The sequence below is a fragment of the Nyctibius grandis genome, chromosome 5, assembly GCF_013368605.1.
Source record: "Nyctibius grandis isolate bNycGra1 chromosome 5, bNycGra1.pri, whole genome shotgun sequence".
NCBI lineage: Eukaryota > Metazoa > Chordata > Aves > Nyctibiiformes > Nyctibiidae > Nyctibius > Nyctibius grandis.
This window is the reverse complement of record NC_090662.1, coordinates 65,621,234-65,741,789: the sequence shown is the minus strand read 5'-3', so window position 1 is coordinate 65,741,789 and position 120,556 is coordinate 65,621,234. Positions and strand designations below refer to the sequence as shown.

The following is a 120,556-nucleotide window of genomic DNA, read 5'->3' as shown; positions in this document are numbered from 1 at the left end:
TGTGGCATGAATGCTCTTTAACCATTCCACTTTCACATGAACAACAACTATGAATCCTGGGTTCTCAATATCACTATATATTTACTGCTGCTGTCACTTGTAACAACTGCCAGAATCAGAGGAGCTTGGAAAGCTGTCTGGGGATTAGTTTGAAAGACTTCACCCTTGAGATGAAATTGTCTCTTTGTGGTACACAGTTACTTTATGGGTCCTATTATATTCAGAGAGAAAAATACGGGTGACTTTCACATTGAAAATACATGCCGAGCAGGACTGAAAGATCTACACAGACATTGTAATGAGAAAAAAAATGAAGTAAAAAGATACAGAGATAAAAAAGCTTACTTCAAAGCACCAACATGATACCATTTTGCATAAGTGTATATCTATCGAAAAATGTTCCAGCTGATATGCTTAGATTAATGTTATTACCCACCATAAATATAAGGGAAACAGCTGTAATTTCTATCTCCCTAAAGGATGATGCTTACATTAAAGCTCCACTGATTTTCAAACTATAAATACAAGAGTAGTATAATAGTAGGTATGAGACTTGCAGACTTTCAAATCGCTTGCCATCTTTTGGTCTTCTAACAGAAATGTGACTCCTGAATCATGTTAGTATCATGATGCAGAGTTGTTTCAAGGTGGAAATACTGTTCTGCTTTGCTTTGCTCCATTCTGTTCCAATGCACAAGTGCTGATCTCCTTCCTCCTTCAACTAGGGAGCTACAGGTAGGCATTATACAATGTGGACCAGTCCAGGAGGGCATTTAGCTGCTTTGAGTGAAAGTTATTGGGTAAAATACAGAAATAGCTTTCTGAACAACCAAGCTTTTCTCTCTCCATGGCTCAGCCATTGAGTTAAGCTGGATTCACCCTTGCTTCCCTTTGCTGCCTCCGTCGAGCTATACTCCAGGAAGAATAAAACAGGGAGATTAAAGTTCAAGTGGGAGAAGGAAGGAGACTCCAAAAAGTATCAAGACCTAGGAGCTGTCTTGAAAGAGATCATGTTTGGGTTTGAATGAGCTCAGATGATTGGGACACAGCTAACCCAGGTCTTCCATAGTTCTGGTAGGTATTCTAGCCACAGATATAGTGAGTTAGGAGTTGGAAGGCTCTGATCTTCAGCTGCATTGTAAGAACCACTTGTCCTCCATTTGCCAGGTGTTGGTATCCACCTCCTGGATTGTGAGTCCAGAAAGTTAGGAGACACCTTGTAGCAGTGTTGAATAAAGCACTCTCAGAGAAGGATGCACACAAAGCAAGGAAGCCTTCACATGTCAGCCTTCCACAATGAGTAGATGATTATGTCTATTAAGAGAGGTCTTCCCTTTCTGTAAGCTGGAATAAGCTCTGAATCCATGATGTTACACAACATTACAGCCAGAACAGCTCTGAGACTGGACTAAGATGACCTTGATGCACTATTAAAATATCTGCATGGTTTCTTGCTTGGACGAAGTATTGGCAAACTGACCTCATATCCAACTGCAAAGATGTGAGAGAAAGCAAGGTAGATTAGTCTGTTAGTCATTGCCATCGTGTCTCTGGGCCCAGGGTGGTAGTGCAACCTCACAGCTGCAGCAGACTGTAGCTCTGCATACTGGAGATCCCCTCCTTCTGCTAATCTTTGGCACAAGAGATATGAGGGCTTTCCTCAGATTCCCAGAACTAAGGTGATTTTTTTGCATTAGTGAGAAAAAGTGGATTAGTGTCTGAAGGCCAAAAGAGTCAAGGGTCACCTGTAGGTGTCTTTTTCTCTGCTAATCTATAGTAATTAAGATATATAACATAAGCATTCATGCAATACACAGGAAGATAATAGACAGAGACTAGCTGAAGACTAATGTTTGAACATGGCATCTTCTAGTCAGTAGCCAGCAAGTTACAGATTGTTATAGCAAGTTACAGCAAATCTTCATTTTATCTTCTGGAGGGCATTGCAAAGGATCCCCATCTCACCTGCAAAGGAAAGAATCAGAGTAGTTAATCCTACAGCTAGCCCATTTCTAACACTCCTGTATATGTTTACCCTTTATATCCATTCCCTGAAGGAGTAAGGTGAACAAAGAAGTGCTGGATTGGACACATTTATTAGGGTCTTACTGGAGTAAAGTTTGTGAGGTCAGCCCTTTGCCTTCATCAGCCATACAAGGGTGGCTCACAGGATCAGGGGTGCTGCCTTTTAGCAGGCTAGCCAATGTTAGGGGGAAAACATATCAGGAAAAAGGCTAGAATGGCAAAAGGAAATGTTATTAAAGCCAAGCTTTTCCTTTTCTTCCTTACTGAGAACAGCTAGAGCCACACATCAGAATCCATCACAAGGCCCTCTGGCCTTTGCTAGCACCTCCACTAAAACTGGATGTTTCAGATGTAACAAACTAGTCAAGTGGAAATGCCATTTTGAAGCTTGGCTAGAATTAGGAAGCAATTTTTGCACCAGAAAGGAGATGTGTGCTTGAACTTGGTCAGGCTCAGAGCATTAAATGCAACAAGACAAAATCTGCTTTGTGGTTGCTATTTCTGATCCAAGTTTTGAGGAATTCAAGGTAACAAATCTGTAGTTCCTTACTATTGATAGTGTCGGCTAAGTTCTTCAGCTGCTTTGCATTGTCCAAGACTTCAATCCGCTGGGTATAGGGATTGTACCGAACAGAGAAAGGACGAGGGATCGTTTGAGCAAATTTCCTGAGGCAAAAATACAAAAACACATATAAACTTGCAAAGCTGCTTTTTTTTCAGCGACTCACTCTTTTCTTGGTGTGTACATTTGATGAGGGGAATAAGAAAATCTGCAAGAGGAAATAACTGAAATTCCTGTTGAGTGATCTGAGACATACAGCATTATGTAATGCATTTGAATCTGCATTTGTCCTTACCACCTTTGTTTTTTTCCAAACAGGACTAATTATGCTATTAGCATGGCAACACTGCTCCTGGTATAGGCCAACTATGTAGCGAATGGGATTTGCTAAACTTGAAAACCTCATTTCCTTTCAGTAATGCAAAATGTAAGAATCCTAATTCAAGTCTGCAATTTCTGGGAAAGCAAGGTCAAGTATCTGTGACATTCTGGCATATCAAGGAGCAAGCAGAGCGCTAACTTCTGGCACGGTTGGTAGTGGCTTCCAGGTCATTGCAAAGCTAGGAGATGATGGTCAATGGAGTGAAGCAGCACTCTTGCCACCCCTTATTTGCAGCCTTCCTTTCTGCAAAATAGTTAATTCCATGGCAGAAACATTAAGATTTTGGTATCTTGGGAAAACATTGATTTGCATAACCACAGAGCTATGGAAAGGAGGACTCTGAATGGGATGAGATGGTCAGAGCTATTGTTCCAGGCTCCTTGTAGGCCCCAGCAGGATACTGGCTTATATTTCTGCTTTGGATTACTGAAGTTATTGTTGAAAGAGGAAGGAAAGCACGCAGGAGTTGATTATGGAGCCCCAGTATACAGACTGTGACTCAGCATGGTAAATCCCATATGCCCAGAACAGTGGAATATGATAGATGCCACCTCCACATTGCTCCTTCAGTTTAGTCCTAATTATTATCAGCTAAGGCCATTGCCTCAAATAGAGTTCAGTGTGAGCAGGCCACAAGGTGTGACAGTGGAAAAAAATTATGTTGGTTAGGATGAGTGTTTAGTGGCATCAGTCCAGTTTTTCTAAGGGGAGAGATCCATGTTATAAGACAGTCTTCCTAAATCTCAGCTGAAGGTAAGATCCTAGTTAGAAGATGAATGCCTTAAGCTGAAATATTTTAGGTCAGCCTCAGAATAATTTTTCAGGGAGGTTTTCCATTACACACAAATACATATGTCCAGGTGCAAGCCATGAACACAAGCACTGGACCAACCCCCAGCCCTCTATTTCACTTTAACCAGTTTTCCAAGTTGGTCATTGAAACAATTAAAAGAAGCTCCAAGATCATTTTTATAGAGTAAGGCAGCATCTTCTGTTTTTTCAAGGAACTTGCTATTCAGTTGAAGAAATATACAGAGAAGATAGAAACTGTGCACAGGATATTAATAGCACAAACAAGAAGTGAAGGCCATCTTTATCAGGTATTACCCCAGAGAAAGGGGTGGAAGGAGAGGCTGCAGGCTTATGACAACTAAGGAAGCAGAAGGGGAGGTAGCTAGGAAGACTTTGGAGCTGGGGAGCCTGAGGCAGCAGACTATCTTGGGTCTCAGTATATGTTTATCTGTGAAGGGGCGGGGGGAGAGAAAAAGTCCCTGTGTGGCATCTCCAAGTGAAAAATTTGTTGAGTGTGAACCAAGGCTAACTGACAGTGGCTTTGCTAACATCCAGAAATAAGGTGGTGGTTTTTTTAAATAGAAATAGAAATATTGCTGTGAGGTGAAACCTAAGCTGAACCCCAAACACAGTCTGAGTCATTCCTGTTTCAAGAACCAAAACTGAACCTGGACCATTATTTCAAAGTCTTGTTGAACTGGAACTGAATCTGTATTTCAGTCACAGATGTCTGAAAGATTTACTGTGTAGCCCTGTAGTCTTGTAAACACACTGCTGGTAACAAGCTGGAGGCTCTGTATTAAGCTAACCACACAGGCCTCAGGATTGGGTTTATTAGGCTTGCTTGCGGTTCTGTTTAGATGTAATAGCAATTGTCTAATGACCATGAAGAACTTACCTAATTTGTTTTAGTTTTGCTTAACTTTGAATAACTGTGTGCTATAATGCCTATCATTAATAATTTTTATATAGGCAGGAATAGCAAGTAATTAGGCTGTACAGAGTGAACTAAGTCTGACCCTAAAGTAATAAGGCCCATAAAGGAGCACCAACATGGGCTGATAATAGAGGCCTTAAAAGTGTGAGTATAGGATGATGCTGGTTGTCCCTGAGCTATCAACAACTCCCCTCTGGTCAATTATTCATAACAAAGCAAATTTAGGAGCTGAGGAAAAAAAAAAACAATTTTAGAGGAAACAAAAGGGACAAAGAAAAAAATATCTAACATAAATTGTAAAGTCGGAAGTAACATATATTTGCAGACCAATGTAGAAAGAGCAAGATGTAAAGCATGTTAGAAAACATAAAAATGGCCTTGAGGAAACCTTGGGCTGAGGAGGAAGAAAGGAAGCATCAACACCATCCACCTCCTCACAAAAGAGAGGAAGAAGCTCCATTCATTAACATCACAACCCTGCTCTGAAGACCTCAAGATGCTGATTACTTGACAACCCCACCCTCCCCTACTAGACTGAAACTGTTGACTTAAACCATAAAGGAAAGTGTAAGGGTGAGTATAACTTCAGTGGAAAAGGAGTTTTCCTCCTAGAAAACTAGGAGAATTTTTGTACGAGAACTTATAACTAGTATTGTTAAAGACACTTGTTTTGCATTAATTAGCTAGCTATAACCCTAAATGTTAGCATCATTGCAGTTGGACTAATATTAACTTTTTGTGGCATTTTGGTTATACAGACAAAACTCTTAGTTAGACTAACCACAAATTCCTGGCTTCATGTATAATGTATGTTCCCCTTATTGCCCACAACAAGATTTTGAGTATAACAGCTGCTTAGTCTCTTTAAGCATTACACAACTTTTTCTAATGTCTCTCAAAACACTTCTGTCAACTTAATACTTGTTATGGCAATGGGATCCATTGTATTGGCAGTGGACAAGAAATTGGATCTTATATGGAATGACTGGATTACCTTAGCTTTTCTTTTGCATCTTTAAAACTTTCAGCAACATAGTAGACAGGCTGGAACTCAGTAACAGGGTACTTCTGCACAGCAGTCTTCTCCAGGACAAGAGGCTGAATCTCAGGCTTACTTGACAAACAATACTAGGAGTAAAAGGATAAGAAATTTATTTCCTTTAAAAAGTGCTTGAATTCTCTGTGAAAGAAATGTGGAGCTACTGAATGCCACCCAGTTTCAAACAGGAAAGAGTTGCTCCTGTGGAATACAATGACAATGTCACTTACTAGGAAAGAAGCAGGTATGAGTCCCCTATGTATGTACACACTGACACATTTGTTAGAGCTCTTCAATGAAGTACGACATTTCATGCTACTTCTATGCACAAAGTATGAAGCAAAATAAGGATCTGAAGACATTCAGAAGAGAAGTTGGAGTGATAATAAACATCTTTGAAATGTTGTTTTATAGAACACACCTGCAGCTCCCCGAATGAAGACAGCAGCCCTGCGCCATATGCCTTGAGTGAATCGCCTTCCTTACAAAGACCAAACTCCACCGTAAACCAATAAACCTAGCAAGAAAATAAGACAGAAACGTATGATTCCTTGATCAAAAAGAGCAGGCGCATATCATTGATTTGAATATATTTGCAGTTTACTTTTCTATTTAAAATGTTGCCATGTGTCAAATATCAACTGTATAAAAACAATAAATGTCCCCACAGACTGAAATTCTTCACCTGTCCAGACTCAATGCGCCTGCAAAACAGTTCAGTTCCCTGACAGAGTTGTGCTTTACTGTGCTTACATTTGTCAGCAGAGCAGAGACAATGAAACTATAGCAATAAGATTTCATTTTGGCTGGCCAACTCTATTGAAGTTTGAACATTAGTTGACAGAAGTTTGTGTCATGTTTCACACAGAGGGCATCTAGCTGCAGCAGCAAGAGAGGGAATGGACAGTTAGTGAAATATTGAAAGAAGATGGTGTGTGGCTTAGCTTGACTTCTTGGTCTGTCATTTTGAAGGGATACCTGCTCTGGCTCAGAAGAACTACCTCAACTATCTGAAACAGCAAAGATGGTGCAATGCTTTGCCCAGGTGAGTTGGCACTGGGGACACTAATCTCATAGGCATATCCTTGTTTTTATTTGAAGTTTGCAATTCTGGCTCTCAGTAGTCTCAGAGTAGGATTCAGGTGAGCCACACGGACTGCAGAGGACATTATCTGCCTGGCAGGGTGGAAGAGAAGGGACACTCGCAGGTAGAACAACCACTGAAGCTGCCTCCTGAAATTTCCTGTAGGGATGTAGTAACATGTAATCTCTTCTTGCCCAATATGTTTGTGCTGGAGGAAAACTTCTCTGGGCTTCTGTGTTTAATCACAGCTGTCACTTTGAATAAGGGGTGCCAAAGTTATTTTCCTTTAATGCAACTGTTTCAGGGTGGGGTTTTCCAATCATGGACTTCACTCTGTTCCCATTCAACTCTATGGGAGTTCTATCACTGACTTCAGTGGCAGCAGAATTAAGACAACACAGGGTGCTTTGGAAAATAGAGCCCTCATTTATTAAATTACCGTAGCAAGTTTCTCGATGAAATCATCTGGAGCTCCCAGAGATGCCAGTCCAATTTCCTGTAACAATAAACCATTATTCTTCAAGCTGTTTATTGCAAACATTCTTCCTGTCTCGTCTTACGTAATTTCTCACATTTTAAATGTTACCATCACTTACTACCACACACAAATGTTTACAGGACATGTTCCTATCATGCAACATCAACTTTAAACCAGAAATCTCTCCAGAAATGAACAAAGGGTACTGTCCAAATGTCATTTACAAAGCTTGATCCTTTGTGCCTGATATAAAGCCCACTGAGGTCAAATAAAATCTTCCTCTTCCTTTGACAGGCTTTTGATCAAGTCTACAATGCACACCCGAGAGAATGATACAGTCAAAAGGAGGTAAATCTGTCATACCCACACACCTTAAATATATTTCTTTGGTTTGATGGGCCCTGATTGCAGGAGTTTTCCTGGAGCCTTGAATAAGTTATTTTTTGTGAATGGCAGGGCACGATTTGAAAAAGCTTATTCATACCTTAGGAGATACAGGAGACTTTCCTGCGAGGCATGCAATAGCTGCATTAAGAAGACAACTACACAAGACTGTATATAACCAGGTATCTTTCTTGGTTTGCTCCAGTGAGGACCGTGCAGTGCAAAATCCGAGCCCCCCACACAGCCACACGAAGAGCATGTGAGCAGCCATCACCATGTCAAATCCTAATAAGCCAAGGTGCAGTAGGGCTTATCTTGAAGGAAACCCCAGCACTGGGAAAGGGCAGAGCCTGAGGGCAATACTGAGTGCTTACTAACTACATCAAATCGACATTTGTCCTGTGAGCAGTCCATTTTCCCTTCCTTCCTTCCTTTTCTCCTTCCTTCCTTCCTTCCTTCCTTCCTTCCTTCCTTCCCCCTCCTTCCCTCCTTTTTTCCTTCCTTCTCTCCTTCCACCCTTCTGTCCTCCATCCTTCTTTCCATCCTTCTTTGTCTCTTTCTTTTTCTTTCTCTTCTTGTCTTTCTTTTTCCTTCTTTCTTTTTTCATTCTTTCCTTTTCCTTCTTTCCTTCCTTCCTTCTTTCCTTCCTTGCTTCTTTCTTTCTTTGTTTCTTTCTCTCTCTCTTTCTGTCTGACTTCCTGTCTCTCTGTCTTTCTGACTTTCTCTCTTTCTGTCTTTTCATGTTTTCTGATAAGATGCAGCCAAAAGTTTACTCCTTCACCAAGGTTTGGCTTCTTTTTGAGAGACATTAACACTACCAAAGAGAAAGCTTCTCTCCAGCCTTCACCCATGCTTGCAGCTAGGACAGTTCCCCACTTTACTCAGCCTTCTCTGTGGCTTCAATAGAAAACAAAAAAAATCTTCACTTTCCCTAACATTTGGACTGCAGGGTGTGGCAATAATTCATCTGACTCATGAGCCATTTAACTTTGCTCAGAAGGATCAACATCTACAAAGAGGTTTTAGATGATGGCTTTGCCTGTAAAAAAACAACTCAACAAGACAGATGTTTGGAGTTTGGGTATATGAGTTCACCTCAGTGATTTGTGTCAAGATTTCAAGCAATAAATAAATCAGCCTCAGCCACTCTTAAACAATATGCTAATAAACACCCCACCCCTCATAGCTCTTGGTTCATCCTCTGAGTTACCTAGTCTCTGCTATGTTCAATTATAAAAACAGTAAAACTACTGAGCAACTTACCTGGGAAAATTGAGCAAAACTGGGATCAGCAAAAAGAGGCACATGTCCTAGCAACTCATGGCAAATATCACTGCAGGAAAACATGACATCTGAATAACTTTAATTTTGGAAAAGTCCATCAATGCTGGATGAATGCCCTAGAGTCAGCACATAGTCAGGAGTGCCATGCATTTGCTCCTACCAGCAAATAATGCTCCAGACTCATGGGAAAATGTTTTGCTCTAAAATTATTCTTGTGATGGCAAGGCTTGCACATCCAGGGTTTTCAGTGCTTTTCTCATCATACATCCCTCAGAGGAAGGATGATACATTATTTGTTTTTCGTTGTGGAAGAAACCCATCCATGCAACTGCCCACCCAGCCCAGAAGGAAATCACCCTGCTAAAGGGAACATGGACTTTTCAGTCTCAAGGACAAGAAACCTCTTTAGATGAAGCTCAGGCTACTAACACAATTCACAGTGGTGTCAATATGCACCTCAAGAGCTCAACTCCAGTCCATATTCAGGCCCACAGCCTCCCACTGAGAGGTGGAAGCTCGCCCTTCCTCAGGTAGGACTATTTTCATCACAAGTTGAAGTTGGCAGCTGGGCAGACATGTTTGGGGAAGAACTCACTTAGCAACTGCTAGATTTTTCAAAGACAGAGAAGTTGTTGGGTGAAATGGAAAGGGGAGAGGGATAAGATGCTCCCAGGAGGGCAAGATCTGTGAAAGATATTTCAGCCTGGCTTTGTGCACAATGAGAATGGGGTGAGGAGAAGCAGGGAGGAAAATCAGAAGAGTGAGGAATAGAAAAATGGAGGGGAAAAGGAGGTTGTGTGAAGAAGTAGGAAGCAAAGAAACGGTAAGGGAGAGGAGAAAGAATTGCAACAATATGAAGCAAAGGAAGAAAACTGCTTTGAAAACAGCAAGTGGAAAAGCACAGTGGACAGGGACAGAGAGAAACATTACAATATAAAACTGAAAAAGAGAAGGGATCAATGATCTGGCCTTCCTCTATCTTGCTGCCAGAAGCTTGCTTGCAACATGTTGAGTTGTGCCTGCACTAGATTTCACACCACTATTTGGGTGCTAATAGCTAAGCTAAATGCCTTTGTACACTGTTCTCTCTCCTCCCAGCCACCATGCAAGTATGCCTTCAGCAGCAAAACTGTCTGATCAGTCCCATAAGAACTTGCAGAAGAGGATGTAGCTTGTTAAAAAGATCAGAAAGCTTCTGAAAATGTTTTCAAAAGAGAGCAGTCTCTTGGCCACTCTCCATTAGCTCTGTTCCCAGGAGTGCCCCAGAGTCCCACATGGTTATTATCAGTTGGGCTGACCCCACTGTTAGTCTGCTGCAACCTTACACACTTTCTGTGCCAAAGTACTTACGGCTCTGGTGTGTACATGGGTTTGGACGCATGGCGAATATACTGCGTAGAGTGAAATACTCGGAACGCCAGCCCAGCCAAGAAATCCCGAGAGGAGAGCAAGCCTGCAACAGGACGCAGGCGAAATCCGGTGCAGGCTGAAGGGACGAAAAAATGTCATCTTAAAAGCAGATAATGTGCTTGATTTACCTTTATCTGGACTCCTCACAGTGGAAAAAGTTTGATAATAGTTTTCTTTTCTCTCCTTATGTTAAACAGAGTTCAGTTGTGAAAGAAAAGGGAATTTTCTACCCATATGTACCACCATCACAGTATCTGAGCATCTTTACCATCGTACCCCTGGAAGTTTTAGAGAGGGACCTGGGACACAGGCTAAGTGATGTGCCCAAGCACCACAGGGAGCCTGTGATAAAGCAGGGACTGCTTTTCCAGCTCTGGAAGCACCACCTCCACTGACAGCTGAGGCCTTTCATTTGATTTGATTCTTTTATATGCTTCAAACTTACTCTGCAAGAATTTTGAAATATCTTCGAGCTGAGGAATGTTGTCCTCCTGGTAGCCACAGTACTTCTCTAGCAGTGGGAACACGTGGTTGTGTTCATAACAAGCATGAGTTGGATAGAGGCTCTTCAGCTCCCTGAAGACGGTGCCCCATGTTTTCTTTTCTTCTTCTGTGTAGGTGACTCGAGGAATAGGTTGGCCACTAGAAAGAAAATGGATACCCTCCATAGGAGCAACAGAGAAAATATCATATGCCACCAGCATCATACTCAGGAGCTTTACATGGGCTGGCCAGGAGCTGCGGGTGCAGGAGGGGAGATGCCTTTGGTCTGACATGCAGGTGCAAAAGGACCCTCACTTGCCCCTAGGCACAGGCCAGGAAGGACTCTACTGACCTCAGCTGAGATACTGGCCTTTAGACAACTCCTTGGACTACTGTGGTAAAAAGAAATGAGTGCTTATTTGTCTTATCAAGATGTTCTTCTAAAATTATTTGCTGGCTGTTGGTTTCAATTTATTTGCACTTCTAGATACGGAGCAGCTGTTGTATTTCTTACTCTAACACACACTACATTGTTTTGGTTACAACAGGAAAACCATCAGTTCCAGAAAACTCTGTTTCTTGGAGGGGCAGAGAAATTCTGATCTGTGCTTTACGCTGTAACAGATGCAGACTCCAGTCGATTTGACTTTTTATAATTGTAATGAGTAATTTTGAGTCAAATCCCACCCTCGGGCCTGCTTGTGCTTAGCTCATGTTGAAGCTAGCAGGAATTAGATGACCACAAGCAATGTAGTTTGGCCTCCTGTGAATAGTCAATTCCTTAGCAATAATGATAGGGCCATAGGTGAATCCAGCAGCTTTGAAAAATCAAAGGGTTTTAAGTAACTTAATAGGGTTAACATCACTGCTGGAATAATGCTGGAGCTTTCCAAGCCCCAGAGACCCATTGTTAAACTCTTGATGACACCCCACCATCTCCCACTCCCTTATTTTTTCCTTGAGCCTCGGGGCAGCTCCTCTGGAGCACCGTCATTTTCTGTCTCTCTGTATCAGCCCTCCTTGATCTGTGGAGCTTTAAAAATCATGTTGTATTATGAGGATTGCTGGAGAATTGTTGTTCCTAACTAACCCTCAGTCACTTTCCAGGGCTACAGGGTGAAGATATGGCTTAAAAATCTTCCAAATTTCAATTAAAAAATTTCAGGGATCAACAGGGGCAGAAGCCAAGGAAGGCAGAGGGAAGAGACGAGCTAAAAGCAAAGAAAAGAGAAGACAGGGAAATTAAGCATTCAACAAAAACAACCAGTAAATGTATCAGGAGAGAAGGCAAAAGAGCAAAGGCAGAGGAGAGAGGCAAACAACAGGAGAAGAGAGAACAAAACAGGTGCACAAGAAGGGACAAAGAAGAGGATGAAATTGATGGCAGGAAGAAGAATACGAGACAAACAACCACAGACCCACCTCACCTTTGTAGCTGACTTCACAAGCTAAGTACATTTGCCTTTTCAGATACTTCCCATGAAGTCTGATAACTTTGGTTGTCCCTTTCCTCCTGCCCAGTTCTCTGCATCTCTGTCCCCCTGTGCTGGAGACACCCCTTTGACCTCTCCTCCCCACTCTAGACCCTGAAAGGCATGTCTGCCAAGTGTAGCACTCAGGGCAAGGACATCACAGATCCATCTGGGCCTTCCTGAATCAACACCCAAAGTTACAAAAACCATGTGCCTTCTTTCCACAAGCCCCAGAAGCCCACATCCAGGCTTTCACACCCTGCTTATTGCTCTGTTACTGAAAGACCTTATCGGAAGGTCCAAGAACTTCACAGAGAAGGTGCTTTTGGGACATAGGTCCAGATCTGTATAGGCTCTGTTTGCAATGTGTCTGAGGATATGGTAAAAGACTAAATATTAATTAGTTATATCTTGGAATATAATGGTTTCATCTTCCTAAGACGGTTTCAGTTTGAATCTTGGGGGTAGGGGGTAGTCAACATGTTTTTTGTTTTATTTCTATGCAGGATTTGATGAAAGCCTGCAAACTAGAGACCAGAACTTGCTATCTGTTATGCAGGAAAGATAAATCTTCTGTGGGATACCTATAAATGGGCATTAGATCCAACCATATCCGGCCACAAAGTCTTATCCAAATTTTCTAGCTATAAACTGGACTCCTGACTACTTTCATTCTCCATGAATCAGTCCAATTTTGTCTCTCATTTTGTGATTAGATTATTAGCTCTTTGGCTCAGGGACTATCTTTTCATTGCAGTCCTGTGCAAAGTGAAGCCCTAAATGTACAACATATGTTACTTTATCCTTTGCAATCACAATTTTACCAGTCTCAGCAAGAATCAGGCCCAGTAGTAGTGATGTAAATGTGTGAGTGGCTCTGGGAACAGGATTTTATATCCTCCAGATTTGATCACTGAAAGCAATCAAGCAAGCCTGTTCTATCTGAATTTATCATCTCTATTCATTTATTTTTCTCAGGAAATGAAAGCCCAAATTGCTGATTGCAGCTGGGTCAGACATGATAAAAGTAGAGTATCAGGCACTGGATTAGCATCAGAACCATAAGTTATTCATTATTTTAATAGTGTATGCAGCTCCTGCTTTAATGTAAATGATAGGCACTCCTCCCCCAGCCCTAGTTTAATGGGGAGAATACCAGAAGCGGCTTTATTCAATGCTCAGGTCTTTGTAGTAACAACACAGTCTGCTGCTCAATTAGACAAAAAAGCCAGGGAAGAGGGGTGTTGTGGGGAAAGAAGGGAGGTGATGTTCTCTTCTGAACGTGTGCCTGGAACAATTTACTTTTGTTTTACTCCGATTTGGGGATAAATGAATGAACAGGAAGATTTAAAAACACACAACAGAGAAAAGCCAACAGCAGAAGGAAGCTTGTGGAAAAATAGGGATTGCGAGCAGGGTGAGAGCCCTAGGAGAGGGCAGGAGATGTGAGTTTGCAGGAGATGTGGGTTTGCTTTCTGCCCACACACTGAGCACTCACTGTCTGTAGTTGTAGGCGATATCTGCAAACTCCTTCCTCCGGGCCCGGTACACAGGATCTTTGAACCCCTAAAGAGAAACAGCAATGGTCAGTCCCTGTGTAAGTGCAGGTGGTGAACAGCCTTCCTCTCACCGAGCACCCTTGGGCACAGCTGGTGCAGTCCAAGAAGTGCAAGAGTGTGAGTGGAGAAGCTGCCTTCATCCTGCCCGGCTCTGCTGCGCCCTGTTTGAGTGGGACACTGCTCCTTACCTGTCTGCGGGGCCACCAGAGCAGCCTTTCAGCCACAGCCTCCCAGCACCTCTCACCCCCCAAATCCTTTCATTTTCTCATTTCATTGCTACAAAACAGGGAAACATGCTCCTTTACAGCACCAGCAAGGTGCTCCTGCAAGAGCAATACACCTTATTAACGGCACTTCGATAATCATATCCTTCTAATTCCTCAGGAAGCTTGTTGCAGTTCCTAGCTGAGCTGGGCTGGTCCAGAGGATCAGAGTTAAACCACATTAGAAACACTCTCATCAACTCAGTCAGACTTTTTAGGCAGATTTTCATCATGAACCACACTTAGAGGTGCTTATTTTCAAACTGTTAGAAGAACAGTAGGCACTTAGCAGGCCAAAAAGCCCTATTTGCTCTACAAATTCAACCATTTGAAGGGATTTAATTACTACAGAGAATGTCTAATAGATCTTCTGGTTTGGAGCTTGACCTTTGCAGCTAATTACCAATAAAAACAGGGATAAGAAATATAATCTCTAAATCTTCATCTAGGATAACTATTCTCCTATTCCAGTGTGCCTGCTATTTAGACTGAAATTTCCTCAGGGCTAGGAGTGTCTTCCCCGCCTAAAGTGGAGAAACGTCCTTCCAAGCTAGGACATACTTCTGCAGGGCAAAGCAACAACTCACTGGGCACTGCAGCAGTTCATGAATGCATGTGTTAGTGGTGCACAGCACAACTGGACTGAGGGGCCACAAAATACAGCCGAGTATAGGAGATAGCTGAAGTAGAGTGCAGATCTAAGAGTATGAGTCAAAAAGAGGCAGTCAATGACCTAAAAAAATGTGCTGTCCAAGATTAGCCTGTCATAGAGGTATTTGTGATTAAATCCCATATCATTTAACTATTAAAAACACAGACTCTTTTCATTTCTCTTTTTCTACACTCTATCTACTGTCACACCTATTTACTCCAGCAGCTGGGTTTCCGTTTTAAGGCATAAACTGCTTGCTAACTGATGCTAGGAACTGGAGCAAAGATGCTTCGTTCCTTTTAATATATATATTTTTTTTTAAAATTTCCTTTTTCAAATACAATCTTGGTCTATTCCTGCATGACACGCAAGGGGGCCATTGAGTCAGTGTATCTCCTTTCATTCTGCCTTTCATATGACCACACCGAACATCATGAATCATTGTACATGATACATAACACATCTTGAATTAAGCAATAGGTAGTGAATGACTAATCATCCCATCTCAATTAAACTAACAGCAGCAATTTTTGTTGCGCTGCGTGTAATTTATTTATAATCACCCTATCTCAATTAAACTAATAGCAGCAATTTCGGTTCCACTGCATGGAACTCAGTGTGTTTTGACAAATGAAAATAAGTTGTTGTTTGCTTGGAGAGGGAAGAGAGGCAGTATTCTTTTATCTGGAAGAGCTGAAAAACTGCTGAATAAATTTTTTTATCAGCTAAGTCAATGAACAAGACTTTCTGACTCTACCATTTAAACCACAAACTTCTTGAAACAGAGACCTTTTCTTTTGTTCTGTCTCACCATACAAGAATCATGTCAGATTTAACAGCCTCATAACAAGGCACTAATCTCAATCGTGTGTATGTGACCAAGGATGAAAAAAAAGAGTCTTCACAGAATCACTGAATCACAGAATGGTTAGGGTTGGAAGGGACCTCTGGAGATCATCTAGTCCAACCCCCTACCAAAGCAGGTTCACCTAGAGCACATTGCACAGGGTTCCTTTCTCTGGGCTATGATATGCTGCTTCTGAAGTTTTTGTTACTAGTGATGCACAAAACAAGTCTGAAGTCACCATATCAGAGCCACTTGGGAAAACCAGAGGTGCCTCTGTGGTGGCTCTGTGCTCTGATGACCGTTATGACTTTTAAGGTGTCCTGGTATTTGCTCACGTTAAAGCAACCTTTGGTCTGATTTACTTCACGCTAGGGACTGGGTTGATTCTAACCCTAGAAATGTGATATCCTTCTTGTCCTAAACCACATGAGACTTAGTTTACTAGATTTGTCTTAAGGCAGAGCAAATGTAAATGAGAGAAACATCTGTCCCAATAACTAGAAACATGTTAAAAAAACAAAGCTCTGTTTCTTACAGGATGGTCAGCATCCAATTCTGCTCCATAGCTTAGGATCTGATTGGCAAACCTGTCCAGCTCCTGGATACTTCTTGGGAACCATGGCACTGCAAAACAGAAAAAAAATAAGAGACTGGTATGCTTCTTCATTACTTAGTTTGGGGCTGCCTTCTGGTCTTTCCATTTTTTCATCATAAAGAAACATACACAAAGGGCTAAATTCTTTGGGCAGCAACGGCCTTTCCCTCTAGTAGGAGGCAAGAGCAAACCCTGCAAGTTGTCTTGAATTTGTGGCTGTTTTGTACTGTTGGAAGACTACAAAGCATCAGGAATGTCTAGCCCTTGGCACAGAGCTGGCTTGTAATGTTTATGATTTTCTGTTTATTATTCTGGTTTCTTGGCTTACCAAACTGTAGGAATTTTTCCAGAGTATCCTTCCTTTCACAGTAGCTAGAATCAGCCATTTCAAAGGAACAGCAAGAAAGCCCACAACAAGAAGAAGGGTACAGGATTATTTGACCCTCTGAAAAATCTCTTTCTAAGACTTGCTTGGTGGTCTCACTTAAGCTAGGACGCTGAAATTAAATGATAAATGGCACCCTAGTACCTCAGACTAGCATTGTATTACTGCAGTCATTACACAATAATGCATTCATTTAATTAACATTCTGTGTCTTGTTCTCCATTGCTTTGTAACTTACATACTATACACACTTCCTATGCACAGCCAGGGTATGGAATGGGACTACATCGATGACACAGCATGTAATGCCCATGTGGCCCTCCTTTTATCAAAGTACATAAGGTGGAGGGCAAAGAAGAATCTCAAGGCTTTCCAGCTGCCATGTGTTCAGATAGGGGAAAGCGGAAGGCAAGTGTCTTCATGGCAATTACACTATGAGAAGAGGCTCTTTGTAGCTCATGAGGTACATGGAGCAGTCATCCCAGATTAGACCTCCTTCCTGGAGCAGTGGGCACAAATGTGTTCACCCAGTGGTCCAGGCAGTCCCCTGGCATGTGTCTCCTCACCAGCAAGACTCCTGGTACACACATGCAGTGGCTATACCAGGCTGCAGCCGCCTCTTCCATCTCCTCCAGGAGGATCCAACTGCATACCAAACCAGGGACCCCCTTGGCAGCCACCACTGGGCCTGGCCATCCCAGCTCTCTGCAACACTGAGACAGGGAAGCTTGATGGAGGGAGCACAGGGATCATGAACATTTCCCCTCCCTTGTCCTGTCATTGCTTTGGGAAGCATATGTGTAGGTACCACCACCAGGTACCACTGGCAGTTGGGCACATCCTGGGAGCTGCCAGTGCTGCTGAGTTTGGCTTACTTGGCTTTCTCTTCTGCTGTCCCTTCCTTATATTTTTTGGCCCTTTGACCCTAGTTGCCTGCCTCTTCTCTTTTTCCCTTCTCCTCCCTTCTGCCTGAGTCAGAGGTTACAGCCATACCTCAAGTTAATAGTCTCTGATGAACTTCTCCTCACAAATACCCTAATTTCTCTTTGAGCCCACGTACACTTCTGTCTCCAGAACATTCTGCAGCACTGAGCTCTATTATTTCTTTACACGTGACATGAAAAATAACTCCCCTTTTTTTTTAAACTTGGTTATTCCATATGATGTTAAATAGTTCCTGCATATAAACATCATTTGTCATTATTCACCTTCTCCAGGCCACCTAGGGTTTTATAGCTCCCTGTCAGATCCTTCATCTACCATCCATCATCCTGGCTGAGACTTTGCTTGTGTATTTCAGGCACAGCAACTGTGGGCTATCTTTGGGCACTCTCATCACTTCTCTCTGCACCACTTTCAGTTCTACTATACTTTTTCTGAGAAAAGGGCACAAGACCACCATGTAAGGATGCTCAGGCCCTGCAGCTGTGTCCTATATGCTCCCCACAATGAGCACAAGTAAGCTTCATGGACTCCGAGGCCAGTACCACCCAAAAGTCTGCTGGTCCAACCCCGGGGGTTCTGAGCAGTCTCTCTACAAATAAATTGTTGCAGTTCATTCAGTGACTTTCTTGCATGAATGGGTGTCGCTTGCTCAGTCAGTGCTTGGAAAACAGCTCGTTCCCCTGTGAGGCTCTCTGCTCAGCTGGGAGCACTGTCACTCAGCCATACCTCACCATTTGATTTTGGGTTTTGTGCCAAGCGAACCTGATCCCCAGCCAGCAGCTGCTGCATGAGGTCCCTGCAGCGTCTCTCTCTGATGGGGCTCATCCCAGTCCTGGATAGACCACCGAAGGGATAAGAGGATCACTCTTTTTCCAGGACTGTTCAGCCTGGCTTTCTGCTGAGCCTAACAACATGGAGGGCACTTGTGGCGCTGTGTTTCTGTGAGGCACCTGCACAGAGGGGCCTGTGCAACAACAGCAGATTTACAGGGCACACTTTGGTGGCTCAGCCCCACACGGAGTGCTTGCTCCCCCTGACCTGCTGTCCCACCACCAGCCTGGCTCCATCCAACTCTCCTGTTGGGAGCCCTCAGATTTTTTTCAAGCAGGCCAGGGAAAGCAGGCAGCTGGTGGCTGCCAGCCAGGGGAGGTCCCCAGGCTGCAGAGATCCGTCCCAGAAGTGGCTTTTTGCACCCCACTTTCCAAGCTGCACACCCTTCTGCTTTGCCTTAAAAAACAGACCTGAACAAGTCACTAGATGGCAGCAGCAGTCCCAGGAAGATCTTCCCAAGATGGCTTTATCTGCTGGGTGTACCGCTCGCTCTCTAGTTTCTCCAGAAATACCCTCTCACCTTGCTGTTAGCAACCTTCCTGCACCTCCAGCCTCTTGAGTTAAACCGGTCAGAGGGGGTGAGTAGAAAAAGGTGTGTTTGAGTCCCAGAGAGGAGTCACTACTCACTCACACCATGTGAAGGGTGAGCACAGCCAGCCATCCTGCCCCTATATTCTATATGAGCAGCTGGGCATCAGGATGTCTCCCAGCTCTGCCACTGAGCTTTGTGTGATGGTGGGGGAATCGCTTCACTGTTTTGTGCTTCAGACTCCCCACTATCAGTTTGGGGTGAGGCACACTGGTAAGTGTTTTGGGATGAGGCACTGGGGTAAAAGCTGTCTGGCAGCTCCACAGCAAGGGGTTTGTCAGCGTTAAAGTGAACAACCGCTGTTCTCAGGGACGCACCATGACCTGAAGGGTCCAGGCTGTGCAGACAGACCGGTGGGGGCTGAAGACTGCAGTGGATTTCAGCAGTGATGTCTGTAGGGTTTTGCTGCCCTGAATCAGAAAGGCCTAGGTGGGCAGGGTTTGAATAATTGCAACTTCAAGAAGGGATAAAATGGATATATAATAGTGACTTACTTTCACTAAATACATTTTATTCTCAAGATCCCTGAAGTACTTGATGCAGAGCTCATGATAAACTCTGGGACAGACTGACTCCCGAGCTGTTTCCGTGTCAGTCCCGGGCAATGAGATGGGTGGCTTGTTTTTCCCCTACACAGGTGCAGCACCTTATCTTCTAGGCATGAAGCCCCCTATAGGTACCTGACCTATTTTCAGCAGATCTCTGCCCTCCTCCTAGGTCCACCCAGACACCAGCAGTAGCTAAGAGATAGCAGCTCTGATGTTGTAGAGCTGGATGAAAGGGGAAGGCTGTGAAAGGGAAACCCTGAGGATGCTTAGTGCTATTTGCACCACTATAGCTGATGTTAGGTTGGGTCCTGGAAAGTCCTGAATCTTCTCAGCTCTTGTGGAAAGAAGAATCAAAGGTCCTGAGCACAGTCCTGGGGCAGGCACTGCACCAAGTCCATACAGCCTGTTACATCAGAAACCAGGGTGCAAAAGGGTTACCGGGTCTTCTGCCTAGCTGTGGTGTGCCAGGAGGCTGCCCCCAGCCCTCCCAGCAACTATTTAAATGATCAAATCAAATTAACCCCTGGCTGAATCTATCCCATATTTTGTTTGCAACATCCTCTTCCAGCCCGTTCACCAGACTCGCTGTCTGTCTGCACTGCCATTAATGAATTGCCAGGGCAAGCTGTTGCAACACTGGGCCTCTGTGAAGGTCTGAGGAGCAAACGTGGGCTGATCAGTAATAAATATTGATTTGTCTGTAAGTGAAACAGCAGCATTTGTGGGATCGTGCTGGACACCCAAGTGGTGACCAAATTACCATGGGGTCAAATGCTTAGCAGAATGCTAATAAGCCATTTATATGAGAGGCAGCAAAGCAGGGGCAGCAAGGACTTCTGCAGAACTCTTCCATTCGAACTATTGTGAGAAGGGTCAAAGACAGGTCTATGCAATTTATTAGCAGTTCGAGGCCCAGGTTTAGCCCTTTTTTAAACAGTCCGAAATACTTTGGCCAGCCTCAGGGTTTAGCAAACAAGGCCACTCAGAACCTCAGCTCCCAGTCTGTCTCAGAAATGCAATAAATTGTCTGCATTTCCCTAATGCTACAAGAGAATAATATTTAATTCTTTTTATTCATGGGCTCCAAGTGGACTGCAGATACCCAGCTTGTTTCCAAAAAGAGCCATGAAGAGATGCACTGTGTTTTCACATCAAATCTTTCCATCTCTACAAAGGGCTTTTGGCCCGGTGACTGCTAGCCCATCTCATCTGAAGCTCTAAAACTACCTTCAGATTTAGAGCATTTTGAGGGCCTGCTCTCAGCTAAAATTGCACTGTTGATCCAAATCTGGTATTTGTAACTATTTGGGTGTGTCAAAGGGAAACCAAAATTATATTTTGCTTTTAATTGAGAGAAGACCCTAAAAGCAGTTAAAGTGACCAAAAAAAAAACCAAAAAACAAACAAACAAAAAAACATTCGTTTATCACTTGCCCAATAAAGCACATACACACGTGTTTCACACTGAACTCTACAGAAGAGGCAGAATACAGAAATTTCCTCTGACTGTCTGGAAAGCAGTGCCCAAACAATGGCACTGTGTGCTTCCTATAGGAAACTGAGCAAAATAGGGTTTTTTCTCAAATCATGAGCATGAGCAAAATGAATCCTTAGCAAGAAAGGGCTGAGAGCATCCTTAGGTAGCAGTGAAAGAATCAGAGTATCATGGGAACCCAGGCTGCCTCCAGGAGAAAGCCTTCCCAACCTTTACCTGTCAACTGAGTGTGACAATATTCCCATAAACCATATTTCTGAGATTTTGCTCCCTGGAGGCATATTGCTCTTGTTCTGTATTTTAGGAATAAAATTTCACACGAGCGCATCTGTGGATTATGACCAGATTTGCCAGGAGGATTCATTTGAAAGGCAAGCTGACCTAAAAGGCACCACGAGGCCTGTTATTTGTTAATGCCATCACTGATAAAGGACAGCATCTTACCACACTTCCTACAGCTCGGGCTGCTCCCGTCTCACTCTGCCCATGTAGCTGCCTCAGCCCAGAATTTGCCACCCACCGTTCATCCCCTAAACAGGGCTTTTTTGACCTTTCAAAATATGGCTCTTTGGGGATTTCAGTTTGACTGGACCCTTACTACACATGAGAGAACTTGAAACTGGAAAGAAAAAAAGAAAAAGGGAAAGAGCAAAAAGAAATATCAATCTTCCTCTCTTTCCTTGGCAATAAATTTCTCCCACTTCATACAATTTCTGAATTACTGAAACTAACAAACAAACACAAGTTATCCTCTCAGACAGAAGGGGATCAAGTCCCTTTCTGCAGCACTGACAGGATAATCTAGGTCAAAAAACCTTTGATCAACACAGTAACATGCAGTGAAATCCTAATCCTACAGCTGACCACGGGAGTTTTGACTTCTGTGAGGTCAGAATTTCACTCATAAACCTTTCTTGGCTGATATTTAGAGCTGTATCTCTATCTGACACTGGCCTATGCTTATACACAACTTTATTATTTAATAAAGTTTATTATTATCTTCTTAATAATAATTAGAAAAACAAAAGTAATGGCAAGCCTGCTAGGCCCTATAGCTTCCTTCTGGAAATAAAAAAGCTCTCAAAAAAGAACCTCTTTGATTTGACGTGATCATAAATCAGCTAATCAACCTTTTGTCCCTTCCTCTGATGAATGGAAAGAACTGACTCCAAAGAGTATCTGCCTTCTTCTTTTTTATCTTCAAATGTAATGTCATGGGTAGGACACAAAGGAAACGGTAAAAGGATTACCAGCACTGATCTCAAGAAGGTATTAATGTCCTTTCATGTTGATCCTAGGAAGGAAGAGGAAGATCCAGACCTAAAGTATTTAACGTCTGAAATCCTATTAAAATCACATCTGTTATCTGAAGAGGCTTTTAAGTATGTCTCAGACTGGATGCTGGGCAGCCACCACTGTACCGAGCAGCCTCAACTCTAGCAAATCTCTGAGAATTAGGAGCATGGACAACTCATAAAATCTTTCCTTATTTCCCTCCAAAGGCAGAATTACAACTGACCTCCCTGGGATTTCTTACAGGAATGGAGAGTTATTCCTGCTCCCACTCCAAGAGCAGGACTGAGGGGCATCCACAAGCCCAAAAAGTGGAGAGGCGGATGGATGGTGTTGGACTCACACATACCCATGTGAGGAAGAGCGGGGAGACAGGGAGATGGTCACCCCATGGGGCATTTCCTCCCCTCCTCTCATCTCAGCCCAGAGGTGCAAGGGTTCCACATGGATGGGGCTGCAGCAGCCAGCAGCCAGGGTCCACGAGACCAAAATCAGAAAGTAAATCCAGGTGTTCAAAGGGGCATGCCAGCCCCAGGGAGCACAGGAGGGCAATCCCTCCCTCTGCCCCATGAGGATGCCACCACTCCATACCAGACCTTGCACAGGACTGGGCTCTTGTCACTGCTACACCACAAGGTTTGTGCCAGAGTGATTTGTGAGGTCCCAGAGATATTTGGCAAGGGGGAAGGCACTGCGACAGGACTTCACTGTCACTTTTTGTTTTGGTGTGCTGCCCTTTACCATCAATTCCTACATGAAGAAAGAGAATCTGGAAGGCAGATGGACTTTGTGTGAAGGATCCATTGAATAAACAGCAAATGAGCAACAACTGGTTTAATAAATAGTTAATGAATTGCTCAGCAGAGCAATAGTGTGTTTTTTGAATCAGGGCAGACAGTAAGTAGACAGATGTAGTGCATCCCACATGGAGATCCTTATTGTCTCTCTTCTTATTTCTCTTGTGGGAAGAGAACATAGGAAAAGGCTAAAAGTGTACAAGCCCTGCAGTGGCTTTCAGTGCCCAGTGGTGCAAAGGCTATGGGATCCTAGTTAGAGATTCAGGGGACATGTCATTGGGCTTGATAAGCTAACCTATCTGCATTAAACATGGTCATGTGGGTCCCACCTGCACCCCTGTTATTCCTTCACATTACAGGTGTGTATCAAGAACAAAAGCTGCCATGTTGCATGACTTGCCAAAAGCTGTATATATAAATGCTACCTATTTTAAAATAGGGCAGAGACTGGCAGCAGAAAATAGATACACCTACAACTTCCTGCACCATTCCGTAGGGATTTACAAGTTGAGCCCTTAGCCTGTAACTCCAATCATCCTTTGATCCCTGTTAACTTCTGCAGGTAGTGTAACAAGCTACTGCAACAAGGCTGTCTTTAAGGGACTGTGAGTGCTGCCAACCAACCAGACAGATGACAACATAGAGCCATAACACCAGTTCCCAGGATACCTAGTCAGAAGCATGGTAAAAGATGGAGCAAGGAAGTTTACACTGAGAGAAAAATCTCCAAATGAAAAAGCTTACAACATAGGCAAGATAGGCAGAGGGAGTGAAATGCAGCCATACAGATCCAAGAGGAACTCCTTTGCTACAGGAAAAAGAAGTCATTTGAGTATGTGATGTAAATATTCCTTGTCAATGTTATCCTTGTCAGTGTATGCTTACCAGTGTCCTTCTTCTTTGTTCGTGAAAGCTCGTGGACTGTTGCTCCATTATCATTTCTCAAGGACTTGATGATATTGTCCAGTGCTGGCACATTCTTGCCTTCCAAGTTAATGAAGAATTCATACTCATCTTTGTTGAGACGGGAAGGTCGGGACTCAATGTGTGTCAGGTTTAGACCTTTTTCCTATAAGAAAGAGAGATTTTGGTCCCACAGGGTTTGCAGGAAGAAATATGACATAAAGAATAGCTAAAATCATGTGTCAGTCAGCAACCCATGCTATACAATACAAATAATTCAAAAGTAGAGACTTGCCTCTGTTGACCATTGGACTGAGAACTTTCACAACAGTGAGAGAGACAAAAAGGAAGAATGAGAACAATGCAGGATTCACCCTTGTGCAGAACACCAACATAAAACTATACACTATATAAACCTTTGAAAAATGTGGAAGCAGGATACAAGTTGTAAATAGGCTTTGTATTGTAAATAGTGACTCCTGTACTGCAAGTACATAATGGGAGCTGGACAAGAACAAGCTGGACAAGTGGACAAGAACATTTCCCCAGGATCAACATGGGAAGCAGGCGTTCCACCTCCAGAGAACCCTCTCATGTGAAAGTAAATGCTGTATTTAGGAGCATCTTGAAGGGAGGATGGAAAAGCAAGCAGCTGGGCACCCTGTGAGATAAGCTTCTGCCAAGCCACTGCACAGTCACCTGTAAAGCCACCTGCACAGTTTCCAGGCCTGTGAGCAGGTGTTGGGCAGAGATCCCATGGGAAATGTGGATCTGCACCAGAAAGGCAGCCCAGGTTTGTGCAAATAAACACATGGGTGTTTTAAATCACAGAATCACAAAATCACAGAATTGCAGAGTTGCTGAGGTTGGACAGGAGCCTCTGGAGATTATCTAGTCCAACAGTCTGCTCAGGCAGGGTCCACTACAGCAAATTGTTCAGGACTGTGTCCAGTTGAGTTTTGAGTATCTCCACAGATGGAGACTCCACAACCTCTCTGGGCAACTGCTCCAGAGTCTGATCTCTCTCACAGCAATTTAGCATGGAAATTCAAATTCCACCTCACCAAGTATCTTCACTGACCAGCAGCAGTGCCTCGTAGCTGTGAAGAAAGGGATCATTGGCAACTATAGTCTTGATGACTATCGACAGTGGGTACGTGACTCAGACATACCATCATGTCTATGTGTAAAGCACAAGTAGCTGAAAATCCTATTTTTCCAGTCACTTAAACACAAGTCCAGGAAAATTTACCTCAGTTTAGCTGAACTCAAATCTTTTCCTGAGCACTGTAATTTGAATATGAAAATATTACTTTATTTTTTTGAGAAAAAACTTTTAAACATATTTCAGTTGGTGCTGACTTTACCACCTGACCTTCCTGTCAGGCTCACACTGGAGCCACGGCCACAGCACACCGAGGCCAGGTCTGGGCTTCTGTCCCCTGGGAGGAATAGGTAAACCCCTGGAGGAAACCTGAGCCTGAAGATTAGCCACAGAAGAGTCAGAGGAGCTGACACACGGCACTCAGCAGCCCTGGAGAAGCTTTTGTTTTGCTGCTTTCAGGCTTAAGAAGACCCCAAACTACGTGGGGTGAAATGATGGCCCCGCTGGTGTCAGTGTCAAACCCCCTTCTCAGCAGGGTCAGGATTTCATCCATGAAGAATCATTGCGAGGATCTACTTGTGACCTACACAGAAGAAAGAGGGAAGCTTTTTTTTCTATACCTCCCTCTAGTTTGAGCTTCTCAAGCCCTTTAAGGTTTTCTTTGCTTCTCTCAGTGCTTGCACAGCGCAGAGGGGCATCTGGCCATCAGCGGCAAAGGCCTCATTCACTCCACCACAAAAGGCATTTATTACTTGGTAGGAAACAGCATGCATGTCATTCCTCTGTTTCCTGAGAGTCGCACACTACAGATGAACTTAAATTGTTTGGCTAGATACCAATACAATAAGTTGAAAAGGTCAAAAGCACATTCGCCAACTGCTGCTCTTGAGCGATGCTGTCCTCGTGGGGCCGTCTGGGGGAGAGAATGGCCGTCACTGTCCTGGGCCCTGAAGACAATTTGTTTTAGGCTTCCAAAGCCCTGTTTCACAAACAAACAGACCGCGCATTGTACCCTCTGCTTGGTGAGGTGCTGAGAGGTGGGGAGGCCCAGAGCTGGAAGTCCAGATGGCTCGGGGCTGGAAAACTTTTGACAGAGAGCAGGCGCGGAGGGCTGCCGGTCCCTTTGCTGTGCCTGCGCTGTGGAGAGCAGTGCGGTGACGTGGGGCTGGCACCCGGAGCTCAGGGCTGTTCAGCTACCCTGAAAGAAGATGGGGAGGAAGGAGGTCATGGAGACAGTCACCTCCTTTCTTACACCTGAGATAAGCAGGACAGCTTCCCACAGAGTGTGAAGCTGGTTCGCTGTTGGTTTGAGGAGTGCCTGCAGTTCAGCAATTTGCAGAGCCAACCCATTACCTCTTTGTGCTGAGGCTTCAGAACCTCACAGCAGAGAAGCTAAAGGGAGAACTCTTCTGGTGACTGTTTTCAAAGCAAGAATCCAGCAGCATACATCCAACTCCCTGAACTGGCACTCCTGGAGAAACATGCTCTCATATGCTGTGCCTTGCTACTAAGCCCCTTATTTCACAATACTTACAGTGACTCTGTTACTAGAGTTGCTTTAGAGATCTCAATTTCATTCTAGTCCAACTACTCCATCTAGTGTTTAATCTTCATAGTTTCACATTGTTCAAAACTTTTTTGCATCCTCAATATTGCCAAATCTTGCAATTGCATCAGGTTTCTCACAGTAGTTGATGCTTTACTTAAAGATCCAACTTCTGGAGACAAATGTGTACCTGGGAGAGAACGGGGGCATTTTTTTGGTTTGGTTGTTTATTTTGAGCAGTTTTCAGTCTCTCTGGTTTTTAGTAGAGCTTGAAATCTTGAAAATGTATGCCCTCAAAAGACAGCTAATAAAAATTCTGTATTTATTTTATGGGACTTCATGATTTCTGAGCTATTTTTTGTTGATGGAATCTAACTTCTAACCTAACTGATTTCAGAAGATCTGGGCTGTCACATGTTTGAGGTTGGATTCATACCTGAACTATTAACATTGGCCTCTTCTGCCTTTCCTATTTTAGAGCTAGTAGGAATCAGATGAGCCCATGGCTTGAGATTAGATGTGCCTTTGCTGAATTCACCCCATCATTCATTGCAGCTGCAAAGAACTTGCAGCAAGTCAGTGCTTCTCTAGTTCTCCTCAGGTTTATGACCAGCATAGAGGTTGAGTCTCTCCTACATGGACACATCATATCACACAACCATGTACCTGCTGGAGTGCTTCTGTCTTGGTGGAGAATGGGTAACTGTTCACTTTGCATTTATTTCAAAGCAGTGTACTAGGCCATTTCTAATATACTTTTTAGCAAGTATTAACAATTCAGAACAGATTTTGCCTTGAGGACTGAAGGTAGCATTAGGTGAAACACCTAATGGAGGTCATGAGGGTACAGTATTGCCAGATCCCTTGAAGTTAGCAGAAGTTACTTCAAATTTCTTGCTTTTTTTCTCAAAACCTCCACTCCTGGGGGTGAAAGATCTCAGCTTTCATTATTTGAATATCCAAGTTAACTGTATCTCTATCACTCCCCACTAGAGAAAGAAGTCTCAAGACATTCTCAGAGCTCAAAAATTAAGTTAGAACTAAGTCCGTTTTGTGTAAGTAATGATTTTTGAATGACAGGGTTTAGCGATACAGATATCAATTTACCACACAGGCAATGGTGGATGCGGGAGGAGACTGCCCATCTCCCTGCTTTCCTTACCCCACAGTGATGGATCTCAGCCTTGGCTCCTTTTCAGAGGCTATGAAGAAGCTCCAGCCCCTTCCCCAGGTTATTCCAGTTATGCCATCCCTACCAAGCATCTCCTGCGCTGCAGCTGCCCCACACCTGCAGGACCAAACCAGCCTGGTGCTACACTACGTTGGCAGTCTTGCAAAGGTCATTACCAAGAAAATTTAGTCCCACCCTCAGCAAGTTTAATTGGTGTGATCATTGAAAAAGAGAATTTGTGTTTTCATAGCTACATGGGGAAGCTTTCAGTGGGGATGGATACTTTCTGAGAATGTTATGGGCTACTGCTTCCCATGGCGTTCATATGTCCTTCTGTTTATGCATTACTAAATGCTCCTGTACATGGTTGCTAAAACTAAGTACAGCTGTGAAATCCATCTGCAGCCTGTTTTCATGACTGTTGTCATTAAGTAAGTTTGGCTTCATCAGGAGACCTCACATTGTTACCAGATGAAGAACTGTCGACAGCGCTACAGTGCTGCTAATCAACGTTCAGTGAGAACTTGGGTGAAATCTCCCAAAACAAGGATTTACTTGAACATTCCTGATATAAAAAAAAAGTGGCATGTTCTTTTAACCCTTGTCATGGGCTAGTTCAGGGTTTCCTGAAGGAGGACACTTTCAGAAGCACAAGTAGAATCTCAGTGTCGAATTTTCACAGGAGATCAGGGGAGTTAGGAAGTTACAGCAATGCCTTCAGCCATGATTTCCCAAAGTGAAGGCAAAGGCAGCCATCTGTTTCAGCTTTACTGTCCAAGGGTCTGCTTCTCAGCTGAAGACAGTGCTTCCCCATCTTCTCCTTCACATCCACTAGGGTATTCCTTGCATGACAAGCTCACAAGGGCAAAGTGACCCAGAGCTGGCCCATGCCAGCAAACAGCTTCAAAGGGCAGCTGGCCCTGGAGCAGCCCCTGATGTCCATCACTCGGCACTTCGGCTCCAACCCTAAAGTTTGGTATGAGGCATTCAGCATGATCTAGCCACAAAACAAGTGGAGTGGGACAAACCAAAAAGCATATGTGACAGCATGTGGCACTTCACAAGCACCTAGCAAGAGGGCACTCCTCTCTTTAAACTCCTGTTGGTTTACTAGATCAAGGAGTCCTGCTCTCCTGGCTCTGGAAAGAGGAGAGCTTAGACTGACACTGACTTAGACTGGATTTGGAGCAGCGAGTTCAGGTGTAATAAAATGATTGTAGCTGTGCATACAAGTACCATGATTTAAAAACAAGTCTCTTGGTAAAGGCATGCCTGGCCTGTTCACCTATCACTGCAGACACCTCCAACACACCCCCTGGCCGAAGTGACTGCTCGCTTCTCCTGATTTGGAAACAACTCAAAACACTGCAGAATCAATACCTTCTCAAGGGACAAAGAGCTAACGGTCACTTTGGACTTTTTGTTGAATAAAGTAAGCTCCTAACCAGAAAAAGAACACAGTCATCTTTGCTGGCTCTGAAAGTGCAGGGTCTCATTTAGTGCAGCCTGTTACTTTCATCCAGTCCCACCATGGAACAGTAACTTAATCCGAGAGCAGGAGTACTACTTGGTGCAAATCAATGGGGCTGCTTTTGAGCTAGAGCCCTACCCACCGTAAGTAACACCACTGACGGCTGGACTTTATACTGAAGTCCTGCTCTATATTTGGGAAGGTCATGTCAGCGAACAAAAGATGGAAGACTCCTCTATGAGAATGGGTTGAGGAAACTTGAAGTATATTCCAACCCAATGTTTGCCACATGCTACTGGTGGCATGTCTTCTACTACTTGTAAATCCATCAGGAAAAGAACTTTGGAGGAGATTAATATATTCACAAATTCACATGTAAAAATTTCAATGAAAACAGAGGGCAATCCTTCCTGTATATTAAAATGTTTAGTTCTGATATTTTTAATGGCGAATTTAACTTTGGAAATGCCAGTCTTTGAGGAGGAACAACTTTTTTTCCCCCCCACTTTTTTTCTTTCAGAATAGACTTTGTTGTTGTTTAAAAAAGTGATCTCAACTTCAATAAGCTTTTATCACTCCAGAGAAAAATAAACATTCCTGTCAAGTGTAACACTTGGGTTAACCCAGAATGCTCTGATTTGCTTTTTCAGTTTTGTTAAGAAACTTGGAAGATTTCTGTCTTATTCTGACTAGGACTTATACTCTGTAACTTTTTGACGTGTCCAGTGGATCAAAAAAGAAACATAATTCCACAATGACTGTTCTGTCTTCCCAATTTTAAGCACAATATTTTACTTATGTGTAACGTTCAGTATTTACTAGAGTTTTGGCTTTCTAGCTACCATCTTCTATAATATCATGAACCAGATAAACAGCATATGGCTGCACCAAGCAGTGCCTTAGTGTACAGCACGTCCTATTAAAATGAAGTTGGTGTAAAGACTCTTCTGGCAGGTTTATACTGTCTCTATGGCCACCTTCAAGCCTGCAATAAGGACAGAGGTGTTGCCAAAGCAGAACACGTAAGGAAGCTGCATGCACACTTGAATAGATAAAGACTACGGACAAATAGGCCTTTCAGGTCCAAAATAATGTGGTTTGATTGTTTAAGCAGAACGTGAATCTTTACCACATCCCAATGTACACAGAGAACAGGTAGTGTGGAAGCAAAGTGGATTCAGTTTTAACTATCTGCTTATTGCTGGGCATGACTGAGCTGCTATTACATTACAGCACGTGTCAGAGTACGAGTCTGGCCCTGTGGACACTGCCTCTCCATGGGGAAGGTGGAGAAGGGACTGCAGGGACTCTACTGTCAACAGTGCGTAGGGCACCCTGGGTACAGAGCAGTCCAGGAGGAGCAGATTCACACAAAACAGCAGGGACAAAAGCCATGGATCAGAAGAGCTTAGGAGTCTGCTGAGGTCTGGTGTTTGGGGGATCTTCCTGAGTGCTGCTTATTTTTGTGTGTGAGACTGGGAATGGACTCTCCTCCCACCAAAAGTGGATGTTGAAGCCTTCCATAGACATCATCTGGCTTTGCTTTTAGAGACAGAAATGCTTTCAGCTTAAAAAGCCATATAGTCTTTCTTTAAATATGTGCCTGCCCTTCTGAGGGTCCAGCCATTCCTCCATACAGGCTGCTTGCTCTTTTTGGACATTGTGCATTGGCCCAACACTGAAACACATTAGAGAGAATATGAATCAAGAGTAATCATAAGAAGAAAGTGGATATAATCAAGTACATTTTGGACATAAATCCAGCAGATATAAGGAGCTGAGTACATAGAGGTGATTCCTCAGAAAAATGCTTTCAAGCTACACTGGAAAAACAACAGTTGTCACTGTAGCCACATACTTGTGTGCAACTGGGACCTGAACAGAAAAGAAAAGTTTGGGTCTTTGAGCAAAAAAACAAACATGAGAGCATGCAGCACTCTGTCAACTACATGAGCAACCCCGAGGGATGTTTCCCCAGAACACATTGAAATGCTCTTAAACATGGTGTCTCAGTTACAGGCTGTAATTCTGTACCATGAGCACTCTCTCTGTAGCCACTGGCCTTGTGCCTTCACTTACCTGGATATAAGGCTCCCCTACCTTCAGACCATCCTGGCCCACAATGGGGGCTCACGCAGTTCATCTGGGCTGTGTTTGGACACTACTTCCTTCCCTGGGAGGTTTCACTCCTGGGTAAGTACAGATTACATCTGGACTGGGGAGCATACATGGTGCTCAATGAGCCAGCAGTCCTGGACCTCATGTTATCCAGGTGCAGGGTCAGGCTGGAGAATAGTACAGCTCCCTTTGGGCTCTTGCTCCCTGTGGAGATCAAGCTGTGGTGGGGGCTAATGCCTGGCCAAGTTTCAGCCCAGCACAGAAGAAGGACATGGGCAGGCTGTGAACCTGGGAGTGAGGAGCTGCTCCTGCATCCCAGGCAGGGACACAAAAGTGACTGAACAGACCTCTCAGAATAACAGAAATTTTTTCTCCACCTCTTAAACCAAGGAAAGGATGAGCCTGCCCAGGTCCACACAGACATCTCCTTTACAGACAGGCCACCTGGCTGTTGATGGCAGCACAAGATCTCTCCTTTCTTTAGGTATTCCCTCAATTCCCTGTGTCTCAGCCTGGATCTTGCTTCTATGCTTTCTTCCCAGTCTTGAGAAAGGATTTATTTTCAAAACTTTCATATTTACAGCTCTCTTAACCCTCCTCCTCCCCTCTTTGTGTCCCAGAGTAGTTTGATAGATTGGCTAGAGAAGAGGCAAAATCCTCAAAGCCAGTGCTGGAGGCACTGTCCTTTAATCACTCCCAAGTGCGAGCTGGGAGGAGGAGAGGGCTGAGCTGTGCTCTCTGCTTGCATTCCCACACGCAAGTGCCTAGGGAGACCCCGGCAGCCTGGGCAGACCCCAGCCTCAGCAACGATCAGAGGGGCTCCAAACACGCCACACACAGCCATTAGCACCAGCAGTCACACAAGGTCTGGCCCTCTACGGGGGCTGACGGCTGCAGTGCTGCACCCGCTCTGGGGAACAGTCTGATCATATTTTGCGGCTTTTGTGTTTTCCTTTTTCCTACTTGATGTGGTTGCATGAAGCAATGACAGCCAGAGCAGCTCTCGCCACATCTCCCTGTGCCACCCTTCTGAGACCAACCCACTCCATTTTCCCAGGCCAACACCAAGCCAGCGACAGAAACCCTGGGGACAAGGCGAGGGGTCTCGCTGCCGAAAGAAGCCCACCCACAGAGAGTCTGAACTAACTCCTGTAGCTAACCTGCAGCTCGCAGTTGATTTTATTAAGCAGTAAAGGGGTACAAGAGGAAAAAATGCTCTTGAGGCCTTCCTCCTTGTCCCTAACGTTCACCTGTGTATCACCATCTTCCTTGTCTCTGCTGCAGATGTCACTGAGCAAAGTCTGTGTCTCTGAGGCACCATGGTTACGGCCCAGGTGGGAAAGGGTGGAGGTTATCTCAGCCGTGATGTGCATGAGTCTTACACCGCTGTACACAGGTCAAGGACCTTTGCACTGTTAGAACAGCCCAAGGGCTGCTCTGGTTTACACACCCCAATGCCCATGAACTCACTAATGACAGCCCTGAGGAGCTGAAGCTGCAGGTCAGGCTTGTACCAGTAAATCCCTTTCCTCCAACCACCCATCCATTTCCATACTGCATTGCCAACAGCATGCAAAACTGATACAAGAGCACCTATGCGAGGTCTCTTGTCAAGCCTTGGTGCTGGGGGAGACTGCAAGTTTGCACAGAAAGAAATGGCTTTGCTGGGGTGGGAAACCATCCAGCCATCAGTGCAGACGTCTTTAGCTGAGCCACATCCCCTCAGTTGCCATCAGGGTCACTGGGAAAAATCATAACTCAGACAGTTCAGTTTAGGTACCTGCTTTGGGGCAAGAAGAGTCACATCCAAGAAGCGGCTACTTCTCTCTTTCCTATACTAGAACCCCTGCAGATTTTCCTTTAGAGCCGAGAGCAGTTTGGTTAGTAGACAGCAATGTGCTTAACCAGAGAATATCAACAGCCTCCTTAATTCACTTACAGACATGCACGCCACCAACATGGACATTTTGCAGGACTGTATTACAGTGGTCAGTTCACAGATTTAGACTAGCTCTGCTGTCGTTGGTATGAATTTCCCTTCATCTTAATGAATCAAATATGTCCTATAACTCGTAATTATTTTTCATTTGTACTAATACCATGCAAACCTTTCATTTCCTAGTCAATTCAGTTTACGAATGGAAAATATGCAGGCCACAACTTTTTACAGTGTTCTACAGAAAGAACTACTTTCAGGCACAACTATTACATGATGATGTACCAAAAAAAAAGTCGTGACAAAACCAATGTAACAGTGTATTTGCTTGGGAGCACAGAGTACACAGCTGTGTGTGTTGCAATACAACCATCCTGAATTGCAAGGATTTCATGCTTTTTAAACACCATCCATGATATCTGGGAAATATTTCTGCAAGAATAAATAGGCACACAATGTCCTGGAAGGTAAATGGCTCCTTGTTTCCCCAAAAGCTTTCCAAATCAGTCAGTACAACTTGCTGAGTCCCTTTGGTGTAAATAAAGTGCTGTCATTTTGATGCTGTCTTGTAGGTGCACTCTACCCCCTCTGTAAAAGTACCACTGGTGGGAGATGGTGGGCTTATTTGTATCAGATTTGCTGAGGTGGACAAGGGCTAAAAGGACAGTAGCTGCCCCCAGTAGAAATACTTCATGCCACATCTGCACTATGAGTCACATGGCTCACATGCAAGTTAAGTTGCCTTTCTATACGTGTACATATATATACATATACATATACATATACATTCTCAGATGTCAATCTCAGGTTATGTCCCAATTCACTTCTACCTCTTATTCAAGCAGTTACAGTGGAATATTTCCTTCTTAAATGGAGAAAATGCATTTTTTCCACCCTCATATCAGTTAGAAGTAGAGGTTTTAATTTAAAAGTTTGAAATAAAATTTTAATTTAAAAAAGCTACTTCTGCTCCAAGACCTCAAGGGTTTTTAAACCCAGAAAAGAAATGCATGCTGGTTTCCCCATTATGGCAATGAAATGGAATTACAAACATGACCACAAATACCCTGAGGAAATGTTGCTGCAATGCAAAAATGTAAAGATGTGGTCAGGTCTCCTGAAGGAAAATATTTACCTCAAATGTGCGCAGAACTTTAGCCAATGCCCCAACTTCTTCTTTCAGAGAGAAAATCAAAGAAATCACACCATTTTTATTTGAGGACTCTTCAAGGTACATAGATTCCTGAAAGGAAAGAAAAGAAAACAAACAAACAAACAAAAAAAGATTTACATTCCCCTTAGGAGTCAGTTTTGCTTTGCTCTATTTCCCTTTTGCACATCATCAGCAACGTAAAGAGGGTATAAAATTGCTTTAAATGGGAATCAAGGCAACTGTTGATGCCATAAGTAGAGCAGCTCAGGGGCTGCTCTGAATTTATGATGGTAGAGACACAAATCCCTTCTCTCAAACTAGGGCCCATGTGGGAGTGAGGTAGTCAAAAAGGACATGAAAATAGCCTAATATCATCTCTGCCTTGCTTCACCTCTCATGTGTACCAAGCTCAGGGTTGACTGGAAACATTACTGCACTTCAGTTTCAGCTACAGTGCAAAAACCTTCCCTCAGGCTTTCTTTTCATTAGCATTCAGGATTAAGCAGAGCAATGTAGATGAGCTCTGTGCAGAGATGCAGGCCATGTTCTATGTTTCCTTTCGGTTCTGCTTGTACCTTGCAGGTAGCCCCAGGAGAGGTGGTATGCACAAGAGGGATGTGGCAGGTGGTTTAAAAACAAAATAAGAACAAAAAAAAAAAAGGGGGGGGAGGAAATGTTGGAGTAAACATTTAGATCTTCCCTAAATCCCACAGTGAGTAAAGACTCAGTTAGGGCAAGATGTGTTTTCATTTATGTTTGTTCCCTTTCTCTTACTGATTTTCTGCTCTGTAAATTCCAAAAGGTAATTTCCAGTATTCCCAAAAAAGAAGAATATTTATTTTAATTATTTTCATGGTTCTCATTACCAGAATGTCTTAGTACATCTCAGTACATGTGTTTCTTTCCAAAAAAACCCTGTTAGTAGGGAAGAGCTATTTCACCACTTCAGAAACAGGAAACTGAGTCCTGAAGTGGGGTCAGATTTTCAAAATCATCTGGGTACATAACATGGCAGCTAAGTGACTGCTGCGATTTCCAGAATCGCTTAATTTTTCTGATGTCAGAGTAAATTTGACGCACAACCATCACAAGCTTTTGGAAGTCACATTAATGCCTCATTTGTTGGGTTTTTTTTTAACATCTACTGGCCCTGGGTAAATTGCCCCAGGTTGGTGTATCAAAGATCACACCAGACATCTGAAACCCAGATGGGTACTGATGTAACAAGTCCTGGGCCAAAACTTGACTCAAAGTATCCATTCCATTTTTCTTCATGGAGATCTGCATTTTCAGTCAGAGCCTGTCCTCATTATAGCTATTGCTTAATTTAACATATAAATCAGAGTATAAAGAGTCTCAGTTCCCAAATGTTGTCCTTAGAAAAGACAGTCTTTGTAGCAGACAAATTAATAATCAAATCCAACTGCCCTGAAGACATAAATTTCTTGGTGGAACCACATTTTCTGAGGCAGTGTTACAAGGAACTGCCTTCTTTTGTAAAATAAATAATTGCTGATTTTTCAGGCTGTCTCTGAGGCTGCTGCGAACCTGAGAATTCATTGCCAGAGACTGTCAACAGATTTTTCTATCTGGCTTTATTTCCAGAGGTTGCAAAGGTTGTCCAAATGTTTTCCACCTTTATGGGGAACCTCTAGTGGGAACTGTGGTGGAAATACTGGTTTTATGCACCAGAGGGAAGATTTTCACCTGTTTAACTGTGATACTTCCCACAGTATCTCAGTGTCCCCTGGGTCCTCATCCAGTGAGGGAGCCAGCCCAGCTCTTACATGGTGGGGACCAAGAGGAAAAATCAGTCAGGAGTGATTTGGCAACTGGCTAATGAAACCAATTTACACCTCAAGCAACCACAAGGGAAAATGATGACAGGAGTCAGTCAAAAGGCAAACCAAATGTAAATAGTCCGGAAACGTTATGATAGCGTAACCAAAACTGTCATCTGAAATACTGTCCACGCATTGCTTTGCCCTTTTGCTTTCCCCCACCACAATCAAAACTGATCTTAAGAACAGAACTGTGCTACACCAGTGTCTGCCAATGGACCGAGAATTTGGTTTCATGGTGTGCACTTCAACTGTTTTAAAAGCCATGCAGTTATGTATTTAAAATACTCTTGCCAAGGCATGTCATGAGGACCAACTTCTACGGCAGGTTGACTTGAATCTGCATGACAAAGGAAGAATTTGTGGTTTGGACATCTGCAGGGGATATACTGCAAGGTTCAAGCCCTGCAAGGCAATTTTGATGTTAATTGATCTCTTTATACGATGAGATTACCCCAAAATGCCTTAAAAGCCTTCTTTCCAACCCAGATAGATTCTCATTGGTCACTAGCCTTGATGTGTTGAGATCAGCCACTTTCAATCTGTCCTCACTCATTTTCTCACTCTTGTAAATAGATTTACGTTGGTGCTTAAAAGTAAGACACATTGCAGTAGGGAGTAGGCAGTAATCCTGCAAACAGAGTGACAGTTGCTTAACTTCTTCCACATGTGCATATGCACTCAGTTCACTGGAAGACCTTTATACAAATGTTAGTTCATGACTGAGTCTGTCCACATAGCTTTCATCACAAGGGGAAAGAAGGGAAAAAAGATTGTTTTCCCGGTACTCAGTTCTTATCAATATATATGGAGGCAATATACATCAATACACACTGGAGACAGTATATATCAACATACACACTAGAGGTAATATACATCAACACACACACAGGTACTCACATTCATTGCTGAGCTTTTTGTAGTACCGATGCATGGCTTTAACTGTTGATCACAGTTTATCCATTCTCAATTCTAATTCTATTTTGTTTTTCAACATAGAGAGGAATTGCAACTTTGAGGTAATTTTACTGTTCTGTTACTGTGATTATGATTAAGAGTTAAACAAATTTTTTCATTGTCGTTGAAATATTGCCTATATGACATGTATATGTGATATATAAATGTAGTGCAGAATAAATTACGCTCTAATTTTCTTCCAGGTCCTTTTTTTTTCAGGAAGTAAAATAAGAACCAGCTGATGAACATGAACATACATTCCTGGACCTAGTACAATCTCAAAGATAGGTGATGTGTAGATGCAAGTCTGGGTTTACCTGGGCACAATGCTAATCTGCCTTTTTAGTTAACAACTTCGCACATAAATTGATACTGCCTTTCTGACACATTGGCTTATTGGAGGTCAATAACACAGACCTGTCAGCCTTCTAATCCATTTCTGAGCTGGTTAGATAAAGCCCTTCAGAGTCAGTTCCAACACTGTTAAAACCAGATGAAGTTTTGCTTGCAGTTTCCGTGACAGAAAAATTTCACCTCTGTGTCATAAATTCCAGACTTACTAGATATACAAAATAGTAGGGCTTGTAGAAACTGAAGCCCTTTTTTTGCACATCTTCTGCAGCTTGTCTCTGGCTTCAGCAGCATTGCATAGGACACATACATGCAGAATTTGGTCCTAATAATTAACCACGCTGATTACATCATTTGCCCTGGAGTTACTATAGTGCCTGTAATCGAAAGGCACAGGCTTCAGCACTTTCTTGTATTTCCCAAAGCAAAGGGTTCAAAGTAAGTCAGCAAACATTAAAAAGGGGGACATCAGAGTCCCAAAATTTAACAAATAGCTCCACCAGAAGAGCACATAACTTCAGCTTTCCTTTAACAGAAGACGACCGCTTGCTTTCATCACACAGGTGTTAAGACCTGTAATTAGCTGCTGGTCTTTTCTGCTTCTTCTCTGTGCCGTATATGCAAGGATACAGTTGCAATGTTCATTTTCGTTCTCCCTGAACTTTTATGAGCACAATTTACATTGTGCTTGCAGCAGGCAAGTACGCCGGCTGCCAAAAGGGAGAACGGTGGCAACCAGGCACCACAAAGCATCGAGACAGGCGCCTTGTTTCCTCACACCTTGGGTCACGCTGCCTCTCAGAGAGCAGGGGACAAGATTTGCAAGCATGGGGGGGGCAGGAGGGAGGCAGCCACAGTCTCCCCTGCGAAGAGTGGCCACACAGACCCCACCGCTTACCTGTAAAGGGTCGCCATTCATTTTGCAGTGCTGTGCGTCCATGTTGCAGAGGCAGCAATGCCTACACGGGAAGGCCCCTTCGCCACTGCGGGTGAAGCCTTCTGACCTTACTACCGTGGCCAGAGCTCTGTGCAAAGGTATTTAAAGTGGAGCAAGCGAGGAAAGGCCATCCCCTTCCTCCCACTTCCCCAGCTCCCTCCCCTGGACACCATGCCAAGGGGGCGTTCTCCCTACACGCCCCCCCCACCCACCCCTGGCACATGGGCAAGCTGCTCCACACCAGCTGGCCCCTGCGAGTCCCACCCCAGCGCGTAGCCGCTCTCCAGCATATTGTTTCTATTGGCGCCCAACGTGGACGAGCAGCATGCTTTGAATTAACAGCTTTCCTCCTCCTGATCAACATCAGCTGCTATTTTCATTTTTCATGTCAACATGTCATCTTCAGTTCAGCCTCTCCCCTGTCCATTCCCACCACTGCGTGCATGTTCAGCCTCTCCCCTGTCCATTCCCACCACTGCGTGCATGTTCAGCCTCAGGTGGGTTTCCCATTGGGGCTTGCTCCACATGACCAGAGATCAGATGTTCTCCAGGATCAACTCTTTGGATGCCAGACATGGAGCCAGGGAGGGCTGTGGCACAGCGCAGCAGCTGTGGGATTTGTCCTTTAGTAGGGCTTTTTGGGCTGCATCCAAGAGGTCAGAGAGCAGGAGGCATCGCTCCACACACCAGACATTCGAGAGAGATAGCCGGTGCAAAGGAAGCGTGAGATACAAGTTAGCTGCATGAACCTCACACTGGGATATGAGTATGGACATGGAGAAAGGGAGAAGGCAAAGGAAAAGAAGGAGCAGGGAAGAGCAGGTCAGAGATAGAGAGCAGGGCAGGAGGATGCAGAAGAACTGCAGAAAATGTATGTGTGCTTGTATACAGTGTCAGCTGTGAAGAGCTACAAGGGGAATAGGGTAGGGTGCGTGAATGATTTTGGAGAAGATTGGTAAAGGACTGGTATAAAAGAGGCCAGACTTGGTTTAGGAAGAGTCACCAAAGGGGTTGAAGGAATACTTGTAGCCCAATAGCAGAGGGCAGGTGAGCAACTGGTCAAGTATCTGTCTTGCTGCATGGAAGGATGAAGTCTGTACTGAGACAAGCTGTGTCAAGGCAGGTAATCTTACTATATTTTAGTGATAAAGATAAATTCTGTGGCATAGAGGAATCTTCTTTTTATTTTTTTTTAGCCTTGAGGGAAGCTCTACTACATGCACCAGAGCCAATTCAGATCAGTGAATGCTAACAAAGACTTACCGTGAATTAGTTGTACTTACAAAATCCAATAGCTGCTAAATCCAATCAGCCTCACAGTAGGGAAACTGAGTGGAGCCACTGTCAGGGATCTCAGTCCAAACCCACGCTGAACTCCATGACTGTGGAGTCAGAATCCAGCCCACTGAAATTATCAACTGTATAATGTGCATCTGAAGTAACTCAGTGCTTTGGGCTTGAACACATACCTTTGTCAGAAGAGCTGCTTGTTTGTGCATCCTGTGGCTACACACAGGAGTAGCAAGTTACTTTCTGCGGTGACCGGCAAGCCTGTGGTATGGGCTGGCAGGTCAAGGTAGGCACCCAAGTGCGATACACACATAACACACTGGGCCCTGCTGACACCATGGCAGCAGGTTGGGGCAAGGAGAGATGGGGCAGTAGGGGAAAGGGAGGTTAACCATGGTAAGTGGCAGCAGTATAAAAACTACTATTTTTGAACTGCTCAGCCAGTAAATTCACTACAGGAGGCAGTATTCTGTGTCCTGTGTTTGTGCAGCACCAGGCACAGTACTATCCATGACAGGGACATTGAAGGCCACCTTGCAAAAAAGAAACAGTGAGATGAGGATGGTGACAACACTGATTATAGTAGTCCCTGTGCAAGACAAGACAGCCTCCAGCAACTGGTCTTGTTTACTTTCCCCACACACCATGCCTTGCTACCTGGTATATTTTTCAACTAGATTTTAAAAAACTTAAATGCATGTCCTATGGCTGGCCAAAATAACTGTGGCATCCAAAGTCATAAACTATTTTTTCTGTCATTTGTGCTTTCCTCTTTCTTTCTTTTTTCTTTCTCTTTTCACTAATCTTTGCTCTCTTTTCCTTCTCTGTGGCTTTTACATGCATTTAGTCTTTTTTCCTTTCTTCGTCCTTGTAATTATCTATTTTGACTCCTCCTGCTCCCTGCTTTTTCTATCTATGTTGCAAGTTTATCTCTTCCTGTTATTGCTACATAATCATAATAATATCACCAGTGTATTGCCACCAGTTCACTGTTTCATCAGCCTGGACTGTCAGAGGTTGCCTGGTAGAAAAAGGCTCTGGCTAGGGAAAGCAAAGCTCCTTCTTGCCAGGAGGAATTCCCAAATTCTCTTGTTCTGGAGCAAAGTTGTGTGTGTGTGTGTGTGTGTGTGTGTGCGTGTGCACACGCATGTGTGTGTGCAGTGCCATTACAGTATGAACACACGATTGCATCAGTACTGGTTACCTTGGACCATTTCAGAGTCCAAATTGCCTGAGCTTCCCTGTTCTCTTTGAAGTACTAGTTCAGCATACCAAGCACAGGTTCGTCCCCCTGCAGTGACATTGCTAACTGGGATTTCCCACTTAGGTTTCAAGTTGCCCCATGGTGTTTGGTTCCCCAGCCCCTGGGTGAGCACTGGAGCTTTGGGTCCTGCTACGAGTTCTGCTCTGGGCTCTTGCTGCAGCATGGTGCAGCCCCACTCCTTTCAACCATAAGCAGATATGCACTGATGTCCCACATTGCCTCCATCTAAAAACACTTTTTTGCCCTCGGAAGCACACACTTTCTCGGGACACACACACACACACACACACACACACACAAGCACCACACACATCTATTCCTGGCTGTGCTGCTCAGTCACGACTAAAAGGGCTCTTTGCAGTGAAAGTTGGCTGGGTCCCCTGGCTGGCATGATGCAAGTTCAAAGGGCCATGGACTTTGGCTGCTTTTCAGACTGCTCTTTCCTGCCTCTGCCTTTAGCCAGTATTTGCAGAGCAACGGCTTCCCTGGAGCTGCATGTTTTCTGCTTTGGGCTGGGATGTCCCTTGCCGTGCACAGATACTGGGACTATCCTTGGCCTGCAGCTCCCTGCCTGCTTGCTGCTTCAGGGTGTCCCAGTCGATTCAAGAGAGCTCTGAGCAATGGCGAGAAGCTTTTATAGTAAAGCCAGAAGCTCCTGAAAAATTCCAAAAGGAGGATTCAGTGAGTATCTCGGGGGTGTGTGTGATGGCAGAGAGCAGGGAGGGTCCCCCCTTTTCAATATTGTGCATGCATTTACCAGAGGTCTCTGGGTGCTGCAGCTCTCCACTACGTGCCAGCCAGGCTGCCGTTCCTCACACCCCGATCCACATCGTGGTTGCAAAACCGCCTGGCCACCTCCCCCACCCCTGCAGAGCCGGGCTCCCCGACATCTCCTGCAGGCCGCTGTTAAATGCTTTTTGGCCGCACCCCATCCCCTCCCCAGACGAGTTCCCCCCGTCCCCTTCCCTCCGGAGCCGGGAGGTGGCACTGTGTCCTCACGGCAGCGGCCTCCCAAAACAGGAGCGGGGAAGGCGGGGGGACACCCGGCTGTCCCCGCCGCCTGCCCCCGGCGGGGGGAGATGTCCGCCTCCCAGGCTGCGGCAGGCATCACCCAAACCCCCCTCCCACCCCTCCTGCCAGGGGACTGCCACCGCGGAGGCGCCGGGAAAAACACCCCCCAGCCTCCAAAATTTAGCTCTCTAAAAAGTGGCGATGGGGGCAGGCGGAGGGGGGGGCAGCCCGGTGTGATTTATCCCCCGGGGCTGTGATGGACGCGGGACGCGTGGCCGCACAATGGGGCCACCCGGCGGGGCCGTCGGGCGAACGGCCGCGCTCCGCGGGCGCGGAGGGCCGGGGGCGCCGCGCACCCCGGCGCCGGCGGGCGGCCGCGCCCGGCGGGACCCGCGGGAGCGGCGGAGGGACGAGCGGGCCGGGGCTGGGGCTGGGGACGGTGCCGGGGTCGGGGCTGGGACCGGGGCGGGGTGGCTACTGCTGCGGCTGCTGCTGCTTTTTCTTTCTTTTTTTTTTTTTCCCAGCCCTATATGCAAACTGTCACTTCAGGTTAGCACAAGACCTGATGTAGCTCATTAGCATGAGCTGTATCTAATATGCTTAAAACCTCTAATTATTTATTATGCCCTAATTGGCAGCCCAAGAAATGTCTGCAAAGTGATGAGTGTTTATCCCAAGACGCCTTTCGAGAAGAATTCAGCAGTGTCCCTGGTCAAACGTCATTTTTAATTCTCCATTTGGGGCACAGGCTTTATTCCTGTTGTAGGCGATACAACGCCAAGAAAACGCGTACAACTTGCTATCCCGAGAACTAGCCTCCCTCCACCCCAGGCAGGATGGGCAACAATTACTTACGAACACGGTTTAATGCTCAAAGTCCCTCTTTCTGTAAAGGGACGCTTAGAAGAGACGTTAAAGTTCATCAAGTATGCAAAAGTGTAGGCAGATGCTCTTTGAAAATTACTTACTCGAAGGAACAGCCGTCAGGGAAAAATCGCTTTCCTGCCTTGTGAAAGGAGCAAAGTTTTGAAAATTATATTCACATAGAAACTGTTTCAAAAGAAGTTTACCTCTCGGGGGTCGCCCCCCTTCCCTCCTAATTGCCTTTTTTTTTTTTTCCTTCCAAGTCCGTATTATGTTCCTTCGGGTTGCGTCAACTATTTATTTATCTTCATTCTTCCTTTCTTTCTTTTCGTTCATTATTCTCTCTCCCTCTCTCTTTTTTTTTCCCCTTGCTTGTGTGTGTGGCTTCTCGGTCTGATCTGTAGCTTGTTACCACCCACTGCACGCTCTCTCCTGCAGCCGAGGTGTTTCTATACAAACTTCAGCGTCCAGTTGTCATATTAATTATTACACTGAGTAATGACTGAAATAGTCAAAATAAGGGGAGACTCAAGAGAGCTTTTTCTTGCTGCTCAAAGATTCAGCAAAGAAGCCTTGCAACAAAGCACTAATTGGTCCCCAGAAATACTCTGACAAGGCATGGAAGATAGGTTTCATAAAGCCCAGCAATTGTGAAGGGGGAAAAGATCCTTGAATAGACCCCACGCTTCTTTTCTAAACTCTCTTGCTGAGCAAAAAATGGACTGCTTCTTGAATACTGGACTGATCTTGAATGCTATACCCAGCAGAGAAAAAAATGCACCATTTATTGTAAGTTTTTTTTTCCAGCTATTCATGTGTTCTATGTGGAGAATAAGCTGGTTTTGTTTACCATGAAAGACCTTTTACTTTATTTTCACTCTTGGGGGGGAAGCTGGAAAGAGGAGGGGGAGGGCGAAGGGAGGGAGAGAAACACATGTGCCCAAATCCAGACGAGATGCCTACTGTAAGAAAATGGAGTGTAACAAATCCTACAGAAGTCCCGAATGTATCGATTCTTTGAAGATCTATATAGATTAACGACTTTCGTTCTGCTTTTCCAAGACAGCATTTAATCATAACGTAAATGGCCTTTAAAAAAGAAAAGGGGTGGAAAAAAAAAAGGCATACCAAAGTTTAAAAAAAAAAAAAGGACTTCAAAAGACCTCGTGAGTGTGGCTACAATTTAGGCACACAAAAAAGCCACTATAAAATAATGACAGTTCAAGATTTAAAAAAAAAAAAAGGAAAAAAAGGGAAAAAAAAAAGAAAAGAAAAATAAAAGCCCAATGAAAAGGGCAAGGGCTATTTATCATTATGTTAGAATTAAGAGTTTCGAAGTGCAGGTGCAGGACTGTGCATACAAGTGGGTGGAGGTGGGGGACCTTGAAACAATATTTATTATCTATAAATCTGACAGCCCCAGACCCCTTCCTCCGCTCAGGGAGCGGACAGGGGAGCTGGCAAGCTTGGCATCACCTTCGACAACATGAGGGGTGAGTTTGTTCCCCACCGGCAGTGGATGGCAAGGGAGGTGCTGGGTGAAGGGAGGAAAGGGCTCTGCCCCCCTCCTCACCGCCCGGGCCCAAGAGCCAGGGAAACTGAGCGGGAACAGAGCTACAGAGGCCAAATTACATGCGAGTTACACTCGGTGACCTCTAGGACTCGTGTCTTTTTGCCTTTTTTAAGAGCCCTCTGAGACTGAGAAGGAGGGACCCAGAAACTCCGGTCTCGTTCTGCCATTTCGGGGAAAAAGGACACGAATTTCCCTGCGTGGGGTTTCTGCGCCAGTTCTGGTAGTGGGCTGCTCCAGAAGAATTACTCTGTGTAAATATGTATATAGTTCACAGGGCCGTAATTATTTCAGTATTTCTGTTGCCACATCCCAAAGCACTGGGATGCGAATCACAGCGCTGGTTCATTACTGTTCGTTACTCCTGTGATGTCACAACGCAGAGCTGATGATGCAACAACTACTTCCAGTGCAAAGAATTCTGATGTCGGATAAGGGACGTTGAACAAACCATCCAGAAGACTTGGAACTGAAGAGGGAGAGCTTCCTACACAGAACATAAAAACCAATGTTGTGTCCTGCTTAGGTCTGGCTGTCCTGCTCAAGAGAGATTAAAATCATTTAATATGTTTCACATGCGATGAGAGAGTAGCCTAAAAATCAGAAAAAACCCTCGGTGACCAGTAAAGAGGGCCCTGAAATAAGTACGACAGAGGTTAGACTGGACAGAACTACTTCACCTTTTTCATCATACGCGTGCATTAAAAGCTGCCACGTTAAAAATGACTGAAAGACTAGTTAGCAGAGCAGGGCTTATTTTTGCACTCATTTCCACTGAAACCTGAACAGGGACTCTGCAGGTCCCTTCCTTCCATGCCTTAGTGCTGGTGTGAGCAACAGGGATGAAAGTCACTTGTCAGGCACTTCCTTAGAGCCATAATCTTACCCATGGCAAGACTGTCATACCATGGCTCTGCTTTTTCTTAGTGGGTTAGCACACACATCTGAGTTTTCGGAGTGGAGAGGTGCAGAGAGAAGCGGAGATGACACAGAGGCAGAAAATGTGTTAAATCTTGCACAGATCCATGGATATGTGAAAGGCAGGAGGGCAGGGAAAGAAGGCCATGCCGGGGTCCTCACTGCTGCTCATGCCAAGAGCAGGGCAACCAGCATGCCCCAGTGCTCAGCCTGGCCGTGTCCCCCAGGCTGCCCACACCCCCGCAGCCCCCAGGGTCGGTGCGACCACCCAGACGTGCCAGCCTCAAGCTCTCAGCACCTCAGCGCTGCTTTTTCACACATGGCCCCAAGCCACAAGTGAGACTTCACCTGGCAGCAGGATTAATTTCCCATGCATAGGCCAGGTCCATCCTGACTCCCCAGTTACAAGCAAATGCCATGGCCCAGCTGGAAAGGTGGTGACCTGCTCCCGCTTTGCAGGGTGCCACGGAAGGCAGCAGGTGCTCAGAGGGTTCCCTGGGACCAGCAAGCGGACTGCATGACCTGGGAAATATGGGCTCTGGCAGCAAAGGGAGAGCTGACTCCACACCTTCTTGCTCTGCTTAGCACACCCAGACTTTATGTCGCCCTCCGAGACAAACTCCCTCCCTCCGTGCAGGTGACAGCACTGTGGCACGGGTACCGTCCACTTTGGATACACCCCAGGTGAGTTTTATTCTTTCTCTCGGGACAGGGTCGCCCCTTGGCACTCAGCATTTCAAAGGGGTGACTCGGGGTGACTTCCCTCGAGGCTGTGCACGCCGCTGCCCTAAGCACCGCTCCTCGTAACACCCGCACCGGCTGACCGCCGTTGTCGCACGCTAATAGAGCCATCAGGCAGCCCGCCCGGCGTGCGCAGCGCCGAGCACACACGGCTCCGGCCGCCGCGAGGGGAGCAGCCCGCGGGCGGCGGGTCGCCGACACTCACGAAACTCAGGCTCGCAGCACCGGGTGAGCGAAGGAAGTGGCACCGGCCATCCCGGTGGTTCCCGGGGACGAGGACAAAACCGCCCTTTCGCGGAGCCGCACACGGAGAAGTTTCCCTTCCCGGCTGCCTGCGCAGATGCACGCGCCGCGTCCCGGCACTGGCAAGGGCGCTCCTCCGGTGGGCACACACCGGGGGCACGCACCGGCCTGCTGGCCGCGCCACGGGACGCCTCCGCGCCGGCACTCTCGGCACGGCGGTCCTCCCCTCCAAACCACAAGCAGGTGCCGCTAAGGTTGCCCCCAGCCCTCCAGCGCCCCGGCGGCAGCCGGAGCAGAGGATGTCCCGCACCTCCCGGGGCTGCCCGCACTTGCCCTTACCCCGGCTCCCCCGGGAGCCACCCCCTCCCTCGCCCTCTTCCCGCCGCAGCAGCGCCCCGGCGCGCACCCCGCACCTCCGCGGGGGAACACGGCAGCAAACGGCGCTCGGGCACCCCCTCCGCGGTCAGGGCTCCCCCATTTCCCCTTCGTCTGCACCCCCCCTCCCCCCCTCCCCGGAGCCCCCTCCCCGCGGCGGCCCACGCGCGCCGCCTCCCGCCCCGCCGGGCCGCGCCCGCCGCCGCCGCCGCCCCGCGCGGCGCCCCGGCGCGGGTGTTTGCTCAGGGCCGGGAGCGCGGCACGCGCCGGGCGCACGCACTTGCAACAACAAACCCGCGAGGGGTGGGGGGCGGCGGGGCGGAGGCGGGGGAGCGGGCACCGGAGGGGGGCGGCGGGGGGAGGCGGGGCCGCGCGGCGGCCAGCGCGTGTGCGCTGGGGGCTGCGGGGGGCGGGGGAGATGCGTGCGTGTATGTGTGTGTGTGTGTGTGTGCGCGCGCGCCCCCTCCCCCCGCCGAAGGCGGCGGCGCTGCGCGGCCCGCGGCCGCTACCGGCAAAGCCGGGGAGCGTGGAAGGCGCAAGGTGCAGAGTGCACGTGCGTGTGTGTGTGAGCGCGGGGAGGGGGGGGGGCGCGCGCGCGCGTGTGTGTGTGTGTGTATGTGTGTAGGCGGGGGGGGGGGGGGGAGTGCGAGCCCCGTCCGCCCCTTATAAGAGACACGATCCCCAGCCGCTTTTTTGCAAAAGGGGCTTTGCGGAGCAGGCTGCGCACACGCGAGCGCCACGAGCCTCCCCGCGGCCGCCGCACGGAGGGCGAGAGGGAGGGGGGCGGGCAGAGCGGCCCGCCATCCCCGGCCGCCGCACCGGCTCCGCCGCCCGCTCCCGTTGGTCGCCGCTGCCCCTTTCCCCCAGCTCTCCGTCGCCTGTCTCATTTTTTTTTTAAGCGAACACCGCAAATCATTTTTTTTTCCTCTTTTTACATTTTTTTTGGTGGTGGGGGGACAGGGACCGGCCGCCGCTCGGGCGCCGCCGCCTCGCAAGACGTCCCCGCGCCCATGGCCAGCGGCAGCCCCGCCAGGATGGCCAGCGGCGACGGGCAGCCGCCCTTCCTGCAGCCGGCGTGCTTCTTCGCCGCCGCGGTGGCCGCCGCCGCCGCCGCCCCGCCGGGGCCGCCACCGGGGGCGCCGCCGCCGCAGCTGAGCCCGGCGGGCGGGCAGCCCTCGCCGGGCGGCAAGCCCTCGGCGCCGCGGGCCGCCAAGCGGCAGCGCTCGGCCTCGCCGGAGCTGATGCGCTGCAAGCGGCGGCTGAACTTCAGCGGCTTCGGTTACAGCCTGCCCCAGCAGCAGCCGGCGGCCGTGGCGCGGCGCAACGAGCGGGAGCGCAACCGGGTGAAGCTGGTGAACCTGGGCTTCGCCACCCTGCGGGAGCACGTCCCCAACGGCGCCGCCAACAAGAAGATGAGCAAAGTGGAGACGCTACGCTCCGCCGTCGAGTACATCCGCGCCCTGCAGCAGCTCCTCGACGAGCACGACGCCGTCAGCGCCGCCTTCCAGGCCGGCGTCCTCTCGCCCACCATCTCGCCCAGCTACTCCCACGACATGAACTCCATGGCGGGCTCCCCCGTCTCCTCCTACTCCTCCGACGAGGGCTCCTACGACCCGCTCAGCCCCGAGGAGCAGGAGCTGCTCGACTTCACCAGCTGGTTCTGAACGCCGGCCGCCCCCGCGGCAGGTGGGTACGCGCCCGCGGAGGGCCGGGGCGGCGCGGGGCGGGGGAGGTCGGGGCAGGGGACGGACGGACGAACGCGGGGCTGTGGGGGGGTGCAGCCGGGGTGTCCCCGCAGGCGGGCGCTCCGCGTCCCGCGGTACTTACGAGCGGCTCCCGCAGCCCGGCGCTGCGCAGGTCCCGGCGCGTCTCTGATCTCCTCTCTCTTTTATTGTTACAGGACGGTTCCAAAAGGGAAAAAAAAAAATACGTATCACACACAGAAAGACAGACAAAAATCCACCCAGAAAAATAACCTCTTGCATTTCCCGCTCCCCCGCCGTCGGAGGGCGGTGCGGGCACGTCTCTCGGCGGGCGGGCACAGCGCTGCGCGCCGCGGGGGCGGTCGGGGCGGCCGCCCCCAGCCCCGGAGCCCGGCCGGCCTTTGCACTGCGCCGCGCCGCCACGGACTGCGCCCCGGCGGAGCGGGTGTCCCGCGGGGGAGCCGCAGAGGCCCCGGCCGGGCCGCCCCGGACCGCGGGGAAGGGCGCTGCGCCCCTCGTCCTGCGGAGGAGCTCTTCCCCCTGCCCAGCAGAAAGGCACCCCCCCCTCCGCGGCTCTTCGGAGACGGGCATTCATCACTCTGTGGACAAAGTTAGTTCCCCGATGGTTGTGGAGACGTTGAAATTAACCTATGCTGTACTCCAAGAAGCCCCCGGAGCCCCATCTCCCTCCCCCCTCCCCGTGCCTCTCCCTCCCCTCACTCCGAGCTTTTCCTCTCCATCGTAGAACGCTTCCAATCTCTTTTTGTGAATTTTTTTATTATGAGAAAATCTATTTGTATCTATCCTAACCAGTTTGGGGATATATTAAGCTATTTTTGTACATAAGAGAGAGAGATTTATAGGGGTTTTGTACAAAAGGTTTAAAATGTGTATATCTTGATACTTTTTTAATATGTAATGCTTATTACCTCCTCATGTTTAAACTTGTAGTCGACGTTACCTTACAACTGCCATTTTTGTATGTGGTTTTGTAAAGGACTTGGATTTCCTCCAGATCTACTTAGCACCAACGTGTCTTACTTTATAGAAACTTTGTTAATGTATTAATAATGTTATTAAACAATGTTCAAAGTGAACAAAGTTTATGCAGCTATTGTCCAAACGCAAAATGGTAGCCATTTGTTTTTATATGCTGCCTTTTGGAAAAAAAAATAAGCAAGCAAACAAAAAATCCCAATGCCACTGCCTTTTCTTACTGTTTTATTACAAGCTTATAAAGGTCCTGTATAACCTCTGTTTTATATAAACTAGTTTCGTAATAAAACTTTTTTTAATGAAAATGATCGGCTGCCTACTACATGCAATTTTTTTTCTTGCTGCCATGGACAACGATGAATGTAAGGACAAAATGTTGAATGATCTTATGCCGGAACTACGTTGCATATCAAGTGTTTGTAACTGATGGATGTAACATATATATCTTTATCTATCTCTATATAAATATGCAAAGATCTAGCGGTATCATCATTGTTTTCTTGCCCTTCTGTGTTGCAAATGTGTATTCAAATCAAAAGGCAAGGGGATGATTAATGATTGCATTGGCCTTTCTGAAATCACTGCACATTAAAGAATTCCCCCCAAAGCCCAAGTCCTAAAAAAGAGGGCGCTCCATCCCGCATTTCGGCGCTGTGACCCGGTCCTCCGCTGCTCTGACCCGACGGGGCAGAGAAACACGGGGAAAGGCACCGCCGCCGCCACCGAAAACACCGGCTGCTGTGTTGCCTCTTCAAAGATAGTGGCTGGATAAATAAAACCGTCGGGGGAAAACGGGAAGCGAGAGACGAAGGGAGATACACTTAAATAAATAAATAAAATAGTAGAAATGGGTGGCAGCTTAGAGACACTGGTCTTTCTAAGCTTGTTATTCTACTCAAATAGCGTGATCTGCCTGTAAAAGTACCCATTACCAACACTCAAAAAGAAATTGGACTCTTCCCCCCACTCCCCGCTTTTTTTTTTTTTTTTGGCTAGCCTGCTTGTTGTCAGTTAGCAAGGACGTGACCAGAATTCGCCTTCTCTTTTTCGCCTGGCTCCTGCATCACTTGCCAATTCAGTTTGCGTGCACCAAGCCAAGCGGAAAGCAAAGCGCAAAATGCATCTTACAAAAAAAAAAAAAAACAAAACAAAAAAAACAAAGACCGGGAAGAGCCAGTGTGTCCTACGGAGTTAAAAAAAATCTAGCTCTCTCGGCTACAAATGTGCCGTCGAGTTGCGGGGGATGCGCTATTTTTAAAAAAAGAGGAGCGAAAAACTTTGGTGAAGCACCCCGGAATTTTCTCTCTGTGTAACTATATATATATGCACACACGCATATGCATAGATGGACATATATATATGTGTGCGTATCAATGTATAGTCCTTTCTGCGTTGCTTTAAAAGTATACACACATTTGCCCCTTCACCTCCTCGCCCTGAAACGGTAAATATGTGATTTAATCGGGGGGGGGGGGGGGGGGGGGGGGGGGGGGGGGGGGCGGAGGTGGGGGGAGAGACGATGGGGACGGGACACGCTGGGGTCACGAAATCCCTCATTACTTCAGCACAAACACTCATTGTTTTAACCGCTCGTGGAACTAATGTTTAGTTATGAAAATTATAACCGTTATACGCCTCCGTGCGCTCTCCCTTTACAGCATCTCCTTTTTTATTTACCCACTTTTGCAAGTGTACAGATAAGGTATGCAAAGAAAGTGTAGAGCATAATTTATAGCTATGAATATAACATTAGGATAATGTTTCATTCTGTTACAAAGGCGAAATTTCTCTTCCTTGTGTAGACAGGTGTTCTTTTTTGCTCACTTCTGAATAGTAAATATCCAGACTCATTAAACTAAAGGCAAAGTTACGCTGTTGTTCGCTACAATGTATAAGGCAGGCTCAGAAATTCACCACCTCCTGCCTCCCTTTTCCCCTCAGCCCCCTCCCCAAAGAAAGAAAGAAAGAAAAACACACACACACACACACAATTTTACTGAAGATAGGGAAAGGGCAAAGCAGGATTGGGGTAAATCTCATTACATCTGCTCTAATCGCTTAGCAACACAAAGCCTTTTCTTGTATGAGCGCGGAGAGCCTTTCAGCGCTGCCTGACAGACAGTATTCAGTTAGCATTCGTAAACTCCATAAATCAGGGACTTCTTTGGGTGCAGGATAAGTTTTAGAGCTACTCAGGGCTGGCGGGGGGAGCTGGGATGCAGATGGGCGTTGCTGGGCCACAGGTTTATTACTTCGTTTACCTGCGTGTTTATTTATCGTAATGCTGGAAAAGTGTCCCGTTAACAAATGCCTCTACCCGACTCTCCCCCCCCCCTCCAAATCAAGACCCTCGGGCAGCGACCGGGAAGCACGGCGGGCTGGGCCGCGGAGGTGGGCAGAGCTGCGCTCGCCCCCCCGCGCCGGCGTGCGCGGCGGCCCATCGAGGTCCGCGCCCGCGGAACCGGGAGGGAGCCGGGGGGAGCGGGGGGAGCCGGGGGGGAACCTCCCCGCGGCACGGGCTTTCCCCTCGCTCCCCACCCCTGCTCCCGCAGCTGCCCCCTCCCCACAGGCCCCTCCGCTGCCCAAACTTTTTTCCGCGCGTGGGACCAGCACCGGCCCCGCGGAGCCTCCGCGCCCCCCCTCCCCTCTCCGCGCTCAGGGCTCTCAGGTAAGAGAGTGGCGGGGAGGCACCCCCGGCCTTGCTCACGGAAAGGGGGGCGGACACCCCCGAGAGCCTCTTCTTGCCCCCATCCCGCCTCTCCCACCTTCCCCTCGGAGGGAGGCGCCGATCCGCACCCAGCCCCGCAAGCACCGGGCTTCGGGGAGCCTGGGGCGCTTTCCCGCTTTTTAAAAACTTTTTTCCACTCTTTTTCCTTTTTTGGGATTTTTTAAATTTATTTGTTTGTTTGTTCCCCCTCCTTTTCCTCCCCCCCCCCCTTTTTCCTTTTTGTTTCCTCCCCCCTCCCCGCGGCGCAGGTCCTGCCTTTTGTGTGGTGGCTCCCAGGGGCACAGAGGGGGCCGGGGGGGCCGGGCAGGCAGCGGGCAGCGCTGCCCCCGCGCGTGTCACGCCTCAGCCTTTATCCCGGCGATGCGGCGGGGGCCCGGCGGGCTCGGGGGCTCGGTGCGCCCGCCGCAGCTGCCGCCCGCCAGCCCGACCCGTTCCGCCCCGCCCCGCGCCCGCGCTTCGCGTCTCCCTGGCCGTGGTGCAGCCGGGGGCGGGCGGGAGGCCTGGGGGGTGCAGGCAGCACGCGAGGAGAGCGGGCACCTGCCCAAGGCCGGGCGGGCGCAGCCACAGCCGGGGGACGCCCCTGGCTCGCCGCTGGGCGCAGCTCCATAATGCAGCGCGTATTACTCAGTGCATTCAGGGATTAGCTCGCCTTGAAGTGCAGGGGGGATTCTGTGCCTCCCCCCCTCCAAGCCTCTTGGAAAGGGGAGCGGGGAGAAGCGCTTCCCACCCCCGACACCCGCCGCCACCCCGGTCCGTCCCAGCGCACAGCAACTTCTTGCTCCCAAGCGAGCTCGCTTTTAGCGTGTCAGGCCGCACAATGCAGGGCTAATTCCTGCTGCAAATGGCAAGTGGTGAGGAATCAATCGCAGGCTTTATGCAATCAAAAGGGATGATGGGTTTGGGGCTGGGAGTTTTGTTTGTTTTTTTTTAATGTTCCCTGCCCCAGACTGAATTTCTCCTGCTCCTTACCCCCGTGCTATTAATAATCCCATGCAGGCGATTGCAGACCGAGGTAAAGCTATCATTTGTATGCGCCTGAAGATTAATTTGCCCCATGTACCAACTCAACGGCATAGTTATCTCTTTAACAGGGAAAACAGTTTGGCTCCATTGTCGGGTTGCCAAGACTGCCTTTTGAGAAAGGGAGCCGGGCTAGCCTCTGATCAAACTCAAAGGTTAGTTAAAAGACAAAACCAGCTGAAAATCTTCATGAATAATGCTGTTTCCCCGAGCCCAGTGTAGTGCAAGCGCACATTTCAATGCCAGAGCATTTTGTTATGCTGCTCGCCTAAGTCAGAATTTCACAGAAAAGGCAGAGAAGAAAAGCTCCAACAATTAGAGGGGGCCTGTCAGAAAACATTAACGCCTTCCTCGCCCAGCCTGTCAAGCGTGCTGGAAATAAAAAACTGGCATAGCGAATCGGACCTCCACCCTCCAGAGCTGCGGGAGGGGAGAGGGAGGTGGGTTTAGGGACAGAGGAGGAGAGAGAGAGACAAATGGACAGGCCAAGGCTGTCAACAGTCCCCCTTGGCTTTGCAGTTCACCCAAAAGCTGGAAAAAGAAGGGGAAAGGACCTGCAGCTGCATGTTCTCTCTTGATATTCATCCCTCTGTTTCATGCTCCAGAACTGTATTTTCTCTCAGGACCATCACACGCACTCACGCTGTCTCTCTATATCTTCAACCCTTTCCTGCATTGGTCCCGCAAAGCACATGTGAGGTGTCCGGTGAAACAGCAGCATGGCAGAACTGTTACCACCTTTTGCTTTCTGCTCCCTCCAAAGTCCCACTTCTAAGTTTCCCTGTCTGTGGCCATGCAGATATCCAGTGCGGCCAAAGCACCTCATGTCAGAGGAGCTATGTTCATGTATTGAACCAGAGCTATCTCTTTACATTTTTTTAGGAAAACATATTTCAAATGTACAGCTTTAACTATCCAGACCCACTATCCACATGCTCGAGTCCTTTCCCCTAGTGAAATACCTACTGATGAGGACACCGAACTGTTTAAAGCCTCCCTTGCGCTGCCTGTAAGTGAACATCTTGGCTTTGACTTTCCTGGCCAAAGCATGGATTTTTCCCAAGCATCTCAATTACAGGAGAGCTCTGCTCCTTTTCTTACTGTAAGCAAAACCTCAGACCGTCACTTGAATTCCTTTTTTTTTTTTTTTCTCCTTTTTTTTGCCTTTGTTGTCCCATTGCAAATACATGTTACGTTAATATCTGATAAGGACCAGATCAGTATTGTACAGCTTCTACAGCCAGCCTTTTTCTGGGGGTTTGGGAGGAGAGTAGAGGATAGTAGTGCTATGTATTGTAGTATTCACATGTGGGTTGAAAAAATACAATTAGAGCAAAATAGGAAGTGACTGAAGAAAAAGGAGTATCTCCAAACATCATCTGAGGTGTTCTAGGGGCTTATACCTGTAAACGGACACAGCAACACAGCTCAGACAACATGTGAAAGAAAGGTAAGTCAGACTTTGCCCAGGGTTAGAGAGCTGTGTGATTCCTACACATCCCACAGCGAAGGAGCTCTGGCCTCGGGGACGGGAGCCCCAGCCCTCCATCCCACGCACACCTTGGAGCAGCACAGTGAATCCAGGCAATATGGTGCTTGCTGTCCCCCTTCAGAGAGGGCAGGTGTGTCCTGAGGTTTTGGAGCCAGACGTGTCCCCAGAAGGATGTGAGCAAAGGAAGAGCCCAACTGAGCGCTGGTGCTTTCATTGGCTCTGACACTTTTGTCCTGGGCAAACACAAGCAACCAGTGGGAGAGGGGAGAAGTTTCATGAGGTCCTTTTTCTCCCTCTGCCTGCCTACCTGGTACTTACTGTACTAATTTCAAGGGGAGAGATTGGTTGAAAATGCAGGGAAGGGTAACGAAGGGAAAACTGCTTTTTTTTTTTGTGACAAGGCATTGATCTTGGACTGAAGCTGTCTAGCTTCATTGCTGGCTATGATTTGGTCCCTCACAGGTGCCTGGGGATCTGCAGCTTTGGGAGAAGGTGAGAAAGCTGGCAAGACCGAGGGGGTCACTGCTGCAGACCCTGCTCTTGTGCAAAGTGCTGTGGGAAGAGTCAGTGCATATTAATAGTCTGGCTTATTTTTCTGGGGTACAGACAATCCATGTTTCCTTTCACCCCACTGTGAGCGTGATTCACTCCTGTTTGTGCTCTTTACCTACTACCCCAGAAAGGGACAGTCACATATTTTTCCCAGAAGAACTTCACTTCCCCAAAAACATCAGAGCAAACATCTCTGTGTTGTCCTGGATGTTACCTGAAAGCTGCTTTGGAGCAAAATGCCTTTGAAAATGTGACCCTCCAGGCTGTGTGCTCTCTTAGACTCTGTAAACAACTGCAGCAAGTCAAGTTGCCCAGGTTTTCTGCTGGTCACTTCTACTTTGCAGCAACACATTGCTTTCTAGCTTTCTGCTTTTATAAACTCCCAATAGCACTGGGGAAGGAAAGACAAAAATCACAAAGACCCCTATAACCAGCCCAGTGGCCTAGTCCAGGCCTTTGCAACAGGGCTGGTAATTGTCTTGTGAAATTGAGCCCGAACTCATTTGGTCCAATTTCACAGAAGCAGATCACAGAAAAAGCCTGTGTCCCCCTTTTGGGATGGGGTCCTTCTCCCTCCCCCCCGGCCACACCACTTTCTCTCTCACTCTCCCCTCCTGCTGCTGGTCAGAGCTGTGAGCTATTTTATTTTGCACTTGCTGCACTGGCAGGGCTATATTACTCTGGAACAGGAAACGAAAAGCCCCATACTAGTAAAGTGTGAAATGCAGTTTTGACTGAAAAGGGAAGCCATTTCGACAGGATTATACCGTGACAGTGCAGATTAAAACCCTGCCATATGGCCTAAGATAGGCTTGCTTTTACTTTCAGGTAACAACACATTGCTAATTAAGTGACGATGGCGTTTCTAAATGAAAAATAAAAAGAAGAAAAAAAAGGCCACCTGTGTGTGAAATGAAGACAGTCAAGTGAAGGGAAGACATTAATCGGTGCTAATAATACTGGAAATCATCCCTCTTTTATCATTGCAGTTTGCTTTGAATAGCAGAGGGAATTTGTTTGATTTGTTGTTGAGTAAACAACAATTCACGCGTGCACTCGGAGAAGTGAACGCGGTGCTCTTGAAAGGCACCTGACTGACAGTGTGGAAGAGCAAAGTCCTGCATTATATCCAGGACAAACACAGCCCGGGCAATAGCGTGGAGAGGTTCCCCACCCTGCTTTGCCAAGGGCCTGCAAGAGGGTGATGGAGGGTTTCTCTGCGCAAGGCAGGAGGACAGCCTGCCTGCTTAACTGTCAGTAACATTTAAGCACGTGCTTAAATTCTTCACTGTACTGGAGATCTTCGCTGTTGCATCTCCGAGAGTACACCAGCGAACGATGGTATAACCAGTCGACGCAAAACCTACAGTTTCTCCACCATCCACTACTGTGTCACTGTGGGACAGCAATAGCTTTCAGACAATATATAGGATGTCAGACTGTTGGTCTACAAGCAAAGGGTCACTAGCTATTAATAATCCCCAGAGTCTTTCAGATGAAGGGTGTTCTTCAAAGACCTGAGACTTTTACTTGAACTTTCTAATCAGTGTCTGCGCATATTCCTCCAGGCCATGCAAACTGCATTTGGAGCAGATGACCCAAGAGGCAGAAGAACAGGCAGCAGGACACACTTTGCTTCATCCTGTTTTAACTTTCATGGCAAACTACATTTTAGGTTACTATAATGCACATCAGGTTGGTCTGCTCAGCTATGGGCCCTGACCTAGCAAGGAGACTTACAGTGTTTCATATCCTGTCAAACTTGAGGTACTGCCAAAAAAAAAGAAAGCAGCTCAGCTTCTCTCTCACATCTCTCACTGACTGTGTTGCTGCTCAGATGAATCCCAGTGTTTCACGTGGTCCTCACAGATTTTGCATGCTTGATGATTTGAAGTTGGAATTGAGCACCCAGGTAAGGTTCCAGACAGATATACGTCCATGAATGAGCCTGGCAGCACTTTACACTTTCTGCTGTCAAATTTTTTCTTCCTTCTCCTCCACAACTTCAGTCTCCTCTTTAGCCTCCATTGCTTCTCATATCTGGGGTTGCAGCAGCTTGAGAGTTACACCTTGAAGCAGCTTCCAGGGTAAGTACCTATTTGCATACATCTTCATTCAGGCACTCTCACATCCCTCACCAGCATGGCATATCGAGAACAAGCGTGGGGCAGAAAGAGACCAGCAAACCAAGAAGAATGCACAGCCATGACTTTCAAAAGCATCTCATTGCAAACACTACTTACATGAATTCTGAATTCCGAATTCCCCTGGGCTTCACCAAAGATTTGAATTCTGCCTCTTAGGGACATGCTGGTGGGGACGGTGGCCAACTTTTACAGTATCTGGGGCCAGCAAGCCCGTAGGAGATGGGTAAAAAAGCTGTCAATTGCCCCCACCTGTGCAGAAGTGTGGATGGCATGGACCTGCAGCATCACAGGATGCAGTACAAGATACTATGGCAGAAATTCACAATAATCATGCAAGGGAGAGAGGCTCCCTACCAAACTGCCGTGCCATGTACTGCTGGGCAGGACGCCAGCACAGAGCAGGGGTGCTGATGAGCAAAACAGGAGTATACAGAAAGATCAGTGCTGGACAGACACCCACGAGACCAGTACCAGCTCTAGGACATGATCCTGTAGCAGCAAGCAGCACCCCAGGGCTCCTGCGGCTCCTCCTCCTCATGTCCACAGATAAGTCAGAAGAGAGATGTGTTTGTGTGAGTGGCTAGTAGAGGAAGCTGGCGGGAGTGTGAGACAAGCACAGGAGGGTGATGGCTTTGTCCTCCATTCACCTACCTGGTCTCTTTCTGAACCCAGATATATTTCCTCCTTCTACAACACCCTGTGGCAATCACCGTGGAGGGATTATGATGTACAGACAAACAGAAATAAAATAGCTGCTGGTAGAAGCAGAGAGTAAACCTCCTCCCTTCCTCCTCTGCTGCAAAGTTTCTTGTCAGAAGACCACCGCGGCTGCAGGGGCAGGTGATGAGGATAATGACAGGTCCACGAGGGGCACTTTGCTCAGCCTGGGTTGTCCCTTGGCTTCTCTGCATGGCCAAATCCTGTCTTCTTGGCACATCACTTTTAGTTACCACTACTCGTTCTTGCTTTCTGTGTGGGGAACTGCTACTGACCAATGGAGCATTTATAAATAGAACAATGTTTAATTAACACAACAGTAGGACAGACTTGTTGAAATACTTCCCAGACAGCAGGCAAGAGTCCTGACAAGGACACTATTATGGGAATTTTAATGAATCCTTCCAGAGTGGGACGGCTTCCATACACCTACATTGCAATGACTAATTTTGTTTGTGAAAATTGTATTGGTAAATGATGCAGAGTGACAATAATGTTGGGGACCAGTGAACTGAATAAAGTCACTGGGTGACTATGTGAAATACTGCCTACAGGACAGAGCAGAGTGCTTACTAAATGCAGTGCAGTCATGGGTCCGAGTGCCCAAAAGCCCACGTCAGACCCAGCTACGACTGTAGTTTGCATAAGGCAGGCAAAGAAGCAATTAAATAACCCAAACAAGGATCTAGCTGTGCCAGATGCCACCACAGCATGAAAAGAAGCAAGGGGTGCACGACTGGGTAACTACTTCTGTGAGACATGACCAGGAGCATGAGCCGTATTTACACCACTGTTAAATGCATGCCTGCTAGCTGCTGCTGCTGTAATTGAGACAATGCACACATATCCTTGCCATCTCCCTGTCTAAGAAAACAGGAAGTTAAAAATGGCTACCTCAGTGACGGACCTGTGTAAGGTTCCCACCTACCATACAACAGCCTACTTCTAACATGGATGTATAAAATGTGACTCAAGGGCCACAGAAAGGACGAGGTTTGCAATGTCAGGGCATTCCCTTAAGCCCACCTTCTCCTAGCTCTGCAAACTAATCCTTATCCTCTAGCAGAGACATTGCACACCACTGATAACCCAGTGGCCATAACCAATAACTACTAATGAGCTGAGAAGTTCAGAAACAGCCTCTCATCCTTCAGGATCTTAAGCAACAAAGCTCCTAGGAAGACAGGCTGCAGTGATGAATGGGTTATTCTTGAATTTGCCAGTTCAGCTGCCCACCACTGTACTCTATGGACAGGAGCCAGCAAGGGACTCTCTGCAGACCCTGTTCTTCTGACTTCATCATAATTATACATCTGAGGTTCTTTTTCCCCAAAGATCTAGATATTAATGAACAGATTCAAGATATGCATTATCTAGCCAGGGAGCCTGGGCATAGGCAGTTTTCTTCTCTAGTTTTGCCATTTTGTCTCCCTTACAGGCATGTGACATTTTTTCTGGAGTATTGTGAATTAAGTGAATGTACGTTGATTATTGAAGTATGTTGCACTGCATGCCAAACAAAATAGTGTTGCAAGGTTAGCTTTGCATGGAAGTGTGTGCTAGAATACTAGTAAACATAGTCAAATACAGGTTTTGGTGCATTATTTCAGACATTCAGGAGCAAAACTGCCTCTGATTTACTGGGCTAGTCAATGGCATACACAGAGCTGACTAAGAAAGCCAAGAAAATTACTGCTGAAAACTTTGGTAACATATAAGGATTTCACTGAACTGGAGTGAAACTTCACAAATTGCTTGCCATAAGCCTTGGTTTGCTGAGGAAAAGAGATGAGGAAGGAGAGGATATGTCCTTTCAACTGCTACAGATGCTGCTGCACTCAGAGGTGCAGGTTGTGAAAACATTGATTATTTTCAGCCGCATGCATCTGTTTCCTGTTGAATTCTGCCTTTTGCATAATGGGGAGTCTTGCCTGTCAGATTAAGGCAGCGCTTCATCCCCAAACAAAAGTGCTGGCCTCCAATAAATCCATCTACAGCACACCTAGCTCCATCGGTGGGCATATTGTAAAAGGTAATGAGCTTGACACTCCCCTTAGCTCCAGCTGCTGTAGCAGCGTGTAATGAGCCCTGCTCTATGGACTCCAGCTCTCACACTAAAACGCCATTGAGAAGTGAGACAGCATGCCACTGAATTTAATTTACTGCTTAGCATCAGCTGGCCCCAGATGATGGAAGGTCATCTGGATGGAGCGTCAAGTGGTATAAACAGCTCCAAATCTCCATTCTGCCCAAGGGCTTGGAGCCGGTAAGCCCCACAGCAAGCAGGCACAGACCCGAAGGGGGCACGTCGGCTGAGCAGGCTCCACAGGCAGATTCCTTCGGAGCATCTGCTCTCCCAGATGAGGAACCCTTTGCATTGACTGTGTCCCATCAGAATTTTCACAGCAAGTTAGAGAAAATCCAACGCAATAGGCCAGGTTCCTAGGAGTTAGTCTGCCATTGTAGTTACTTCTCTTCTAGAGGAGTAACTTTCCTACCTCCATAACAACACATCCCACTGTATTTTATTTGTAAGGTATGAAGGATTTTTATATCACAAAGTACCATCATTCTGTTTCAAGAAAGAGAAGCTGGAGGGAGGGTTTGAGTAGTCCAGAAAGGGCCAATGCCAGAGGTTGAAGGAAAAAAACAAGAAAAGGGGAGCATGTGGTGATACCTCCTTCAGTGATGTACAGCTCAAGGATGTGCAGAGCCAACTGCAAGGCCATTGTATTTAATTGCTCCCAGAGATTTTTTTCTGCCACGTATTTGTCTAAGTATGTTGTAAGTGGCACTAAGCCTTGGGTGCATTGAAAACTAAGCCTGATAGATGAGAAATCTTAAAAGATTCATTTGTTATGTGCAGCCTAAGGGTCAGACCTGCCTCTGCTGACAGAGACTAACTAGTCACCCTGTGCTCCAGAGGGTTATGATCCCAGGAGAGCAGGATCGAGACACACCAGCCTGGCAGGGGAGGGGTGCTCTCTCCCGTTGGGAATATGGGTAATGCTGTTTAAGGATGTCCCAGCCTTAAACCCTGAGATGTGACTGTCCAGTAAGACACAGCATGGCCAGATCCAGGCCTCTGAAAAATGGAAAGCTGCTAGTGGGGATGGGGGCTTGGGCATGGTGTGCTCCAGGCAATTTCTGCAGCTGCTCTTCAAAGACACAATCATTGAATCCAATGAGACCACCTGCGGAGTAGGAAACCTTCCCAAGTGAGTAACACAGACAGAATGAGACACGTAGGGCATGAAATATGGGTCTTTAAAAATTCACTTCACTGTGTGGTGGCAAGTTGCTATTTGATTTGTGTGCCTAGTTGCTTGCTCACATGTCCCAACATCAGAATGCATGTGCTTGGCTTGGTGCAGCCCATACGTGCGCATGTTTCTTCCCCACTTATAGCACACCAGGGGCTCAGTACAGGCCACAGACACGTGTATGGGGTTGCAAGGCCCCAAAGACAGAGCTGCACAGCTACATCCACATGGGTAGACTGTGCAGCACAAAGCCAGGTACCATCGCTCTTCCAGCATACTGGTGCTGCATGGTCCGAGCATGCATTTGTGCCCCAAATGTTTCTCTTTCTTTAGATATTGCCACCTCTTCCAGCACGGACAAAGACCTGTTTGTGAGGCTACGCTCCTCGTCTGCAGGGATGACAGGTGGGAACGGAGATATATATCCCCTGATTTGAAGTGGGTTGTGAGCAGGATCTAGTCTAATTTTCCACCCTGAACAAACAATTTTACTTTGCACGAAACTTTCTCTAAAGAGAATGAGCTCAATTAAGAAAACCACAACAACACAACTTTAAAAAAATACCGTCGTTATTGTCTGTGTGGGTTTTGGGTGGGCTGTGGAAATTGATTTACGAGTCAACCACTTTTCTCTTTTCTTGCCATCTCTCGCTTGAGTGGTTTGTAGGCCTTGGCCCTTTCTTTCACTCAAGGAGAATAAGGTTGTCTATGGAAGAGGTCAGCATTTCAAATTGGTGGAGTTCAACTGCACAAATGACATAGAACTGACAAGAAAAGACAGGGGGTTTGGAGGTCATAGACTGCATAGGTCCTGGTTAGGGTTTTCGCTTTGTGATGGGACCTGGCACCAAAATGAATTAAATAACAGGCTTAAGGACTATTGAGGGAGGGCTGAATGCAAATCAAAGATAAGTAGAAGTTTTCTTTCCTAAAAGGGGAATGATTTTTTTCCTTACCTCCCCCTTTCCATATCTGCACAGGCAAGGTCTGCATGTTAAACATGATTTAGCAGGCATTATTCTGGAGCCTTTTCATCAGGTTTCTGCAGTGATTGCCTATCTTGGCCTATGATTAATGATCTGCTGTGCAATTTGGAGGCTATAATGACTCAACAATCCACACACAAACTATATAGTCGCATTCCTTTTGCAGATTTGCCAAGCTGTTACCAAGGGCCCCACAACCAAGCAGGATTGTTAGAGAGATAGCTAAGCATTTCTGCAAATGCCATTCTGCCCTTATCTTGCTGAGAAGTGCGTTGGGCAGCAGGCTCATTTACAAAATTCAAAGCCTAGATTTCAGTGGTTCCTTTAAAAAAAAAATTCTGTATTGAAATAATCATTAAAAAGGCTGGTAAGAAAAGATCCTGGTATATGGCCTCTCAGTGATTATACAGACAAAATACTTTCTTTGTTTCCAAATTTTGAATCTGATTAATTGAGGCCTAATGCTATTAATGCAGTTTGAAAGAGAAAAGTTAATCTTTGGAAACCTATGCCATAAACAAAATCTGAAAATCTAAGCAGATTTCGAAGCGAAAGTTTTGCCTTCGTTTCAGTTTCCATATAGGAGTAAGTTATGAGGATTTGTTTATGGATTTCAATGGGATCTGTATCCAGTTAAAAAATGTCTGTAGAATAACAGCTTTATAAACTTTTTTCATTCAAAACATGGGTCCTGATGAGAGTCATCTTGGAAAATCCATAGTTTTTGTTTGTGAGGTTGTTTTCAACAAAAATAAATGTAAACAGGAAAAGCGAGGACAGAGCTACGGACGGAGTCTGTCTTCCAGAAGAACGTCAGCTATCTTATGAAAAATAACTACAGAATAATCTATATATAATCCTGTTTCCATTATTAATTATTAGATGCAGCCCAAATAATTCAGTCATAACTGAAATTGTTCTCGTATTCGTTCATTGCAGTCACATTCACTTTAAGGATTCATTCAGTTTTAGTTTCCTTTTTGTCTGGCTTGAAGGGAGGGGAACTGGAAGAGCATATAGCAGATCCATCCTGTACATCATATTATTATTATTATTATGGAAGTGCCTGGAAGCTTTAAACAAAGATGGAGCTCCACTGTGCTGACATTGAACCCTCATAATAACATTGTATACTCATGATGAAAGGTATCTATCTCTTAGTCCTGTAGGTAACTGTCTGAGACCCTGATTTTTGGAAAGCCTTCACGGTTGCAGATTTAAGTACAAGTGGAAGTGCTTCTCTGCATCCAGGCTTAAGCAAATGCATCACACTTTAGTCTATGACCAGAGTGAAGACCAAGATGTCTCCCAGACACTTGGGAAGAAGGGCTTTCTCTGATCCCACTGTAGGCAACAGCAGCCTCCCCCTGCTCTGGCTTCAGAGCCCAACATGTTAGTGCTTGTTTAAAGAAACATTTTTAATACTAAATACAAGCAGGAAATACACAATATGTAACTCAAAGGCTCAGAACTGTCACAGTTTCCTGCTGATGGGGAGAAAGGAGTAAGAAACCTCTAGCTGTGAACAAACTCAAAGTAGCATTTACCATCCCATCTCTATATAGGGACTTTCACTGTTATGCCGAGAGCCAACCCACAGCGACGCACCGTGGAGGTCCTGCTATTTTGTAGGTTTTAAACTAATCTTTGCCTCAAATAAACATAAATAAATAAAAGCAGCTGTGTGCATGCTGCTGTACAGCCATGATAGTGCTGCTGTGCATTTAAGTCTATTAATCTATGAATGGTTTTGTAGCTGACACTGCCTTCAGGGCAAAGGGATGGACTAGATCAGGGTCAACAACCTTTCAAAGGTGCTCTGCTAGCCTGTGGTTATCAGCCCTGAAGCAGAGGTTACACAGGACAGCAAGAGCTCATCAGTGGCTAGAAGATATTGCCTCTCAGAGAGGCAAAAACCCTGCTGCAGTGGGATCATTGGCCTGTGCTAATCAACCACTCCTCCTGACTCAAGGAGTAAAGCAAAGGCAGCAGCGGGGAGCCCTTAAACCTCTCAGATCTCACTCTCAGGATGCCATGGCCTCTAGCTCACAGCCTTGCCTGTGCCTCTGAAAATCAGTATCTGTTCTTTCAGGTGGATGGTGTCTCGAAATCTGCTTAGGACTCCTCTTTGACTTAGTGAAAGTCAGGAAGCAGCAAAAGTATGCACTTTCCACACAACAAAAAAAGGACCAGAGCAAGTCTATTCAGAGGAAATGTTTTGTCTGGGAACCCCCAGGTGATTCTGAAAAGGGTGAGAATGTCAACAAACAATGAAAGCTTATTTAAAAGCATCTTTAGTTGCTTTCCGTGGGAGTGGAGCTTGCTCTGCATCTCCGCATCCACATGGACAGTAACTTAGATGAGAGCAAGACAAGGATCCCCACTGGTGCCAGCTCTCCACCACCCTCTGTGGAAAGCTTAGCACTGAGAGGGACACATAGTCTCCACAACAGTTATGTCCTTGGCTTTCCTACTGGAACCAGTTGTTTCAAATGTGGGATTTTTTTTTCTGTGAGACAGCCAACTGCCTGCTAGTCAGTGTGATGAGGTCAGCCTTATTTCACACTGGTCATCACCTCTCAGTTCCTTGTGTTTAGTGACCTCAGTTTGAACTGTTGCTTAAAGGTGAACTGGACTGAGATTTTCAGAGGTCATGAATGAGTCTGAAGACCACAGTGTCTGGGTATGCAAGAGGGAACTTTTCAGGAGTCTCATTTTCTTGCAGGATGTTTTCAATGCTTTCCACAAACAAAGTTCCTTCAAGGTATCTCTCCCTGAACACTCAGAATTACTAGCCAGTTTTTGAAAAGCTCTTTTGCAAATATTGTCATATTCCCAGTTATCTGAGCGAGTCAGCTTCACACTTGGTATAAACCATGTAGGACTACAAATTGAACTGGAATGAGCTGGATGAGAAGACAAGTTGTCCATCAGGTTTCTTATTATACCACCTCGGATCCAGTCAGACTGGAAGCCTGCTAGAACCAGATCTTTTGAAGTATTGTGGCATTTTCCTTTCCAACTCAGAAAAAGGAGCATGAGCAGGATCACGTGGCAGAGAAGGAGAAGTCATTTAAACTGTTCAACCTTCAGAAAAGGTTCAGCCGAGGTGTGGCTCAAATATTACCATTGATTATTGACAGGGACAGGGCAGGCTTTCTTTCCTCTTATTTCTCATCCCAAGGCATTTCATACACTGTAAGTTCCCAGGTGATGCTTGTGTACATATGTTTGTGTGTACTGCTCAGTGTGCAACAGCCTTAAGGATGGACAATAAAGAAAATACAGAGAAAATTAGTCATTCTTTTTGAAACTGAGTGACTTGGTAGTATGAAAGAGAGAAACTGTGTTTATATGGACATGCCATTCTGAGGTCACCATCAGTTTGCATACATATTAAATTTAACTGGTAGACACAGTTTACTTTTGAAGACTGACTTGCATATGAACAGAGGAGGAATAAGAATCACACCAGCTTTGCTCTTGGCAACATTTGTAGTCCAGGTATTCCAGGAGGAAAGACTCTGGTCTTGAGTGATGGCTCAGCACTCCTGGAGGGACAGAGTTCAAGTGCTGGGATTCAATTTTTAAGGAAGTGAGAGACTTTTACATGTGGCTACAAGGCACATACTAACATGTTTTGGAATCTGAGAGTGACTTAAGCCAGATCTTTCCTTTGAGAAAAAGTGAGTTTAGGTAGAAGTATTGTAGCTTCAAGAATGTGGACAAGTGTGTAATTTTTCACAAGGCACTGAGACGAGAAGACTATATATTTCATCAGAAGCTGAAAAATCTGCCCCAGAATTACTTCAAGCACTGGCATATATATCAATGACTATTTGCCAACCTACCATACATTGAATATCTGAGCTAGTAGATCATTTCTTTGAAATAAGCGTAACAAAGAATTATGCTAGCTATTGGCAAACAGTGGTTGGCAGTTGCAAACATAATTTTCATGGGTTATATTGGAAGTCATAAGAATACATTTTGAGACAGGCAAGCAGGGATGATCACAGCTATTTCTAAGGAAGCCTGTTCGCAGAAGAACAGCTTGCCCGGAGTTGTATCTCTCTCTTCACTTGGAAACCATCATTTTTGCCCAGCTTACAGAATCACCTTTAAGATGCATGTCAGCCAGTTGAAAAGACAGAAGCTAGACATTAACCCTTGTAAACAAACAGAAAGTTCTTTGAGCACCTTTAAGCACCAAAGATAGCTAAAATGTGGTCATGGGGCTAAAGTAGCTAAGAACCTGGGAGACACTTTGCAAGGAACAGGATTTCCCTTTTTTCACACTGCCTGTGGTCATGCAGAAGCAGAATGGTGTATGTTCCAGAAACTAAAATCTTGCCCTTCTAATATATTTTATTCTACTTGCTAACTAAATGCAAGGCAAGACAAGCATCACTATCAGGTCTTGGATAATCTATTGGTTTTAATTGCAACTGTTGGGCTGACTTTCCACAGACCAAGCTGCTAGTTTTTGCTGTATATGCTTTAAGCTGAGCACAGTAATCCAGAGATCAATAGAATAAATAGCAAGGGCTAAGACAACATATTTTTCAAAGTTAAGAACAGTTGTGTTATGAGGGCTGGACCAAAAATATGAGCTTCAGATTACCTAGTTAAGGGATCAGAATCACATAAATGGTTAATAACTGCTCCTCCAGATGTGAACTTCATTAATTTACTGTAAAACAGCTTGAGAGGTAATAATACACGTATTTTCAATTACAACAATTATTTAAATGGCCCTAATCTTGCATTTCATGAAACCATTTACGTTCACTCTAATGTCAAACTCTGCAGGGAAATATGTTAACACAGGAAATGTAGCATCTTCTAATTGCAGTACTTCTATAAAACAGAAACAAAACTGAGTTTGTGAAGGATGAGCTGAGAGCAGGGACTATTCTATGGCAGACAGGAATGCTGAAGCACCAGGGCCAGTTGCAGACAGAGGACTATACTATATTTTACTTCTCTGTGGAGACACCAGCACACATGACTGGGAAAAGATGTATAATCACAAAATGTGCATGTTATTTTCAAGTAAGAACACACTCTCATTGATTGAGTAGCTTTCATAGTTATAGGTCATAAAAGAGAATTACTATTGGGTTTGCATGGCTAGGTTTTGGTAGGCGGGGGTGGCTACAGAGGTGGCTTCTGTGAGAAACTACTAGAAGCTTCCCCCGTGTCCAATATAGCCAGTGCCAGCTGGCTCCAAGATGGACCCACCGCTGGCCAAGGCCAAGCCCATCAGCGACAGTGGTAGCACTTCTGTGATGACGTATTTAAGAAGGGGAAAAACTGCTGCGTAACAGCAGCCAGGAGAGAGAAATGAGAATATGTAAGAGAAACAACCCTCAGGCACCAAGGTCAGTGAAGAAGGAAAGGAAGGAGGTGCTCCAGGTGCTGGAGCAGAGATTCCCTTGCAGCCTGTGAAGACCCTGGTGAGGCAGGCTGTGTCCCTGCAGCCCATGGAGGTCCATGGTGGAACAGATATCCACCTGCAGCCCATGGAGAACACCATGCCAGAGCAGGTGGATACCTGAAGGAGGCTGTGACCCCGTGGGAAGCCTGTGCTGGAGCAGGCTCCTGGAAGGACCTGTGGAGAGAGGCGCCCATGCTGGAGCAGGTTTGCTGGCAGGACCTGTGACCCTGTGGGGGACCCATACTGGAGCAGCCTGTTCCTGAAGGACTGCACCCCGTGGAAGGGACCGACACTGGAGCAGTTCGTGAAGAACTGCAGCCTGTGGGAAGGACTCACATTGGAGAAGTTTGTGGAGGACTATCTCCCATGGGAGGGACCCCATGCTGGAGCAGGGCAAGAGTGTGAGGAGGAAGGAGTGGCAGAGATGATGTGTGATGAACTGACCACAATCCCCATTCCCCTGCACCAGTGTGGGGGAAGAGGCAAAGAAAATTAGGAGTAAAGTTGAGCCCAGGAAGAAGGGAGGGGTGGGGAGCAGGTGGTTTTGTTTCTCACTATCCTACTCTGATTTTATTGGTAATAAATTAAATTATTTTCCCCAAATTGAGTCTGTTTTGCCCATGATGGTAATTGGTAAATGATCTTCCTGCCCTTATCTCGACCCACGAGCCGATCATCATATTTTTTTCTAACTCTGTCCAGCTGAGGAGGGGAGTGACACAGTGGCTTGGTGGGCACCTGGCACTCAGCCAGGGTCAACCCACCACAGTTGTTGTATGCTCTGATCTTCCTACAAGCCTGACACAGCTCACTATAGAAGGTCATAACCCAGAATCACACGCAGAAGGAATAGCATCTACACAGTGTTTTCAGTTTCTCAGAAGAAGAGAGGCAGCTCTGACCTCTGCCATCCACTCTGGAAAGAGAGCAGTAAAAGGCAGCACAGTATTTCCCTGTCAGTCAGACCCAAGGCTATCTGAAAGCACCAGTCCCATTTCACTCCTATGGCTTTGCTTCAGCTCCAAAGACTTCCATGATGCTCTGCACTGTGCGCAGCTGCCTCAGGTTGGCCTCCTGCATGGCTCTGTGCAGCTCAGCTTTTGGGGCCACCGCAGCAGCTTAGAGGTTACAGCTAAGAAATGAGTCCCCAGGCCAGGATGTCATGTTGATGTACTGAAGCTTTAAAGGACATGTCAGGAAAACTGGTATGAATTTGCAGATGGGAAAACTTCAGATTACCACTCCAGACATGGTGTGGATGCTGCATCAGTGTGTTGTCCTCCATGGCAGTGGAAATGTACCCACTGCTAGCATGGATATATGGGTGGACAACTCAGAGATGTTCACGACCCATTGAAATTCACTACGAGTTCAGTACCATGCTGCTTCAGCTGTCTTTGCAAATCCTGACCTTACCTTACATTTTCCCATTATCTGATAAGATTTTCCCAGCAGTGACAATGACTTTACTGCTTTGTAGCTGTAACAATCTGCAAGTAATATGATGCTAGTAGGCAAAGTCACCAGTTTATGCTAGAACCCTTTGTATGACATGCCACACAAAGAGCAGAGACTATTTCTATCAAGGGAGACTTGCCATAAAAAGCGTTCTGTCACATCATTACACTCGGTCATCAAAATGTGTATGCATCTTTTTGGAGATGCAGCAGCTTAATTCCCCCTTTGAACTTGACTAGACCACTGGTTGTCTTAGCTGAGAAACTGACCGCAGAAATGCAAGTGTGGAAATATGTCCTTCCTGGAATAAATACACACGTGTGTGCATGTGTATTCAAATCCAGTATCCACTACAAGTGATTACCTCAACCGTTTGGTGATGTAACTTAGTGATGCTAAGTCTATGCTGTACAGGCATATAACTGTCCCCCTCTCTAACACTACACCCCTCTTGGTAACAGGCCGTATGTCGGCAGACAACACAAGAAGTAGGGTGGTTCTTGTAAAGGCTCTAGCACACACAATGTGTCTTAAAATCTGTCTTAAAATAATGAAGCAATCTTTTGTGCAAAAAGTTTCCAAGTGTAGCAAAGGCTCATCCCTCTAATATGCGCTCCTGAACCCACCCGCCAGTAGAAAGGCTCTGTACTGAAGGGGACTGGGGCTGGGAGAGAGTCATGGGGAGAGATTTTTTTTTTCAAATTGCAATTGTTTGCGCTGCTGATCCAAGGTAAATGACAAGAAATCGAAAAACACTCCCAACACACATATTTCAACTAAAGCAAGCGCTTGGGATTATTTTTTTTTCCCCCCTCTGTGTCTGTTTGAAGGTATTCTCCCAAGTTGACAAGCACGTGTTTTGGAGACCATTGAAAAGTTTCTGCCATAAATAGAGGAGGCAGCTTGGCTTAAGTGTTGCTAGGGAATACCTGGCAACAGGCAACAATAGTCCTTTTAGAGAGCCCAGGGCAAACAGTGACCGTGGTAATGGGGTGGGCTTAAGGGAGGCTCCTTGCCCAAAGCCCCTCCACTCACACTGAGCCTCCAGCCCTGGGCTGTGTTCCGGAAATTCCCCGAACAAAGCCCCCCATTCAACGGGAGGCGGGCCCGTGCGTGTGCTTTTCTGGCAGGGAGGGGGGCTGCAGAGGGAGGGGGCCTTTTTGCCAAAAAAAAAAAAAATCCAAACTTTTTTTTTTTTTCTCAAAGGCTAAGAAAAGCACAGAAAGTGCTAAGTTTGTAAAAGAAGCTGAAAAGGTTCAGAAGGGAGCATAATGGGGCCAGGGAATGCCCTGTGAATTTTGAACAGAGAGCAGAAAAGAGACCCTAAAAAGCAATTAGTGATGCTGCTTGTCGCTGAAGAGAGAGCTTGAAGGAGGTGGAAAGGCGCAAAAGGAAAAGGGCAACTGCAATCACTTAGTAAAGTACGAGGGAAAGCGAGGGGGGCAGGCATAGGGAGAAAGAGACTGGAGCCTTGGGGAATTTTTATAGTAAAAGTGGATGGAGGCACATGGCAAGGGCAGCATCCAAGGAGTGCCTGGAGCCGAAGGCACATGCCAAGCTGGGTCTTGGCTTTGTCTCCCCTGCTCACTTCTGCAAAACCAGGGAAGCAGCAGGGCCAGGCTGCTGTCTCTCAGCTAGTCCAACGTGCCGCAGACTCAGCCTCAAATCCTCACCCATCCCCTTGAGAAGGGGTCCTCAGCCAAGGGTCTCTGCCTGACAGATGAAGGCGAGGGGGACATTTCTGAAAGACCTCTGGTCTCTCTTCCTCTCCCTCCAGAGCCATGCACAGACGCCTATTTAGCCATACATTCTCTGTGCAAAATAAAAATAACGCTGTCTGCTCATTAGCTGGGAGTTGTTAGGGAAAAAAAAAAAGAAGAAAAAAAGGGCTGTCTGAACAGAGCTGAATAGCTATAACCTTAATGGGTTGTCAGAAGTCTGCTGGCAGCAGGGTGAGGGCAGCCAATCCCCCTCCAATCTTTTGTCCTAGACATTGTTTAGGATCAGTGGTAGCTCATTAGGTCGGGACAGTAATATTCCTAAGGATCCTGTGGGGCTGAGGCTTCAGACTGTGTCTTCAGCTGTTTTCCTGATGTCAATCTGATTCACAGAGAGGTATTTATCTCAACAGAGACACTTTGGTGGAAAGTGTTATTTACCTGTCTTGTGCAGGGTTTGAAAACTGCAGGCCTGTAAGGAGCTTCTGAGAGTTGCACTGAGAGTCTGACTCTGTGTCTATAATGATAAGATATAAAAATGATAAAACTTTTAAATATTAGTAGTGGAGCTGAATGTTTTGGCTTCCACAGAGAGCTGCTGTTATGATAAACAATGATTATGACTTTTTCGGTGCTGTTTGCAATTTTAACAACAGATTATTTTGCCCTTTCAGTGTATACATTTGAGTGTGACAAAGATGTTAATCCACTGCTACACATTTTAAGTGCTATTAAAATGCCTACTCACTGGAAAAATCTTCTAGTACTTAACCAGCCTTCTGTGTTGGCAAGCACATGCTTGTGAGTCGATGGGAGTCCACATACTCACAAGCATGCACACCTGCACATATCTCTGCCCACAGGCACATACAGCCAAGCCCACACAAATGCATATGAATGCACATACTTTCACTCATAAAGACACATATACACATCACACATGCAGACAACCACTCACCCACAAGCCCACAGGCACACTTGTACACAAGCCTGCGCATATGCACATACATGCATGCACACTCACACCTAGACACATCCACACACTCACATGCCTGTGCTTACATCCCTGCAGGCACCAATGACTGTATATGGACACATATAAACAAGTACACCTCAGAACATGTACCCACCTATATACACCTCTATGGGCACTCATGCATTGGCATGCACACATACACACTTGAATGCACATGCATATAGATGCATCTCTATGTGTGTGCATGCACCCGCACATGCATCTGCTCGTACTCACCCGCAATCAAGCACACCCCCCCACACACCTATGCACATAGACATGAACAAAAAAATGCACGCTTGCATACATGTATGCACACCCACACACATACGATAATACCTCCACACACAAACCCTTATACCCAGAGGAGGGCCACGAAGATGATCAGAGGGCTGGATCACCTCTCCTATGAAGACAGGCTGAGAGAGTTGGGGCTGTTCAGCCTGGAGAAGAGGAGGCTCCAGGAAGACCATATTGCAGCCTTTCAGTACTTAGGGGCCTACAGGAAAGCAGGAGAGGGACTTTTTACAAGAGCATGTAGGATAGGATGAGGGGGAATGGTTTTAAACTGAAAGAGGGTAGATTTAGATTAGATATTAGGAAGAAATTCTTTACTGTGAGGGTGGTGAGGTACTGGAACAGGTTGCCCAGAGAAGTTGTGGATGCCCCCTCCCTGGAAGTGTTCAAGGCCAGATTGGATGAGTCTTTGAGCAACCTGGTCTAGTGGAAGGTGTCCCTGCCCATGGCAGGGGGGTTGGAACTAGCTGATCTTTAAGGTCCCTTCCAACCCAAACCATTCTATGATTCTGTGGTACAGGCTTGCATGCACACCCACACGGATGCACCCTTCCACACAACTATACACACGGCCACATGCCCTCACGCCCACACACACACCCCGACACGCACAGACACACGCACACTCAACCTCCGCACACGGGCACCCCCGCGCCGCCGCCGGGGCAGCACCACGGACAGCGCCCGCCCCCCCCCGCCCCCACCGCCCGGCCCCGCGCCCCCGCCCAGCCCGGCGCCGGAGCGCCCCCTCATCGGGGTGCTTGTAGCCGTGCTTGAAAAGCATGGAATTACTTCTGGGAGTGAGAGGCAAAGTCACGCTGGAAATATTTCAATTTCCCAGTAAAACGCACAAACCAAAATCCCTGCCGAGTCCCTTTTGTTTCAAAAAGAATATTTTTGGAACCACCTGGCTTAAACGCTTAGGAAATGCACCTGTCTGGAAACCATTCTTACAACTAAGCACATCAAGAAGAGCTTTATTTCCACGCTGCACCACAGGACAGCAAAGGCATGGGCATTTTCCCTGTAATGGCAGTGCTTTCTCATGTACATTTTTAATAACTCATGTCCAGCATGGTGATACAGGCTGTGTACGATAGCGCATCCTCTTATGCCCCAGCATGAAGCCACAAAATAGTTACTTCCTTAGACAGTGAGGACTTGGTGATAGCTTGGTTGAGATCATACCTTAATCCTAGTTTTTGGGTGAATGTGGTTGTGGTTCTTGCTGAACATGTAATGATGGAAGAATGCTTAGTGTAATGCAGCCACAGCAACTGAAGTTCACCTAGTCTCAATGCTCACTACTTGGCCAAGAAAGAAGCAGTTTCAGGAGCAAGATTAAGTGAGCTGAGCCTTCTGGTGATGGTTAGAAAAGCAGATTCATATGTGTTAGAAGGATGACATGGAGTCTATGGGTAGAAATTAGCTCCATGACTGGCAGGCAGGTCTGAAAGACATCAGTGGATTGAGGGTGACTTGCTGTATGCTATGCTAATAGTGCATTGGCCTAGATGTAGTGCAAGGTTCACAGATTTCAGGTGCAAAGTTTAGTCTAACATCTTCAACATCAAGGACTTCATCAATATGTTTATTGATCAGCTATACAGACACTCTTTTCTAAGTCAACAACACCTTTCCTGGTTCCAAAAGCAACAGATTTTGGATGCTATGCAGCAGTATTCACCTAGCCAACCCTTGAGCCTTGTAGGACAATGGCTGTGGGACTAAACACACAGTTAAACTGTGATTCTTAGATATTGTGGCTGGTCAGACCTCTGGGTTTTGAAATTATGTCTAAGAGAAAGGGTGTTCTGGATCTCTGTGAGTGTACTGTGCAGAGCATGGATTTTGTTCAATGGCCATGAGGCCTTTCATAGTGCTCTGTGGTGTTCTGCCATCCATAAACACCTCCAGGGACTCTTGAATTAGCAATGCTCATGGGAAGTAAGGGTGTATATGTGCCAGATACAACCCCTTCACAGCTGTAACAGATTGACAACCTGAACAGGCACAAGATGGGAGAAAGGAAGCTTTGCAGCCACCCTTTTATAACAAGCAAACTGCCTGTTTCCCAGGGCAGTCTGAAACAGGGGCAGAGCCCACGGGACACAGTGCCCACAGGGGCTGCACGTCTGCGTGGCAGAGCACACTGCCATGCAGACACACTTGCAGCAGGATCAGCAGCTTTACCAGCCTGAGACACACACACACACACGGGCTTTCCCTCTTGGCCAGGTGTATTTACTTGGGCTCAGCACCCTCTCAGCACATACACAGCCTCGGACTAGCAAGTTCAGAGGCAACAGGGTATCTTTTCATCGAACTACCTTACAATACAGCCATGATCTCTTTCATCCTGTCTGAGGCTCAGCCAAGCATGCAGAGTATAAGACCCTCCACTATCCCTCCTCCTCTTTTGCTATCTGTTTGAGGCATAGTTTGAAACAGGAAAAGACACTTTATTTGCTCCTATTGTTTATTGTCAGTCCTAACTTTTTAGAATTCTTTGCAATAGACCTACATGACAAACACAGTACCAGATAGGCACTGAATTTATTACTGCATTTTTATTTTCAGACTTGTGACTATCACCTAGCATTTGGGTCTAATTCATGGCATCCCCACAGGGGCTGAATGCAGGCAGTACAGGGCTCAGCAGCACAGGATGCAGTGTATGCTGGGAAAGCCCAAGCTGGCCTTTGCCCAGAGAGGAAGCAAGTTTGCAGTAGCCCGATCCCTTAAGCAGCTTGTCTCCTCCTATCTGTTGCAGCATGTGGGGGTATGGTGGAGTCAGGACTCTAGCCCCTGCCTGCTGATGCAAAGCCACCTTGGACTAGTACAGAGTTAGGATGTTCTGCGGAAATGTAAGAAACTGGAGAGGCAGATCTCTGCTCTGCGTTATTGGAAAGGAGAATTGAACACACACCTCCCACTGGCAAAGGAGGAGATGTACAAACAAGGCTGGAGGTCAGCATCTCTCTGCTCTGGTGACAGCTGCTTAGTGATACAGAGTCTGACATATCCAACAAATGAGTATAGATCCTACACAGCCTGGTAAGCAGTGCACTTGGTTGCAGTTTGAACCTCCTGGCTGGGACTGAACATCCTGAACATCCTGTCAGTCTTTCCAGCCTGAAGAGTGGAAAGAGCCGTAAGTGATTCCAGGCAACCTATTCCTGCTTAGATAAATCACTGGCAATTAAAACGTTATAATCACAAAAAATAAAGCCGTATTCCTGACTGGTGCTAATGGTGGCCTACAGTACTGGCCTACAGTATCATATGCAAAGTAAAACTCAACACCACATTAGGATGGGCTAAAGCCCGCAGTTGGTCATCGCTTAGTAAATGTATTTCTGTTTTGAAGAACAGTTACGTAATTCCTGCAGTGAACTTCAGAATAGGTCTTAACTCTTTCCTCTTAATGGTGGATGGGCAGTTATGATTTGTAGAGCTCACTGAAAGGAAAATATTGAGACCAAGAGGTATGAAGGCTTTCAAAGACAAATGATCATCTCCCAGCTCAAATCATTAGCCAAGAAACTGGCCACAAAAAAAAATAATCATAGAAAAGCATTTTCAAAATGATCATGAAAGAAGGTGAATCCTTTTAGGATCAATGTCCAGTAAAGAAGTACGAATATTGTCCCCCAATTTTAGGTAGAGCCATCTGAAATGAAGCTGAAAAAGGACCATATCAAAATGCTATGTTTATAGTATGTGGAAAAGTGTTTGCCACAGTAGCTCTGATGGTGGTGTGTGCTGCCCACTCGCCTCGTCCCCACATGAATGCATGGCAGCAGCATGGAGCCAGGCATAGGTGGGAGTGCTGGTGTCAGCTCTTCAGAGCTCACATCTGGCCCAGACCTATCCCACATCTGTCCATATATGTGGTCTGTCAAGCCTCGAGAATGTCCATGTGGAGGTTCTCAACAGGCAGCGTGGACCTAACCTTGTGTTCACCACAACACGTTCAATACCTTCCCTCTACACCCTGACCATCACAAGGCCATGCCCTGAAACAAGTCAGCAACTAAAACACAGCGTGTCCTGAGCGGCCACTCTGTATCATGGGACACTGTATGAACATATGGTGAAGTAAAGGACAATCTTGTGCTTGATTTTAAGTAGCCACAAGGATATAGATCACAGCAGCAGCAGCTGCCAACTGTCTCAGTTAGGAAAAAAGCTGTCTTTGCCCATGTAGCAATCTCTACGTAGCTTTTTTCTTTCAATTGCTAGATGAATAAATGTTTTCAGATTAGGACAGTTAGACTCTGAAATAACTAATTCTTGCCAAGAGAAGCAGAGGGACAGATTTAATCTCTCTCTAAGTGCTACAAAAGGTGGGCCTTTTATTGCAGGCTCACCGCTTATTGAGAAACTATGTCCTTTCTCTTTGATGCTGGGGACTGAAGCCAAGTTGATTTTTTTTTCCTTAATTCTTCAATGCCAGTTTAGAAAGCCTTATTTGTCCAAGCAAAGTTTCTCTGGCACTGCAACTCACCTGCAGTGATATCTGTTCAATGGTGACCCGTCAGTATGGGACAAAAATTCCGTATCTAATTCTTGCAAAAGATTGCTTTTAGTAGCACCAAAGGGGAAAATGAGGAACTCTGTATTATGGGGAGTAGCAAACCATTAAAGAAATAAGCCAGAAATAACTAGGCTTAGATATGAAGGATGTAGCACAGTCTTTACTGAAAGAAATTACTAGTCCTTGTTGAAAATTGATTTTAAAATTTTCATGAGCTATTTTCAACACTGTTGCCACGTTTTGGGAATTTTGCCGTGTGAGAAATGTCATCTCCTTTTCCATAATTTTTTTTTTTTTTAAATTTTCATAACTTTTTTACTAAAGACTATTACTGAATTTGGGATTTAAAACCATGCATGACAGCCAAGGATGCTGTCCATTTCCTCTGGGCAGAAACTGTGTCTTCACTCTGATCTGCCCTGCAGGTTGACTTTACCACATGGAACCTACTATTTGTCGGAGTTTCTCTTGGCTTACACCAGTCTCTATGAAGGAGAAGACCCTGACTCCCCATCCCTTGTGGTGCTGGCTATTTTCTCTGAGAAAAAGCCAGAGTCATTAATTACTTTGAGTAATTAATTTCTAAAAAGCCTGTCCCTGTATTTGCACTGTAAATACACACACCATGTCAGAAATCTCCTTTCAGTACATTCTGCTAAGCTTAAACAAAACTCTTGATTTTGGAAACACTAGACAGGACATTGTAAATCACCACCTTTCAAGGCATAAGGCAATGCCTTCCTTTTACTAAGTACACTTGTAAAGCTGCACACATACATTTTCCAGAACTTTGAACAAATCAGTCTCCCGGTAAGAAGAAAAATGGTTTGCTTAAACACCTGTATGGAAAGCAGTATTTAATCTTTTATGGTCGCTATTGGAGAGTGCTCAGGTCAATCAACAGTCAATAGAAGGTAGTGGTAACTCTTATTTTCTATTTTATTTTACAGTCAAGGTCGAGTATTTGTTTTTGAAAGATTGGAGGAGTCGGTTGGCAGTGCTAGGGAGCCGGACCCTTTTTATCTGCGTGCTTGTTATGAAGAGGAGGCAGGTGCAAAGCAAGATTTCTAACACCGTCTGCAGCAATAATCCCCACCTGAGCATTGACTGGCCACCTGCTCTTCAGGCACAGAGATAATTCAGGCTCTAAGTTAGCATACTTCTAAGTCTCTGCTAAGTAAAGACTCATAAATGACTCAAATTACAGTAACATCAGTGGCTATGTCAATATATCAATATTTGATCACTGACAGTGATTCCTTCTGGATTCACCCCAAGGCATGCCAGCCTGAAACGGCCTAACCCAATTTAGTGCACTTGTGGTTTATGGAGGACCTATTCCAAGCGCTGCTGAAGACAGCATGTAACTTCATGATAACCTTCATGCCACCAGCTATCGAGCTTTTTATTGGAGACCATGCATCCTGAAAGCTGATGAATGTTGTGCTTATATTTCAGTCACTAGTCAAAATCCAAAAGCTCTTCACCCATAGCTTGGGCCTCAATTTACAGTAGGATTTATCATTTTTATGGGAAATTACTTTCCCCTGCTTAGTGACACATCCGTCCTAAAATATGCAGTGTGAAGTGACTGCTGAGAGGCACAACAGACAGGAAAACACAGAGATCTGCAGAAGCAAGTTTATTAGGAGGCAGCGCAACTACTTTTATCTGTGTGTGGGGGTGGAAACAGAGACAGATGAGGCTTAGCCTCGTTCTTCTGTTATCTAAATTGATTCATTTATACCCTGTAAATTACAACTGTTTACCTGGCAAACATTCCCATGAGCCAGGACCACAGCATTCCTTGCCCCTCAGTCCTGATACAATGCCATTCCTCCCCACTGATTGAAATACCAGGCTCTACTCTTCTGGGACACTTTAAACCTGTACATTATGGAGGTGCCACAAAACACACCAAGACCATCTGTGGCAGGGAAGCCCAGCAGAAATAGGGCTCCATGCTTAACCTACAGTTTGTTATCTTTCAGAGGAATATGCTATGTTTCATTGAAAGACCTGCCAGATAAACCCCTGTTTACATCATTCTCACTTACCTGCAGGGCAGCCATCCCTAGGCTAAAGGCAGGTGGGAAAGGGCGAGTGTAGCTGCTGTAAGAAGTACTGGGGCTTGAGCTCAGCTGAAAGGGTTGGAGGAAGGTGTGTGAAGTAAACACCTCATTAGCACACAATTAAGAATCAGGGAAAGTTATTTGAGGCCAATTTTGCAAATATGCCAGGTGAAAATGAAATAAAGACATTGGCTCCCCTAAGTTTGCAAGGGGTAAACTTGTCCATCATGTGATGGACATGCTAAAAATGAGAGTGTAACTGAACTGGTCATTGCTGACTCCTTAGTCAGACCCACTCAACAAACCCTGCCAAAATCTCAGTAAAAAATCTAGCCCAAACCATCAGATGGCAAAAAACAGCTTTTTTTTTTTTTTTTTTAATAGGAAACTTTGCTAAGATTCACAACCTACTCCAGGAATTGCAGGTGGAGCAGAGAGTTACCAATACCACCTTTCACCAGTGTTGTTGAGGTTTTTTTGGGCCCAGATGGATCCTGATATGATCTGGGATGAGCTGCAGATCTCTGTCACCATAGTGCATGTAGGTAGGAAACAGAGAGCTTAGATAAAATAGAGAAAAAAATGCAGGGGAAAAAATGAAGCTATGTGGTAGAAATTAATGAGGAGAATGTACTGCTGGTGAAAGATGGAGTCACGTGAAATTGTGAAGTTTTTTCATACTCTTTCACTCCAGATTATTCAAAATGATTCTTATCTTTTAAGTGTATTTTTAATTTTTAAAAAAATTATCAAAGTATTATTTATTCTGCACCACCCTTTCAAGCAAGGGAAAAAAAATTAAAAATCAGTGACTGTTCTGGTGACAGGGCTATAAGACCTTTTGATGCTACTATCCTTATCACCTGTAATCCCTCCAAACCTCGCAAAAATATTAAAATATCATAACAAGTCCATCTGAAGTGTTCCATCAAGAAAACGAAGCCAGGGTCTCACATTTTCTAGAAGCTCTAGAAACGAGTATTTTTTAAGTCTGTAAATGTTGTTGGTCAGCACACTACGTGTCTCTGTGCACATCTCTGTCTTATTGATATTGTGTGTTCTTTTTGCCAGGGCTTGTCTTTCATTTTGTACATACATGATACCTCTTCAAAACAAGAGCTGCCAGTGGATGACTGAGGATATGCAGGCAATAAAAGTATGGGAAACTGCAGCCACGCTGTAACTTACATCATTCCTTAATCAGGAATGAGGCCAAGAATATTTTAGCATATTCAGGAAGGAGAAGAAAAAAGGAAAACAGCATGCAGAGAACAACTCTACGCTCTGAATGAAACAGGTACAGTTGCTTCATGCTGGATTTATTTCAGCACAACAAAACAGCTTTGCACAAAGTGGTTTAGATGGAATTCCCAGGTGACTAGTTGTTGTATTTAAATGCTGCCTGCCTAGGATTTAAATAAACAGCTTTTATATTAATTAGAAACAAATCCTCTCAATTGGAACGTATTAACTGTTTCTAAATTGCACACATAACAGTTACTCAGACTTTGATTCAGTTACATGCTTTTAAACTTGTCAGCCATTCATAGTCTAATATGCTATAACTACAGTTTACAACAGTGCAATAATTGATTCTGTGATTCTATAATAAAATATTGATTCAACTGGTTTGACCTTTCATTGATCAGCATAACATGTAATTAAGTCAGTGTACACCTTTCCTCAGAGCAAGCAAGTAGCTCATTGCTAGCACACCAGCCTACGTACATATTTATAGCCTAAGCCTAGGAGAACTGTTTTATGCATGTTTTGCAGTAATACATATGCCAATTATCTCTTTGCTGGTTTCTGATTATAGTTTAATCAAAGACACTCAATACTATGCAAGCAGGACATGAATATAGATTGCTAGTCTCTTCATTGGTCGAGTACATTGATTTCACCAGCTGAGAACCTGACTCAGACACTTTGTATTACACAGACAGCAAAATCCTTGTAAAAGGACCAGTGGCTGCTGCAAGGCACAGGAGGTGTTGTTGGATGCACCTGATACTGGAAATGCAAAACTCCCATTGAAGGCAGAGGAAAGTTTCCTTCTTAAATCCACAGGGATATTTAGTAGCTCTGAAGTTGTTAGGGCCCCAGTATCAGTCTTCTCCGTAAGATAACAGCCTTGTCTGGCTCCTGAGAGCAACACTCCGCTTTTCTTAGCTTTAACCTCACTAGGTAAATCCACGTTTCTTTTGCGGCTGACTAGCCAAAACAAGATATTGTTTCTCTCGGTTTACCTCACACCATTCAAAAAAAGTCTAAACAGATTCTCAGAAAGGTTTGTGATCAGATTGACGAGGCCAAATTAATCCTTTGTGTTTTCAGCCTGTTTTTCATTAATTAGTGGAAACCCAAACTGACAATACTCAGTATCGCAGTCACCAGACTAAGAGTGCATGGCTGAGATAAATGCAGAAGAAGGAAGATGTCAGTTCCTGGCATTATCATCCTCCTGTACAATAGCTTTTTGTTTGTTTGTATGAATATATATGATAGTGGCAGATAATACTTTTTTTTTCAGACACTAGGATATTTCCTTGAAGTCAAGTAAATAAAATATACAGACCAAGAAAAAATGTGGTTGTCCAGCATTTTTGGAAATCTCCATAGCCTTGTGTAAAGCTCCTCTCTTTTTTTGGTGCCTTCACAGACATGTTTAATTCCTGGGTGTATTTTGAGAGGTATGAATGCACAGTACCCTTTTCCTAGTGGCACCTTTTTTCTCTCAAAATGGACATTCACATGGAGTAACTATTATCCCAGATCTCGGCATCTCTCACATGAGCTCCCACAGGCCACCACAACAAGACCTACCGATTAGCTTTGGTTCCTCACAACCTCTGTGCCACTACCATAACAGCTCTTGCAAGAAAACATCACCTCAGAAGACTTCAAGAGATTCTGGTTTCCCTCCTACTCATGCCAGGTTAGTTTGTCACATTGTCCTAAAATCGCACAGTGTGTTGGCAGTGGATCCGAAGGACGAGGGACAGACAGGTTAGGAAATTCGGGATACCCAGCTGCCAGATGTGTTGTAGTGCCCTTCTCACATCTCCCTTGTGTCTTTCACTCCTCCCTCCTGCACGCAGCTTCCCTCAAAACTGCTCTAGCGTTGTGTGAACGGGAGTCAATGATGCACAGAAATGATTGCTGGAAAACAAGGAGGTTATTATTCTTATTTAGCTGTTTCTGCTCAGCTTTATCTGGTTCTAAACTCACAATTTCCATTAATCACATCAGGTTTTTGTGAGGCCGTCTTGGTGTGAGTCACAGCCCAGTGTGGCGGAGGGTGGCAGGGCCGTTTTCATCTCTTTAATGCTGAGGGCAGCCAAGGGTGAGGTGATCCCTCTGCACCAGACGGAGCAGCCACAGGACTGCTGTAATTTATTCTTTGGTGATGCAAACTGCCCACACCAGGATGTGATGGGATAAAAGCTCTGTGTCCAGCTGCAGCAAAAACTCAGCGTCCTGCTCCAAATGAAGGGGTATGGAAACACATGACTTTCACCATCCACATTTCAAGTAACATCAAAAAAGAACCTCTGGGCATATAGAGGAGTGTGTGTGGAAGGGGGAGGAAGACAGCATTTTTTCATACTTTGCAAAAGTGCTAATATCAAATTGTGCATTAGAGAAGACATAAAGAGAAGTTATAGGGAGGTGCTTCTGAGGACTGATGACAGGAGAGAAAGGAGTGATATGAGCAGGAGTCATGGACTGTCCTTGCACTTACTGGAGAGAAAGGAGACAAGGCAGGTGGCTACAGTGCTTCCAGCAAGATACTTTGACCACCAGCATCTCATGTGGGAGAATGACAAGGGCATACTAGCAAGATTTTAGGAAGGATAAGCAAGCCCGTCACCTAAAAACCACAGTCCGTCTGGAAAAGAGTGGAGGGTTCCCCATCCTCTGTCTTTGTGTGACACACAAGCTCCTACATCTTCTCTTGTCTCTAATGTGCAGTGCAGCAAAACGTGACGGCTTACAACAGTCACATGCTCTGAGTAATTAAAAGCCCTCTAGATAAAGTCCACTTTGCTATTACCCACCATGTAGAGAGAGCTTTAAAGATACCTGTTGAGGATACAGCGGCATTTGAGGTCTGGTAGCCTGGAGGCAGTAGAAGAAGGTAGCTAAGGAGGAAGGTCTTCTTTCCCACATACTTCTGTGGCTGGAGCTAGTTTGAGAATGTCTTAGCTATACTGCAGCACACAGATCTATGCTAGGAAGCATTGGAAATTGTGAGAGTGTCTGGACAACAAGTCACAAGCAGAGGGTTAAAGAATTGCTAAGGTGCCAGAGTTTCAAAGGGACTTCAGTCCAGCTGCTGAATTCACACCTGCAAACGTGTAGGGTGTGCGTGTGTGTGCAAGCACCACACCTTTGCAAATGAGCATATGATTTGTTTAAGCAAATCCACTTGCCCTGTATCCCAGGTACTTAATTTATGAGCACAGATTTCTGGCTGACAGTTTCAGAGGACGGCACCTCAGAACTTAAGGTCCAGTGGTTGCTTTCATGTTCTCCTGATTCTGTGCTCAGCCTGAAGAAAATCAAGGAGCATGTTGACAACAGCTTTTACACATTTTTAACATCACCTTCAGAACCGAAAAAAAACACTCTGTATCATACTTCTTTACTCAGTCTCTGTCCTTGCTGTCAAGCTGATTGACACATACAAAACCAAAGAAGGAAGATGAGCTTGCTTTGAGAGATGGCTAAGCAAGGAGAGCTAACGCATGGGTACACACTGCAACATCCCCCTGCTTCCGTACCAGCTCCAGCCTTGTGTGCCAGCGGGGAACTGAAACCAATGGGACCATTAAGCTCAAAAAGAGCATGGGATCTCATAGCTAAGTGGGGACAAGCTTAGGCAATACTTGAGCTGACCTATCCCCCATGCACAGTTCAGTCCCTCCAAATCAAGGCTGAAGGTCACTGATGAGACTGGTTGAGGAAGCAGACATTGCAGGTGCAGTGTGCTTTTTGGGATGGATAAAATAAAAAGAAGAAAAAGGAGGGAAAATTGCATTTCACTTGTAATTTCCAACATGCAGTCTCTCCTGCTGCAAATTTGTAAGAATACATAAAAGGTGGGGGCAGGGCATGAGTGTAATAAACAGGGGTAGTCTGGAGTGCTTTTATCTGTATCAGAAAATTTTTTCTGGAAAGCAAATATAACCTGCCAGTGAGAGTATGAATACCTTGCTAGGTCAGGGGGTGGTGCTGAACTCACAGAGCCCATTCCCTCAACACCCCCATTGCCCTTTGATTTATGCCTTTGGAGCCTGGTATGGGGGTACAGTGTTTCATACCACTTTAACAGAAAGACTGCCCCATTGAGCCACTACTGTAATGCCGTGGACCCCTAGTCTCCCCTATCCTGCTGCGTTCAGGGCCCTCAGCCACCCCACTGCACGTTCATTGCGCCCTTCACAGCACAGAGGAGTACATTTGTTACAGCGTTCTTATTTTCAGGGGGACATCTACCAGTTGCAAACTCCAGGCTACAGTGCCCATGGTTGGAGGACACCCGCTACAGCTGTCGAGCACCTTGCGACACATCCTGGCACAGCTCTCAGGAGAGCCAGGCACACGCATTACCTGTGTAATCAGCACCAAGTATCATAGTCCTATAAAAAGACAATGGCCAAATTGCTAGTGCCTTGGGCCCATGGTCTGACATCGTCACAGCTGATCATGTGCAGGTGGCATAAGCTCTCATCTGGCTCATCCCCCTAAGGTTTGAGCAGAGACCTCAGCTCCAGCCAGCTGTGAGAGGTAAAGAGGATTATGATGAGAATATTGCTTTTTCTAGATTTTGTCGCTTTTAAAATAAACACACTGGCAAGAAATCTTAAACATCTTTCAAATGGCTCCAGAAAAAAAACTTTCAGGTGAGGAATAATTATTAAGAAAGCCCAACCCAACAAACAAAAACCCAACAAAGCAAAGCTAAAACCAGCCTGTCTCCTTTGTAACCCTCCTCCCTTGGTATGGAAGGGTGAAAACTTTGCTTCGCTCAGAGGCTTGAAAACCAAACCCCTATGGGCTTGCAGGGTACTCTCCGCACACGGTGAACAAAGAGCAGGCTGTGGCTCCACGCAGACCACAGAAATGATAATAAGGGCCGTCGGTCTGTCAGCGAGGCTCATGCATGTGGCAGCACATCACAGCTGCGCCGCTTCCCGTCGTGGATGTGCTGCACGCTGCCCAGGCAGAGCCATGTAATGGTACCTCCATTGCGCTTCCCAGCAGCTGGGATGCTTTACTTTTTTTGTGCCACACAAGCCAACTTGACAGCCACAACTTTTCTCATTTTTTTACTCCCTTGCACCTTGAAAATAAGCAACTGTTTCTCTTTTCCAAGAGCCATTTATCTGTTAGCCATGTTTTCTTGGGCTCTCGCGTTACTTCTGGGCACAGTTCTGCTTATTAACGTGACAAGCGCTGTGCTCTACGCACCGTACTTATTCCTGTCATATAGCACTTTTATAAAGCACAATTTGTCTGATTTTTTTACATGCTGCATAAGGGGTAGGTCTCAGCTCACTTGACCAAGTGATCTTTATTTATTTAGGAGAAAATCTCCATGCTCTGAACTGGTCATTATGTGATCAGTGTGTCTGAGCCTCAATTATTAATTGTTTAACAGCTAGGGTTTTTTGCCTCTGAAAAAACTTCTCTAGAGGGTCTTTACTCTCCTTGTTTAACTTGATAAGTCCTATGAACACACTAATCCAAAATCTATGCAAGTTCTGTGGGACAGACCCATTGCTGATGGAAAACTGGGGCTGTCCATGGAGAACCACTGATTTGTGTCCCCTAGCAATTTGGCTTACACAAAATGGGATAAAATGTTATTTTTTAAAAGATATTGCAGAAAAGACTGGGAATGAGCTTCTTAGCCTGGCAACAAACTTCATTTTGCTTTCATCCTTCTCAGTGAAACAACCCCGTAAGACATGATGCCCCACAAGAAGTCGAAGGAAGGAAGCATTGTCCCAGCAGACCAGCCAGACACCTGTATCTGCATCTCCCTCACCCCTGTGTAGATCCTCAGTTGTTAACAGTACAGCTGAGATCAGGTTTCAGACTTTCTTCCCATAAGAAACATTCATCTTGCTGCTTCTATTCTACCCAGAAGTCAAGTTCAAAAATTAGAGAGAACTGGTTTGTAGAAACCTATAGCCAGCTTACCCATGCATTGCCTCCTAGGGAACAAGGCTAAAAAAGAGGAATAGAGAAGAACCTCACCATATCCATACACCAAACATCAGGCAAACCAGCAAGGCAGAAATGCCTCATATGGTGAGCTCTACTGTCAGCAATGTTAGTGAAGGTCTGCCTTACCTTAGACACCTCAGCTGATCCCAGGTACTGCAGTTTCACATATGAAATAATAGAAATCTCATGAAGGGCTTGAACACCAGGAACATGAAACATTCACCTACTGGAAACTGTCCTGAGAACCATGCAACTGGACTTACCCTGCATTTTCAAATGAAATAATTACTTGTTAGGCAATGCAGACCCTGTCAAACAAAGCTGAGTGTCCTGATTTGTTTACAAATAATAGTTTAAAAAAAGAAAAGTTTGTTTTGATAATAGCAAACCATTTTGTTTTAGAAAAGTTCCACAGAAATTATAAAGTTACTCATAGGAAATTCATTTCTGGTTTCAGAATTTCTCTAAGCCAAGGTCTGATCTCAGATGTCCCCTCCTGGCTACATTGTGACACAGACAAAATAAGACAAGAATGGTCAGTTACTGTCATCAAGTCAACACCATCACTTTAAATTCAGATAGAAACTAAATCTGATTCACCATAAAGTTTAGTGTGTGTTATCTCAGAGCTTTTTCTGGGACAGGAAAGTGTCAGTCCTTCACGACGCTAGCTGGAGGACTCAGAGCATGTCAGCTGAAGAAGTAGGATCAAAATGACAATCAGGAGGGTGACGGGTCTTGCTGGGATGACAGGCAGGGCGTGCATGTGGAGTGAGCACATACATGTGTACTCTGTTGCCCCTAAACTCCCCGCTGTCCCCTTTCTTGTGAGCCAGCAGGGCACCAAGCCCGCTGAGAGGACTGACTTGTGCAATTTCAATGCCCTTTAGTGATGCACAAGAACAGAGCCGACAGGAGAGCAGAGGGGATGGGGCATCGCAAGGCTGCTGTTCATTTGCATAGCCGTGAAGCCCATGATTTGCTCACCACGTGACTCAGGGACCAGAAATTTCAGATTTTATAGTGACAATTCTTTATAGCAAGTATTCTCAGGAGGTCTCTTTTCATGGACCACCATGCTGTAATTACAAAGCAAAGCTATAGATGCCTTCAAGGTCTTGCTTAGAATCATAGAAATCCCACTATAGGACATCAGTCACAGGAAACATCAATATGTCATCCCAGACCTGTCCCACCCCCCATTACTCACTCATATAGAGCTTCTGTGACTTTTCCTGGCATTGTGGGGAGCAAGGCAGTAGTAACAAGTCTACAGTTACCTGGAGGCTTCCCTCCAATGCAGGGCAATCAATAGGCAAAATATGCCCCTGTTCTCAGTGACAGACAACAGACGAAGGTAATGCATAAATCTGCGAGATGGGCCACTTTGCCCAGCGACCCAAATCCCTGAAGTCCTGCTTCCTCCACCGCAGAACATTCCCAGACCTACCATGTGAGAGAGAGCTTCCCATGAGGAAGACCCAAATCCCCCCTTCGCTCCCTCCCCAAATCCCCCTAGATGTCCACATCCAGATCCTTAACCCTTAACAGCTATGTTTTTAGTTAATTGTGGTAATTTACAGTAAATACTGAAACATACCTCTTGATACACAGTGTTTCATATTCAAAAGTGGGATCAACAACCTTCTCCTACTTTTATCTTGCAAAGGAACTGTGCAAAAGTACATGGTTATTTTCAGAGATGAAGAGATTAGGAAATGTCCACGTGGCTCTAATGTACACAAATAAATCCACACACAAAGACAGATTAAAAAGGCAACACCAAAAAAGAATTACAAGGACCATATTCTTATGTTGGCTGTTTTGCTTGTAAAGACATTTTTAACTTCATTTAGAAATCCCTCCCTCTCTCTTTCTGAATGGGACATATGGGACATTCAAAGAGAAGTCCTGGTTAACAGGATCCAGTTTGCAAAGGGAGCTATTGGCAAGCAGATCTCAGAGACCATGTTATTCTTATGAGTCACTTTGCTGCAAAATTATTCCAATGAAAAGATTTTTTTAGAGGTGAAGCACAATTAAGATTGACCTCCTTTGCTTAAATTAAAACAGGAGTGAAATGAAGAATCTGTCTCATTCCTCTAATTTTACAGGCTCAATAGTAATCTAGCTATGCTATTCATTTTGAGAAACCATTAATTTTGCTATGTGGCTGAAACTAGAAGGCCTCAGCTTTCTTTCTCTCACTTTTCCCCCCTCTTTTTGCTCTTTGTCTGTGCACCTGTTTGCACCACTTTACCATCCCATTTGAAAAACTTTGGGTAATCCTCTGGCACTAACCCTGGTGTGATAATACTTCTGTTATTCAGCAGCATAATTACAAAGGACAACACAGATAAAACATGTCTTTCACTTCTGCTGTGAATATGCCAGTTTTGCCAATCTTCAAGGTGAATGATTTCTAAAACCTTCTGTATTTAATGTTAATCTGAATTCTTCACACAATGAAACTTCGAGCATCTTAGGGAAAAATGGTTACTTTTGACACATCAAAGTGAACGCTAATGGTCAAAACTTTTACAGCAGCTCTCTTAGCAGCAGCACCTTCTCCAAACGCTTTATGAACCTTGATGAACGGACCTGCTCAGAGGCAGCTTAGTATTAGATCTTGCTTTGACAAAAGGAAGCTACAGCAAAGCAAAGTGAAATGCTGGGGCCAGGTAGCAAGCCAGTGGCAAAGGCAGAAACAAAATCTTTAGCTGCTGCATCATAATCCTTTGGGCCTGGATAATGTCACTAAAATTTACCAGTCGGGTTGTGTTTGCTTTCTTTCAGTATTTTTGGGAGAACTTTAACTAATTTTCCATCTGCAAGAAAATTTGCTACCCACTGAATGTGTGGAAAGATCAACAAGACAAATAATTATATTGCCTAGTTCCCTGATTAGGGAAAGGGACAGTCAGCATCTTCACACCCCTTTTCCTCTCCCAATTTGTCCCATAACAGGGAAGGCCAAGTTTTGCTCTGTTTTGTGTCTCAGCAGGTTTGGGCTCGTTGGGACTGATATCAAGGGGGAGGAGTCCTGGTGGCTTGGGTCTCTCCTCACGAACTCCAGCTTGACAGCCACTCTTGTTAAACCCACAGGAGCATTTACCTGAATGTCTTATGTGGGTGCAATGGCTGAAACATGACCCAGGAAGAGTCCAATGGCTGAAAGATGATCCAAGAAGAAACCTCATCCAAACAGGTAGGCAATAGGGAGCTCATGGAGGGCTATAAAACAAGATAAATTACCCTGTGTTCTCTTTTCAATAGCCTAAAAAAATCATTTAAGTTTAGAACCATCTTTTCTCTACCACATTCATATCACCACAGGATAGACAAATGTTGTTCCTTTATATTCTTTTGGCATGTTCTTTATTTTTCTCAGACTGCTGAGCTATTTGGGGCAGGACAGCTGTTCTAGATCCATGCTTAGCTCTGCACCCAAGGCTAGACATGGTGAATATACAGTGATAACAACAGTGACAAATTTGACTTGCAAAAGGAATGGCCTCCACTTTTTGTGTGGGGAGTTTATCTGAACGCATTGCACTCTCATGCTTTAAGAGCACCTGGCAGCAGCTCAGATCAGACTCCTACGTTGTCTCTTAAAACCTTCTTCACTGAATCACAAATTAGCATGCATCCTCAACTGAGGATGACCAGTAGAGCTCCTTGACCCCTGACTATCTCACTTAACAACCCTATGGACACACTGAACCATAAGGGTGACAAGAAGAGTCACAGAGAGTCCCCAAGGACAGCGCTTGCAGGACAGGAGCCCGCTCAGCACAGCCTCCTGTGATCTCTGAGACAGAAGAATAAAGTTATCAATCAGTTCCTAGAAGCAAGTCAACTATGTCATGTAGTCCAAGTCAGCAGAGAGAGTTTCTTGTACTCTCAAGATCATCTCCCAAACCACCAGACATTACCCTGTCCCCCAGTGACTGAATAAGGCCTAAGGAAAAGAAGGACATCGTCAGTTGGTTCTTCACAATCTTCTCAACAATCTTTTTAGCCAAAATAGGAAAATTATTATACAGGAACAATAATTAGCCACATCGTCAGCAAAATGTAAGACAAAACAGAGGGAAAGTTTAACCTCTCCAGCTACAGGTTTTGCTCTTCACAGTCTGTCCCAGCATCTCAAATTGCTCTGTAACAATATCTAGCCTAAATCCAACTATATGCAATGGAGAACGGATTTCCATATATTCTTTATAATACTTGCAGAAAGCAGTGATAATTTCCAATTCCTGTCATTTTCTGCCTGAAGAAACATGGTATTTCCTCCCAATGACAGCTGTTTTGCACCAGCTAATCTGGTTTAACCAATATGTCCACTGTTCAGATCAAAACTCCTGCTCAAGAGTTTGTGGGTGATAGGTAAGGGTAAAAAAATAATAATTAATTTTTCTTTCATGCAGCTACAGCACAATATTTAAAGTATGCTTATGAGCCTTTCAGTCAATGCTGATGTAACACTTCCACCTCTGGATGGTAATGCCCTCTCTTCTGAATCAAATTGTTACCAGTCCTGTGTACGCAACATGAGCTGAGGGCTCAAAAGGTAGAAGAGCAAAAACTTTGTGGAGATGGTAAGAAGCCTTCTCTGACTCTCTACACTCAGTAGACAAAGAGCATGCCTGGGAGCCCTTCAGTGAGAGCTGAAAACAAAAAATCTTCATACAATAGTCCTGAAAAATCTCCAGGGTGCTCCCCCACACCTCTGTGAGGTAACTTAAATGTAATTAGTTGACTGAGATAGACAGACTGTGATAGATAGATAGATAGATAGATAGACAGATCAGTGATTGAGGTCATAGTCTGGAGTGACAGGCCCTCATCATAACAGATAAAACATTCATTTCTCCCACTCTCACATTGACTATGGGATTGAGAATGAGTTTCAATGTCTGAATCAAGACAGAAACTGTCTAGGTTTGCAGCTTAGTGTGCATGAAATCTTGAAATGAATCCAAAAAATTATCCCAAAGGGAACACAAATAGCCTGTGTTCATATCAATTCAGTGAGGAGCCTTCCAAGGTCAAGCAAGAATAACATCTTCTGTGCAAAGGGGCAAAGAGAGACTTAATGAATTCTCTGTACACAGGTTCCTCAGGTGAAGGACGTCGGTTATTTTGTGGATGGGCGTTTTTTCAAAGTTTCGATTTAATTAGGATAATTTTCTAAGAGTTTGGCTGCTCATCAGACTCTTGTGAAGATAGAAATTGGGCAAAAATCCTTCTAGAACAGATCTTATTGTGAGAGATCTTTCATTCCATGGTCCTAGCCAGCTGGAAACACTGTGAATAGCCTCTTCAATGATATTTCAGTCTCCTGATTTTGGACCCAGCTGAAACCAGGAAGTGCAGCGAAACCATCAATACCATTAAAAGACAGAGAGGGAGAAAGATTAACCAGATTTTGGCAAACATCCAAAACTCTGCATTTCAGTTTGGGGCAAAGGTTCAGGCTGGTTTTCTGAGATCAGTTTGTCCACCTTAGTTATTTCGCGCTCTTACGTGGTATAAAGTGCATTTGCTTATCTTTCACTCCCTTGCACATCAAGCACTGCTCATACTCCTTATAAATCAGGCAACGTGTGTGCAAAAAGAGCAAGAGGACTGGAATCATGGCAAGACTCCACAGCCAATTTGGGATCAGAAATAGTGGGCGGGAGAAGCTGATTCCAGCTGCAAGGGGTTATATGGAAATATCCCTCTCCATTTTTCAAAGTCCTGTCCCATGTAGCACTGTTGTTCATTAATTAGAAATTATAATATGTATTATTGATCACGAATGGAGAAATTCATTGCATAGGCCTGCTGAGGGGAAAAAAAAAAAAAAGAAAACGTAAGGCCTTTTGGTTTTTGTTGTGGTTGTTAATGGGGAGAGGGGCGAGGAGGGGTCCATTCCTGCTCACCTGGTCCTGTGTCCTGAGAGTCAGGCACGTGGTAGAAGTCAGCAGGAGCAAGGAAGAAGGGCTGCTTACCCCTTACCTTCCTGGGTTTTAAAACAGATATTCAAATGCCTATTGAGCACAAATGTAAGTACTCTCTTGAGCAGAGATTAGTGTCTGCTCCTAAGTTTAGAGAAAAATTCTTTTTGGGTGCTGAGCAGCTCCTGCAAGGACAGAGTGCCTTCAGCACCCAGGCTCAAACTGCAGTGTGTGGGGCACTGCTGCAATATTTGAAATTGTCTTGTAAGATCGTCTGAATGGGATAAATTGACTACACTAGAGCCCAAAGGGCTTCTGTGAAAGTATGGCCACAGATGCTGAACCCACCACACAATACTGCTGAAACAATACAGAGTGGACAGACACATCCAGAATAGACCAAGGCAACATCCACAAAAATGGCAGGTAGAAAGCAGCATATGATTTTTCAGAAATGATTTTTCAGACAAATGCATTTACTTTTCATTTTGTGGAGGGGGGACAAAAAAGCGAGCTGCATGTCATTTAGAAACAGTGCTGGTATTATTCACGCTGCCAACCAAACCACTTAAGCTACAGAACCTTTGCAGTACCACAAGTGTAATACAAAAAACAACCAAAAACCACTTACTTCCTTTTTTCTCCCCTGAGTATTGACATTCTTGTGCAGTATTAGGAGAGCTAATTTAGCTTCCAGTTCTAAGAATTTTTGAATCTATAGCCAGTAATTATTTGCATTCAGGGGTACAAAAGAGGAAAACAAAGCCCACAAATTCTAGCACATTCATGTGGGATTGGGAGTTGAATTAGGATCCTCACACCCCATTGAATTATCGGCCCCCCTATTAGAGCCTTATTAAAATGGTAATGATTATAATGCCAGTCATAGGCAGGCTGTCGCACCTGTCAAAAAAAATACCCCGATTATCCTGTTCATTCAACTGTCTGGCACTCGAATCCATGTCTCAGGTTTACTATTCTGTGAAGTTTTTCTTTTTCTTTCTTTTTTTTTTTCTTTTTATGAGGAAAAAGAGAAGATACAAGAACAAAACTCTTCCACAAAGATGATAAAAAATCCCTTCTAATTTAGCACATCTACTACCCATGTGGTGTTATGGTATCTAGAACAGCAATCTGAGGAAATAGATACTATTTCACTGGATTTCTCTATAGTGAGGAAGAATACAGAGAGCTACACTAAAATCTCTTTATAAAAAGGAATACTGGTTTTTAAGAACAAAAAGAAAAATTGTCCTTCCTCCTTCCACACATACACACACCATTTCTACACACAGTCAGGAGTATGTTACTCAGAGGAGTAAAGTCTTTCTTCATAAACAAAATAAACACCTCGATGGTTTAAAGGAACAGTCCTCAAAAGACCAACATTAGTCTCCGTCTACAGGCTTTACTATGGCAGAAACTGTATTCATTCATTTTCTCCTTTGAAATTAGTGAAAATATAATTCGAACAAAGCAGCACAAATCTAGGGTCTAATCCTGAACGCACATTTAGTAAAAGGGTACTGAGACTTGAAGACCTCAGCCAGCTTTCTATTTTAAATCCTACAGGGATTATTCTAATTGCTGTTGTTAATAACAAGAACAACAATAATTTTAATAATAATGAGAAGACACATAGATACTTGGCTTCCCCCAAAGTAGAAAACAAGTAGAAACAGTGTGCACGGGTTCCCGAGAATTTTAACTGACAATCAGGTGGAGAGAAGATTAAATATTTTCCACCCCATTCAAAAGACGCCTTTCCCCTTACCTCTACCCCGGTTGTATGAGTTTGCCAAATACCACAGTATAAAAGAATGTCAGTGGAAGAGCATTTAGGGGCTGAATGCCTTCAATAGCATCTGAGACAGATGCTGTGTCACTAAGTGGCCAGGACCCTTTGGGAAGCAGAGTGACCAACAAAAGACGGGTTGTGTTCTGTTTGTTTTGGTTTGTTCCAGAAAAACATTTTTGATGAAGCATAAAAAAAAAGCTAGGGTTTTCTTACCATTGGGAATAAAGAAACGTGCAAGAACTGCACTTAGCAGGTGACAGCTCCTGAGCGCATGAAGCACTAGATTTGATCTTGTTTTCACCGAAGTAATTAGAAAAAATCCCTTTATTTTAGAAGCTCACCTATTAACTTGCATAATGATTTTCACTTGAAGATGACAGGAATTGTAGCCAGACTTTAGTGGAAACAGACCCTAAATGTCATTATTATTTAAGCCACTCATTGTGTTTCTAAATATGGTTTTTTCTGAGATCACAACAGCTCAGAGAATATTTCTTAAGGTGAAAAGGAACAGAATTTAAAAGGATGTTGTAGTGAAAAATAAGAAGTGGCCAAAGAATTGTGGCCAATAAACGAGTGAGCACACAGTGTGCGGCTGCTACCTATCACCTCCTTGGTCTGAACACACACATATTTATTTTTGGACTTGATACTCCTCAATATTCTGTTTTCTGATTTTTTAGGTGATAAGTACTTTACAGTAGGGATGGATGTTGCCTGCTCAGTGCCAAAGAGGACTTTGGGCTCTTTAATGACATAATGATGCCTTTTTTAAAAACTCCATGCAGTTATCTCCGTGCAAGTAGAGCTGGGCCAAGCCCGAGCACTTTCAGAAATCCTGTCTATAAATAATCACAATCGCTTAACCCAAAATCCCTCCATGACCACACAATCAGAGATGTCTGAACAATGTTCTTGAACAGTGAGAAATAAGCAGTTTATACACATTTCCATTTTCCACTTCTAAATTCAGGGGGCAACCAGAAGGCTGAAGCAGCCTTCAGATCAAAGTCAAGCAGCTTCAAGGTCACCTGAGATTTTGCAAAGGGTTAAGGATACTCTGAGATGGTACCACTAACCTCACAGCATGTGCTGCCCTGACTCTGCTGCCTACTCAATTTTTCTTGCCTTAACTTACCTCTGCCAGCTCAGAGCTCCCCCCTGCCCATCTCCTTACTGTCTGAATTGCTAGAATGAAGATCCTCACTCCTTCATGCTGTCCTCAGGAGAGCTGCAGCACTCAGACAGACAGTGGGGAGCTGCAAGCTCCTGGGGAAATGAGAGAGGCTATAGAGGCTGGTGAGAGTGGGGCAGGATGGACACACGTGCTGCCTGACTGTGTTTCTGCAGGTGGTTGGACCTGGTGAGGAGCAGCCAAGGCGGTGGGACCACAAGCTGTTTCCCACCATCTTGGTGCACCTCATTGCAGATGCTGCAATCAAACAGCTGCAACAAAATTCAGCAAACTAACTTCTGAAAGCATTACTGAGAGAAAGCCAGAATGGATAAAACACTACCATAACAATGGCAACAAACAGCTCCACCAAGAAGGGTCTCAAGATCACTTCACCGATGGCTCACTCGCCCAGAAATTTTCTGTAAGTGATCAGAATGTGAATATTTGAGAGATGCTCCAGGTTGCATCCTCCTCTTTCAGTGATTTTCCTGCTTGAATTTCACCAACACTCATGTGGTTCTGTGGCTTTTCATTTCGAGTGAATGAGTGTTGCCACCCTTGTTGATGTAGTAGCTAGAGAAACTATCCATTCCTTCAAAAAAATCCTCAACCAGAAACAGGCCACCTACCCGTTATTAGTCAGGGTTACCAGTTAAAAATGTATGAAGGGAATCACATGAATGGAGTGCAGTGTGCATGTTTTATTAGTCTGAAAAACAAGGGAATAGATGGATGAAAGATAAGGTAATGATTTGTGACAGGGGTCCAAAATTTGATTTCAACAATTAAATTACCCTTCTAAGAGATCCCCAAGGAAATCTATTAAAATACCATCTTCCCCTATCGCCAAAGTATACAAAAGCTGCCTAGTAACTGTCCAGTATCACTTCCTTTGTGACATGTTGGATGACTCCCAAGACAAAAACCATATGCTCTCCGATGAATGGTAGAGCAATCAACAAGGAAAGGCTATTCTTTAAGTTACTTGCCCTAAAAAAAAAAAAAAAACCCACAACTAACAGCTATGCAACAAAGTTTGCGCTAGAAACATAGGCTTTGGTTTTGCTCACTTAGTTTTTCACTGGATAATCAGAATTACTCCCAAGTCAGAAAAAGCAAGATCATACCCCTAGAATGTGTGAGGGGAATTGCACTTTTGAGGCCATGAAATCTCTACACCAAAGGTAAGCCCCTATGTTCAGAAGAGCATGCAACAGTGAAAACTGGGTTGGCTCATGTGTGATCAACATATTAACCCTTCCATCAGTTCCCTGGGACCGGTATTGAAGCCTAAGCTTTCCCCCTTACCACCACTCTCTAGCTGTCTTGTATTGTTTTTATACCTAAGGTTACTTCACAAACATTGCTATTTAAACCTAGGAGCTCCAGATATGAAGCATGGAAGAGATGTCAACAAAAGAAGGTAGAATGAACTTCTGCATCATGATAGAGGTAAGGGAGGTTTTTATTTGACTCAACCTAGATATAACTTGTGGCCAAATGTGAAATGCGAAGCAAAACATTGAGCAACACAGGACTTGGGTTCTCACACACCTACATCGCATCTCAGGTGCTCAATTTAGTTATCACTGAATAATGTGTCTGGTGATGACAAGAAAAGAAGCCATGGTGCAGATGTGCATTCTGAAATACCAGCGTGGTATCTGATACTAGAAATCAGTATCATGTACTGATGTCAGTATCAGAGACAAAGCCTGCCCCCAGTCAGTTGCTCATTATACTTCAGAATACTTCCCTACATGCTATTTTTGATGTCTTCTATGCTTTCATTCTAATTTATATTAGGCATTCACATAACTTTCACTGTATTTCTCTTTCAGAATACCAAAACTCATCACAATGTGTGGAGTTTGAAGCAAATGAGCAGTTTATGTTTAAGCAGATGCATACAGTTAAGTCTTTGCAGCAACTGGACTTGAGAGAAGATCTGGTATCCAGCTGTAGAGAGCTACATGAAACTCAGAGGGGAGCTTTGTGATGAGCACCAGAGTGCTTTAACTACCCAGCCTGGCACATTTTCAAGGCTTTCAAGTCCATGCAGCTAATCAACAATCTCATAAACCTCTGCAAAATTCAACAACAACAACAAAAATAAGAAAGGCTTTTTTACATACCATGATTTCCTTTCTTTTAGGCAAAACTTCCAACTTTTAGAAAAACAAAGGAAATTTCAGAGGCTGTATCTATACATTTTCCAGGTATAGTTTTCCCTGTATATTATTACTCATGATCCTGAAGCCAAAACCCCAGATCTGAACAACTGTTCAAACCCTTCTTCAGTCTGGCCCCAAGTCTAGTTAGCATTCAGTTCAGAACATCCTGCTTTGACTGTGAAAAGGAGCAGTTACCTCTTTCATAAGATGCTTTAGAGAGGGGAAAAAAAAAAGGGAAGAAAAGAAAAAAGAAAAATTCTGTTCTTGAAAAGCTTGAATAGATGCATACCATTATGGCTCTGGTAGGAGTGGCTGTGGCAAGTACCTGAAAACATGTTGAGGCCAAAACCTCGTCCGATTTACCGAAGTCAGGATTTTGCTCCATTGTTCCACAAGACACATCTGCATGTAAGTTCTGCAAAGCCACTGCCTAACCCCAGGGACAGGAGGGGTCTCCATGCTAACATTTCTAAGGATCCCTAAAGATATTGTGTTGAGCATGGGCATGCCCATTTAAGTCCTGGTGACTGAAATGCACTTAGATTATACCTAAACCTGCTGAGATTCCTTGTTCTTCTGCTTATCTTGTCTGTAAGAAGTGACTATCAGTGTTCTCTGTGCCTGTCTACCAGATCAGCCACACACAAAATGCAGCAAGGGGGTATTTCCAGCCTAAATGGTTCCCCGATTAGCTTTTGTGTTTTCCACTCTTGTCTGCCTGTCTCCTCAGCCTTACTTACACAGCTTCAGCACCTAGCCTGGGGCTGTGGATGACCCTGGATGGTGAATATTCTGGGCCCTTGAAGGTGCAAGGTACAGTTTATACACATAGCTGTGAGTCCTTCACTCAACAAATACCTGCATGGGGGCCTGCTGTAGCTGGGACTTTGACTTTGTGGTATTTATTTTACTGTGCTTCATAAAGGTTTTACCGCTGCTGATGAGTCACGCAACAGTTATACGTGGTAATTACCAGGACAAGTGGAACTCAAGGTTTTCATGCAAGAGTTTGACTCCTCACAGTTGTATATACCACACATGAATGAAATCAGTGGGATTATTCCAGCCTAGTTTCAAAGCAAGACCATATCAGGCTTATTAATTTATACCCAAACTGTAAACAGCACCCAAGCACACTGCAGGCAGTTGTTTTGCTTTGAGTATTCCTGCTTTATACCACGGGAGGCAAGAAGAAACACCTGCCTTGCTGCAGTATCAGTTGGGTGTAACTATACTGAAATCAAGAGAGAAACAAACAATAGGTAACCAGGAATTACACACAGCTCGGTTTTCAGAGTTAGTCCCTTACGCATTCAGCAGGTCTCAATGTGATAACAGGAAACCCAGTATTTACCAAATTAGTGGTTTGTGACAGTTTTTGAACAGCAGTGATCACATAAAACAAGGACTAAAAATGTTCACACTATTTTCCATTACCTTTGATGGTGGAGAGAGCTGTAGCCCTACACCCAAAACTTTTGCCTTTTGATAGGTATGCAATACTTCTTGGTACTTTTATAACAGCTCAGGCCATATAATGGGTACTGTCCAGTTGCAAAAAAAAGAGTAAAGAAGTTGGGGGTTTTTTTTCCATTCACATTATTGTGACAGGCAACAAGAGAACTCTGTAGTTGATATGCTGTGGAGAGTGGAATAGGAGACCATTTCTAGGTGCTTGTACTGAAAAGCATCTTTTGCTATGATTATGGTCTATGACAAACTTAATCTTCCAGTGACAGACAAAAAAAATCACCTTTGCATTTCTCATGAACACTCTGTCCTCTTGTAACTGTCTTGCTAAAATTACTAGAAAGAGATTGCAGGAATCTCGCAGAGATTTCCACATGATCCTAAAATCAAACCCTTTTGACTAGGATGCAGCCATTAGTCCTTACTAAGGCAAAATCAACAGCATGAAACAGCATGCCCATGAAACAGCACACGGTAAGGAAGAGGTGGAAATGTCCAGCAAGCTCTCTGCCATGGGCTGTGCAAATATCTGGTAGCACTGTTATGCACTGTGGTCAGAGCGCACTGTTTCCACATCGCCCAAAGTGGAGCATTTGGAGAATGCTTTGGGTGTATTGAGGATGTCCAGACAGTAGCTAGTACACGCTAAATGAATGTCTGTTTGCCTAGCGTTCAAACAGGCAGGATTCAGCCCAACCACTTCAGATGTAGGGAAGAGCATGACACTGTAAAAGTAATACACTAAAATCAACTGGAACACACATGTTCTAGCTTTGATTCTCATCTCTGACCTTTACGGTGGGACCCTGGTAAAATCACTACATCTTCAGATCTAAGGTTTCCAGGTGTAAAACATCCATTCACTCTCCATTTAGCACAACAGGGGCTAAATGTTAACCTAATATAAATAACAAACAGCAGGTGTATACTTCCAGTGAGCCTTTTGCCAGTCATGTTTCCATTAACCAGGAGGAAATGCTGGTTATTCCCATGAATAGAAGGAGGAGACAGGGTCTGGGGAGCTGGCTCAGGGCACCCTGTCCCCACGCTTCACGGAGTCCAGCGACACAAGAGCTGCCTGTGCCTCCTCACAAAGCCGAGGGACCCCTTCCAAATCTGTGAGCCAAAGGTGTGATTACACTTTTTTGGACACACCCCCATTTCCCCAGTTGCTCCTTTCTACACGTCTCATTCCAGCGGCAATCTCATTGTCTCTTATCTCCCCTCCACAGGATCTTTTCTTGTGTTAGCCAGAGTGATGTCAGGTTTTATTTCCTCTTCTTTTCCTCCGTCCAGCCCCCTCGCTGCAACACCCCCAACCACCATTCTGTGCATTTGCAACAAAAGTGTAAACTTCAGAAACTATTTGTATTTCACGGGCATTCACACTTTATGCCAAAACGATGGCCCAAAAGTTTGGTGGGTAATCTCAACCCCAGAATTCGTGAGCTGATGATGAATGGCTGTGAAGCCTTTGTGATTGCTCAGGCTCCATTGTGGCTGGAACAATGGAGGAGGACACAAGTCTGGCTCAGGAGAGCAACGGATAAAACTGTTGGGGAGAATGGCGGGCTCCTGCCGACATGACCACTTGTTGACATTGAAAGGATTCAAAGACAAGTGAGCAGAAACAGAAACGATTCTGTTCGGCGAGGCTATTAGTTGCAACGTGTGGCAGTGGAGCGGTCACTCCTGATGTGTTTCCTCGCTAATGAGCCCTGAATGCCCTATTAAACTGGGATGCTATAGGCCCAGCGCCACTGGGGCAATGCTATGCATGAACGACTCCCCCAGCACCCATTGGCTGCCAGCATGAAGGAAGCAACTGGCAACACTCAGATTTAAACAGGGCTGACAGTACAGTTAAATGATCATTAATTAGAGTTGCTGAACAGATAGGGACTCAAAGCAATTCTTAATGACAAGATAACAGTCTAGCATTACTCAGCTTTGAGCAAGTTCAAGCTTGCACACCATCTCGGTCTTTGTACTGTACAGACGAGTGTCAAATTGATTGTGGTTTCATTCATATATTCACAAACCATAAGAAATCCTGACTGTGTGCTGCGGCAATACTAGAGATTTTTGTATGCAAATATGACAATAATCCTGTGTTAAAAATAGTTTTTAAGCAGAAAAACTCACATTAGAAAGAAGGAAAAGAGAACAGTAAAATGAATCACTCATCTGTTAACATGTTTGGAAACTAATCCATAAGCAAGCCACCACTCACCCTTTTTACGTGCTCTTTCATCAGCCTCTCTCCCCAGTACTTAACACATTCTATTCACCCAACCTTACTCCAACCTTACAACTCAAGCCCCTGATTTGCTTGTTCAATCACTGAATACTTATCCAGGAAAATAAGAAAATGCAGCATCAAAGTATCAAGCATGAGAAGAAAAAAGTCAGAACAAGAAATTATCTCTCTGGCTTGAGGGCATCATCCCCATCCGCCGGCTTGGGAAGAACCTTTCCCCAAGAGCACATTATCTCCTAATCACCAGCTTCTGGGCTGGTTGCATCATTCTGTGAAACAACACGTACGGCTCCTTCTTGCAACAGGATATTGGATTAGCATGAGGCTGATTTCCTATAAGAAATCCTGCTTGCTGAAGACTATTGTTGACTATATATTCTTACGACACAGTATAAGTGCTTCATAAATACACAGTATAGTTCCTAAAGGCTTTCAGGCCCAGGGCATTTGTACAAGTTCTCCTACCAGGGATTGAAGTGGTGAAATGAACAATGTGTATTTGTGACTAGAATAGTGAAGATCAAAGTATTTGACAGTGTGTTTTTATTTGGCATTGGGGTTTTTGTTAGTATGTATTCTTAAACTGTGGAAAGCAAAATGCAATAACCACTTTATTTCCACAATAGGTTATGTAGGAGTGTATGTATATACTTAAAACAGTGAACTAAGAATAAATTTATTGAATAAATTGTAAGATTACACAAACTCTTAATAGTACATTATTCTGAAAAGTCTTATAAATCTTTTTGCACTTTCTAAGGACCAAAGTTATTGTAGAGGGGGAGGTAGATCATGGCTATGATGACAGAGATTGTTGCAGATTGTTGAGAAACTCACTTTAGCAGTTATTCATATTTTATATTAAAGTCTGCAATATGATGCATACAATATAATGTGATTATATTATATGACTCTTAAAACATCTTCATATAGCATCTAATACAAAAAGTCCCCAGTCCAGAGGGTTTCTGAGTCATCACTGAATGTAATTGCCAAGTAAACAAATTTTTGCTTCCATATTTTCCCTCCTCATCCCTATTCAAGGGAGTAGCCTTTTTAAAGGAAATAACGATGTCATGGTTAGTGGTATCATATCATCTTATCTGCTTTTAATTTTTTTTATGGCAGATATTCTCTGTTGGGTTTTTTCTTTGCAGATTTGACACTGAAAGCTTAAGTAAAGAGAGAAGGATCCTTTGCTCTAAATGAATGATCTTATGATGTGGGCCATATCAGCGACTAGCATTGTACCAATTATAGATTGCCAGTGCTAGCTAGCGCCATACAGCCACTAGCTGCTTCACATGCAGGCTCTGCACATGTGTGCATGTGCACATGCACATGCACATACATCTTTGTAAGCCTTACTGTTAGGCAGGATATGTCAGTAAAGGGTAATAACAGGAAAAGAAGAAAAAAAGAAACATATGGAAAACTTAAGCATTTCGTTTCATCAGAAAGCTACATTCCTTTCAAACTCTTAATACAGACACAATAATCGTGTTGGCTTTTCAGGCCTCCCTGCCTTCCAGATTTAGAGTATTCATTTATCTGAAGGGAAAGGAGGTAAATGACAGTCACGCCTGGGATTATGGGAGGAAGCTGGTTTTCCCTTTGACAGAGAGGCAGCAGCATTACTCCACCATCACTGCTGAGGTGCAAAACTACTTGTGAAATAGCATATTGCTTAATAGGTTCCAAATCTTGCTCTGTAAGTAAGTATAAAATTTTCCAAGGTAAAGAGGAACCAGAAAGGTGCTAAAGCAAAAGGTCAGTATTACCTTTCAGTTAATGTGAGTCTCATCATGCCTGACCAACAGGATGGGGCGAGAGGAGGATGAAACAGACTCTCTCCCTACCTCCCTCTTTACCTCCCCTTCTTCCCCCAACAGTGCTGCCAGCATCCCTTCCAGCACACCCAGACTTGGCTGTAAGGGGTGATGGACTTACACATTTTGATTCATTAAATGCTGGTCCAGGGCATGGCAAAACTCACTCTGACATCATGAGGTTGGGGGTCTATTTTACATGAACAACAGGCAGTCAGCCTCTTTGTCTGGCAGGAAAGACAGCCTATCTACATCAAATTCCAGCACTGAGACTCTCATTCAAGTCTGAATTTTCAGATGTCCCAAGAAAATCTGTTAATGAGTTTCTGACTTCTAGGCATTAAAAATAGCCTCAGATAATAAATCACAAGATTTGTTGAGCCTGTCATAACTAAAAACACTATTTTTTTTAAATGAACAAATTTTAGGCACCTCCCTGGAACTGTGAAATAACAGGGTTGATTGATTGACAAAGTGAAAACATAGCCAAAACCCTTGCATTATTCTAGAGAGACTCACTGTTGTTACAATTCCCTGGAGCTCTCCATGACATATTCTGTGAGGCTTTCCACAAGGCAGATGAAAACATGAGGGGACCCTGTAAGAAATATGAGTGGAGGAAGCAACATAGGTATGGATTCAGCTGCTTGCATTTTTATTGCTATTTAAAATTGTTACAAAACTGAGAGACAACTGTGCCACTGGACACTTTTCCTCAGAGAATTGGTAAATCAGCTTGTTGTGGTAATATTTGTGTAATAAGCCCTATTTTACTTTTCCAGTTCAGGCCTCCATCATGCAGGTGGTTGCTGTGATGTCCAGAGGTCCCCGCTGAGAGGGGCCGCAGTGTGCTGGGCACAGTATGAACATATAGGCTTTGTTATGTTAAAGCCCACACAATAATTACATCCTCCTCTTGGTAAAGGGACCATTGAAGAGGAGTATTGTGCATTTGCTATTGTCTCTCCCTTCTTTGATGCCTGGGCTGAACTCTCATTAAGCCTAATTGGACGTTTGTAACATGCCCTCAGTGGAGGATATACCTGTGTGTTCCCCATGCCCAAGGACTGCTTGGGGAATGGGGTGTCTCCTTAGTGGAGGTTTTGGGGCTGTGCTGTGCTGGCTGGCTGAAGACCTCCGAGGGCCAGCACCACCAGAGCATGGCTGACTCAGACCCAGGAGTGGTGGCAGGGCTACAGCCGGGCTGTGTCAAGGTTGACACCTCAGCCACAGCAAGGCAGAGTGCTGCAACATCCCGGCATCCCCCCTTGCCTGGTCTGGAGTAGCAAAGGGATGCCTGGTCTGAGAACAGTTTGTCCCAGTGGGCTTATTTCCTTCACTTTTTTTGTAAAGCAGTGTTACAGCTTTCAGGTTGGACTATACTTAATCCACGGCACGCAGGCACCCTGTCAGGCTGGGCTTGTTTGTAACAACACCGAACAAATCCTGCTCTTTTGCCTATGCTGGGGCCTGTTTTAGTTGTTAAGAGACAGAATAAATAACATTGCATTTAGGTAAGTTGGGGCGGCAATGTGTGACCAGCCTTCTTACCCACCAATGTATCTGCTAGATATCTCTTCTGTCGATATGAACCCCAGTGCTCATTTATACTCTGTCTGAAATGAAAACCAAAACAAAAGCAAAAAACCCCACCACTTTTGTCGGGGAATATTCAAAGGAATGTCGTGTCAGTGAAGTTTCAATGAAAGCAAGGAGCATTCAGATGCATAAAACTATGTCTCCAGCCCCAGATACTTCTGTACCATATGGCCAGAGAGAAGCAGATGGGCCAGGTCACAGCGGGGGAAGAGAGGGAGAGACTCGGGATTGTTAGCTGACCCAGTGGGCCAAAACTAACAGACTGTCCCCAGTGACCAGGCTATTATTATCAGAAAAAGCTGATAAGAATGTGATCCTCTCATTTATTTCCCCTCAGGTAGTTCTCACATGTGACGCCCAATCAAAATGACCTTTTTTTTTTTTTTTTGCAGATGTTTATTTTGGGGCTGGAACATTTGACTCACAAAGAAGCAGCAGACTGCACTGCACTTGTCTTTTATTGGTTTCAGATGCAGGTTATTCCTATCTGTTTACTTGCCTGAAGTTCAGAAAGTAGCTTGTCTAAACAAGATAAATTCAACAACTAATAATGCAAAAAGATTTTTTAAAAATTATTATTAATGCTGTTACATGGCAGTATAAACATTAGCCCAGCAAAAATAAAGCAGAACAGCATGGTTGCTGTCAGAGAAATCCTGTGATGTCTGATATGATTTCAGCAGGAGATTTCTATGTTACTGTGTTTCTCAGCTGCCTTGTATTAGCAATAAGAGAAGCTCTCGAAACTATTAAATTGTGGTATAGTTACCTAAACATTACACAGAAAGAGTTTTGGGGTTATTATTACAAAGAAAAAAAAGGTACAAAATCGCATGAAAAATACTTGCATAGCAAATTTGGAGACAGAAGTCAGCTATTTCTGGTTGTGATTCAAAGATGCTAAATATTTCACCAGAGCTGCAGAATGGACCCATTAAGTGTAGTTACACTGCAGGTTTTACTTGTAAGTAAAGGTTTCTGCGTTGAATTTTATGGCTCTTCCTCTCAAGCACCTTACAGTCCCCAGTTTCAGCCCGTCTGAAGAAGTAAGTGCTGCTATTCTCAACTTTTCATCTAGGAGACCACAGAAGAGGAGAGCTCAGTGCCTGCCCTGTGGTGCAGAGCTCATGGCCTCCTGGATCCTGGCAGCAGCCCCCCCCAAATCACAAAACCATCCTTACTCCTGCTGCTGAAAGAGGGACCTCAGCCATGACCATGAGGGACCGACGCTCTTGCTAGAGTCAGGTCCTCCTGTCCTTGCAACAGCGGGCTTCGAATGGCTCTGCAAGACATCCAGAAAAAGGCTGAAAAAGGTTATGTCTCCAGTCTCTCCTTCCACACAAAATAAAAATGAACAAAATGATTGTGTCACTGTTTGGTATCTCCAGACAGCTGGAATGTTTACCAAGGTTTCTTTTGCCAAAGACTGAATGCTGGTGTTCCTTTTTGGGGAGTTATTTCTTAACTGTGACACTTGGATAAACAATAAGCAGAGATGGAGAAGCAAATTTTACAACAATGATGCCATTTGCTTATCCCATTCTAAGCTATTTTGTAAAAGGAAAATTTTGCTGACCAGACATTGCTGTTTGACCTTAAGCACAACTAAGTAGTTGTTATGGGCTGCAAGAGCAGGAAAGCTTTGTGTCCAGAATCTCCAAACCTTATTAAAATGGCCATTTGGGACACTGTCACTCAAATTAAAACAGAGCGATTTATTGCTGCTAAATAACATTATTAGCGCTCACAGAGCCTAGGCAGATCATTACCTCTTGCTGAGCTTGGAGCCGCTGGCTGACCTCTATGTTGCATCCTCTCCTTGATATACCATCCTTGGAAAACTCAACACTTGCATAGAGCCAAGAAGATCTGGCAGGGAGAGGGGTGATTTTCTTTGTCCCAAAGGTGCAATGGAGGGTCTCTGGTGTCTCCCTGTATTACAGCATTGACTGCAGGTTGGAGATGTGGTGAGGGAAGGGGTATGTGTCTGTGTGTATATGTGTTCATCTACACATGGGCAGAGGCAGTGGATAAGGGGTAATCAAGCCTTTCAAAGAGAACTTTGTCCCTCCAGGATAGTCTGTATCATTTACCAATGTTTAGGGCTGTGGGCTAGCTCTGGGTTAGGATCCAATGCAAACTATGGGTTGAGCACACACTGAGAAATATATACTGTAATTATTCTTTGTAGACTCTATGGACTGGAATTAAACTTTTCCACAAGAGACTTCCAATGAGACAAGAATTCCTAAACTGCAGGAGCACGTATGGAAAGCCCAGCCCTCATCTGTAGGGGTGTCAGAGCACATCTAAGAGGGGAAAGATGAGATTTCTGTTGGTTTTCCACTCCTGGACTTTCCCCTCTGCTGATAACTTGGTAAGGCTCCTGCTGAAAATGAAGGTTATTCAAGGTAATTCAAATACTTCTGGGCTAAAAGAAGCCACCAGAGTTCCTGCTGTGAGCACGGGTGTGAGGACATGGTACCTCTGGCCGTGCCCCAGTGGTGGCCCTGGCGTGGGAAACACACAGCATCTACCTCAGCTGTACGCTGCCTGCTCAGATACATGCCCAGTTCTCTTATGCTTCTCGACAAGATTTCAGCCAGGTTACACAGACTGGCATATAAATACAGCATAGTCTCAACAGGAAGGTATGAGAAGCCAAACTTCAAACTCAACAGTCCCTTTGTTTTCAGTTCAGTGGAAGCTCATTTGACCTCATCTTTACTTTCACACCCTTCTGCCTCTGCAGTACATTAGTCCAGGCATTATATTTTATTTTAATTTAAGGTAATCTTAAAAATAATATAAACCAGCTCTGGTTTGATTACCTGACTGATTTGGTTTGAAGATGCTCTTCTGAGCTGTCTTTTCTCCCTGTTTCCCCTACTTTACCCCAAAAATCTTCCATTCACTGATCAGACACAGAAATATTTCTGAAATGCAACCAGCTAGATTTCTGGGAAAGAGAATGATACATTCAGAAACTTCTTAGAGATGACAAAAAACTGTATGAGGGTACCAAAACTGTGGTCACATACAAGAACTCTTTTAACATATATATACAGAAAAAATAACGACAAAGAACGAAGAAAACGAAAGGGTAAAGAGGGCAGGAAAATTAATTTCCCAAGTATTAAATGTTTAGGGATAGAATATTGGTCATTTAGTGCAAGTGATGTCCCCTGTTAACCAGGAATGCAATAGAAACTAAAACCAAAATTTAACTCTGCTCAATATACATTGTCCCAGCTTGATGCTGCAAAGTACTTTTCATTACAAGCCAAAAGAACAGCCCTGTCTGATGCTTACTTGAATGTCTCAATTTCTGGATTAAGCTGTCCCATTGTTTTGAAGCATAGTTATGGTTTAGAGATCAATGGGACATAGGCTATCCTAATCTACTATGAACAGCCTGTAGCGGCGAAGGGATACTCTGCACTAGAGAGCCATCTAAGTCTTCTAATTACTTCGGCTACTGATAGATTGGCTCTTACCCCCTTGAATTCCTTTGTCACTGAGGAGTTAAAATTCATGAGCGTCTATGCTGCTGAATACTTACTCCAGTGCTGTTATTTTCTGCGCCAAGCTAGCCATCACTGCAAAGAGTCGGAGGTCTGTCAGGCCATCTGTTACATAATAGTCAACAATCTCTAAAATCTGGGGAAACAGAGATGGAGAGAGCAAAGATGATGAAGGGTTTAAAAAGAACAGATTGCTGCCTTGCGTGGAGGGGAGGGAGGCAGGGGGAAGGGGGGAAGGCTAGATAATAAGCCCTGATGGAAGCAGAGACAAGCCCAATTAGCACAGCCAGCAAAACAGTCCCCCAAAATATTAATGCTAGTCACCAAGGAAATTGACAAGGACACTACACTAATGAGAAAAAAAGATGCTTTGGGGCAGGAAAGCTGAAGGAGACCCAGAAATATTACAGCTATAATTTAGACATTGCCATACACAACTAGGCACTGAAGAGTCTTTGAGAACACCCTCTAAATTGGTAAAGAAGCCCACGCCAAATCTTTCTGTCGCTTGGTATGATACCACACACTCTCTGGTGTACCACAAGAAAGTAAGTGTAATTTTTCCCTTCCATTCCTTGTCCTTTCCTCCTTTCCCCCTCTCTTTGCAGAAGGAGGTGTTTGCTGATTTTTAAGGCATCAGAATGGTGAGGACTTGCAAGTAGGGCTCAGCTACCTCATATTTGTCTTGCCACACATCCACATTTTAAACAGGACTAACTATATTCAGCGCAAAATGCTCTCAGGAGGCGTATTATCCATTTAACTGTCTCTGCAGTCATTGAAATAGTACCAACGATAATACTGGCTGGGTGAGCCACCCAGCTGTATTAAAACTCTCCTAACATGAGCTGACTTCTCTACTCTGTCCAGCTCTGCCCAGTCTTATACCTGCTCCACTTGCTAATGCTTGCAGAGCTTACACTACCAGCAATAAGCATAATGCTGGTGTCATCTTGATTTTCTTGGCATATGGGGATGTGCCAGTCTAGGTGCACTGCAGGTCTCACCAGCAGACTCCTTGAAACTCCCTCTAAGTGTATATCCATTCAACATCAAGGTCCAAGTTTTACCCCAGACTCTCTTACCATGAAAGTGAAAGACCACTGGGAATTGAAGTCCTTACAGCAGTTTCAAGCAGTTGTTTGTGCTTGAACAACAATGATGTGAAACAACGATCAGACTTTCAGTTTTGGTTTTGCCAGCCCTCTTTGTCTTTCAGGGGCTAACTGCTGCCCACAGGACTTCTGTGGCCTCTCACAACATGAAACCACACGATCTTAACTCCTGTAAAGTTCATATGCTTCAGAGCATCTCTTCAGACTGAATTGGAGTTGGTGCTCTCTCACTCAGGTGCTTTAGTTTATTATCCCTCTGAGCTTTGCAAATCATTTTTAAACTGTAGCAGAAAACACAATACATGGCTGCTGAGGAAGGAAGAGGAAAGGGATGTTTTCTGCATGCACGTAGACAAACAACTAAAGATGTAGGGATAACTTTGCTGGTTAACTTTTCATATGGCAGTAACCACTGCCAAAGCAAAAACATCACAATGGAAGTAATTAAAATCTGCACTCATTCATTCATTGTTACCATAGGGAAAGGTGGTTTATTAACTGAGATACAAATGTATAGTGTAATGCATCCCTCTTAGCTGTATTAATGGATCACATAAGATAATGCTGACAGGTGGAAAAGATGAGCTTTACAGGTCTGATAAAAATAAACAATAAATGCAGGCGCTGCTGAACTGGATTGTCATCGTACAACATGACTTGTGTAATGATGTTAGCACTGGCGCCTGCTGTAGAGCTAATGCTTCAGAATACTAACATCAAGTCACTTGATACGAGTTTGATGTCTAAACAAGTCACATCCTTTGCAGAGAGGAACAAATTGCAATGGAGACTGGCTGCAGGGCTCCAAGTATCAGATGAAAATCTGCCCAGATGAATTTCATGCAAAATAATTTGTCCAAAAGACTTTTTTCTTTTAATCGTATGAAATACGTGGTTGAAGCCTTTTTTCTTTTTCTTTTTTTTTAATATTCAAATAAGTTGGTCCCTGGTCTAGTGCTAAAGCCTTGTCTAACATTTCGTGCTGAGAATGCAAAGCAGGGCACCGAGTACAGTAGTACAAATAACACTTTATTTACAGTTTCATGGCTTTCAGATTTCCTGTCTCCATAATCACTTCCTACTAATTTCCTTCTGTTTTGTTTGAAATGGTAGTCTTTTCAAAGAAAGTACCCAAAGAAGCAACGCCTTTGTAAGGTTTGGATTAAATCACAGAGGTTTTTATACTTCTTTTTCTTGATGTCTGTATTTCCTAGTACCGGTTTTCTGTATCAACAGAGTTTGTGCTGTATGTCTGGATGGTTCAAACAGGATCATGATAAGAGAGCTGCAAAAATGCCAGCAGTGAAGGGCAGAAGTCTCAGCTGGAGGAAGCTGGCACAGCTCCACTGATGTACATCAGCTACAAACCAGAATCATTTGAAGAGCCAAATGTTTTAATGCTGGACATGAAAATCTTTCAAGCACTACCATGAAACTTGGAAAATTTGTTAATACTTGAGCATGTGCAAAACATTTAGATATAATCAAATGTTTATGTTGTAGAAAGTAAATAAAAACAACTAACACAGAGGTGGAGTTACTATACAGGGAGACTAGCTTGGTCTGAAACTAAATCCACAGCGTATTTGACATATTTTTACCTTGTCTAGTGGTTTCAGTTGCCTAATGAGTAACATCTCCTACAGCTATATTTAGACGACTCTATGTTATGCCAAGTTGGCTGATCAAAATGGGACAGATCCCAAATCCTCTTTCATTTTTCAATATGTAGCTATCAATTGAAAAAAGAAAAACATCTGTGCAAAGACATAACATTGAGTAGCATGAGTAGACTGCACACTTAGTGTTGTCTCTTGGTCCTGTCCCAACTACCTGGCCAAAATTTCCTGTATAAGAACCAAGGCAAAACCCCCATTTCCACTGCTGACCTCTGGCCTTCCCCTTCTTTCAGAGTTTTGATTTCTCCCCAGGCCTTTCAGACCATTAATACTACCATTACTCCCAAAACTGAAGCAAAAGAAAGTTGTGTTACTGCATTTATTAGTTGGTTTATGTATGGAATTGTTTAATAAAGAAATATCTCACAGATATGCCAGTCGTGCTGCTGGTCAGGTTGCTTTCCTTTATTTAAGGGGAAGTTTGACCAACCAAATATCACAAATAAATGATGGAGGTATGAATACTGGAAGTGTCCGCGGCTCCCTCTCACACCTTTCCAGGAATGGATCTGTTGGCTTTACTTACTCTGTAAGTCAGTGCTTCTGAAGGGGCAACTTCCTTCAAGGCCATCAAAACTTGCCAGTGGTTCAAGTACCCGTCTTCATCAGTATCAGCCTGGAAAGACACTCACAATATTAGTTTTCAGAAAATTAACCAGTCGTCTCTGGGCAGAACTCCAGTGTCTCAGAAGTGTGGCTTTGACAATGCATAGTTAAGCTCTGCTATCATTTTTCAAGCTGAGGGAAATCCTCAAAATCTCTCACGCTTTCCCTCCGCTGAGCACAAAAGCACAGTAGTTAAGTTTTTTTTGGCTACACAGCATCTTCTTCACCAATTAGTCATTTCCCAATAAGTAATACAACAGAGTAGCAGCAGCAGAATAAGTTTGAAAATTCAAAAATCATGTGAATGTAAAGAACTGTCAAAAGAAAGAAGGTAGTTGACATCTATTTATGACTTGTCGTTATACTGAGCTAACACATACTGTAAACTCTACAGTCTTTCTGCAGAGACACTAATGTTCATTAAGTTTCTCAGTGAGATGATGCATCAGATATGTATAGGCCCTGCACAGCCTAGACAGCTTTATGATCTTCTAAAAGAGACATGTAGACAAAGAAAAAAAATATTTGAACAAGAACTGATGTGTTTTTCAGCCTCTTTTACCCAAACCAACCCTTTTTACTTCAAAGTCAGTCACATATAAGATAATTACCTTTTTCTTTTTTTGTCACCTCAGGTGTCTCTCATAGTGTGCTCCCTCAAACCAACAAGTCAGAGAAGTCTCCTGTGCACCCTCTGACGTTTCCCTGTCTGAAACCTGACCTCTCCTCTCCACTTCTCTCCTTTTCCTACTGCCTAAATAGCCTTCCTCAGCCTTCAAAAAAATGCCATCCCTGCATCTTCAACAAAACTTTCAAAGTCTTCTCTAAATCTAATGGGTCTGGCCACAGCACCTAGCAGAAGAAGCAGCTCTGTACATGTCCCTGGTACCTGATAGTCTAAAATAACTCAGGGCATCCTGAAATAAACAACATAACTCCTGTCATAGAGCTTCAGTGCTTACCTGCCTAATTATAAGGAGCACCCAGCTTTTGACTGGAAAAGACATTGTGATAATCTACAGCAATTTTACTAGATTTGGAAAATCTAAGTCACACAGGAGATGACGGTCGTGTCTGCATCACAAACTGGAGGACAGTACAGAGATCCCACAGCTGATGGAGACCTGAACTGCTATACCCACGTGTTCCAGCATGCCACAGCCTACGCCAGCCAGCATAGGTCTGGGAGCAACTTATCCACAGTCAGGGCAGTGCTGTGCTTGAATCCACACACCTCATCCCCAACAGGACACATTAGGCTGTGCACTTTTTAACAAAGCTGTTGAGTTTCTGGGCCTGCTTTGATTCACACCCAGCTGTGTTAGCTCCCTCTGGACCACAGGTCCTTACACATCCTATTTAGAGATTTGCATGAATTAAGGTAAGTAAATGTGCCCAGTGGATAAAATCTGTTCACACTGACAGCATGTGCTCTTATTACACTTGAATCTTTACCAGTCTCATCTGTCTTAGACAGACTGACATACTGACTTATATGTGCACCCTCTAGGATCAATATAAAACATTCTGTCTTCAGATTCAACAGTTCGAGCAGGACATGGTTTGGGATTGTGAGCTTTCTTAAAAGTTTGTGTTCACTCCTCTGTTTGTTTACTGGGTCTCTGGAAGTTAGAGCAGAAGTGAGATCAGTGCTCTGTCCTTGTAGGGATAGAAGGAAAGGCTTTCCTGAAGAACAGCTTAAGTAGGGGCAGGACTGACCTCTTAAAGACTTTTATCAGCCTCTGCTGGTGCTTAGAACCTCCCTAAATAATTAGTAATGGCAATTTAAAAAAAAATAAAACCACTCCCTGTTAGCACAAGTCTTGTTCACAAACTAGGAAAATCTTTTGTAGGAAAAGGGTATAAATGCTACTGCTCTCTGCTGTAATGCAGAGATTGGGCAACAATAGCATAGTTTGTGTTTTGTGGAGAAAGAGAGAGATTGAGAAGAAAATATGAAGGTATTCCGTGCTGCTTACAACCACGAAGTTGTGGATTCCCTCCCCTGCTATCAAGTTCACCAGCTGTACTGGTTTATGCTTGTGGTTCAATCAAGACCATAATGTAGCAATAGCATTAAGGGAAAGAAGCATGGAAAGGAAGCCTAGAGTGAAAGAATAGTCTCAGGGATAACCTGAAACTTGAGCATCCTGCTTTAATCAACTTTATATCCCAAGTAAGGAAATTGTAAGGGTGAGAGCTTAGCAAAACCCTTCAAATATGCCTTTGATCTGTTCAGATGGTCAAGGGAGAATCCAGGGCCAGAAACCTGGCATCCAATGGAGCCTTTATCCAGAGAAAGGTGCTCTGCAGGTCTGAATGAGAAGAAGGGCCAAAGCTGTGTGGGAGGTGTTCTCCAGCTGTGGAGAGATGCAAACGCTTTGCTACTGTCCTAATATTTCACACTCTGGTCCAGGCTGCAAGACAAACAAACTGGGTGTTGTTTCAACTGTCTCATTTGACATGGTCTAACATTACAAGAAGTGAAACAAAAACTTAGCACCCGCTCCTGCCCCCCTCCTTGGACCAATTGAGCTGTCACTGTCTGCACAGAAAGTGATTGTTCAGTCGAAAACACATTTCAGCCCGATACGAACTGAACAGTCTTGAAAAATGGAGTTTCCTTTTGTGCCTCCCCTCCAAGGAAAGTGAAAGGCAGCAAGAAGAGAGGCAGGAGGGAGGGAGGTGACCACTTTGCACTATCAGCACACCCTGCTGCCTGCTCTGTAGCTGGCCCTCTGCAGGCAGCCCCAAAGACAGCACGCTGTGACCTTCCCGGTGGGGTGAGCAGTCCTGTGCCAGCAGTGACAGATATTCACAGGGGGAGATGTTCAGAGGGAGCTGGAAGAAAGTGATGGAGTGATGGAGTTTCAAAATCAAAGCTTTGCTAGGCAGCTGAACTTAACCTTCAGTTAAAGTTTATCTTCTAGAGGTTGGCAGCTTAGCAACAAGGATTTTTTTCATTTGTTTTATAGACACAGAAGAAACAGCATCAGGCATGTCAGAGTACAGACGTGTCAAGGCATCGAGGGAGTATCATCAGGGAACTGTGATTTGCAGCACAGATACACAGGGATATCCCTCTGCTGCCACGTGCACCTTTTCTTCACACACGAGAATGAGATCATCAGGAAATGGAAAGGATTTTCCAGATCCCACCCAGCATAAAGTCACTCCCATTCAATTTTACCAACAAATAATGCTAAGAGCCTGTTGTCAGTTTTAAAGATGTCCATGAAGTTACCTTAATGGTGTTGACTTCCTATTTTGAGGAGTATCTCTGACTACTAAAGCTCACTTTAATTTGAGTACAGGATAATGTAATGTATGAGATAAAATTAGGGAAAAAAATGAAGTCATATATGCAAGTAGCAAATAACTGCTCTGCCATCATATGAACTGGGGATTTGTATCTTCTTGTCCTTTTGGAGCGTAACTGGACTATTGATCTCTGTCCTCATTCAACATCTTTCCAGGCAGCAGTTTGCACTTTAGGTTCAGTACTGAAAAATCAACAATGGAGAAGCTGTCACATCCCATCACATCAGTTACTTCACTTGCTGCCTTGAGAACCTGCATGCATAGCCAGTATCGCTTTCTGCTCGAGCCAACAAATATTTTGATGGTTGACTACCAGTGCATTTCACAAACTCTCAACAGGAAAAGTACAGCAGCAGAAAAGATGCCATAATTACCCACAGGTAATGAACTCAGGTTCTTGCTATACACTTACATCCTTCCCCACTGCTAATGAATTCATTATGCAGTAAGTGTTGAGTAGCACAGGGGAAAGCACACTTTATACAGCCAGTCTGATGAACAGTTCTGGCATTGTTGCACAGGTCATCTGCTCCAATAAGTTTTCACCTTAAAAAGGTAAGAAGTCAAAATCCTCCACAGTTTTCTGTTCAGCAAAACTTAAGGCAAGCAAAGCAGGGGTATCCTACACCAGTGGATGCTTGGGGGACCACGTAATGCCCCCATGGGACTCTTCCTGCTCTCTGTGCACCAGCAAGACATGCAGTGAACAAGGTAGGGCTCCATAAAAGATGGGAGCTGTCGCCATTAGCACAAGGACATTCCTCTTAGAAACTTCGAAAGAGAAGCAAACTGCACAGAGCTGCCTTCTCCAGCTAGACAAATTTGTGCAAACAGCCCTCAGGCCACAGGTTGACACAGGTCTTACTGACACTGGCAGCACCATGAGGTCATTTGCACACAGATGATCTGGGCCTGGCAGCACATTAAGGACTAAGGCTTTTGTTAGACTCTGTCACAAAGATCTCATTGTTTGGAAGTGCGTTTGAGCAAGCTCAGTTGTCAGTGTGGAAACTGATGTAACTATGTGACTGGAAAGCATAGTCCCTTCTTCATATCCAGTCACCACACTGCCTTTCACCGTCTTGGAGAAGGCTTTATTTTCAGAAAAATATCATGGAAAGAGAGTAACTGCAGGGAGGCTTGAGAAACTGCTAGGATTATCTTGCCAACTCCTAACATTCAAATGTTGTAAAGCAGACCCTCCAAAACCAGAAGTCTTGTGAACGTGTCATGGTTTTGTAGTCGGGGGGTGGGGGGGAGGTAGGAGGGTTGGTGCATTGCTGTATTTAGTTTGATGTATTCAACTTCTCTCTCTCTTAGACACACAAGCAAATACACACCTTTCACAACTTATGTGATATACAGCAACGTGAGTTTTGTCAGGTTTCACAAACATTTATCCTGGGAAACCCAATATTTCTATTTCTTGCAAGTGCTCCCAACAAGCAGAAGCTCCCAGCAGATCTGCAGTGGCACCTCACCTGAGAAAGACGTCAATGATCAAATTCGTCTCACACAAAGCTTTCAAAGGATCAGAAACAAGGGAGTAAATGTTCACATCTAAAGAACTTCATTGGATTCAAAACTGCCAACCTGCCAGATGAAAATCTTCCATAAGTGATGATCCATGCCTTCAACAATTGAAATTTTAGGACCAAGCTTGTTTTCTTAAACCAAAATGTGATATTTTTGCACTTCTGCCAAAGGGTCTTTCCTCTCTGCAGCAAGGCAAAATCACATTTGTTACTCAGAATACAACTCAACAAAGTGTCCCCACCATAATGTAAAAGAGAGAACTCTCATTAATCAGCACATTTTCTTAAAAGCACAGCCCAAATCATGTGAATCAGCATCTAAATGCAATTCCAGACTCAAAATTCTGAATGAAAAGTGACTCCCACAATTATACCTATTCCATATTTAAAAGAGTAGGTTGAGATGACAAGAGAAGAGAAGGGCATGGAAAGAAACAGAGAGAAACAGAAGAAAGAAGAACATCTGTGTCATAGTGAGTCACAGATTTGCCAAAGTCAGAAATATTCACAGGATGAAAGAATCCCGTAGTCCCTTTCCTCTTCCTGGCCGGCAGCACCAGACTCAGGTGAGCAAATACCTAGCAGGAAAAGAAGTCATCCAATTAGCAAAAGGTTAAAAAGGAGAAGGATCAGAGTTTCTTATAGAATTGGAAGTTATTGAGGACTGGAGGGACAAAGTTCAGGTGAATGTCCAAAGACATGTATTTCAGGACTAATAATAGGATTTTCTGCTGTTAGGCAGGGACATGCCAAATGCAGGTGACAGAGGAGGTGGAAGTTCATGTGAGATCAGCCAAGCAAGGGAGAACTACGAGCCAGAAATATGATGCAGATGTGAAAAATGGGATGCGAGGTCTCTCAGGGGGGATATTTCCAGTAGAGAATCACTAGTAAGTAGCAGTGGAAAGACTTTATTTGTGCTGACGGCTGGAGGTCTGGTTACCCCCCTTCCAGACTGTCAGAGCCCTCCATGATCACCTCAGTGGGCTCTGCCACTGCTCTCCTGCTCCTGGGGTCGGGCTGCTCTGGTGTGGGGTCAGCCCTGGCACGACACTGTTGGCTAACCTTGCTGATCAGACTGCCATGGAAAGAGCCTTGACTCATCAGCTCAGGACCTGTATTTAAGCTCCGACACTTGCCCTTGGTCCCCGCCTGAGCTACATTGTTGACCCTGACCTGTGGACTGACTTCTTGTCTTGACCTCAGACCTGCCTCTTTGCTATGGATGTGTCTGCGATCACTGGGCTGCATCTGACCCTGCTGACTGCCAATGGACGTGTCCTGCTCACCTCTCTTCAGCAATGTGGGACAGGGGCCTTGCCAGCGAGTCCACTGCCCTGCCTGCCCTGCCCTCACCCTCGGCTCCCAGCTCCCCTGCCCTTGCTGCGCCCCAATACAGGAGGAGATAGATAGTCAACCTGGAGCATGTTCAGGGTGATGAGAGGAGCACAAGGGAGACTGAAGGGACTTGCTTTGGTCAGCCTTGCAATACCACGGCCGAGCTGGAGCACAAGTGCCTCAATAAATATCTCCAAGGTAAGCAGATGGAAAGAGGAACAAGCTAAATGAGCGGGCAACGTTAGCACGAAAACAAATGTAATCTGGAAACTCGACACAAATTTCTTACCACCAGAGCAATCTGGGTCATGAAAAGCCTTCTAATCAGTGAAGAGGGAGCAGGCACAACAGCTTTCAGGTGGAGCCTGAGCAGCTCATGGAAGAGATTATACGATGCAGAGAACAAGGGCCAGATCCAAGGTCTCCTTTGTGCAACACCACCGGCAGCACAGCAATGCTCAGCACACCCCTGAGGCTGGCAGCAGGCTGGGAAAGGGGGGTTACCTGTGGAGACCAGACTCTTTCTTCTCACTTGCCTTTTCTCCACCATGTTTGTGCCATCTTTCCCTGCTTCCTTCTCCACACTGCATATTCCTGGCATTGTGACTCCACCACGGTTAGCTAAGGGGAAGGAGGTAGAAGTCCCTGTTTATCTTTTTGGTAAAATTCCCCCTTGTTAATATTTAGTGCTATCATGCTCATTTTAGGTGCTCTGATTCATTCCTCACTTCTTTACCTAGCAAATACTGAAGTTAATTATAGTCAGCATGTTCACTGCAGTCAACCATTTACTCTGCACTGTTCTCTCATGGTGAGCTAAAGAGAAAGCCTGAGTCCATATTTGAAATCCTCATTCAAATACTGCTTTCAGTCAAGCAGTTTAAAATTGCTTTTGGGGAGGGAGAGAAGAGGGAGGGGGCTTGGGTGGAGTGTGGTCTTGTATTTAGTTACTGCTACAGAGATGGAACAGCACGGGGAAGGAAAGATCTGGTTTTTGCTATCCATAGTAGGGAATTTAATTTAAGGCTGATGTGTTGCTGGTTGAAAATAGGTATTAAATACCCAGATGCAAGAGAAATGGGTACAGAAAACAGCAAAATAAATACAGGATATTGGCTCATCTATTCAGAGGGCTGATTTCCCAAACCTGGCACATTGGGGATTCACTGCCTGCCCTGATTTTGTGTGTCACTGATTTGGCTACGGTCTAAACACAGAGCTTCACAGTTATTGAACCACTGTCCCAGGCCCAGCCAAGGCTGAACACAAAGCAGGCCTGAACAAACCAGAAGGCAGACTACAAAGGAAAAGCAATTGTTCTGCTTAGCAGCAGCACTGTTTCTGCTATGCTTAGCATCGGAACAAGTTAATTTGGGAGCACAATCTTCTTAAAAGGAATCATTGCTCAGCCCAGCATCCCTAGGTTTCATGCAGCGTGCTGCCCTTTTCACCAAGCATGAGCCACGGATGCTACTCACTATGTATTTTTTTTTACTATACAAGTAGTATAAAAGCTTCTGATAAAAATCAGCTCTCTTAAACCTCTGGTTGGCATCTTGTTAAAAACTGACATCATGTTTGCCTGTCATCATTGGCTCACAAGGAAGTTTCTGCCATGATTTAATAAGCAAGAGGAAGGATTTTACTGTTAAGACAAAGCACTAAAATGCAATATCAAAACACTAATACAATTTTTCCTCCAGTGCCCTTGGTCTAAACTACTTGGTCTTAACTGGCCTTTCAGAGAGGTAAAAATAGATCATCATGAGTAAAAAACCATGGCCAAAAAAAAAAAAAAAGCAGAGCCTCTTAATGCACGTAAACTGTCCATAGCTCCATCCTGGTTAACAGAGCTATAGAGACCACTAGTGTTGAGAAACTTGGCCAACAGCAGTTCAACAGCCCAAGAGCAATGAGCAGGAGCAAGGAGGGGGCACCTTGCAGCACACAGACTCACTGTGCTTCGACCCCCAGTAGCTGGCAGGGGCCAGAGGAGCCCTCAGGGTGAACAAACTCCCTTGGTGTAGGGGATGGAGGGAACTGTCCTTCCAGCAGCACAGAGCAGGCACCCACGTCCTCTCTGCGGGGTGTGCAGGCAGCCCTGACAGGAGCAAAGGGATATAGCCTTGTCTTTTCTTTACCACTGTGACCATCTTCACATGCTTTCACATTTCCTGGGGGCAGCCAACATAATTTAGAGCAATTTTCAACCCCATCTAAGCCATTCAGGGCACCCAGCCTTGGGCTGCCAGAGATGTAGCCTGCACTTTGCACTCACTGCTGGCTTAAGCTATTCACTCCTCAGCTGTGTTTTAGCTGCTCCTTTGCTACCCATAGCAAGCTATCCCATAGCTGCATACCCACTATACTTTGTCCTCAGACATTTTTGTGAAACAACAGGCACCGCATATGCCGGAAAAAGGAGAGCAAACATCCTCTCCGACCCACTCTTTCTCACCTGACAGGCAGCAGGGGACACTGCGGGGCACAGGGAGGGAGAGGGTGAGAGTCACTTTCCTCCTCTGCGCAGCCACAGAGGCCTAAACTACACTCCTGCCTCATTCACCGGAGCCGGCCAGCTGTGCAAAAGCTGAATGAAGACCTCCAAACCCAGCCTCAAGCACGGGTGCTGTGCAGGCAGCGGGGGCCAGTGCTGCCCCTCGGCCGTGCCAGGGGGCCGGCTCCGGGACCATCGGCTGGGTGGTGGAGCAGAGGCACCGAGCCTCCTGCTTGGGCACCGTGCACAGGAACAAAATGAGGGCTGGATGTAGCACCCTCATTCAAATAACGCAGTATTTTAGCACCAGAAATAGTATCTTTTTTTTTTTTCAACTAAACTAACTGGCAGAGAAGATACGACTTAGCATGAAAAATAGGTATCAGAACAAGGCCCTAGCTGAATAGTCA

General features: G+C 44.9%; 2 protein-coding genes across 2 annotated transcripts; one reads left to right on the top strand and one right to left on the bottom strand.

Annotated features, from left to right (window-relative positions):
* Positions 1-1,921: 1,921 nt before the first annotated feature.
* PAH (phenylalanine hydroxylase) lies at positions 1,922-38,623 on the bottom strand. The gene is made up of 13 exons (XM_068401571.1): positions 38,582-38,623; positions 34,517-34,624; positions 24,017-24,200; positions 16,189-16,277; positions 13,831-13,898; positions 10,823-11,019; positions 10,318-10,453; positions 8,947-9,016; positions 7,261-7,317; positions 6,159-6,254; positions 5,693-5,826; positions 2,576-2,691; positions 1,922-1,965 (listed from the first exon to the last, which is right to left on the bottom strand). Exons 1-13 carry the CDS (start codon positions 38,621-38,623, stop codon positions 1,922-1,924), a joined length of 1,341 nt encoding a protein of 446 aa, XP_068257672.1.
* Positions 38,624-47,906: 9,283 nt separating this feature from the next.
* ASCL1 (achaete-scute family bHLH transcription factor 1) lies at positions 47,907-48,560 on the top strand. The gene has a single exon (XM_068402117.1). It carries the CDS (start codon positions 47,907-47,909, stop codon positions 48,558-48,560), a length of 654 nt encoding a protein of 217 aa, XP_068258218.1.
* The last annotated feature ends 71,996 nt before the right edge of the window (positions 48,561-120,556 follow it).

What these genes read in the sequence shown, in the direction of transcription:
- PAH (XM_068401571.1), bottom strand. Translation starts at nt 38,623, where the DNA reads ATGGACGCACAGCACTGCAAAATGAATGGCGACCCTTTACAG. An exon ending in TATTTCAAAATTCTTGCAGA is followed by an intron (nt 10,454 to 10,822) that starts GTAAGTTTGAAG and finishes TCGTCCCTTCAG; the next exon opens with CCTGCACCGGATTTCGCCTG. An exon ending in CTTAGCCGACACTATCAATA is followed by an intron (nt 1,966 to 2,575) that starts GTAAGGAACTAC and finishes TTTCCTTTGCAG; the next exon opens with GTGAGATGGGGATCCTTTGC.
- ASCL1 (XM_068402117.1), top strand. Translation starts at nt 47,907, where the DNA reads ATGGCCAGCGGCAGCCCCGCCAGGATGGCCAGCGGCGACGGGCAGCCG.